This window comes from Dermochelys coriacea, chromosome 4, assembly GCF_009764565.3.
Source record: "Dermochelys coriacea isolate rDerCor1 chromosome 4, rDerCor1.pri.v4, whole genome shotgun sequence".
Classification (NCBI taxonomy): domain Eukaryota; kingdom Metazoa; phylum Chordata; order Testudines; family Dermochelyidae; genus Dermochelys; species Dermochelys coriacea.
The window spans coordinates 144,546,783-144,686,604 of NC_050071.1; the positions used below are offsets into that span (position 1 = coordinate 144,546,783).

A 139,822-nucleotide genomic window follows, 5' to 3' on the forward strand; every position below is an offset into this window, starting at 1 on the left:
GCTTAGCCAGCTGGAGGGCCCTGGGCTTGGTGGTGAGGCAGGGGCCTGTGGAGGCTGTTGCCCCTCCTGCTTGATGCCAAGGGTTGCTCCGTGCTGCTGAAGTCACGTAGCCAGGCCTTGGCCACTACTTCAGGGCAGCAGGCTCAGTGCAGGTTCTTGGCTGGAGGGAACATGGAGGCCGCGCTGCTGGGGTGTGGAGCTGGCGCAGTGTCCCGGAGTAATCCCCCTTCTCAGGGGACGGACAGTCCGAGGGCCGTGGGGCCAGGCCCTGGGGCAGAGAAACTGACCCTCACCTGGGGCTTGCCCTGACTGGGTGCATGGGGAAGCAGGGCCCTGCCTCTCCACGTCCCAGGTGGCTGGAGGGGTCCAGCTGGCCCCTTCCCCTCTGGGCAGCTGTTCTCCCCACCACCGGCCATGCTGAGGAGCAGGTGGGGGGAGATTTGTGAAGAGGTCTCTGTCATCACAAACCAGTGATTTTTGCTTGTTTCTTGGAGCAAGTTTGATTTTCCCCCTTGAATCTCTAGCGGCTTCCTCGGCCCAGCCAAGCAGATGTTGGCTTCTGGCCTGGTTCCTCTCCCAGTTCCCCCTGGATCCTGTCCCCCAAACCCGGGCTAAACCTCTGTGCCAGCCGCAGCACTGTGCTGCCGAGGGTTTGATGCGGGGGCGGGGGGCGGGGCTGTTTGTTTAAGGCCCAACCAGCCAGATCTCCTGGCTCCTCGCTGCAGGGACTGGGCAGGCAGCGGCCTCCTTGGGGCTCTGAGCCCAACGACTGAAGCTCAAGTCACTGGGATGGTAAATTGGGCCAAGGGGGATCCCCTCGGGCTGGGGCAGGGGGGAAATATGACTGGTGTGAATCCTGGGCCCTCTCTGCTCACCATGGGCATTAAAGATCCTGCCCAGGTTTAGGTTTGCTCTGGAATCCCTCCCCTGCCCCCCTTCAGTCCCTTGTTCCAGTTGCCCCACTCCACCCCAGAGGTGGCTGCATACCTAGAATAGGGGGCGCCTGCCTTGCCCCTCCCCAGGGGCTGAGGTGCAGCTGGGTCATGGCGATGGAGCTGTGAGTAGGTCACTCCTGGGCTGGAACCTTCCTTTCCGCTGCCAGCAGAGGAGCAGCTGCCACCAGGCCAAGCATTGGCTCCCGAGCCTCCTAATTGTGAACCCACCCCCGTGGCATTGCCGGCCTCCCCCCGTCCCCCTCTGGAGGGCCCAGATACGGGCTGGGCCTAGCAGCTGGGGCTAAAGGCAGCGTCGGCTCCCCAGCGTGGCCCTGCTCGGATGGAGGCACTGAGATTGGGGGGCTGGCCGGGTCCTGCATGCCCCAGTGGAGTCTGGGCCCCAAAGGGCAAGAGAGAATCCTGGGCTCCGAGCCCCTTTCCTCGTGGGCCCGCTCCTCTGGCAGATGCCTGGCCTCCCGGCAGCTCCCAGCGGGCTCCGTGCAGCGCCTGGGCACACCCCAGCGATAGCGGGCCTCGTCTAGATGGGGGGCACCAAAGGGCCCCTCAAAGGCCTGGGCAGTGCAGCGATGCCTGGTGTCTTCTTGGCTTCTGCCACTAGATGGGGCAGAGCCCCCACTACAGAGGGAACCGAATTGCGGGTGGCGGCTTTTCTGGCACTTAAAGTAGCCGATTCAGCAGCTTGGCCGCCAGCCCACAGCGAGGGAGAAGGCAGGCGGTCCGGGGGCTGCGTGGAAAGGCCCCTCCGGGCTGCGAGCTGCCATCGCTGTCTGTTCACCATTATCCCGACGCTCCCAGGTCCAGGAGCCCGCAGGCTGCGGGTCCCCCGGGCAGGGCTGCAGCGCTGGCTTGCTGCGCGGCTTGCCTGGCACGGTTGTGACCTGGCAGGTAGAGGCAAAGCGCTCTGGGGCGGGGGGGGGGGTTGCTGGGAATCCAGCCCTGCCCTTCGGCATCCCAGGGCAGCCTCTCCATCCGCCCTGGGCCGGTCCAGCTACCCGGAGCACCAGGGCCATGCGGGACTGGCGAATGCACGGGCTGAAATGTTCCTCCGTCGGCACCAGAACCAATGGGAGTTGGTGGCCGAGCTGCCGGGGGTGCTACAGGCGCTCAGCCCCCTGCCACGCTGGGCTCCGGGGAGGGAGAGCCGCAGGCACAGAGGCCGGAGCCTTTTGCCTCTGGCTGTCCTGCAAACCCGGCCTGGGGTGGCTTCTGCTGTCTGGGGCCTGGCCTATGGCTTGGGTGGGTGGGACGTGCCCACAGCCATAGCCCACCTGGCAATGCCAGCGTCCCGGGCTGAGCAGCCAGGCTAGGGACTGACAGGGTGCACAGCCCTGGAGGGAAGGAAGTGATAAACGTTGGATCCGTCCCCCGCAGGCTCATTTCAGCTGGGGCTGTAACGTCCCCATCAGGGCTCAGATGCTGAGTGTGGCTGCCCCGGGCGTCTTGTGGAGTCCAAGGACAGCAGGGCCTGTTGGGATGGTCCAGGTCAGGAGCTCTTAAACTTTTTCTTTCTGAGCCCCCCGCCCCCATGCTATAAAAACTCCATGGCTCACCTGTGCCACAATAGCTGGTTTTCTGCATAGGAAAGCCAGGGCCGGCGTTAGGGGGTAGCAAGCAGGGCAATTGCCCGGGGCCCCATGCCGCAGGGGCCCCGTGAAGCTACATTGCTCAGACTTCAGCTTCAGCCCCAGGTGGTAGGGCTCAGGGACCTGTGTAACGATGCTGGTTCTGCAGGACCCAATTGAGAGTCCCAATTCAGGACAAATTGCTTCAAGGAGGGCAGTTACAGCCCAAGGCTGAGGTTTCTGTGCACCCCAAGGCAAACCAAACAGAGAAGACTTTGGTCTCACCCCACTGGCTAACCACAAGTCACACAAGCAATTCCTTAGACACTCCAGTTTCCCAGTATCACCACCAGTGCCGCTCGTTATGGGGACAAATGGTTATGAAAACCAATACCCCAGTAAAAGAAAAAAGGTTCTCTCGATCCCAAAGGACCAAGCCCCAGACCCAGGTCAATATACAAATCAGATCTTACCCACAAATCACGTTGTTGCCAATCCTTTAGAATCTAAAATCTAAAGGTTTATTCATAAAAGGAAAGAAATATAGATGAGAGCTAGAATTGGTTACATGGAATCAATGACATATAGTGATGGCCAAGTTCTTGGTTCAGGCTTTCAGCAGTGATGGAATAAACTGCAGGTTCAAATCCCATCTCTGGAGAACATCCCCAGCTGGGATGGGTCGTTCACTCCTTGGTTCAAAGCTTCCATGTAGCAAAGTCCTTCCAGAGGTAAGAAGTAGGATTGAAGACAAGATGGAGGAGCTGCTGCAGCTTTTTATACTCTCTTGCCATGTGGTCTGTCCTTTCTTTGTCCCAAAGACACACTGTCCATCACAGGGCCTGGAAACACCTCAGAGTTCTGCAGAGTTCCCTGCACACCTGGCTGAGTCCCCAGGCGTGTCTGCCTTCTCTCAGTGGGTCAGTTGTGTAGCTGATGGTCCTTAAGGGCCCATCCAGCAGGCTAGGCAGAGCTGACACCAACTTTTCTGGTGTGTCACAGCACAAGTTTGAAATACAGACAGTATAGAGCCAATATTCATAACTTTAACTGCAAAAATGATATCCACATATTGACAGCATAATCATAACCAGCAAACCATAACCTTGTCTTAGACACCTCATTTGACCCCCTTTATATAAGATTTGGTGCCACTACAGGACCTTGGTTGCAACGATGATCTATACAGTCCCAGGTTATGTCAATAGTGTGACACCCTGGGCTTCAGCCCCATGTGGTGGGGCTTCAGCTTTCTGCCCTGGGCCCCAGTGAGTCTAATGCTGGCCCTGCTTGGAGGCCCCCCTGAAACCTGCTCGTGGTCCCCCAGGGGGCCCTGGCCCCCTGCTTGAGAACCACGGGTCCCGGCTGTTCTCCCTCATAGCCCAGGCCAGAGTCCTGCCCCAGTAATCCCCGGAGCAGATGTTAGAGGAACAGCCCATCTCGATTTCAGGATGGCCAGAGCTGGAGAACCCCCCGCCCTCGGGGAAATGGTGAATCCCCCCCGTTACAATTTCCAGGCTGAGTGTGTCTAGTTTCCGCTTCCAGCGCTTGGACCGTGTTCGACCCTCCGCTGCTGGCCTGAGGAGCCCGTTGTCAGTGTGTTCCCCAGGCAGGTGCCTGCAGACCGGGCCCGGGTCACCCCGAGAGCTCCCAGGGTCTGTCATGACAATGCAGGTTTTCTAACCCTTCCGCCATCTCAGGGCTCCCTCCTGACCCCTCCCCAGTTTGTTTTGCTGCCAGATCTGTAGGCTGATGACTCAGTAGGGGGTGCTCACCCCACCAGCTGAGCTGCCCCCTATGCCCCAGTAGAGCACAGAGCAGCGGTACGGGCCCACAGTGCTGCGGGGGTGGGGGTGTCAGCATGGGGCATCTCCCCTCGCAGCCAGTGCTGGCCCCAAATTGCACCTTCGGCTCCAAGACCAAGAGCAGCCCCCCCACACACCCCCCGCTCACCCTGCAGGGCTGCGGTGGTAGAGGGGGGTCTGGAACTTCGCTTCTGCCCATCCGAGACTGCAGGGGAAGCGACTGCTCCTGGGGGGGCTGCGGCCGCCCCCAGGGATTCAGTAAATGGCCTCCCTCCTCCTTCCGGCGCTGCCCCGCCCAGGCACTTACCCGCAGGGCGCAGGCCATGGCAGTGGCCCAGCAGGGAATTGCACCAGCCCATTAGCGAAAGGGAGCGAGCAGCCCGTCGATAAAACCCATTTGGGGAGAGGCGAGAGTCCCCCGGGAACCCAGGCTCTCCCCTCCCCTCCCAGCAGCGCTGGCAGAGCCCTGCCGCCCCCACTTCCACCCAGCGCCAGCGGGTTTGCCCGCCAGGCCCAGCCCAGCTGGGGTGTGGTCCTGGACCTCCAGGCCTCCATCCTCGGCCCCCTTCCCCGGCAGCTTCTTTGCCTCTGCCAGGCTGCCTCCGCGTGCCAGCCCCTGGCCATCCCTCAGCCCCCTCCTCCCTGCGGCGAGACCAGCTGGATCCCCAGCTCCCCTGAGCCCTTCCCGGCCCAGTCCTGCTGCCTATGGCGAATGGCCAGAGGGTGTGCCCGGCTGGGCAGTGCTGGATCGAATACCCCCCGTCCCTGCCTGGCACCGCTGGGCGTCTCTCCAAGTTTCACAGAGCCCCTGGGCCCGGGCAGCTCGGCCCCCAACTGTCCATGTGGGACTCAGCCCGGCACAGGGCTGCCCCTCTGCCCCCACCCCCCCCCGCTCCCCGGATGGCTGTGCACTAACGTGCCAGCTTCCCCTGGCCCCCTGGGCTCCGAGGTGGTGGATGCTTTGCCACTCGGGGCCAGGTCGTGCCCAGCCGTCTGGGCAGACAAAGGGGCTCTTAGCAGCTGGGCCCGTCTGGAGTGGCTAAAGCGCAGCCTAGCACCCCGGCCCCGGCCTCTCCGGCCTGGCTGCTGGCTCAAACCCAGAGCAGGCCGGCAGGGACCCTCGGGAGCTGCAAGTCTCCTTCCGCCCCGGAGCACCGCTGCCCGGCCACGGCACTCCGCACGGGGTTCTGGACGGGGGGACCACGGACACCCGACTGCTCTCCTGGGGGGCTGAGCAGATCCTGACAGCTCGCAGCCAGCCCTCCACCCCGGCTGAGATCCCCCTGGACAGCCTGGCCATCTCCCCCCACCCGCCCTCCTGGTTCAGCCCCTTCCACCCCATGGTTCTCCCCCTCCTCCTAATGGGATGGTCTTGTGGGTCAGGCCCCCGATTGGGCTCAGAAGACCTGGGTTCAAATCCCTGCTCCACCCCAGGCTCCCTGTGTGACCTTGGGCCAGTCTCTGCACCTCAATTCTCCATCCTCTCTGCCCGCCTCCCGGCCCTGGTTCAGCCCCTGTGTCCCATCCGTCTGCTCCTCCCCACACAGCCTGGAACAGCCTCCTGGGCCAGTGGCACAGCGACCGCATGGCCCAGAGCCCCGCATGTGCCATACCAGCTGCTGACCGGGACATTGTCACTCAGTCGCTCCTGGCCCCCTTTCTAGTCTGCAGGTCCCATCTCCGCAGCCAGCTGGGAGCGCTTCAGAGCAGGGTCCATGCAGCACCTAGCACCCGGGCTCTACCGCAGTGATATTGACTGCCAAGAATCTCTGGTGCCCTCTGTTTATTGGGCAGCAATGACAAGGGCATCCCCTTGCTAGGGGGTCAGGATTTGAGAATCTGGCTGGGTGGGTTCCCCTCCCCTTGATTCCACCAGCTCCTGTTTCTCTGGAGGACACACACACACCCCTGCCCTGCTGGCTGGACGGCTGCAGGCCCCTCTGGGGGGGTTCGTGCAGCCCCCTTGACACACGGCTTTGTGAGGGGCTGGGGTCCCCCAGCTGCGAGCTCTCCCCTGTGCCTGCCTTGCAATGCATGGTGTCCTGCCTGGGGCTGACTCCATGGGGCATCTCCTGGCCTCCAGCAGCGCCGGGCGAGCCGATCTGCCCCTCGGGCCCTGCCCCCTCCCCTCCCCGCTGCATGTCGTTAGCCTAGCTGGCTGGGCTGCCTTCCATTAGGGGTGGATTGCATCAGCGCAGCGGAGAAGCGAGCTGGAAAACAAAGCTCCCCCAGGGGCCGGAGCCCCAGCTTAGCAACGCGCTGTCCCTGGGGGGGAGCTGAGCCAGCTAATGCTGCCTGGAAGAGGGAGGCAAAGGCAGCGTTTGCTGGTGGAAGGTGCCCTGATCCCTGCCCGCCTGCAGCTGCGTTCTCGGCCCCGTCTTGTGCCAGCCGCACCCTGTGTCTCCCCCGTGTCTCCTCCCGGCACCCTGGGCATGGGCTGCAGCTATTGGTGGATGCACCCTGTTTACAGGACGATCCCAGTGCACACCGTTGGCTCGCCCTGCACATGCCCCCCAGCCTGGGAAAAGACCAGGGCTCTCCAGGCCCCCCAAGAGCACCAGCCCCTGATGACCCAGCCTGGGGCCCCTGCTGCTCTCGAGGGCCCCAGCAGTGCAGCACTCGGGGGCCACGGAGATGTGCTGCTCGCGCTCTGCACCACGGGGTGGCATTGGGACGCCAGGCCCCATTCTGGTCACATGGCCCCTGGGACGGGTGGGATCCAGTGGGTGCATAAGCCCCCCAGAAAGGGTTGGTGACCAACCCCCCTCCCCAGCTGGTCCCTGCGCTCTGGCTAGGTTTACAGTGTCCTGCTGCCGAAAGGCTGGTGCGCATGGACTCAGTGGCAGGAGCGTTTCAGGGGTTGCTGCAGAGTGAGCGGACGTCCCCCCTTGTTCGCTAAAGCACTGGCTCTCAGCAGCCCTGTGCTGGCTACTCTGGAAGGAGCCATTGGCCACCATGTCACGGCCACTCGGTTTTCCCTGGCCAGACCAGGGCAGGGGAACGTGTGGGCTGACGGGGGGATGGTCGGGGTGGGGGCTTGGCAGAGGCTTCCCCCTGGGAACTGGCTGCCCTGGCAGGGCAGGAAAGGATGCCATAGAAGCGCCAGAGATGGGGCCTAAAGCCCACTGGCCTGGATGCGAATCTTTCCACTGCCTTTGAGCTGGTATCTGGGGCCATCCGAGGGGCCAGAACCGTCACCGGGCCTCAGTCTGCACCCACCCCCGTGGCACCAGGGCGCCCTGCGCCAGTGTGATATGAATGGTGACCAGCATTTGGCCCATGTCCTCGCCCCTGCACCTTCGCCCCTGGCACCGAGGGGGGTTTAGTGCAGAGCATGATCAGAGAAGGCCAGGCCCACACGGTGTGCACCGTGCTGGGATCAGGGTGGGTCGAGGGTCCATCCCTATGGGGCCTGTTCCACCACCTGGGACTGCCCCCCCCCGAGAACTCTCTGGCTCCTGCACTGATGTGCCCCCTTCCCCCCTACAGCAGACCGCTCCAGTGTGCCAGCGGGGGGAGCTGCCGGTGGCCCTCGAGGTCCCAGAGGGGGCTGTGAATGCCAGTACCCTGGAAGGTGGCCAGCCCCTCGGCCGGCATGGACGGGCTTCGCTCCCATGCAGTCAAGGGCATAACCGAGTCGTGCAGCCGGGGGGTTGCTCCGGGGCTAGCCAGGCAATCGGAGCGAGGCCACGTGCCTGGAATGGGGGACTGGCTCCAGAGAGGGAATGGAAGGCTCAGCCCGGGAGCAGCGGGTCACCGGGCCATGCGTGAATGTCGGGGCTCCTAGGAAGTGTGTGTGTGTGTTGGGGGGGGATCGAGGGCGTTTTGGCCAGGCCCTGAGGAGCCCGTGGGCTGGGCCTGCCAGGGCCAGTGGAGCCGTGTTCTGACATGGGGCTGGAAGCTCTGAGCAGGTCCCATTGTTATGGCTGCCCATCACCGCCACTCCTGGGCACTGGCTTTATATGGGGGTCTCTGCACGAAGGCAGGAAAATCCCCTCCCCGGGACGGCCCTGCTGGCCAGCGCCAGAGCAGCCTGGTGCGAAGCGAGGGGGGCACCAGGCGACGCACGGGGTGTCAGGGCTCGGGGCAGGAGACGGGCCAGAGGGCTGGGACGAGGCGGGCTCAGGACAGAGCCAGCAGAGAGCGCAGGGACAGGAGGGTGGAGGCATCTGGGGCCGAGGGAAGGGGGCAGCATTTGAGGCGAGTCAGCAGAAACCAGCAGGCCTGGAGGAAGGCGCCTGCCTGGAGCGGGACCCCAGCGCCTGGCTAGCCTCTCTCCTGCCTTGAGAGGGCGACACAAAGCTGACAAGTGGAGCAAGTTCTTCCACACCCCCCCCCCCGGGCAGCACCCCGGGGCCAGGCGCTGAGCGCGCTGCTGCGGTTTGCATCTGACGCTGGGGAGAGGCAGGGATCTCAGCCCGTGGCCTCACCAGCCCTCCCGCCCGCTGCAGGGAGGGGAGACGACTGGGCCAGGTGAGACTCGGTCGCTGAGGGCTCTGGAGGAGAGGTAAGACCCCTCTGGGGTAAGGCTCCAAGGAACGGCCAGAGCCGATCCCAGACGTTTCCTCTCCGCACACCGATCAATAGCCTGGAACGCCCCAGAGGCTGCCCGTGGCCGCACTGCTATGGACGGGAGCGTCAGCCAAGATGGCACCTAGCGAGAGGCCGAGTCTGTCCCAGGGAGCTCCCAGGCCACGTGGAGAAGACAGACAGAGGGGCAGGGACTGGGGGGAAACTCAGCCAAAGTCCCGTAGCAGCAGAGCCAGGGATACAGCCCAGCCCAGCTCCTGGTTCCCAGCCCTGTGCACTGAGCTCAGGGCACGGACATGCGCAGCAAAGTGCCCTGTGCGTGCACCTGTCAGGGGAGAAGTGGTGGCCCCTTGGTGATGGTGGATGGATATGAAAGGGCTTGAGGAGAGGCAAAGGATTAGCTTGCCTGCCCCCTCTCCCCCAGACCCTGGCCTTCAGGAACATGCATTTATCCAGGGTTGGATGGGCAGGGCAGCCCAGTGCCCCCTCATCCTCTCTCTCTGGACCAGTGAGCTCCCAGAGAGGCCAGAGGCCAGGCCTGGGGTGCAGACACCCACGGCCTGGCCTGGCAGAGAGGGGGCGCTGCACTGGCTGAGAGGGGCTAGGGGCTGACCCAGGCCAGCACCATCCAGCCCCTCCTATCACAGATCCCAAAGTGCCCCATGGATCTCTCTCCATATGCGACATGGCACAGGATGGCCAGTCACTGCCCCACCCCTGCTAGGTCTCAAGATCTGACCCGCCCGGAGGTGGTTCTGGCCTCTGTTGCAGGCAGGTCTGTGCTGGGGCAAAGAGCTGCAGCCCTCACATGGTTTTGGGGAGGCAGCGAGAGCCCCCACCAGGCAGTGCCAGGTGGCCTAGGGGAAGGTGCACTAAACTGCAAGCCCAGAGCCCCGTGCTTTCCAGCCTCAGCTCCTCTGCTGGCTGCTAATAATGTTTCTGTGCATTTCATAGCCCTTGTTAGGTGCCACGATCTCACTTGTTCCCCTACTCCCACGATAAACCTATCGACAGCTTACACGAGGCCTCTCCAGGCAGAGCTGGGCATAGAGCCCGGATTTCACCCAGCCCAGGCTTCCCCTGAAACGGGCCCGTGTAGGTGCTTATGTGACCCACACTGACATAGTCTGACTGGGTCACGCTCTGCAAAGCACACGGCGGGTACAGGCTTATGAGTGACTGCAGCCCAGACTCTCAGAGGCATCCCAGTGTCTAACGCACACTGATTTCCAATGCCTCTGCGTAGCCAGGCCTCTGCCGTGTCATGGAGCTGGTGACAGGTTTCTGGCCCAAACACGGGCATTGTTACATTTGCTATGTGCAACCACTAGGCCGCACTCTGATCCCAGAGCCAGGCCCAGAAAGCAGGAATCCACTGCCTGTGGCACCCTGCTGCGTGACAGCCGGTAACGCTCCCCCATGTGGTCTGCTTCACCCAGAGGAAAGCAGCATGCCTTCCCTACACCTCTGCCACCTGTCGTGCGGATCAGTGCTGTCTGCTTGTTCCCTTGGGCTTCCCCGCTGTCTGGCTCCATCTGTTGTCTCCCATCTTGTGAGCACTTTGGGGCAGGAGCGTGTCTATACCGCACCTAGCGCAATCGGGGCATTGGCCATGCTGGATGCTATGGTAACACACATAACCAATAATCCTGTAGTAGAGGTGGCTGAGATCTGTGTGGGGTAGATTTGAGGGTTCAAACCCTGCATGTGTGCGTGAAAAAACACATGGCTGCCTAAATGTGAGAGTAGGACCCCCAGAATAGCTGTCAGTCGGATCTGAGACTGTAAAACCTCTTAGCTGGTTGTTGTGCTAATAGCTGCACCACCGTTGTGTTACGATGGTCTGTATGTGGTTGTGTGGAGCTGTGCCTTTAAGAACCGGGTGGGGCAGACTGAGCGTGTTTGAGAGAGAGGGCAGTGTGTGGGAGACTCAGCCTGCCTGAGCTCTGGAAAGGTCAGCTCTGGATTTAATCGACTGATCTCTCCAGACAGCAGCCACCGTCTCCAAGGCATGACACTAGCACGTCTGGGGACTGGCTGCTCCGGGTGTTGCTAATGAACTCAGAGCCATTCACCAGCAGGCGACCAAACTGAACTCAGCTCCACAGCAGATGGAAGCTGTTCCCATGCAATGGAAGCTCAGCAGCCCCTCTATGAGGTGAGTTTGTGAGGTCCCAGCCCCCAGGTCACCAACCCCTTGTCATGGGTTGCACATGAGCGTGAGCTCTTCAGGGGCTGTGTTTGTACAGCACCTGGCACAGTGGGGCTCAGATATCTGCTTCCCTAAACATTTCCCAGTTGGTCACTGTGTCATTGGCACACCTGTTGGGGGCGGGATTGGGGGTTCACCAATCAGGAGGCAGCCCAAAGGCCCCAGTAGGACCTGCTAGGGTTGGCGAGCCTAGATCTGTGGTCCCAGGACGTGGCTCCTTCCCCGGCTGGTGGAGGGCTTGGTAGCAAAGCTGTTTGCCCTGCAGCAAGGGACGCCGTTCCTCACGGGCAGATGACAGAGCCCTGTCGTGCTGCCCTCGGCCAAGGCTGCCAGCTGGCACCTGGGTGCTGGGCCTCGGGGGAAGCTTTTGGCCATCTGCCCCATTCTGGGTATTGAGGAGCGAACCCTTCTGCTGTCACTTGCTCTGTCTCCTGTTGCCGTGCCAGTCTGGGAGACTCTCCCTGCACTCATCTACCTGCTGCCTTCCCCAGGCCTGCAGTGGGTGGCGCTGGCAGCTTGCTGGCTGGCAGCTCTGCCCATCTCTCCCCTCAGCTACCAGGGCATCTCCATCCCCCTGTCTCCAGCATCTGGTCTGTCCTGCGCTGAGGGTACCCGCGCTCTCCCCGACTCCCCCTTCTTCAGGGCCATTCCTCCACTGCCCATGCCGTCTCTGCTGGCTCCTGGTAAGGAGGAGCGGGGCAGAAAACCCAGCGGATCTCCCTTCCCTGCCCCATACCAGCTGGGTGCCAGGCTCCAAGTTCTCCACAAGGCCCTAGAGAAGGTGATCTCGCCTCTCGGCCCACCACCTTCGCTGGCGCCTGCAGGCAGGAAAATCACTTGATTGGACGATGAACCCTCCAGGGCACAAGCCACCCCGCTACTGCCAGGGTCAGGAAGGAACGCCTCCCTCCATGGGCCCCTAACCTCTCGCTGCTTCGGCCTCAGGCTGCAGCCGGGCCCTGGCGTTTTCGGGGAGCAGCCCCGGGAAACAACAGCAGAGTCCCGGGTCGCTAAATCTCACTTGACTGCTCCATGGAATTTGATTAAATAATGCCCACCTCCTCGCCCGCCCTGGGGGGCACTGACCACCTGCCTCAGGCCCCTGCGCCCAGGCACCGCCAGCCCCTCATCCCACCAGTGTGGCGCAGAAGCTGGGGGCTGGGGGAGTTGCTGCTTCAGGCAGCAGCGGCTCCTGTCCCCTGGGGCTGGGCCTGATGTCCCGAGCTCACCCCACAACCGACGCTCCTGTCCACTGGGAGCTGGGCCAGGTGCCCCATTCCCAGTGTGCCCTGGCATGCGGGCTCACGGTGCCACTCAGGCTTGGCTCACCCCTCTGTCATGATGCCAGGGCACGGCCCAACGCCACTCGCTGAAATTTGGCCTGCCTGCCCCGTCGCGGAGCCAACCCTGCATGGCGCTGCAACCCAGTGTGCCAGGTGTCACCGCCCAGCGGGGAAGCCAGGCCCAGCCCCATGGGCCTGCAGCAGAGCCAGAAACTTCACCCAGGTCCTTTGCATCCCAGGCCTGTGCCTTAGCCGCAGACCTTCCTCCTTCTCCAGCCCCCTTTGCCCAGCAGCAACAGGTCCCGGGAGCTCGCCCATGTGTGCCGGTGCAGACCATTCCTTGTGGTTGCAATTGTATTTTTCAAATGACATGGCTCTCCCCGCAGGGGGACCTGAGCGCTGGGAAGGTGAACAGAGCGAAGGGCTGAGAATCTCTCCTTCCGGCCTGGCTGGCTGGTGGGGTCAGGACTGCAGCCCCTTTCTGCTGGGCTGGGGCACAGAAATACGGATCCCTTTGGAGAGCTCGGCTGTCGGCGCCCGGGATCTCCGAGCCCTCCGGCCGGGTGCAGTGGACCAGGCGTGGGGTGCAGCAGCGAGCTCCTTTCGTCAGGGCTGGGTGCTGACATGCAGCTCACAATGGAAAAGACCCGGTAGAGCATCCCTGGGTATCGATAGTGTCAACAAAAAGGCCCTCTCCAGAACTGATCCCTGCACGACATTCCCCAGAGCTTTGCCCAGTCTAGTGCTAAAGACTCCAAGCAACAGGGCTCCCCCCCTTCTGTATGGAAACAACCCCAAAGCCAGAGACTTCTCCTGCCAGGAAACGTCCTGATGTCCAGCCAAAATGTTCCCATCTTAATCTCATCCTGTTACTTGCTGGCCAGAACCCCACGTCCCACTCTAACTCCTCTCCCTCCTGGGGGTGCAGGCCCCTCACACGCCCCTAGACTGGGACCGTGGCTCTTGCTCAGCTAATCCAGACCAATTTGTTCTTTTCAGCTTTCCTCCCAAACTGGTCCCACCAGCATCCCCCCTCCCTGAACCCTCTCCCGCCGCGTCATGATCCCCTGGGAAACGCCCTGCCCTGGCACCAAGGCACTAGTCAGCCTCTCCCCGACAGAGGAACGGCCGGACTGGCTCAGCCCCGAGGGCTGGTGTCCCATCTCTGGTGGGCCAGTGCCGGCTGCTGCAAAAGATGCGAGAACCCTGTAGTAGCAGGTGTGGACTAGTCTGCCACCAGGACGGTCTCACCCTGAGAGTTGTTTAAACTCTGGTGCATGAGGCAAGCCTCTCCCTTCCAGCAGGATCATTCCCTGTGGCAGCCCTGATTGGTCTTGTCCATATCAATGCCCAGTCCCTCGGAGGCTGCGTCTACACCAGAATCGCTGGAGCGGCCCGGCTGGAGCGCTGCAGTGCAGACACTTCCGACAGCAACTTCTCTCCTCTCTGAGAGGCAGCAGCTAGACCGCTGGGAGAATTCTTCCGGCCGCACTGGGGCTTCAGTTGGTTGAACTATGGCACGCTGGCCAAGCCGTGTTCCCCAGCCCTGGGCGATGCCGCCAAGCCGACCTGATTTTGCAGCGCAGAGCAGCCCTGGGAAGCCTGCTAGGTTCTGAGCTGCAGGGACAACTCGCGTCTTGCTTCTCTCTGCCGCTTGCAGCCCAGAACGCCCCTGGCCCTTTCTGGGAGCTAACCCACGGGCTACTTTGCACGGCAAACAGGGCAGCTTAATGCCTTGCGCAGGGCTGGGGGAACGGCGCGCTCCAGACGCTGCTCGGGGACCGAAGAGTTCTTCCACTGACCGACCTGCCGTGTTCTAGTGTAGACAGAACCCGGGTCAAACTGGCTGCCTGCCCAGCCCACGACGTGTCTCAGCCATTCCTCACCCACCCTCCTACTGAGCGTCCAGGTTCTTTCCCCCAGATGTGTCAGCTGCAGGGTTCCCAGGGGACCCTATTTTATTTTCTACCCATGTCTCCTGGCCCCCTTTGTTATTTCCCATCCTTGCAGCGCTGCCCACATTAGTGTTCCTGATGACCTATCTGCCCCCCCGCCCCCAGTCACAAAGACTTGATTGACAGCCGTCCAGTAGCCACTGCATCCCACTTCCCTAGTCTACTGTTTGTCCTTATCTTTAGTCAGGGTTTTCAGCTAATCTCCAGGTGTCCTTAGCAGGGCTGGAGGTTGGGGTGCAGATGGGGAGGTCCCACTTGTTGGGGTGCAGTGGGTGAGGCTTGCTCAGCTTGGCTGAGCAAATGGTGTGGCCCTGATCTCCCTGACAAGATGTTGAGGTGTGACACTGAGGGTTTGCTTGAGCTGGGGTGGATGTGCGGGGGCCACTACAGGGGAGCCCCTTTCACCAGAAGCCTTTAGGATGCAAAATTTGAGGAATCCCTTTTGCTAGATGCAGCTTGGGGTGCAGAATTGGGGGCTCCTTACAAAGATCCATTGAAGGGTACAGTATTCGGGGTTGCCAAGGGGAAGCATTTTGGGGGTCTCTAGATGGGAGGGTTTTGGGGGGGACTGTAATGGGGTCCTTTTGGATAAAATGGATTATGGGGGAGCTATTAGTTTGGGTGGATTTAGATTAGCAGGATTGGGGGTGTCTCTAGACAGTGGGCAGCAGTAATTTGGTATGGGGGTTCCTTTCATGGGTGAATTGGGGAGCCAGTATTGAGGTACCATTTACATGGATGGATGGGGGGCAGCGTTGGGGAGAATGGGGGCATATTGGGAGGTCCCTTTAGCTGAATGTATTTGGGGGGCAACATGGGGGCCCATTTATCTAGGTGGATTTGGGGAGGCAATATTGGAGCTCCCCTTGGATGGGTGGACTTGGGGGCAGCATTGGGGGCTCTTTTGGGGGCAGTATTAGGAAGTCTATTAATTTGAGTGCATTGGTGTGTCCTTGAGCTGTGTGAACTTGGGGGTAGTATTGGGGTCCCTTTCACCTGGTGGATTGGGGGGACCAATATTGGGAGGTCCCTTTGGCTGGTAGATTTTGTGGGCTATATTAGGCCTTTAGCCTGGTGCATTTGGCGAAGCCGAGTTGGGTGTCCTTTTAACCTGGTGAATTTGGGGGGGCTGCATTGGGGGTCCCTTTAACCAGGAGGATTTTGGGGGGATGTTGGGGTCCCTTTAACCTGGTGATTTGGAGAGCATGTTGGGGGTCCCTTTAACCTGGTGGATTGGGGGGAGCATTGGGGATCCCTTAACCTGGTGAATTTGGAGGGTGTGATGTGGGGGTCCCTTTAACCTGATGGATTTGGGGGAGCCACATTGGGATCCTTTAACCTGGTGGATGGGGGGGTGCGCTGTGGGTCCCTTTAACCTGCTGGGTTTGAGGGGCCGCCTTGGGGGGCCCTGTAACCCGGTGGATGTGGGGGGCCGCCTTGGGGGGCCCTGTAACCCGGTGGATTTTGGGGGGCCGCCTTGGGGGTCCCTTTAACCCGGTGGATGTGGGGGACCGCTTTGGGGGTCCCTTTAACCCGGTGGATGTGGGGGACCGCCTTGGGGGGGCCCTGTAACCCGGTGGATTTTGGGGGACTGCTTTGGGGGTCCCTTTAACCCGGTGGATGTGGGGGACCGCCTTGGGGGGCGCTTTAACCCGGTGGATTTTGGGGGGCCGCTTTGGGGGCGCTTTAACCCGGTGGATTTTGGGGGGCCGCTTTGGGAGGCGCTTTAACCCGGTGGATTTTGGGGGGCCGCCTTGGGGGGCCCTGTAACTCGGTGGATTTTGGGGGGCCGCCTTGGGGGACCCTGTAACCCGGTGGATGTGGGGGACCGCTTTGGGGGTCCCTTTAGCCCGGTGGATTTTGGGGGACCGCCTTGGGGGGGCCCTGTAACCCGGTGGATTTTGGGGGACTGCTTTGGGGGTCCTTTTAACCCGGTGGATTTTGGGGGGCCGCCTTGGGGGGCCCTGTAACCCGGTGGATTTTGGGGGGCCGCCTTGGGGGGCCCTGTAACCCGGTGGATGTGGGGGACCGCTTTGGGGGTCCCTTTAGCCCGGTGGATTTTGGGGGACCGCTTTGGGGGGGCCCTGTAGCCCGGTGGATTTTGGGGGACCGCTTTGGGGGTCCCTTTAGCCCGGTGGATTTTGGGGGGCCGCCTTGGGGGGCCCTGTAACCCGGTGGATGTGGGGGACCGCTTTGGGGGTCCCTTTAGCCCGGTGGATTTTGAGGGACCGCTTTGGGGGGGCCCTTTAGCCCGGTGGATTTTGGGGGACCGCTTTGGGGGTCCCTTTAGCCCGGTGGATTTTGGGGGACCGCCTTGGGGGGGCCCTGTAACCCGGTGGATTTTGGGGGACTGCTTTGGGGGTCCTTTTAACCCGGTGGATGTGGGGGACCGCTTTGGGGGGGCCCTGTAACCTGGTGGATTTTGGGGGGCTGCCTTGGGGGGCCCTGTAACCCGGTGGATTTTGGGGGGCCCTGTAACCCGGTGGATTTTGGGGGGCTGCCTTGGGGGGCCCTGTAACCCGGTGGATTTTGGGGGACCCTGTAACCCGGTGGATGTGGGGGACCGCTTTGGGGGTCCCTTTAGCCCGGTGGATTTTGAGGGACCGCCTTGGGGGGCCCTGTAACCCGGTGGATTTTGGGGGGCCGCCTTGGGGGGCCCTGTAACCCGGTGGATTTTGGGGGGCCGCCTTGGGGGGCCCTGTAACCCGGTGGATGTGGGGGACCGCTTTGGGGGTCCCTTTAGCCCGGTGGATTTTGAGGGACCGCTTTGGGGGGGCCCTTTAGCCCGGTGGATTTTGGGGGACCGCCTTGGGGGGGCCCTGTAACCCGGTGGATTTTGGGGGACTGCTTTGGGGGGCCCTGTAACCCGGTGGATTTTGGGGGGCCCTGTAACCCGGTGGATTGTGGGGGGCCGCCTTGGGGGGGCCCTGTAACCCGGTGGATTTTGGGGGGCCGCCTTGGGGGGCCCTGTAACCCGGTGGATTTTGGGGGGCCGCCTTGGGGGTCCCGCTCACCGGGCGGCTTCAGGAGCGGCTCCCTGCCCCGGCGCTGCCCCTCGCCCCCCGCCGCCGCCGGCTCGGGGAGGGGCCGCTCCTCCCCGGAATGATGTCAGCCTGCCCGGCTCCGGCCCCCGCCTCCCCCCGGCCCCGCCGCCCGCCCTCCCCGGGGAGGAGGCGGCGGCATGGCCCGGGTCGGCCAGGCCGGCAGGGGACGGGGCCGCCCGCGGGCGCAGAGCGGCGGCTCCCCGGGGGCCGGGCCGGCGGCGGCGGCGGCGGGGCGGCTGGTGCTGCTCATGGTGCTGCTGCCCGGCGAGGGGCGGAGGAGCCGCAGCGGCGGGAGGCGGAGGGGAGGCGGCCGGCCGGGCGCTGCGGCCCCGCGGCTCCCCCGGGAGCGCCCACGGCTGCTGCTGCTGCCCGCTGCCCCCGCCTGGATGGTAACCCGCGCCCCGGCCCCGCTCCGCGCCCGCATCCCGGCTCCCCGCATCCCTCCGCCGGCCCCATCCCTCCCCCTCCTCCCCGGCTCCGCCGCTGGGATTTCCTGCCCTGCTCTGCTTCCCCTCCCCGCGCAAACCCTGCCCCTCGCCGCTGCTGATTTCCACTTGGCTCCGGCTCCTCTCTCCAACTTCCCTGGACCTCCCCCGAGCACCACCCCTTCGCCGCACTTGGAAACAAACAAGCCCAGATGCGGCTTCCCTGGCTGCTGGGACAGTCGCCCCTGGCACCTGGGGGTCGTCTGGGCTGCTGCTGGGCGGGAGGTGGCCAGGAGGACACTGGCCTGACCCTGCGCCGGATCCAGAGCCCTGTGTTGCTCTGAGCTGGGATCTGGGTTCGGCTGCAGAGCTGGGGGCTGCCTGGAGCTTTGGGGATTTGGACCCCCCCCCTTTTTTAATAGCATTTTCTAGAAGTTTGGCCAAACAAACTTTTGGTGTCCATTGCTTCAGTGGAGCCTCGATTCCTGTCTCCCCCCGGGAGGTGGCCTGAGGGTGCTGAGGGGCGAGCTGATCCCCCTCCCCTTCCCCTTTCAAAGGCGGTTTTGATGTTCTCCATCCAGGAGGGTCTCCCCAGAGGAGGGCTGACCATGAAAGAAGAACCCTTGACCAGTGGACTGACATCCGTAAGGTCCTGGATGCAAAGCACTGGGATCCTGGATGCCAACACCGCAGCCCAGAGGTAAGGGACCAGCCGGCCCCAGCCCTGACACTTCACAGCAGAGCAATCTGTCGTGCCACTGCTCTGTGCAAGCGAACACACCCTCCCAGAGCCCGAGCCCCCAAAGCCCATCCTGCTGAGTGCTTGCTGCTAGTTGGGGGCATGGTACCTGCCAGACCAGTACACACCTGACCCACAGCTTTATGCTCGAGGGGGAGCGTGTTTATGTAGGAAAGTTGTTAATTTTATTCTAATTGGCCTCTACTGTTTGAGCTGGTTGGTGAGGAAACTGCCAAAGAAGTAAACTGAGGCTTCCTGGAAGGAGAATTAAGGAAGGAATTTCAGACCCCAGGGTTTTTTGTTCTTAGTACGTGTTGTCCTTTCCTCTTCCCTCCCCCTCAGGTTTGAGAGGGTTAAAATTACCATCGGGCCTAGTGATGATAAACCATTTAGACCTGTTCTGATACCAAGGAGACCAGAGAGAGAGAGACGCACTTTTGGGGGTTGTTCTTAGAGCTGTACAAACCGTCAGAACTTGCAGAAATATAAATGCTTTCAGATGTATCTTTCCGCAGAGTCGAACCGATTTAGATTGGAAGGGACGAGGGAGCTCAGTTGACATTACTTAAAAAAATCGGTGTTGCGTTTCCTTTCCCCAGGCCGCTGGAAAGTGTTTTGAAATTAACACTTCTGGCTGAAACGGCAAGCCTGTGTTGCAAAGACAGCTGGGGATCTCCAAGATGCAGGAGAAATTGTTCCTTTCCACCCCTCTCCTCCCTTGCCTAACACCCAGAGATTTGAAACTTCAGATCCATGACTCTAAGTGGCAGGGAAAGTTCTCAGTGCTGGTAGATGTGTGGGGTTTGATTTGCTTTGGTTTTTTAATTGGTTACTTTACTGATGTTCCATACCAGGCTCATGGATTTCAATGCAGAAATTTAGAAGCGTGGCAGGCGTTACTTTTCAGGTTTCTAATGCACAAATAGACACCTCTCTTTGTTGTGTAGGATGGCTACGTCTGTCTACAGTGGACCTGACTTCATCCCCAATAGATTGTTTCTGTACATTGCTAAATAGGAATATGTGAATCCCATGTCTCTGTGCTTGGAGGACATAGATTTTTGCTTCCTTTGATTTAAATTGTTTTTTTTATTGATCTTGAATGTTCCCAAAGCTTTGATTTCTGCTCTCCTTGAGCATTTATTTTAGTTCAGTTACGCAAGGGGGAAATTGAGATTATGAAAATAATGTGCATTAGATAATATGTAAAGCGTGTGTGTATAGATAGATATGATTTAGCATCTCTGTTGTCTTTCCAACTCACTGTCCAGCTGGATTTTCACAGAAGAAGGAAAGGTGCTGGAGCACTTGACTTTAGGCAAAATTCCCTAGCTGGGTATTTTCCTAATCTTCTCTATGAAACAAGAGGCAGTGAACTTGGCCAAACCTTGATCTAAGCCCTGATCTTAATGTAGCCTCCTTCCCTGCAGTGTGTGGCACAGCAGCTCCTTGGGTGTAATGTATCATTTCCCTCTTGCTGTTCTGGACTTGGAAACTCACCTCAAACTGTCAAACAAAACTGAAATATCCAGGGTAGAATTGTGGAGGAGACGGTAAAGACCTCTTAGTTCCTGTCTGGTCTATCCCCAAGCAGGCTGTTCCGGTTTCTCTGTTTCCTAATTCTGAGTCTAGGCTAGTTTTAAGCATCAGAAGCAAGCAGGCTGAGCAGGATGTTATCTATTAAATGTATTTTGGGGTGGTGTTTGTGTGGCGATCCCTGGAGAAATTGTAAAGGCTTATTTTAAAACCCTGTGATCGTAACCATACAAAAGATCTAATCTATTTATCTATCTATCTATCCCCATAAATCCCCTGAATCTATCTATCTATCTATCTATTCCAAAGGTTACACTGAGGTACTTTCTGTGGACCAGATGGCACCAGACAAAGCAGGGTAGATTAGCAGGAATTCTGCCCCATCTCTCTGAAGCACGCCCCCAGATTGTGCCCGACACCAGGGAAGAGCAGAAAATCCTTCGAACCCAGCCATGAGGGCTATGTGCGGGGCACAGAGGAGGGTGGAGCTGGGCTTTCACAGCTGACCTGGGCTAGGTTTCTGTACCTGCACCGTGCCCTGCCTTTCCTCAGTGCTATTGCTAGTGTAGGGATCAGCAACCCCTTCTTCCACTCCTGGGCTTGGTGAGGCCAGTCCACAGAAGCATCTTTTAGGCCAGGCAGCCTTGATGGCTGAGGGAATAACCACCTGCAACGTCAGACACAGCGGCCGCGCGTAGCTAAATTCTGCCCTTGGAGCCGCACGCCCAGCTCCGATCAGCAGAGAGGGGCCTGTGTGTGTCCGAGGCTGGGTTCTGCCCCGTTAGCACTCCTACAGTGCTTTGCAAACACTGAGCAATTAACCCTCCCAGCCCCCTGCCAGGGAGGGCAGGGACGAAACTCAGATTGAAAAATAAATACATAACGCAGGGCAGAAAGGCGTAGGATGAAAGGGGAGATTTATTTTCCCCCTCACACTGGTTGTAATAACAGGCAGAACCAGACAGATGTTCACAGGGAAACTGACAAATTCCAAGATTCCTCCCCGCTTTTTGGGGCTCCCATATTGCCTAACCCAACAAAAATTATGCTTAAAAAAAGATTTCCAGCCTGGCCTTGTAACCGAACCTTCCCGCTATCCTGGAGAGGTCAGGTTGAATTCTGAGGTCAGAGGGGGGAGAAGGTTTGCACTTAGACAGGTTTCCTGCAGTACAGAATGTGTGTTGGCTTTTGTTCCAGCGATTAACTCTGCTGTGCAAATTAATGCCCCTGGCTAATAATGCTGGCGGGCTCTGCTTGGGGGCAGGGGGTGGGACAATGGGTGCAGAAACACGCAGGAGTTCTTCAAACTGGCGCTGTTAGAAAGGCACCGAACCCCTTCCGGGGAGCATGAGGCTGTCCTTAACTTCGCTGCCTTATCCTGATCCCCAGGCACCCTGGCCCAGATCTCCCTTTCATCAATGTCAGCTGAGGGAATTGATCAAAGGCAGGAACAATTTGAGCTCCTGGCTAATTGCACCTGATGGGGATTTTTTTTCCTTTTAAATCTTTCAACATCCTTTCCCAAGTTGCTTATCCACCCTCCCCCTTCCCCCCCCCAACTCCAAGGGCAGGGTGATTCTCTCTCCATGACTGAAGAGAAATTTTACCAGGGCAAAACCATGATTCCCCAGAGCGGGATTTTCAGTCCAGGGTTTGGGTAGAGGCGCTAATTAATCCTTATGGTTTGGAGGATCACGCTTGGCCTTTCCAAATGCACCACTGGGATCCGAGTGCAAGACAATAAGCGATGCATGGAGGGTTGCGGGGAGAGATGAAATGCGCTGGGCCAAACCCTCTGCGAGCGTAAATCAGCAGGGTTCTCTTGACTTCAGTGGAGCTGGTCTGGATCAATTCCCAGGGGCGTGTTCTCTAGCTGGGACTCTTGGGCAGGTGACCTTGGAGAAGCAGGGCACTGGGATGAGGAGGGCAGGGATGTCACAGAGCTGTGCAGGGAGTGGAGCCGGTGTAGCGGGGCACTGCGGGATGGGGAAGTGGGCAAAGCGGAGGCTGGCACCCCGGGCAGGGAGCGTGCCATGAGAGGAGACGGGAGGGAGGGGCAGAGCATTGCCGGGCTGTGCATGGGAGGGTGAGACACCTGAATTTGTTGCAGTGGAAAAGAACAACATCGCTCCCGTATTCAAGCAGATTTAGGCCCTCTACTGATTTACAGCCGGCGAGGATCTGGCCCTGTGGGAAGTGTTATGTCCCTGTGTGGCAGGGAGCAGCTCGTAGAGCTGGGGTCTAGCCCCGCAGCTGCCTCTATTCTGAGCTGTACACCAGGGGCCTGATCCTGTCTTCCTTGTGTGCTGGGACCCAGGATCGGCCCTCTGGAGAGGGGGCAAAGGCTTCCCGCTCAAGCCCTGGGTGCAGGAGCAAAACGCCCCCCGGCACAAGTCTGGGATGCTGTGGGTTGAATTAACCCCTTGAGCGCTGAACGAGGCCTGGCTTGCCATTGCCAGGGTCCCTGTTTAACGCTCTCGCTGAGCTGGTTAACCCGGCCTGGCCCCCGGCGCGGCAGTTGAACGCTGTGCATGCTGAAAGCGAGGAGAGCCCCAGCACCGGGGAGAAACCGGGCCTGATTTCCAGGGGGCAGACCCAGGCCAGCCAAGGAACTAGTCAGGCAGCAGCCTGGGAGCGTATGTACCTCTGGCTGGGCAATGCCTATCCCAGCCCGCCACATGAGAGCCAGGGCAGCTGGGGGCCCACTGACCCGGGAAATGGCCTGGAGGCCGCCGGCTTTCCCTGTGGTCCCCCATTCCCACCCTCGTGTCTCCCAATGTCTGTCCTGACCAGATCCAGCCAGCGCCTGCCACACAGGCGTGGCACAGTGGAAGACCCAGGCGTGAACGTGGGCTGCAAGCACACGCTCGCTCTCTGCCATCAGGCAGCCAGCAGGGTGCTGCAGTTTGGGATTGCTCAGGCGCATTGCCAGGCTCTTTATGGGAGTTGCTCCCGGGGCTGCTCTGCTCGGGGGCTGGTTATTAAAAGTAAAATCCCTTGAGTTGCCACCTGCAATGACCCGTTAGATCCCATTTCCCCCCCCACACACACTCCAGCCGATGCAGGATCATTCCCTCCCGCGGGCTCCCAGCAGGAGAATAAAATCAGTGGTGACCCAGTGTGGCCATTTGCAGATCCGAAAGGCCAGGGCCCAGCTGGTGTAAATCAGTGACTCCATCAACTTCTGCTGATTTGCACTGGCTGGGCTCTGGCCCCTCTCTCCCCCGCCCCTCTCTGGAATTAACGAAGGAAGAATCTCGGCAGTGTAATTGCCTCGTACCCCTTGTTCCTGGAGGATCCGGGAGTGGAAGCTGGTGCTTTCCTGTAACAGACATTCGCTGGTCCTGTTTGCTAGGAAATGCTCTGATTTCCTTTAATAATTAATGGCAGCCGGGCCTGGCACTCAGCGCACCGGGGTCTCCGCAGCCCTGAGAAGAGAAGCAGCCATTAACCGCGTGACAGCTGCCTCGGTCTCCCAGAGTTTGCCTGTTTGTTTATTTCTCTCCTCCCCGGCTGTGAGGAAGTGGCGTGGAATTAAAGGCGGGTGTGTGGTCTCCCCAATGGGCAGGGAAAGGTCGCGGGCCTGGGTGGCAACTCCCAGGAGCTGGCGGCAGGGATGCCTCTGCCAGGGGATCGTGCCACTTCACGTCAGACTGGACAGAGCGCCAGGACACCTCCCGGGGGGAGCCAGATAGAGGGGAGGGCAGGGGGCATGGGCCAGCAGGTCACCGAATAGGCTCTAGAACGCGGGGTGATCGTCCCGAGCCGTCACTGGGCCATACACGGCACCGCGGCACGCTGGGCGGGGTGGGCGTCGTTGTAATCCCTCCCTTTCCTGCCTCCTGCACCCACTCGGGAGGGAAGTTGTCGCCCGGCCTTCGCCATGGAGGGCTCCTCTGCCTTGCTAGCGTGTGTGTGGGTGTTTGGGTCTCTCCAGATGCCTCTGCCTGAGCAAAGCCCCATCGGGGCAGTTTAGCTCCTGGTTTAATTGCAGGCTCCCCTTGGTTAGCGTGGGGAGCGGGGCAGCGAGGTGGCTCGGGGCAGCTCGGAGCCTGGCGGGGTGATCGAGCACTCTCTCTCTCGTTCGTTGTCTGGCGTGGGATGGGGTCTCTGCTGTGCCTTCACCCAATGTGCACTCCCGGGCCCCGCGGAAGGGTCTGGCTCAGGCAACCTTTCTGCGCTCGGCCCCAGCGCGCTCCGGCTCCCGTGGCCCTGGCAGCTGCGTGCAGCCCTCGGCCAAATCGGTCCCACCCAGCTGCTCGGGCCAGCTTTCGGACAGGGCCCTGGATGGATTAGCACCGACGCTCGCCTGGCTGCCTGCTCACGTGTGGGCAGCGGGGGCAGGGAAGGCCCTGATCCGGCAGACTGACTCCTGCGAGGCACGATGTACATGGAGCCCTATGGAGCTAACGAGGCAGCTCCAGGGATTGTGTCACCCGTGGGTGAGAGCGTGTGCAGGGTCAGTGCTGGGGCCCCCCAATCCCGGCCCCTCTAGTCCCGGCTGCCTTATTTCAGGTGAAAAACGAAAGGCGAGGTTGGATTAAAATCCCCCCCAAACCAAACAGCAGCAGCAGTGTGATCACTGTGCCGGAAACTTACCAACGCGAAAAGGACGGAGAGAAGCAGGGGGAGGAAGGGAATCGCGGCGAGCGGATGGGAGCCCGGCGCTCAGCAGAGGGGGCTGCGTGGCTGGGGGTGGGGGTGGGGAGCAGCCCACCTGTGTTCCCTGCGCTTTATTCAGGAGAAACACTGCAGCTAAACAAGCTTTTTACCTGCGGTGGGGGGTGGGGGGGGAAGCGAGCCAGCTGTCAGCTCTGTTCTCATCAGCCCCTGGCCGGGAAGAGCTGGGCTCGCTGGCTTCCCAGCAGAGATTGGACAAGGAACCCAAAAGCAAAGGGGAGGCAGCCGTCCAGCGACGGGGGCAGCACCAGCGCGGTTCGGTTACCGTGCGTCAGGCCCCAGCATGGCGGGCGGCTAAGTCCGACTCTGGAGCGCCCAGGCTTGCCGCACACGGTGCCGGCGCGGGGCCGGAGGACAGAGTCATGGGGCCTGTCGCGCTTTCCTCTTCGCTCGCTCTGCTCCCCCCCCAGCCTCTTTCACTCCTGCAGGGAGCCGCAGGTCCCCAGGGCAACGCTGGTGCTTTTCAATCCCTCGTGCAAACGGCCTTGAGCCTGAGTCTGGGTCGGCCCCAGGGGCCTCGGCGCGTTCGCCAGCTCTCCTTAGCCATCAGGCGAATCGGCTTCCACAGCCGACTGGCGAGTGAGCTCGCCCGCTTCTGCCAACCCAGTGCATCCTTCATTTATTTTCTTCTTCCCAACGGGATCTTTTTAACCATACACCCCCTCCCCCACCCAGCTTATAAACCAAGAGACCCAGCAGTGCTCCGACAAGCCAGGGGTTTCGAGGGACCCCATATTGGGCTAATCAGGATGCTGGCCAGAAGAGTCTGAAGTGAACACCCAGGGTGCCCCCAGCCTCGCTTTGAGCACCCCCAGGGCTGGCTGCCCCGTCTGCATCCTGCTGTTGGAGCTGGTCCAGGGGGCGTTGAGGTGGAAGACTTTCCCGGGGGGCCTCACGCGTCGAAGGCTGGCGGGCTTTCAGAGCAGGGTTTGGCTGGCGGGGGTTTGCCATCGGTACTGAGCAAGTACTGGAATGGCTTTTCCTGGGACAGTTTGTGTGAACTGGCTCTTGTGTTCCCGCTCGCTGGATGTTTGAGCCCTGCGGTGCTCTAGCTAGGGTACTGTCTGCCCCATCTCCATAGTATCATCACTGTTTCCTGGCTTCATCCTCACGCAACCCTGAGAGCTAGGGCAGGGCCAGTCTCCCCATCGTACCAAGGGGAAACTGAGGCACAGAGTGACTGGCCCACGTTACAAGGACTCTGTGGTGGAGCAGGGAATTGAACGCAGATCTCCCGAGTCCCCATCCACAGCCATCTCCTCGTGGCTGCCCTCTTCCCCCTTCCTGGAGCACGCATGCAGGAGACGCTCACATGGCTGTTTGCCAGGAGCACGTTTCCTGCCATGAAGCACTCGCTTGGGAGCTCTTGCGCTTCACCCTGTGTCATCAGGGGGCTCTCACATGACCCACAGGCCTAACTTTGGGCAAAGCGGGATGATAGTTGGCCAACAGCCGGTCAAGAATCTGCTGCGGAGGATGGGTAAGTGGGCGGGGGGCCGGCTGCCCTCTGCATGGCCAGGGACAGTGAGCCGGGGGCGGGGAGCGCTTGGCCCAGCTCTGGCTATTGGAAGGTGAGCCAGAGAATGACGGCTGTTCATTCCCTCTGGGGCACCTGGCACTGGCCACTGTCAGTAGACAGGATACTGGGCTAGCTGGACCTTTGGTCTGACCCAGTCTGGCCGCTCTCATGTTCTTATGATGGCGTAGGTCCCTTCCAGTCAATGGAAGTGGGCTGATGGGCATGAGGGCCGAACGGGTGCTGATGAACTCCAGAGGAGTTTTGCTGTTGGTTTGAATGGGAGCAGGATCGGGCCTTTCAGCTCCAGCGGGTTTTCCTCTCGGCCGCAGCTTGGGAGGGAGGGAGGGAGCGGCTCTGTTCATGGATCCACCCGCCCGCTTGGCCACTTTGCTGCTCAGGGGCTCGTCTCGCCACATCCCCTTGAGTTCTAGCCTGGAGACATCCTGGCCCTCCCCCAGCTCTGGCGTTCCCGGCCAGGGGACAAGGGTTACAGATGGGCACCTGGCCCTCGGCTGAGCCTCTGCCGACACGCCTGCAAGGGTCTTGGGGCCAGTCTGCTGGTGGGAACGGGGGGCATAGAGGGGACTTTTGGCTGAGCCCTGTGGCAGCAGACAGGGCTCCAGGGAGCCCCTCACCCTTAAAGAAGTCTGGGCTGGATGAATGGCCAGTTTTGTTCAATATCTTCATTAATGATCTGGAGGATGGCGTGGATTGCACCCTCAGCAAGTTTGCAGATGACACTAAACTGGGAGGAGAGGTAGATACGCTGGAAGGTAGTGATAGGATACAGGGGGCCCTAGACAAATTAGAGGATTGGGCCAAAAGAAATCTGATGAGGTTCAACAAGGACAAGTGCAGAGTCCTGCACTTAGGACAGAAGAATCCCATGCACCGCTACAGACTAGAGACCGAATGGCTCGGCAGCAGAAAAGGACCTGGGGGTTACAGTGGACGAGAAGCTGGATATGAGTCAGCAGTGGGCCCTTGTTGCCAAGAAGGCTAACGGCATTTTGGGCTGTATAAGTAGGCACATTGCCAGCAGATCGAGGGACGTGATTGTTCCCCTCTATTCGACATTGGTGAAGCCTCATCTGGAGTACTGTGTCTAATTTTGGGCCCCACACTACAAGAAGGATGTGGAAAAATTGGAAAGCGTCCAGGAGAGGGCAACAAAAATGATTAGGGGGCTGGAACACATGACTTATGAGGAGAGATTGAGGGACCTGGGCTCGTTTAGTCTGCAGAAGAGAAGAATGAGGGGGGATTTGATAGCTGCTTTCAACTACCTGAAAGGGGGTTCCAAAGAGGATGGATCTAGACTGTTCTCAGTGGTAGCAGATGACAGAACGAGGAGCAATGGTCTCAAGTTGCAGTGGGGGAGGTTTAAGTTGGATAGTAGGAAAAACTTTTTCATTCGGAGGGTGCTGAAGCACTGGAATGGGTTCCCTAGGGAGATGGTGGAATCTCCTTCCTTAGCAGTTTTTAAGGTCAGGCTTGGCAAAGCCCTGGCTGGGATGATTTAGTTGGGGTTGGTCCTGTTTTGAGCAAGGGGTTGGACTAGATACCTCCTGAGGTCCCTTCCAACCCTGATCTTTTAGGATTCGATGATGGTGCTGTTCACAAGAGACATACAGCAGCCCGGAGGCTGGAGACACGTGGGCGTCCAAGGGGCTCGCGGAGGGACCTGGCCCTGGCCATGTAGACGTGCTGAGAGAGACGGGCAGGGGGCTAGGTGGCGTCATGCCCCTCCAGGAGCCCAGTGTCCTCCGGGAGCTGCAGGAGACGGTGGGGTTGCCTGCTGGCCCTGCCTGGAAAGGCTGCTTGGTGGTCATGGGTGAGCTGAGTTTGGGAGGGCTCTGCCCAGTTCCTGGAGGCAGCAGCTCTGCAGCGGGGGGGCGAGAACTGCCTAGACTTGGGGAGCGGCTCCCCCTGCCCCCTGAGGGGGCTCCCTGGTTGAGGGCTCTGGGGACACTGTGGGGAAGGTGCCCACAGCGTGACTGTGCCCCTCCCTGGCCCAGGGCTATCCTGGCTCCTTAGCCCACCCAGCGCCTGTCTCTGTCTCCATGGGGAGTGCAGTGGAGCAGGAGGAGATGGGGCTGGGGGCGGAGAGGACGGCAGCCATGGGGGTGATGGCTTGGGGGTCCCTCACCCCGCATGGCCCTTGGCCTGGGACTGACCAACAGGCCCAGACCGACGGACACAGGCTGCCCATCCCCCTGGGTGGATGCGGGGAGGCGGGTTGCAGTCTGGTGACCCCTGGATGGGCAGGCGAGCCCTGGCATCACAGGAGTGGGGGGTTGGTGGCCGGGGCGGAGGCTGAGGTGAGCCTGGGTCTTGCCACGGGGGGGCCGGGTGTGTGTATACACACACATCCGGTTGTGTAGCTCTGTGCGTGTGTTTTGGGGAGGGACCGGACTCCTGGGTTCTGTTCCCAGTTCTGCCACTGATTTGTCGTGGGGCATCAGGTGAGTCATGCCCCCTCACCTTGCCTCAGTGTCCCTGTCTGTACAAGGGGAACTATGTGCCTGGCTGGGGGGACGGGGGAAGGGCTGTGTGAATTAACTCATTGCTGCCTGTAAAGTGCTCTACGCCCCCCCCGCAGGGAAGGAGCCGGAGGCGGGCACTGGGCAGTCAGTATAACCCGACTGCTCAGTACAGGGGGCGGCCCTGGAAATACCCCTGGCACAGGGCAGAGGGGACTGCCTAGGGGCAGGCTGTGCCCCTGAGAGACCCCCTCCATCCCGGTGCAGGGAGCTGTCACACACACACCCACACACACGCACACCCAGGGGGGTCTGGGCAGCATGGAGCCCAGGGTGTCCACAGAGCAGGCCCAGCACTGCCAGCTCTCCCCCCGGTGCCCTCCCCCGGCTGCATGGTGTGTTCTGCCCCCAAGGTCCCCCCCCGGCACAATGCACGCAGGGGCCCTGTGGGCTGGTTTCTGTCACTACTGAGCACGGCTGGATCACAGCAGGTCCCCGCTCCCCCCCCGTCCTTAGGGCACTGAGCCCCACGGCATCCCACAAACCAGGGGCTGGTTCTCGGTGGCTCCGTGTCAGGGCTAAGGGGGCCATGCACCTTCGCACTCCTCACCCTGTGGTGATCAGGGCCCTCACTGGCCTCGGGGGTCCCCCCACCTGTGCTCTGCTGCCCCCGCCCTGGGGGAGTCTCTAGGGGTTGGCTCCAGAGACAGGGTGGGGCCGACGGGCTGGGCGTGTAATGTTCTCAGAGCACAAGGGCCCAAGCCAGGGCCTCGATGAAACGGGGTGTGGGGAAGCCGCGGGTGCAGGAGGCCTCCTTGGGGACCCCTGGGGTCATGACGGTGCCTTATTTTTAGATATACGACGAAGGAGTCCAGAAAGTGGGGATTCCTCTTGGGAGGGCAAGGGTGGGTCTGTGGGGGGCAGCCCCAGAATAGCTCTGATTCTGGGGTCCGGGGACGGGGGGGCGGTGGCTGCAGAGTGGTGTGGGGGGAGCCTGGGGCTGGAATAGCAGGGGGGCTGCGGGTTGGGATTGAGGAGCGTCAGCCGAGCAGTGCGGTAGCCCCCTTCCCTCCCTCCAGTGTGGGGCGGTCACGCCAAGAACAGCCTGGCTTACGTGCGCTTGTCATTCACTGGCTCGCCGTAGCGGACCTGGTGTGAAAAACCAGCAGGGAAAAGGGGCTGGTTGAAGAAACCTTCCAGCCTTTCTTCACCCGTCATGAGGGAGCAAAACGAGACACAAATGCCTGATCGTGTTACTCGCTCTCCCAGCCGCGTGGGTTGCGGACAGTGTGTGGGAGTGTTTGGGGGGAGGGGGGTTAGCGATTTGGGACCTGCGTGTCCTTGCTCAGATGTGCTGTGATCTGGTACATCACGGATTGCATCGCGAGTCTCGTGGTATTTGGTGTGTCTCTCAGAGCCCCAGCTCCTGGAGTCAAGTGATGGGTTTAGAGGAAAGCTTAAATTCACGTGCAAAGTCTGTTTCTGCCCTGCCTGGTTTTGGGGAAACTTGGAGATGTGACCCCAAGCAGGCAGAGAGAGGCCAGGGACCGGGGGGGGGGTATGGGTTTGATTTTTTTTAAAATCACAAAACATTTTGATTCATGCACAGCTTTTGTCAATGGGTCTGGCTGGCAGAGAGCCGGTTCTTTAAGAGTTGGGTGTATCCTACTTGTTACAGGCGGCCAGTCTGAGGATGGGGTTCATCTGTGTGGGGGGCTCTGCCCTTACGGGCAAGGCCCTTGTGACAACCTGTGGCCGCGCAGCTCTGACTTCTCTGCTTGCCAAGGCTGCCTGGAACCAGATGGCAGCAGCTGGAGTAGGACTGGGCTCCTCCAGCTTTCAGAGGCACCTGAGCTGCCGGAGAATCGCCGTTAACAGTATAGGATCCATGACACACAGCCAGCCACTCTGATTTCATCCGGTGGAGGCAGGTGGGCACACACCAGCCGTGTGCATTGAGGCAGCATCAGGTGGTGGTGTGGATGTTTCAGGAAGTGCCCAGATGGAGGGCACGCACCCAGCCAAGGTGTGGGACGGGGAGCTGTGACCTGATGGACAGCCACAGTCCTGCTGCAAAGGGCTACGGGCTGGTTTCTCCCCTGCCTGTGCGTGTGGGGACAGGGCCGGGATCCATCAGGGCCGGGGGGCCTGGAATTGAATGTTGTGAAAGTGAGGGGTTGGTTAACGCTCGCTAGAGTCAGGGGTGAGTTGTTCAAGCTCCCCACACGCAGCCCAGCCAGTGCCCCTCACTCCCAACTTATAGCCCCCTGCTAGCCCGGCCCTATCACCCCCCCCAGCTCTGCCGGTGCCCCTCACTCCAGATACACAGCCCCTGCCCACCCAGCTCTGCTGGTGCCCCTCACCCACAGCCCCCTGCTAGCCTAGACCTGGGATCCCCTCCCAGCTCTGCCAGTGCCCCTCACTCCCAACCCTCAGCCCCCCCTGGATTTCTACAAAGTGTGCGGTGATTTTCTGATAGATCTAAGCCACCTGATTTGGTTCCATTTGGTGACCTGACCCAGAGATGTCAGCAGGTGGGGCGGGTTGCATTCTCTCTGGGGAGCTGGGGCTGGCTGCAGGGGGGGAGCCCTGGGGCTGCCCCATTGACATCAATGGCAAACTCTCACTGGTGTCCAAGGGACAGGCTCAGCCCCTCCGTTATGGAGAGACGGGTCACGGGGGCACTGCCCCATCCTGCAGGATGCTGGGCACCCTCGCACCCAGGGCCCTGAAGGCTCCCCGCACCCTGTCTGTCTGTCCGTCCAGTCACCGGAGCATCTAGGCTCTGTGGACAGTGGGCTCTGCCCTAGAGGAGCGATACCCTCACCCGGGTACAGCCTGGCAGGCCCCTGCCCCGGGGGGATTGCCGGGGTGTCAGCTGGGATCCGGCCTCGGGCAAGCACTGAAGGGTCAAGGCAGGGGAGACTTTCCGGTGCACTTCGCAGAAGGGCCAACAGGTGGCGATGGTTTATCGTCTGCGCTGTGGGTGCGCAGGGCTGGCACCAGGCGCTGGGCAGACGTGCCGGGAGCCTGACGCCCCCTCGTTGCCCCCCCCAGCCTGGGCGACGGCTGGTCCGGCTGCCCCCCGGCCCCGCTCTGGGGGTGAGGGGAGTTCCGGTAGCCGCCCCGCCCAGGCGGCCGAGGCAGGGTCCGGTACTGGCGAGGTGGACGCTGGCCCTGCGCAGAGCGAAGCTGAGGCCCCCGAACTCATGGCACCCTGGGGTCGCCCAGCAGCCGTTAGCCAGGAGCGGCTCCCGGACTTGAACCGGCAAATGCGGCACCGGACAGGGCAGCAGGACACGGGCCCCAGGGAGAGCAGGCGCCACTGCCCCGGAGATGCCCAGGGAGCTCCCTGCTGTCGGCAGAGGGGCCAGGCCGGTGTCCCCGGCCCTGGGCCAGGGCATCCCGGGTCTCTGCACACACGGGCCCAGCCGAGGCTGAATTGCCGGCTCCCTGCAGGGCGGCCAGGGGGCTGGAGTGGGGGCCAGGGCTCTCCGATAGGCCTGTCCCAGCTGTGTGGGGCAGGGGGAGTTTGCCCCACGCCCACCCTCCCGGGGGCTGCACTGACTGCAGCGGAGAGGTGGGTTCAGGAGGGCAGGGCCCAGCAGGCAGCTGCCTGGGGAGTCCGGGGGGGCTCTGGACCTTTGTGTGCTGAGTTATCTGGGGCGGGGCTGCTCTTTGGGGCAGAGGTGGGGGGGTGTCTCTCCAGAACCAGCTGCACAGGGGTCTCCTCAGGCTGTGCCTTTAAACGAACAACCCCCCGGCCCATGGACCATACGGGACAGTTACGGCTCTGTCGCTCGGGCTCCGAGCCGGCTCTGGCGCTGGGAGATGTGGGCAAAGCAGGACGTGAAACCGCCCTGCCTCACAGCCCTGTCCCCCTCCCCGAATGGGAGACGGGGCCAAGAAAGCACACGGAGTAACTCCCCGGCCAGCTGGGGCAGTGGGACTTGGTCACAGCCAGCGGGCGCCCGCTCTTTGATCACGGGACATGAGGAATTATTCCTGATCTATATTTATTTCCCTCGGCATCGTCCCCTGACCCGCTGTGTGCACTGCAGGCCTAGATCCAGGGCCAGATCCTGCTCTCAGGCACACCCAGAGAATCGAGAGTGCTGCCGTGGCTCCAGACCTTGCCCGGGTACCTGAGGGCAGCGTCTGCCCTGCTGCGTATGATGTGGGCTGTAGTGAGGCAGCCTGGGGTGGGGGGCAGTTGTAGTTGGACATATCCCTGGGGGTTTCATCACATGACATCATCTTTAACTAAAGATGAATCTTTCATCCCTGGAGACTCCCGGGCAGTCCTGGCGGGTTGGCACCCCCTGGCAGAGCCGGCTCAGACGCAGCCCACGTGGGTACCCCTGGCAAGGGGCGACTGCAGCGGACGGGTTTGCCGTGGATCTGGCACTATTTGGGGGTTTGCTCAAAGCTCCTGCTCTCAGCGGCAGGGTTACAAGGGAACCCAGCTTCTGTTTTCCTAGCTCTCAGCATGGCAGAGAAAAGCCCTGGCCGTGTGACCCCAGCACGACCTCCAGCCTCCGAAACCGGAAGGCAGATAAACCAGCAGGGAGTTTTGGTGCCCGGCTGGTGATTTTTGAACACTCGGGCTTGTTAGCACTGTGGGTTTCCCCCCATTCGTGCAGGTAGACCTCGCCGACCCCTGTGCACGCCGACAGGAGGGACTGGAGCACAGGCCCCTCTGCAATCTGTTGGCTAGACAAATCTTCTCCACTCCCTGCCCGAAGCTGTTGTGTAGCAGTGCTGGGTGCTGTTAAACAGCTGCCGTGCCCTGTTTCAGAGGTGGCTGCATTTTGGTGGTAGGTGAAGTGATTCGTGTGTGTGTAAAGGCAGCAAAGCCTTCTGGGATCCGCCGGAGTGTGAGACGTTGTCTGATGGGCAGATGTGGTTGTGGCTAAACAGCTTCTGAAAGCGTCATGGTGCCGGCAGGGGCTTGGTAAATGGCGTAAAATTAGTCAGTTGTTTCCATAGCTTCTGGTACCCCAGGGCTGGCTGACTGGAAGGCCAGGGTTGCAGTTCACACCAAGGGACCCAAGCCCCTCTTAGGAGCAAAGCAATGCAGGGTGTCTTCTCCCAGTGCCCATTGGCATGATCCATGTTCTACTCAAGCGGTGCCATGGGGGGGGGGGGGGAGACTGCTCTGCATCTAGGCACAAACCAACCCCTTTTTGTACTGGTCGCTGGTGATTTCAAGGGGGGGCACTGACAGAGCTGCAATCTCAGGGGAGAGGTCTGTGCAATGCCTGGCACGAGGGGGGCCCCAATCTCGGGGGAGGGTCTGTGCAAGGCCCAGTGCGACAGGGCCCCTGATCTCAAGGGAGGGGGGCGGTGTCTGTGCAGTGCCTGGCACAACGGGGGCCCTGATCGCGGGGAGGGTCTGGGCGGCACTGGCGTGACGGGGGCCCTGGTCTCAGGGGGTCTGTGGGAGCCTCTGGCAGGACTGAATAGAAAAGGTAATACCCTACCAATACGTCATGCTCATTGATCATGTGCCTGTGGCCAGAGAACAGCACGCAGGGGATAAAACAGGCCCAAATGGGGGGGCTCTGGGGGGGCCCGGCCTAGATTAGCCAGGGGGATGGGGGTACCTGTGAACCGTACTTAGCTCCCCACGACCCAGTCCCGTGACAACGAGGAAAGGATTGGCATTTTCAAAAGCAGCTAATGAGAGATGCAGGATGCCACTGGCTCTGGCGCCATGGGGCCCTTTCCCCAGGCCGTGGGCAGCCCCCTCTTCCAGCCCTGCCCCAGGGCCTTTGGCTGGCTGGGCAGCATCTGGGCCATGGGGACTTTGGAGCTCACTGCTCCAGGTTTCCAAATCCTAAGAGAGCTCCCCGGGGTTGGTCATGTCTGCAGATTTCCTGGCGGGTCTGTTGGCCGGTCACTGTGCCCAGGCTGGCTGCCCCACTGGCCCTGTGGTGCTCTCGGGTCCCTCGCCAGGTGGGAGCCTTGGGCATTTACCCTCCAGGGGTGGAATCCTGCATCTCTGCCACCCCTCGCCCGGCCCCGGGCTACAGCCCCGCGTACCCGCCCCACATACCTGGCAGGTCTGACTGGGCTCTGGTGGTTCCCCCCGTCGGGAGCTGTGACCAAACCCCCGTCTTCACACCGATGCTGCGTGGGGCTGAACACAGGAGAAAAGGGGCTGTAGCAGCTGTCAGCTGCACCCACGTCTGCCTGGCCCAAGGCATCCATGCCATGACCAGGTGACCACATGCTCTGCACCAGCTACCACAGAGCCACTCTGGTGCCCTCCCAGCCCCATCTTCGGTGCTCCTGTGATGGGTTCCGGGGGTGCCACCTGTAACTGGGGTACCACTGAGCCCTCTGACCCACCAGCCTTGGCTCCCTCTCACACTGAGCTGCTGTAACGATGTCCAAACTCCTCCAGCCTTCACACAGGTAGGGACACACCCAGCTGCAGTTACACACAGGCCCTCTAACTACCAGCTTCCCAGCCTGGGACCCCAGAGCAGTACTGTCCTGCCCTGGTCAAATCTGGCCAGTATATGGGTTTAATACCCGGTCCGCCTCTCCCTCAGTGTGAAGAGAACAACGCACACTTGTGGTAACCAAGCAGAGATTTTCCCCAAACACTCCAGTCAAAGCTCACTAGTTTGGATTAAAACATAAAATAAATTTATTAACTACAGAAGGTTAGATTTTAGGTGATTATAAGTGATAGCAAACAGATCAAAGCAGGTTACCTAGCAAATAAACAAAACCGCAAGCTGAGCGTAACACACTCGATCGGTAGGAGATGAATTAGCAAATTCTCACCCTGAGTGTTAAACAGGCTGGCAGATTCCGAAGGCACAAGCTGCCTTGGCTCTGCAGCTTGGGTTTCTCAGGGTTTCATACACAGGCTACACATCCCTCTAGCCTGGGACCATCAGTTCTCCCCGTTCAGTCCTTGCCCCTCGGGTGTTTTCAGGCGTGTTGTAGGGAGAGTGAGGTACCCTTGTGATGTCATTGTCCCCTTTTTATCTCTCTCCCCACTTGCTGGAAGCTCTTTTTCTGGGACCTGGGTCAAACAGTTCCCATTGTGTAGTACTGTCTCTGAGAGGTTTCTGTTGTACACGGTTCCTGGGGTAATCCTGGTGCTTGTGTGTCATAGAATCATAGAATCATAGAATATCAGGGTTGGAAGGGACCCCAGAAGGTCATCTAGTCCAACCCCCTGCTCAAAGCAGGACCAAGTCCCAGTTAAATCATCCCAGCCAGGGCTTTGTCAAGCCTGACCTTAAAAACCTCTAAGGAAGGAGATTCTACCACCTCCCTAGGTAACGCATTCCAGTGTTTCACCACCCTCTTAGTGAAAAAGTTTTTCCTAATATCCAATCTAAACCTCCCCCATTGCAACTTGAGACCATTACTCCTCGTTCTGTCATCTGCTACCATTGAGAACAGTCTAGAGCCATCCTCTTTGAAACCCCCTTTCAGGTAGTTGAAAGCAGCTATCAAATCCCCCCTCATTCTTCTCTTCTGCAGACTAAACAATCCCAGCTCCCTCAGCCTCTCCTCATAAGTCATGTGCTCTAGACCCCTAATCATTTTCGTTGCCCTTCGTTGTACTCTTTCCAATTTATCCACATCCTTCCTGTAGTGTGGGGCCCAAAACTGGACACAGTACTCCAGATGAGGCCTCACCAGTGTCGAATAGAGGGGAACGATCACGTCCCTCGATCTGCTCGCTATGCCCCTACTTATACATCCCAAAATGCCATTGGCCTTCTTGGCAACAAGGGCACACTGCTGACTCATATCCAGCTTCTCGTCCACTGTCACCCCTAGGTCCTTTTCCGCAGAACTGCTGCCGAGCCATTCGGTCCCTAGTCTGTAGCGGTGCATTGGATTCTTCCATCCTAAGTGCAGGACCCTGTGTCTTTCCTGTGTCATGTGTCTTTCCTGAGTGAGCCATTAACGTTTTTTGGCCTTTTTACAGTTGTACCTGAAAGGATGCTTGTGGGTGTTTTCAACCTCACAACACATTCGAGTAACACATACAGAGCCAAACTCCATAACTTCACACACGACAGTAGCACATACCGTCCAACGAGATATGACTATCTAGCAGTCACTAGAATGACACCTCACAAGGCAGACTTTGTACAAAACATGTCCTAATTACATGCCAGTAGTGAATACTGGGGTGCCAGGGTGTCACAGCTCTGGTGGTTGGTGCTCTGCTGGGAAAGCCAGGGCTGCCAGGCCATGGGACAGGATGTACCCTGTCTAGCCAGGCCAGGGGAGCTCAGCCATGTGTTCTGGCTTCTTCGACGTGCCTCAGCAATGGCCACTGGGCTCTCCTGGGCTCTCTCCCACCCTGGTTCTGGATGCAGGCTCGTGGCAGGGGGCTGTAGTGGTCTCTGGAGGCCCGTTCACTCAGGGCAGCTGTGGTGGATGTGGGGGGAGAAGACTCTGTCACTACCAGATCCTCAGCCCCGCTGCATCATACTCACCAGCCACGCATTGGCTAAGTCAGGCCTCGGCCGCGCTAGGTGCTGCACAGGGCCTTGTGGCCAGGGTCTGTGTAGCCCCGATGGGCGCAGGGGCTGAGGCGGACGACGGAGCCCAGGCTGGGCTCGGGAGAGGAAGGTTGGGCCCAGCGGACAGGGAGACCCACTCGCTAGGACAGTGGGTATCTGGGAGTAGTGTCGCGCCAGCTGTAACGTATCCACCGCCAGCAGCGAGGTGCCTGGACACCCTGGGAAGGGGGCCAGCCAGGGTGTTGCTCTGCAGCTGGCGGTGGGCCAAGGCAGAGCAGGGAGCTGTGGGGCAGACAGGGTCTGACCGGGTGGGGTCTGTGAGGGGCAGCGCAGGGAGCTGGGGGGGCAGCGAGAGGGAGGGAGTCTGGGCAGGCAGGGCCTGCGAGGGGGAGCCCAGGGGTCCCGGGGAGAGCCGGGCGGGGGAGGCTGGCGGAGCCCGCGGCAGGGACACCGGGCGCTGGGAGCGAGGGGTGGGCACGGCTTGGGGGGGCCCAGCGGGCATCTGGCACTCAGCACCCTGTGCTCTCCCTTGCAGCGGGGTGGGCCTGGCCCGCGCCCATTTCGAGAAGCAGCCGCCCTCTAACCTGCGGAAATCCAACTTCTTCCACTTCGTGCTGGCCATGTACGACCGGCAGGGGCAGCCCGTGGAGATCGAGCGCACCTCCTTCATCGACTTCGTGGAGAAGGACAGGGTGAGAGCTCGCCTGACCCCTCTTTGTGGCCAGCGTCACCCCCGCCCCCTCCTCATGGCCAGCTCTGCCCCCGCTCCTGTCCCATGGTCAGTCCCGCCTCCACCTTGTGCCTCACCCCCACCCCATGGCTACCCCACCCCCGATAGGGTTGGCAGGTGTCTGGTTTTCGACCTGAACGCCTGGTCGAAAAGGGACCCCAGCGGCTCCGATCAGCACTCCTGACCAGGCCGTAAAAAGTCCCGTTGGGTGGCGCAGCAAGGCTAAGGCAGCTCCCTGCCTGCCCTGGCTCTGCGTGGCTCCAGGAAGGAGTGTCATGTCCCTCCTCCGGCTCCTAGGCCTAGGGGCAGCCAGTGGGCTCCATGCGCTGCCCCTGCCCCAAGCACCGGCTCTGCAGCTCCCATTGGCCAAGAACCGTGGCTAATGGGAGCTGTGGGGGCGGTGCCTGCGAACAGGGCAGCGTGCAGAGCTGCCTGGCCATGCTTCTGCATAGGTGCCGGAGAGGGGACATGCTGCTGCTTTTGGGAGCGGCTTGAGGTAAGCGCTGCCTGAAGCCCTTACCCTCCCCCCATCCCCTCGCACCACAGCCCCCTTCCCCAGCCCTGATCCCTCAGTCCCAGCCTGGAACCCCCTCCTGCACTGCAAATTGCTCATCCCTGGCCCCACACCAGAGCCTGCACCCACAGCCCAGAGCTTGTACCCCCCCCACATACCCCAACGACTTGCCTCAGCCCAGAGCCCCCTCCTGCACTCCAAACCCCTCATCTCCAGCCCCACCCCAGAGCCCCAGCCGGAGCCTTCCCGCGCCCCCCACACCACAACCCCCTGAGCCAGCCCAGTGAAAATGAGTGAACGCATGAGGGTGAGGAGAGTGAGCAAGTGAGGGGGGGATAGAATGAGCGGCCGCAGAGGAGGGGCAGGGCAGGGGGTGGGGCAAGGGTATTCGGTTTTATGTGAGTAGAAAGTTGGCAACCTTAGCTCCCACCCTGTGCCGCACTCCTGCCCCATGGCCCGCCCCACTCGCACCCCGCCCCCTCCCTGTGGCCCTAGAGCGAGTGGGGACGTGGCACCTCACGGGAAGGCCCCAGGGCAGGCAGGGGCTGGGGGTCAGGATTGAGGGGTATCGGCAGAGCTGTGGGTGGGGAGCGGTGCCTGGGCTGAAGCTGTTCTGACCTCCTTCCGGCCAGGGCCTCTCAGCCCGGCCCCGGGGTGAGTGGGGAGTCCAGCCCCAGCCTCCCACTCAGACCAATCCCCCAAGGTGGCCGAGACCCCCCCAAACTCACGTCACGGGCAGGAGACCCTGTGCGGCTGGCAGATCCTCAGCCCATCCCACCCCGTCCGCCTACATGGTGGAGGCCACGCGAGCTTGGGCGGGGGCGGGGGTGGGGGGGCAGAAAGCCGAGTCCCAGGTACCCCGGATGGGGGGAGGGCCGAGGGCTCAGCTCCCTGCCACCGGCCAACGTCCGACCTGCTGTCTCCCTCCCCAGGAGCAGAACAGTGAGAAAACCAACAACGGCATCCACTACCGCCTGCAATTGCTGTACAGCAACGGTAGGGGCCGGGGGCTACAGGGAAGGGGGGTTGTGGGGACGGGGGGCTGCGGGGCTGGGGGCTACCAGGCAGGGGGGCTGTGGGGCTGGGGGCCTGGGAGACGGGGGCTGCGTTGCAGGGGGGGCAGGGGGCAGGGGACTATGGGGGATGGGGGCTACAGAGCAGGGGGGCTGCAGGGCCGGGGGCTACGGGGAAGGGGGGTTGTGGGGCTGAGGGGCTGCAGGGCTGAGGGGCTGTGGGGCCGGGGCCTATGGGGCAGGGGAGCTGTGGGGCCGGGGGCCTGGGAGACAGGAGCTGCGTTGCGGGGGGCAGGGGTTATGGGGCCAGGGGACTATGGGGGATGGGGGGCTAGGGGCTACAGAGCAGTGGGGCTGTGGGGGCATGGGGCTGGTGGCAGGGGTTACAGGGCTGGGCGTCAGGAGGCCAGGGAGCAGGGGGGCGGGGAGCAGGGGTTATGGGGCCAGGGGACTATGGGGGCTGGGGGCTACAGAGCAGGGGGGCTGCGGGGCCAGGGGCAGGGGGCTGGTGGCAGGAGTTAAGGGGCTGGGGGTCAGGGTGCTGGGGAACAGGGGCTAGGGGGCCAGGGGGCTGGAGGGCAGGAGGCTGTGGGATCAGGAGGTTTTGAGGCTATGTATGGCACCCAGGACTGACTCCCTGGCGCAGCCCAGCCCCTGCGGTCCCATCCCCCTCTCATGTGTGTCCTGCCTCCAGAGGGGCCGGATGCGTCTCCTGCCTCCCCATCGATGTGCCGAGCTGCACGTTCTCAGCTGCTGAACTCCCCGGACAGTGGCCTAGAACTACAGGGGAAATAGCATCGCCTGGGGGGTTCCTGGAGTATGTGGAGGCTGCGGGTCGAGAGTGAGGGGCACTGGCGGAGCTGCGGGTTGGGGGGAGCCCAGGGCTGGAGTAATGGGGGGCTGCGGGTTGGGATTGAGGGGGTCAGTGGCCAGGTGAGAATGTCTCCTCTCCCCCCGCAGGGCTGCGGACGGAGCAGGATCTCTATGTGCGGCTCATCGACTCCATGTCCAAGCAGGTAACGCTGCCAGCTGGGGAGAGTGCAGGGGGAGGCTTGGTCCGGGCTGGGGGTTCAGACCGGGTCACCCCTCCACCACTCCCAGTAACTCCTGTGCCTCTGAGGTGCCACCCAGCCCCCACCGGGCCTGCATCTCGGGCTGCCTTCTGCCCCCAGGGCTTCCCCCACAGCACCCGTGTCCTTCCCCGTGGCCCACTGGCCGGGCAGCTCCCGGTTTGCTCCGTTCCCACGGGGGCTCTGAGACGCCTGGTGCCGGGTCAGAGCCGCCCCCCTGGCCGATTCCCATTGCGATCAGAGACCCCACGGGCTGGGCGCTGGCAGAGCCCCTCACCCGGCGCTCTCTCCCGCCAGGCCATCATCTACGAGGGGCAGGACAAAAACCCCGAGATGTGCCGCGTGCTGCTGACCCACGAGATCATGTGCAGGTAGGTGCCGGGCTCTGCCGCGGGGCCGGTGGGGCAGCGAGAGTGCTCATGGCCCCCATCCAGCCACTCGCATGGCTGCATGAGCCGGTCTGCGGGCCCAGCACGCACTGCGCACGCCGCCGGTGGGGGGCACTGCCAGCCGATTCTGCCTGGGCCCAGCGTCCTGGCCTCAGCCGCCCTCCTCTCTCTGGCTCAGCGTTCCCACCGGGGTGCCCACGGGTGACCCCAGTCGGGGCGGGAACGCAGGGCACCTGCCGAGAGCGGTGGAGGCAGAGCCGGGGCCGGGTTGGGGCGCGTTGGTGGGAGGCAGGGGGCAACTGGGGGGGTCCGTGCCTGGCACGCTGACAGAGCCGAGCTGGCCTGCCCGGAGCACCGCCCTGGAGCGCTGGAGACCTGTGTCTCCCGGCCGGCTGCACGCGGGCGGGGTGGGGGGGCAGCGAGCCCGCAGGGCCGGGAGCGTCTCTCCCCCAGCTGCGTCTCCGCGTGGTCCCTGGTGCCCCATTAGAGCTGCCTTGTTTATGACACTCGTGCTCGGTGTTTGTGGGAATTAGCGGCTGTGTCAGCGCCGGCTTTCCCAGCTAATTGATCTCCAGGAACCTCACTAATGATCTCGGGGCTCAGGGAATAGGGGGGGCTGGTGGGGCTGCTTACCCAGCCTCAGCTTTGTTTGTGTACCTGGGGCGCCCAGGGGCTCCCCGGCCTGCCCAGGGCCCGGCCTCCCGCTCGGTTGTTTATCCCTCGTCTCCGTCCCAGCCCTGTTTTCGGTGCCTGGAGACCTGGGGGCCAGGCCGCAGCTCCCGGCCTCAGCCAGCCCTGACCATGGCTCCAGCTGCGACTGGGGGCTGGGCTGGGGGTGGGGGGCAGAGCCTCTCCCTGCAGGGCCAGTGGTTCAAACACAGCTGGCTGGCAGCGAGCGGGCACCAATGACCCCCCCCCCACATACCCAGCGCTCGGGGTGTGTAGCTAGAGGGGCACAGGGGGACCCGGGGGTCTGAGCACCCCCAGCAGACGAGCCTCTCAGTTGGTGCTTTGCTCCCAGGCTGGGAAGGGGCGTGGGTCACTCAGGCTCACAGCAGGGCCCCAGAGCACCCCCAGAGCTGGGTGGGGGCCATGACACCCGCTCCCACCCTGGGAACAGTGCTCCCCCAGGGCAGTCCCCAGGGCACCCCCAGCTCTCTGGGGCCTCCTGCAGGGGTCTTGGAGTCTGGGTGCTGCCCCATACAGGCTCCCCACACTCCTGGCTCTGCTCCCTCCATGGGGCAGAGCCTGAGCCTGTGTGCTACGGGCACGGCTCTGGTGGTGGTGGGGGGCATTCGTGAGGGGTGTCAGGGGGAAGGGGATTGGAGAAGCGGAGGGCAGAATGGCAGGGAGGGGCAGCGGGAAGAATGAGGGGAGGGGGAGAGGTACGGAGATGGGACAGGCAAGGGGATGGGGGGCTCCTAGCCTGGGCCACCCTGTCCCCCTGCCCCCATCAGCCGTCCCTGGGGGTGGGAGGGGCACCAGGCCCTGGGGGTGCGGGTTCTCCTCTCCCGCTCACCCCGACTTCTCTCCCCCTCGCCCCGGCCCAGCCGCTGCTGTGACAAGAAGAGCTGCGGGAACCGCAACGAGACGCCCTCCGACCCCGTCATCATCGACAGGTGAGCGGGCCCCGCGCGCTGTGCCCTGCGCCAGGCCATGGGACCCCCAGACCCGGACCATCCTGGGATCCTATCCCCGCACACCATCCCCAGCGCTCCGACAGGCCGTGGGACCCCCCCAGGCTGTCCCATGGTCCTGGCCCCACACGCCATCCCCAGCACCCCACCAGGCCATGGCACTCCCTCCCCCATGACCGTCCTGGTCCTGTGGGCTGGATCCCCCTCAGGCGGGGCTCAGTGCCGGGGCCTGACCCCGCCAGCGGCTGAGCACCCTCAGCACTGCCAGTGGGGGGAGCTGGGCACAGGCTTGGGCCCCGAAAGACTGACGGGCACCTGGCTTGGCTGAGCTGGGGGGTGGTGCCTGGAGCCCCGTCCTCTCCCTCCCCCACTGCCTTGGGGTGCCATCAGCTGCGTCTCCCCGGTCCCCGGGCTGTGTGGCTGTCTCCTCCCTGGACTGAGCCCCGCGCTGCCTGGCTCCGTTCAGCCCCTTGTCTGCTCCTGCCCGCTGGCGTCGTGGCTGGCCGGGTGCAGAAAGGGTGACTGCAGGATGGGGAAATCAGGGGTTCCTGGGTCCAGCCTGGCTACTGCCCTGCTCCATGCCGCGGTCCCCCCAGCTGTAAATTGGGGGTGCTGACGCAGTCCTACACTCCTGGAGCTGTGCAGTGAAATGTGTTAAAGCTGGCCAATGGCCTTTGGGCAGGAGAGGCTGGAATGTCTGTTCTCACCCAGCACACAGCTGGCCTATGGAACTCACTGCCACAAGAGAGCCCTGAGGCCAAGAGCTTTGCAGCATCCCAGGGAGCAGGCCTTGGCATCGATAAGGAGAACGCCCAGTTACATTGAAGGGGAAGGGAAGGGGGTGTAACTCCTGCTGCTACTGGACATCAGCCACCCTCCCGCCTCCGGGCCTGGGATGAAACCCTCCTGGAACGGATTATTCCATCATTGGCCATTGTGGGATTTCTTGGGGTGTCCGATGCAGGCCCCTATCAGACAGGATACTGGACTGGACTAGCCAGACTCTGTGTGTGACTGCACTCTGTTGGAATTGTTCTGCGCGGTGTCATAGGCCCTATACTGCCGATAGCAGCGATTCTCTGTTATCTGCAGCAGCAGGAGAAGCTGAATTCTGTCCCTGCTGTTGCTGTTCAGTGCCTCCAGCATGGGCATCGTGCCAGCTCTGGGGCTGAGTCCTAGGGGCCCATGGCTTTGTGTCACTGTTATTGCTATGTGCTGGGGACGGGGTGCCAGCGTGTGTGACATGTGGCGAGGACATTCCCTGACAGCCAGTGCAGACAGCAGAGGAGAGCTGGCCTGGGAGCATGAGCCAGATCTGTGCTCCCCTTTCCGGGTGTCCCCACTCCCCCATGCACTGTGTCTCGTCCTCAGTGTGTTCCCCTGGAAAAGAACCATCCCCAGCCAGCTCTGGTTTCCTGCGTGGGCAGCTGCAGTGCCCAGAGCCACGCTGCAGTGATGCTGCATAGCGGCCATTTCCCTCTGAACAAACCAGCCCGTCCAGGCGACGCGCCATGGGGCTGGTGCCTCCCAGCAGCACCCAGATACCTGTGCGCCCCTACTGTGAATGGGGCGGGGGGGCGGGGAGAGGTGGTGACACAGGGGAAGAGACCTGGGTCACAGAGCCCCTTCCTGCATTCAGACCCCAGACGGCTCAGGAGCTCGCAAACCTGGGTCAGCAGGAAGGGTTGAGGGGCAGTGGAGGGGGGGGGCACTTGGCTCCCTGCCTCTCCGGAATAAGCAGGGCTGTAAATTCCCTCATTAAAACAGTCTCACCCCAAAGCCCTCCAAGCCTCAGGCTCCCCTGGAAGCCCCAGAGGAGGCAGAGAGCAGGTGGGGGGAACCTCGGGGCTCCGGGGAGTGAACGCCTACTTCATTGGTGGGCCGAGCTCTGCAGTGCCCGCGCCAGCCCCGGTTTCGAGGCTTGGCCTGGGTTCTTTATGTTGGTCCCAGCAGGGCTGGGTCTGCACACGCCCAGGCTTGGGGCCCGAAGCTGGTCCATAAGTCAGGCAGACAAGGAAGCCTCTGTCCCCACCACAAACTATCAGCATCAGCTGCCTCCATAGTGGCTAATGGGCTGAATTCATGGTGTTGTCCCAGCCACTGCTGGTGGCAAATTAGGCTGTGCTTTGTAAATCGCCCTGTCCTCTCGCTGCCCACCACGCAAGGCAATGGCTCTGTGTCAGAGCCTGCATGGGGCTGGCCGGCCGCTCAAGGGGCCCGTGGGCTAGGGATTGTGCTGGCAGGAGCCTGTCGAGTGGGGCTGGGGACCCCAGGAATCAGAGGCGGCAAGGGTGTTTGGGCCAGGCGAGCTTGCTCAGTGCATGCATTAGATCGGCTCCCGGTTCTGGGTGTTTGGGTCAGGGGAGGTCCCTCAGGCCCTGCATTGGATCGGATCTGGGGTGGAGCGAGGTCCCTCAGACCCTGCATTGGATTGGATGTGGGGTGGAGTGAGGTCCCTCAGGCCCTGCATTGGATCGGATGTGGGGTGGAGCCAGGTCTCTCAGGCCCTGCATTGGATCGGATGTGGGGTGGAGCCAGGTCTCTCAGGCCCAGCATTGGATCGGATGTGGGGTGGAGCCAGGTCTCTCAGGCCCTGCATTGGATTGGATGTGGGGTGGAAGGAGGTCCCTCAGGCTCTGCATTGGATCAGATCCGGGTGGAGCCAGGTCCCTCAGACCCTGTGCGGCTCAGTCCCCGGAGCTGAGGTTCGGGGCGCTGACCCTGCCTGTGTCTCCCCCAAGGTGGGTTTCCCCGGGGAGGTTTGCCTGATGAGATGTCAGTCTTGTCGCCTGCTTGGAGCCCCTTCTACAGGGACAAAAGCCGCATACTCGAAACTAGGTTCCCTCCCTCCTGCTTGTGGCAGCCAGGCAGCCAGACGCAGCAGATGGTGGAAGTGACATTTGCCGTCAGCGCCGCACTTTCACTGCAAATAAAACAAATAAATAACACAAACAACATGGAGCTGCTTGAATTAGCCAAATGGGGAATGTATGTCAGCGCCGCTCCTGCTACCCTGGGACGCGACAGCCTCACCGAGCTTGGGACACGCGCCATGTGGGGCTAAGACACGCCTGGACATAGACATGGCATCCACGCAACACACACAGAGTCACCAATACAGACACCCCCGGACCCCTACCCCATCCAGACACAGCCAGGCCATGCCCATACAAACGTCACACAAACCCACCATGCCCACGCCCCGTATGGACACAGACACCGCTGGCACACAAACCCGCCGTGCCCATGCCCCGTATGGACACAGACACCGCTGGCACACAAACCCGCTGTGCCCACGCCCCGTATGGACACAGACACCTCTGGCACACAAATCCGCCGTGCCCACGCCCCGTATGGACACAGACACCGCTGGCACACAGACCCGCCGTGCTCACGCCCCGTATGGACACAGACACCGCTGGCGCACAGACCCGCCGTGCTCACGCCCCGTATGGACACAGACACCGCTGGCGCACAGACCCGCCGTGCCCACGCCCCGTATGGACACAGACACCGCTGGCACACAAACCTGCCGTGCTCACGCCCCGTATGGACACAGACACCGCTAGCACACAGACGCGCCATGCTCACGCCCCGTATGGACACAGACACCGCTGGCACATAGACCCGCCGTGCTCACGCCCCGTATGGACACAGACACCGCTGGCGCACAGACCCGCCGTGCCCACGCCCCGTATGGACACAGACACCGCTGGCACACAAACCTGCCGTGCTCACGCCCCGTATGGACACAGACACCGCTAGCACACAGACGCGCCATGCTCACGCCCCGTATGGACACAGACACCGCTGGCACACAGACCCGCCGTGCCCATGCCCCGTATGGACACAGATACCACTGGCACACAGACCCTGGCCTGAACCCCCCAGTGGCACTGAAGGGGGGTCCTTGGAATATTTAGTTTCTTTTGTATAATCCCAGGTGACCCCTGTCAAATGACTTAATGTGATCAAAGAGACTCGAATACGGAACCCCCAAAGGAGACAACTGTGCCTGGGTAGCCCTGGTCTGACTGCCCAGGGAATTACTGAGGATGCCTAACTGTGTCCCTCAGACTCGCCTGTTTGCAGTCCCACATAACTTTCTGAAGAGTTGAACTTGCAGGCTGAAATTTCCCTTGTTTGGATTCTGCCCATGGGTGAATATTTCTGGAAAATTTGGGTACAAACAGTTTAGCTATTTTAGGGTAAGAATAAAATGACCAAAAAACCCCACAACAAACAAACCCAAAACACGCACACTTTCCCCCTTGCCAGAAAACCTTCCTGCAACCCTTTTTATTTATGTATTTAGTTTTGGCCACCTTTAAAGGCAAAGGGTGAAAGTTAAAAATTGGCTCCTCCCTGGGGAGGAGCGTCTGTGACTGTCTGGGTATAACAGGTTTGGATTTGACGGAATTAGGACCCATGCAGTGACGTGCACGGCTAAAGGAGGCTGTGTTGGGCATACATGCCTGGCTTGTTCAGCTGGTGTGGTGTGGGTGTGCAGTGACTGGGACAGGAACCTGTGTATGCTGGAAGACAAAATCTGACTGGCTCCGAAGCGAGCCGTGGGCAAGCCATTGCCCCTGCTGATGTCCTAAGCTGTGTCACTGTTCTGAGAGGGTCTAGCCACTAGTGACACGGTCTGGAGTGTTCCTTTTAAACAACCGAGGCAATTCCACCCAGACAAAAACTTTGTTAAGGGAATTTTAAGGATAAACAATCAAAGGGCAGGAAAAAGCCAAAGCGATGGGCTGGATTCTTCCTGGACTAAAATAACACTTTGCTCTGAGCACCTCAGTTCACCTGCTTGTGGAGTACGGTGCTACTGAGCATGGGGAAGTGTGCTTGAAAGTTACCCCTCACAGCAGTCTGTGAGGACTCGCTGGCTGGCTGGCTGGCTGGCAGACAGTACAATGTAACCGCCGGCCGGGGGAATCGCTGATAATCACGTGCGGCGTTTCCCCCTGTCCTTGTCTCCTTCCTTGATTTCCCTTTTCGCTGTGCTCTGACCTGTCTTTTGCTTTGTGTTTTTCCCGTGCAGTAGCGTTCTCCCAGAGCTTGGCATGCTGCGGTTTCTTTTCAGGCAGTAGCAGTTTTCCCTGTGCAGTCCAGGGAGGAGAAGACTCGGAGGGGACATGGTAGGCAGCAGGGCCCAATGGGCAGGGCAGCAAGCTGGTGCTCGGAAGAGCTGGGGTCGGTTCCTGGCTCTGCCGGCTGACACCCCGCCCGTTGCTTCTCTGTCCTGTCAATGCCGATGGGACACTGCTCGGGGCAGGGACGGTCTCTCCCTGCGTGTGCGGCGCTGTCTGGTGCTACTGCTCTGTAAAGACACGCTGCCATGATCCTGGCGCGCAGAACGAGGGGGGAGACGGGAGCGCTCTGAATACGAGCGCCGTCAATGGAGCCGAAAATCCGTAACTCTCAAATAGCCGCAGGGACCTGCTCTTCTCCCCGGTGAGCCTGAGCTGCCAGGAGAGAGCACTGCAGCCAAGAGCTCCGTCAGCTTTGTCGAGAGCCCTGGCATTGTCTGGAGAACGAGAACATCCCCAGTGGTTAGTGCTAGAAATCTGCCTCCTCCAGCCCACGAGGCAGCCCAGCCACCCAGGTATGAGCAGAGAATTTCTCCGAGATGATCAGGGCTTTAGCCAAGACAGTCAGGGAGGCAGCCCCGGGCTCTGTGTGTCCTTAGCCTGTTTGCTATTAGCAAGGGGATGTGTCACTTGATGATTCCCTGTTCTGTTCATTCCCTCTGGGGCACCCGGCACTGGCCACCCTCAGAGGACAGGACACTGGGCTGGATGGACCTTTGGTCCGACCCAGTCTGGCCGTTCTGATGTTCTGTGGGCAGGTGGTTCTGTAATTGTCACCAGTGGCATTTCTTCCGCTGACTCATTGGTCACTGGCCTCTGGTGGAGGCAGGAGACTCAATGGGTCACTGCTCTGACCCCTGCCAGCCCAGGCTAACAGGGTGGGGCTCTCTGCCCTGTCTAGTGTGGAGCGTGCAGAGAGGTTTGCCCAGCAGGGCTGGCCCTGGTGCTCACGTGGGGAAGCCTCATGCTTGTAGATCCCCGCAAGCCGCTCACCCAGTCATTACAAGTGATGGTCCATATGGGGAACTGACCTCTGAGGGACCTTTCCCAGTCTGTAAGAGGTCTCTGACCCCCCTGCTGGCTAACACACCCAGTCCTTCCATGCAGGCAGGAAAGCCTTGTGCATTTGCTCCCAGAGCTCTTGGGTTCGATCTCCACAGCTGTCCCAGACGGGGTCGGCATTGCATCCCCACTTCCCCAGATGCTGCATGGGAGGCAAGGAGGTAGAGATCCCTGCAGGTAACAGCCGTGTGCTTCAGCTCCCGCTGTGGAGGAGGGGGACAGTTCCATCCCTGCAAGCTAGGGAATGCGCTTTGGGAAGGGTAGAGGGGCCCACCCCCCACCAGAGTCCGGGGTGTCTTTGCAGCACCCTGACTGTCCGGTTCCGCAGCGCTGCAGTAGCCAGGGAATGTGTGCTGGGACCTGGGACATAGGCGCGGGAGCTGGGGGTGCGGGGGGGAGCTGCAGCACCTCTGGCATGCACTGGGGGCTCTGCTCCTGGCCCCTTGCCTGAGGTCCCAGCTGCCTGCCCCATGCCCAAGGTTCTGTTCCAGGCCTTGGCTCCTGGCCCTGCGCCCAGGGTCCCAGCTGTGGCCCCAAGCCTGGCCCCTTACCCCTGTCTGGGGGTAAAAAGTTTGGGGCCAGTTTCGCTGGCTTTCAGCAGCCCCACTATAAAAAAATATTCCAGAGTCCCTGATTAGGGACACTCCTGCAACGGGACTGGCTGGGGGAGAGCTGGTCCTGCTGGCCCGTAGCCTGTAGTTCCCTAAAACAATCCCGTTTTATCCGCATCGCACCTGTCACCCTGCAGGGCCCAGGGAATGGATCTGAGCAGGAGTTATACACTGGCATCTTCACTGGCCTGGGCAATGCAGCTACCTGTGGGGAGGTGGCAGCTGCTGCCCAGAGGTGCCACTCAGCAGTGTAGAAGAGGTAGTGAGGCGGAATCCTGTGTCCAGCTGAGACAATAGGGGCTGTCTGAGGGCAGCAGACTGTGGTGGGCTGGACACCAGGGTTAACACTCCAGTTCTGGAAGAAACGTGCTTGGAGACCACGCTTCCTCTGGCTCCCCGCAGGGAAGAGCTCAAGGTGAGGGGGAGAGCCGGGGGGGGGCGGGGGGAGGACGTGCAGAGCAGTAAAGGGAAGGCTGACAATTAATTTTGTGGGTGCCAGGGTGCATTGTGGGAGAGCGATAGGAGCCCAGCTGTCAGTTTGAGAAATGAGGTGTGATGCAGGGAGCCAGATGTGCCGACGAAGGGAAGGGAGCTTGTTAGCTAATTGCACGTGCAAATCACCGTTCCCTGTCCCTTGGCACCAGGACCGATCCATGCAGCTGGGACCATGGCGGCCAGGTGAAGGGGAGAGTGCCCCCCCACCGATGCCTGTGCACCCCAAACGCTGCTTGGGCTGGGCTGTGAGCACCCTGCTCCTGTGAGAGACCGTACCCCTCCTGTGGGGCAGCTGGGGACAGCCTTTCTCTGTGGGGACGGGTGGGATGTAGGGACCCGGAACGGCCAGTTGAGGTCAGGAGATGCTGGCTCTGAGCCATTTGGGCCGGTCGCTGGGTCAGACACTGAGCTCCTTCTCTGGGGAGCCCCAGCCCCCACCAGTGGGGCAACCAGGGCTTTTTCTGCCCTTTACGTCAGAACAGGGGAATCCAGGGAGAACCCTCCTTTTCTTCCCATCCCTAGCAATTCAGGAACACGGCAGTGCCATGCTGGGCCAGACATCAGCCCAGCTCCGACGGGATCTCCCCTCCCTGGCCAATCAGGACAGACCGTTGGCCCATCTCCAGTGGGATCCGCTCTCCCTGGCCAATCAGGATGGACCATTGGCCCAGCTCCAGTGCAGGGATTTCCCCACCCCACCCCCGAATTTCCCCAACACCTCCCCCCACCCCAGTTTTGGGAACTAGTTACATGCAGTGTTGCCAATTTAGTGATTGTTTGGACATTTGAATTAAAATTGAAACATTAATACACACTTTAAAAGCATATACAGTGTATGATAAAATACGTGTATCTGAAAAGGTATAATAGATTTGAAAAGTATGAACAGAGACCAGCTTCCTTACACAGCTGTTGTTTTTTATGACCCTGTCACTGCCTTCATTTCGGTGATGTTGGCCAACCTAACAATTTCAGATGATGATTTGTAAGCAAAGTCTAAATGAGCTCTCCCTGACAGCTAGTGATGAGCTGGGGGCTGGGGGGGGAAAGGCTTCAGGACCAGATTGTATTTACATTCACACCTAATCTACCCAGGTATCCAGCAAACAGAGCTGCGTTGCCCAAGCGATAGATTTTGGCTGGGGTTGGGTTACAAATCACTTGAATGCGGGGGGTGAGGGTGGAGGAAATGTTATTCTTATTGTAGGAGTAAAGTGCAGTAGAACTGGACATAGCCTGTGCTGATTGAGGGCATCGAGAGGGAGGGTGGGGACAGGTGTTTTGCTTGATGGTCTGCCTGAGTCACAAGTACGATTTGACCTGCCCCTCTCCACTGTTTAAAGACAGAGCTGATTAGGCTCCATAGATAGTCTTTGTTTTGTTAAGTGACCATTACAGCTGAAATCCGGTCTAAGTGCTAAGACCTGCGGTGGGACAGTGTTTCTGTGGCAGAGACAGCCCAGCCTGCACTAACAGCGAGGTTCCCCCACTGAGAGCTCAGCTGAAATCACGGAGAGCTGGTGGAACCTCAAGAGACCGACTCGCAGAGGTCACAGTGGCAGCAGAAGGTGACGGCGCAGGGCCATTGGCAACAGAGCAAAGGAGTGAACGGTGGCATAACGAACAACAGTGGCCAGAGCGAACAGTGAGCAGCTGGAGAAACGAGCAAGGTGCCTTCTTGCCCCCCACCTGGGAGGTGAACTCATGTGAAAGCGGCTCTGAACTCTGAGTCTCCACTGACCAAGGACAACTGTTAATGACGCTGTTAAGAATGCTGGAAACACAACACACTTCATGCGAACAAACATGGCTGTGGCATCATACTTTCTATTTAAGCAAGAGATACCACACACTACAAACTGGAGTCCAATACTAAGTGCATTGTCACTTGTTCATCCTGAAGTTGAACACTGGTTCCGAAAAAGACCAGCAAATGCTCACTGTCTTTCTGCAAGAAACTCAACTGACTGGCTAGACGCATGTGGTGCAACAGTGAAAGACTCAACAGTTGAAAAAGCGAAGGACTCTCTCACCACATTCAAAAAATTTGCATACATGGCTGATGAATACACTGATGCAAATGGGCATCAAGTATTAAGTCATTGTGTACGTTATCTTGATGTCAGTGGAAGGCCAGTAGATGCATTTCTAGATGTTCAAGTTATAGAAGACACATCAGCTGCATCTGTGACAATCCACATCTTAGAAGAGTTAAGTGCTTGTCAATTGGACCCCAAACAGATGGCTGCTTGTGCATTTGATGGAGCTGCAGACTTTTCTGGAAGACATGGTGGAGCACAAGCTTTGCTGAGAGAAAAGTGTAACCCTAGTCTCTCCTATACACACTGCAGAGGCCATCTACTCCAACTAGCGCTAGTACGAGTGGAAGACTCTTCAAAAGACATTTTAAAAGCTATAAATGTAATGTTTTCATTCTATTCTTTTTTCAGCAAGAGTCCAAAAAGACTGAATATCTTGGAAAATATAGAAGATACACTGGGACTGAAGTTCAAATTAGTCCAACCTGGGAAAACCCTCTGGCTTTCTCATGAGCGATCCTTGGCTGTTGTCTTAAAATTACTCCAGTGGTTATTACTGGCTTTGGAAAGTATCTACCAAGATGGGATGGCTCTAAGTAGTGAGGCTGGTGGATTACTTTTGCTACTACATTCAGAGAAGACTATTGCCATTCTCTCCCTTGTAAGTCTACTGTTGAAACCACTTGGGTCATTAAACAATGTCATCCAGGCATCTGCTACAACAGTAGTAGATCTTTGTCCAGCAATAGAAGCTACATTTGGATCAATCAGAGAGGTATCCATTGAAAGTACTGGAAGAAGCAAAGACTTCAGTCCAAAAGGTGACTAATGAAGGCATTTATATCGAATCCTTAAGTGGAGAGGACAAGAAGTGTTTGTTAAGACAACTGAAAAAGGACACAGACTTGATTCTTAAAAATTGACAACAGCAACTTCTAGATTCTACTCACCCTCTACGTAGCTTTTACAGATCCCTGCCCTATAAAACACCGACAGTTGAGTGGAGTGAGGCACTACCAGCAATGAGGCTGCCATGTGCTCAGGACAGAATAATTTGAACACAGAGTGGAATATCATACGATGAATGAATGAAGATTTGACTTCAACTTCTTTTTTATCATCACTAGTGGCTCGAACAGATTTTTGTGCTCTGTTTCCTGGGATGAAAGAAGTAGGAATTCCTCTCTTGCTACTCCCAGTCACAACAGCTACAGCTGACCGTTCTTTTGCCTCAGTGAATAGAATTTTGTGTTCTGAAAGACGTCGCCTTCTGCCTGATCATGTGAATGAACTAATGAGCATATCAATGGAAGGAATGGAAGTACCGGGCACACGAGAAGCCACCAAAGATGAACGCATTGCATTCAAGAAGTTCATTAACGGAGTTGTGCAAAATTATAACAAGAAACCAAGAAGGATGTAGATGTCGTGCTTCATAGAAGGCTTAAGTAGCCAACTTTTAATTTTTGTGATGATTTTAAAACATGAGTTAAATCTAATTAAATGGTCATGAAACATTTTTCAGTTTTTACTATGGTGCCTGTCACGGAGTCACCAAGGCGAGGCTCTGGAACTGCTCCCTATGAAGCCAGGCAGGACTCTGGGGAAGTCTCCTCTCTGGGAGCAGCCTGTCTGCAGGGCAAGAAGCTCACCCGGCTCCCCCCTTCCTGGGGCTGACCTCAGAGCATCCAGCATCCTCTGCCCCTCCGTGCGCTTCCCACAGCGAGTCTGCCCAGGCGGGCTCCGGGGGAAGCCAGAGGGTCCTGCCCCCCAACTCCGCAGTCAGACGTGACTCTCAGCCAGCCAGTAAAACAGAAGGTTTATTAGCCGACAGGAACATGGTCTAACACAGAGCTTGTAGGTGCAGAGAACAGGACCCCTCAGCTGGGTCCATTTTGGGGGGCAGTGAGCCAGACAACCACGTCTGCACTTCACTCCATGTCCCCAGCCAGCCCCAAACTGAAACTCTCTCCAGCCCCCCCTCCTCTGGGCTTTGTCCCTTTCCCAGGCCAGGAGGGCACCTGATTCCTTTGTTCCCAACCCTTTAGCTCTCACCTTGCAGGGGGGAAGGGCCCAGGACATCAGTTGGCAGGAGGCAGAGTGTTGGCCATTTATGTACCCTGGCCCTTTACTCTGCAACAATTACACCCCCTTATCCCACCACCTAGTGACTTAAGAAATGCATTGGGGAAACTGAGACACCCCTACAGTATTCAGAGGAAACATTAAGAACCGTCCCACTTCGTCACAGTGCCATAGGGCCACCTTCACCCTCACGGTCTTACCCCCCATCAGCCCTGACCCCCCCCCCCCGTAAATTCGACACCCCCTCCCCACAAATTTCAATTCCTGGAGAAAACACTGCTCCAGCAGGATCCCCCCTCCCTAGCCAAATCAGAACAAACCATTGGCCCAGCTCCGGTGGGATCCTTGGCCAATGAGGACTGACCATTGGCCCATCTACAGTGGGATTCCCCCTTCCTGGCCAATCAGGACAGAGCAGTGCCATATAGTCTGGTAACCCTGACCTGGCCAGCAGCAGATATGTCTGGGGAAGGTGGACCCCTCCCGCCATGCGCCGGGGATGGTGCGCCATGGCCAGTGGGTGCAGAAATCCCCTGCTTGCCCACACTGGTAAAGGCACTGGTGGGCACCTTGGTGGGTCACTTCATGGTCACCCCGCCGGGCCGGGGATGGAATCGGCTCGAGTGCAGTAGGCCCCCCAGCCCTGCATGTGCTGCGTCCGCCCTGCGGTAGGAAACAGAAGGGCCAAGAGGTGGGCACAGGGGGGTGAGATGTGACCCCGCGTCTGGGCCTGTGAACACACCTCCTCCCGCCCAGCACTGTTCCCACTAGCTTTCCCCATGTTGGTCCGTCACAGGTGGTACGGGGGGGCACCCGCTGGGCTCACTGCGACCTGGGGGGGCTGCAGCCAGGGACAGTGCCGGAGCAAGTGCTGCTGCCTTTCTGCAGGTGGCCATGGTGAGGCCGGCAGTCGCTGCTGTCAGGGTTTGGACTGTCAGTGGGGTGGGAGGGTGTCTTGGTGTGGCTTCAGGAGTCAGTGTATACGTTTGTCTGGGTGTGTGATGTTAGCGCACGTGTGTGAGTGTATGTTAGCGAGTGTGTGCGAGCACGCACCTGGAATCATAGACATGTGGGACCCTGGGAGATGCTCAAGTCCTGGGGCAGAACCAAATGTGCCTAGCCCAGCCCTGGCAGGCGTCTGTCCAGCTGTTCTTACAACCCTCCAAGGCCGGGATTCTTCAGCCTCCCTTAGATACACGCCTCCCTTAGATACACGCCTAGAGCTTAACGAGTTTTTCCCAGTATCTGACCCAAATTGCCCTGGCTGCAGATTAAGCCCATTGCTTCCTGTCCTGCCTTCAGTGAACATAGAGAACAAATGATCTCTGTCCCCTTTATAACAGCCCTTAATATACCTGAGACTGGGATCAGGTCCCCCTCTGTCTTTCCTCAAAACTAAGCATCTAGTTTTTTTAACCTTAGAATGGCCAGACTGGGACAGACCAAAGGTCCATCTAGCCCAGTGTCCTGTCTTCTGACAGTGGCTGATGCCAGGTGCCCCAGAGGGAATGGACAGAACAGGGCAATTAGCGAGTGATCCGTCCCATCACACAGTCCCAGCTCGGGCAGTCAGAGGGCAGCTTTTTGAAACCTTTCTCCCTTTCCCTTTCATTGCTCTCCTCTGGACTCTCTCCAGTTTGTCCATGTCTGTCCTGAAAAGGGCATCTGAAGAAGTGGGGGTTTTACCCACGAAAGTTTATGCTTAAATAAATCTGTTAGTCTTTAAGGTGCCACCGGACTCCTCGTTGTTTTTCCTAAAGAGTGGCACTCAGACCTCGACACTGGACTCCAGCTGAGGCCTCCCCGTGCCGAGCAGAGCGGGACAATGACCCCCTGGGTCTACCGTACGGCACTCCTCTTAATACACCCCAGAATATATTGGCCTTTTGTGGAACAGCATCACCCTGTTGGCTCATGCTCCATCTGTGATCCACTAGAGCCCCCTGCTCCTCTTCAGCGATACAGCCGCCTGGGCACTTCGTCCCCATTTGGCAGCTGGGCGTTTGGTTTCCCCTTCCCACTTGAAGTACTTTGTACTTGTCTTTCTTTGACTTTCAGCCTGTTGATTTCAGATCAGTTTCCATGGTGTATGAGTGTGTTGTATGGCTGGGTCATTGTGTGCATGCGTGTTAGTGAGTGTGTGCTAGCATGTCTGTGTGTGCAATAACAATCACCTGTCTATCTCCTTCCCCACTGTCCCCCTCCAAGGGCTGGAGAATGGGCTGGGAAGAAAGGCCCTTCCCAGCAGTGATGGGGGAGCGCTGATAGCGCAGTGACATTTCTCCAGGTTTTGTCTGCCTCGATAGCATCTGATGAGTCCTGTTGAGGCTGGACCAGCGGGGACACTGCCTGTCACTCCGTCAGCAGTCAGGGAGCCAGCAGCTGGGAGGAGAGAAAAGGGGCTGACAGGGCAGCAGATGAGATTAGAAGGAGAAGAATCAAACCCATTACAGCCAGTCCACACACCCATTGTGTGCTCCGGCCTTTCATACTCCCCTCCCCCACCCGCCTGGAGCCCCAGTGCGGGGAGCAAATGCAGCCCCCTCGAGGGGCTGGGGAGGGTGGTTTGGACAGGGAGGTTGTGGGTCGTCCTGGGGAGGGCACTCTGGCTGGTTGGCTGTCCCTATACACGTCTGTCTGTCCATTTACCGGATCCTCTCCTTCCATCCGCTCAACCGCTGCCCTCTGTTGCCCTGGCATGAATCCAGGGGAACTCTGTGGAAGCACCCGGGGGGAACAGAGTTTGGGTCTGAGCCCCAGGTTTACATTGCTCCTGTCAGCGCAGGTTTGTAGCTCGTAGCTAAAGCCAAAAGAGCTGCCCAGGCACCAGCGAGCCTCCCCTGCGCTGGCCACAGAGCCCCGGGCAGGCTGCCTCTTTGGGTCAGCGTGGCCGGAGGGGTCAGTGCCGGGGCGGGGCTCCCAGAGACGGGGAATGGGCTGTGGCAGACGGGGCTCTGTGTGGTCAGAGCACTTAACCAGGGCAAGGGCAGGAGCAGATCCGGCCCCTCTGCTGTCATGCCTGCCCATCCCTTTAGTGGAGAGCGAGGTGACAGGGCACCTTTAAGCCAAAGGCGCCAGCGAGCGGTGGGCTGGGAGCTATTGTTCCTGCAGGGAGCATTGTGCTGAGAGTGCCAGGAGACAAATTGGCTTTTCCCAGCCTGTGCAAACAGAACCCGCCTTCCCTGCCACGGCATTTCATCCCCCGCACAAAGGAGCCCAGTGGCTCAGTGCCCTCGAATGGAGGGGAGCCGGGCTGGGCTGTCTGGGGAAATAGGAGGCTGGCGGGCCCATTAGAGGGAGTGGAAAGGGAGCGTGCTCGGGGGAGACAAGGGTTAGGTCTGAGTCTGCAGCGGGACATGGCAGCTGCAGCGGCGGTTTGTGCGGGGCTCTCACCCCACGGAGCTGGCAGGTGAGAGACCCTCTGTGCGATGGGCAGCGCCCGCACCCGGGACACTGCGTCCATTCCTGGGCTGTCTGGCAGGCGGCAGGGCAAAGCAGAGCAAGGCCGGCCTGTGGCCTGGTGGCTGCTCCAACGCTGCTGCGCCGGGGGCGTGGTGCCGCCCATTGCACAGACACAGCCTTAGCCAGGGACAAGAGAGCCGGCTCCTGTCCTCTCTGGGCGGCTCCAGCCCACATGGCAGAGGGCTCAGCTGACGACTTGCGTGGGCACTGGCCCAGGGAGGGCGCTGGGCATGACGATGTGGGGCCCAGCTCGAGTGAGGGGATGGGCCGAAGGAAGGTAATGGAGGCCAGGGACCCAAGGGCCTGGGTGAGAGTCCCGGGAGCCGGGCCAAGCTGAGTAACGCTGCAGGGGCCGGAGGGGGCGAGAGGCCAGCGGGCCCTGTTGTCTCCATGTGGGATGCTCACTGTGACTTGCTATGGGAGCTGAAAAGCCATCTCTGGGTGGCTGGTCGTGGACGGCATTGTACTAGGGGTACTTTGTATTGGGCGCCCGCTGGGGCAGAACCTGCGTCATCCCCTGGGCTGGGAAATCACCCCATGCGTTGTAAGGGCTCCTGCCATTTGAGGAACACCAATAAGCAGGAGCTTGTGACTTCCTCCATTCATGCCATAGATAACTCTCTGGCCCTGTCACAGCAGGGTCTGAACAGCCCCTAGCCTCCGAAATAACCGAAATAACCATCTCTCTCTCCCTCCCGAGTGTGCAAGTGAAACAGCTTATTTAGTTCAAAGAGGCTTCTCTGGTTCATTTGGTGGGGCTGTGGGAAGGGGGGCTGGGTGTGTCTGGGGGAGGAATGGGTGTGTCTGGGTGTGAAGAACTTATTGAAGAAAGGAATGAGCCATTTGGGTCTTCACAGGCTGTGGCCTCTTCTTTCTAGTGGCAGAGAGTTCCACAGTCTAGGCCCAGCTCCTTTGTAAATTCTGTCTTCTGCGCTGCTGAGCATTCCCTTGTTGGCTTCGTTGCTCTAGCGGGCTCTGTAATCTAGCAGAGAGAGGCAGAACAAGACCCGAGGGCTGGAAGCTGAAGCCAGACACACTCCAGTCAGAAAGAGACAGACATTTTTCACACTGAGGCCGATTCACCATTGGGCCGAGTTGCCGAGGGCAGTGGGGGAATCAAGGCTGGCTGCATTCTTGGGAGACGCGCTAGCCAAAGTGACTGGGCTCCAATAGGGGCAGCGTGGTGCGGTGTAATGGCCACGGCTATGCAGGAGGTCAGAGCGGATGATCTAATGGTCCCTCTGCCCTTCTGGCCGCTTACGTTCCAAGCTCTGAGCTGGCAGCCGGCAGCCTCACCCTGGCTCTGCCCAGCCTGGGTACTCCTGGCAGGCCAGCCTCCAGCCCCTCCAGCCCCCCAGTTGCTGTCCTGCAGGGACCGGCCCCACTCTGGGCCCTCCCAGAGCCACTTGCACAGAGACAGGAAAACACTCTGGCCTGGCAGCGGGGTGCAGTGACCCCAGGTAACGAGGAGAAAGGCCGTGGCAGTTACACACGTCGAAAACGTAACCTAGCAGACCCAGTCTTTGTCCACGACGGTTTCTCTCACCCCCAGGCTCCTTTCCAGCTTTCACTGGCCTGGCCAGGCCCCGTCCCAGAGAACAAGTCGCTTAGTTCCTGTGTCGGCCAGGGTGGAGGGTAAAGACAGTCTCTCTGTCCCTCGTATCCCCAACGGGATGGTTTTGTCTCAGTCAGGGAGGCCTCCTGGAGGCTCCATCTCCTTCATCTCCCTGGGGTGCAGATGCCATGGCACGTCTCTGCCTCCCGAGTTCAGGCCCGCCCGGGACAGCCCCTGCTGGGTTAGCTCCATGGCTCGTTTATGGCTAACGTGGAAACCGGGGTAAAGCCAGAATCCTTTGGCTAGGCAGCCCTGTCCCTAGGCCCGGCTGCCTGGTCTGACGGTTGTAGTGACATCACGTCACCATTAACACCCGCCTTTTACAGCGATGTTCATACCCGGCCTGTCCTTAGCGCTCCTGGCAGAGCTCACGGCACCCTTTGCACAGCGGCCATGACAGCAGTGTGTTGGGGGCAGTGAGTGGGCTGGGTCTGTGGGCAGACAGTGCCCCGAAGCCACTGGGCACTAGGGCTCAGAGGGTCCCAGGGAGCTTTGCTACTGACGTCAGTGGAGCCCGGCTTTCACCCCGGGGTGTGGCTGGGCTCTGCCCGTGGGAGGCAGCTGGCTGCTGCTGGCCCCAGGCTGGATGTCTCTTTGGAGTGATCTGTCCAGGCTCCCACTGGTGTATCCTCTGCTGGGTTCCTCCTGCCCCGACTTGTCCCAGGGAGGGACGTGGGCCTGTCTGGCAGTGGGATGCCAGACATGCAGGGAGCAGCCAGACCACTGAGTCCCACGGTCTGGCACTAGGGAGGGGAGTTGGGGAAGATCTGATGCACTCCCAGATGCCCACGGTCTGGGCATGGGATGCGGTGCTGGTGCTGTGGATAGGGGCAAAGCGTCGGACACTCCAGAGTGGTGGTGGAGGGAGGGATGACTTGCCCTCGGTTCCTAGAACAGTGGCTCCTACGGCCTTTCCCAGGCTGGAAGATCAGAATGTCGCGCTCCCTGTCCCATCTGGTGTATGGCCCCTGGGTGCCCAGGGCTCCCGGCCCCATCTGGTGTACGGCCCTCGGGTGCTCAGGGCTCCCTGCCCCGTCTGGTGTATGGCCCTCGGGTGCCCAGGGCTCCCGGCCTCGTCTGGTGTATGGCCCTCGGGGGCCCAGGGCTCCCAGCCCTGTCTGGGGTACGGCCCTCGGGTGCCCAGGACCTCAGCCTGAGTCCCAGTGAGGCCCCATGTGCACAGGACAGAAAGCACCAGGCCTGGCACTGATGGTCCCCCTTGTCAGCAGCCGCAGCCCTGAGGCCAAGGACTGAATGGCCCATGGAAACTGAGCTGCTCTCGCCCCTGCAGGGCAGGGCTGATGGGTGGCTCTGGGTTTGGCTGAGCGTGCATCTCCCCGTCCCCCACACCATGCTTGGCTCCAGCCTCCAGGACTGTCCATCCTAAACCTCCCATCAGCCCAGCCTCGGGGGCAGGCTGCAAGGGAGACCCTCTGTGAGTCCACTAGCTTCATCCAGGTGATCCCCCCTGGCGGCCCAGGGGAGCAGCCTCATGGTGCTGTCATTGCTGGTGGCTGCCGGGTGACCTGAGCACCTGGCAAGCCATTGCTTTCCCGATGCGGACACATGCGAATGAGACGTGGGCCAGCTGGGGGAGGAGATGGGGTCGAGCTCCTGCCCACCACAGCCTCCATGGGAAGATGCTCCCAGCTGACTGGAACCAGATTTCCGACCCCCACCCCCAGTTCCCTCTGTTCTGAGTCAAGTGGATGCTGGCAGGTCTCTGGACACCACGACACACAGTAACAGCAGCAGCATCTTCTGCAAAGAGGAGGCCCTGGAGTGGTACTCAGGAGTTCAGCGTTGGATTCCCAGGTTCCTAAACGCCATTCTGCAGTTCCTGGCATCCAGCGGGGTCCTGGCCGCCCAGGGCATGGGAAGAGAAAAGCTCAAATGGCTCTGAAGTGCTTGGTACCATGGCAATGGGAGATGTCAAAGCGCGGGATAGGCAAATCTGCACTTTCATCCTGAAGGAAGGACGCTGGTGGTGGATGAGCCACATCCATAAACCTTTTCTGGGAATGGCCATACCGACAGCCAAGCTTTGTGTTCTCGGCCCGTGAGCCCTGGGGTGATGGCATCTGAACCTCACTGGTGTTTCTGGGACAAGAACTACATGAGAGCCTGCTCTCACTGGCCGGGCTTGCACGCTGTAACCAATCTGGGAGCAGAGACAAGCCCATATGGTTGTTTGGCTAGTCACAAAGAACCGATGCAACTCAGATCCAGTGCAACTCAGATCTGGAAGGCTAGATGTGCCCACGAGAATCCTTGGAGTGAATAAAACAATTCAAAAAGATGTGTCTGTTGAGGAATCAATGAGAGGGAATTGCACCTTGCCCATAGGCGTAACAGGAGCACAGGATCCTCAGGCATCAGACCACGCAACCACCAGTGAAATGCAGCCACTGCTGGGCTGGAACACGCTACGAAACCGCCTCAAACAGGAAAGGAAGAATCCCAAGGGGACAGGAGCTGGGTTTTGGCCAGGACACGGGTTGATATCCCTGCTCTTGGGCTCTGTCAAGGCACAAAGTGTTTGGTGGGGTGGTCATTTCCAGCACAATGTCCACCAAACCCCTTCTGGCCTTAGGGAAGTCACTGTGGCTGTATGCCACTGGTGGTCCCATGGGAGAGGCTCTGGGATCCCTGACGTGTTCTCTTTGCCTTTCTCCTTCCCACTGGAGCAGAGATAAAACCCTCTGCTCTCCTCGGGGGACGCCATCCCATTTTCCCCCCACTCGCCATCTTCCTGCCCCTCACTCTGCCATCTCCACCTCGCCCTCTCCCTCCAGACACTGCTACCAAGGCATTGTTGACTGGGGACATTCTGGTCTCTCCTGACAGACAAGAGATTCCGTATTGTCTCCTGCATTGAAGATGCCGGGTTCCCTTTGGGGCAGCCAGGGCAGGGGGAGCCACCTGACCCATCAGGCTCTCTCTTCCCGGGTCCAGAATCCTCTGCACTGTCACTGCCTCATTACAGTTCCTCCCCCTGCCCCCCATCTCCATCTGGCTGCTCTGGCTTCTCCCCCTTCCCCACCAGCTTCTTCATCTAGCTGGTGGGGAAGGGGGAGAAGTCAGCTCTGCCCCATCCTCCTCCTCTTTCCCTCTGCACCTCCCCTCTCCCAGCAGAGATGGTGCCGAGCTGCTCCAGGTGAATGAGCGTTGGCTCTGGGGCGAGAGGGGCTCAGTGCATGGGGCCGGGGTTTCTTGGTGGAGATGGGAGCCTCCGGCAGATCTGTAGGGGTCAGGGTCTCCTCGGACCTCTAGGAAGGCCCTAATAGCAAAGCAAACTGCCCTTAGGGGTCCCTCCCCCCCCCCAACACCTGCTGCGTAGCCTAAGGGGCCTTTCCTCCATCCTCACCAGGGCTGTTCCCCCCCAGCAACACTCCCTGTCCCCAGAGAGCTGGCCCAGAGCCCTGCTTGTGGGGGGCAGAAGTGGGGGCAGCTGTGCAGGCTGAGGCTTGAGCTCCTCTCTGACGCCCTGGAGGAGCCAAGGCCATGCGCCGCTGGGCTAGCCACGGCGGGGCTCTGACAGCAGCCAAGGCCAAGCCCTGGCTTCCAGGGCGAGAGCCGGGAAGGGCCAGGTCTGGTTTGGTTCCAGTTCCCAGGGCAGGTGAACTCCCAGTGCGACGGCCGGCGTTCATTTCTGCTCTGCGTGCCCAACTCCGGCTGCCCAGGGACCCATAGGGGAGGGGCCCAGCCCAAAAATAATTCCCCTGGAGGCGAGGGGCTCGGCCCGGTGGTGATTCCCCCATAGGTCAGGGGCCAGGCCTTGTGGTGATTCCCCATAGGCAAGGGGCCCGGTGGTGAATCCCCCGTAATGGGGGGGTTTAGCCCAGTGGTGAATCCCCCCAGGTGAGGGGCCCAGCAGTGATTCCCCCATAGGTCGAGGGGCCCAGCGGTGAATCCCCCATAGGGGAGGGGCCTGGATTGGCCCTGAATCCCCGCCTAGGCAAGGGGACCAGCCCAGTGATGATTCCCCCATAAGTGATGGGCCCGGCTCAGCAGTGATTCCCCCGTTGGCTGTGGGGCCCGGCCCGGCAGCAAATCCCCCGTAGGCCGAGGGGCCCGGCGGTGAATCCCCCGTAGGTCAAGGGGCCCGGCGGTGAATCCCCCATAAGTGATGGGCCTGGCTTGGCAGCTATTCCCCTGTTGGCTGTGGGGCCCAGCCTGGCGGCAAATCCCCTGTAGGCCGAGGGGCCCGGCGGTGAATCCCCCGTAAGCCGAGGGGCCCAGCGGTGAATCCTCCGTAGGTCGAGGGGCCTGGCAGTGAATCCCCCATAGGCCAAGGGGCCCGGCGATGAATCCCCCATAGGCCAAGGGGCCCGGCGGTGAATCCCCCATAGGTCGAGGGGCCTGGCGGTGAATCCCCCGTAGGTCGAGGGGCCCGGTGGTGAATCCCCCGTAGGTCGAGGGGCCCAGTGGTGAATCCTCCGTAGGTCGAGGGGCCTGGCGGTGAATCCCCCATAGGCCAAGGGGCCCGGTGGTGAATCCCCCGTAGGTCAAGGGGCCTGGGCCCAGCAGTGATTCCCATGCAAATCAGATGGGGAAATGTTCAGGCTGCAAGAAGATCTCATGGCTCTGCCTCTGCCCACATGTATCCCCCTCCCCTCTTGGCCCGGCGGGATGGATGCTCCATGGCCAAAGGTCCTTCACAGCCCTGAGCCTTGCATCTCTAAGCCTTCCCCAGGAGGCTGCGGTGTTCCCCAGCAGGGCAGGGCTCCGGGACTCCTCCGGCCCTGGCCCGTCTGGGGTGTCTGACTCGCTGCCCCTTGGGAGGCTGGGGCGTCTCTGTTCCTTCCTCCTCTCCTCCGCCACATGCCTCCCTCTTCCATCCCCCCTGCGCCCCCCACCAGTGCTCAAGGGATCCCTGTCGGGCCCCTCGTGCTGGGCGGACCCCCCGCCTCTTGTTTGAAACGTGGTAACGCTGCGGGGACGGACCATGGAAACCACTAACCTGGAGCTTGTGAGCGTGGTGCTGGACACTTGGGGCAGCAGAATCGCGAGATGCTGAGCGAAAGGGCATTTCCCTAAAAGGTCCCTTCAGATAAAGCCTGGCCCTTCATTTTTCACGCGGGTTTCCCTTCGTTCTACCCAGCATCGGTGGCCACCATCTCTCCTTCCCGCCCCTCTCCGTCCATCCCTCCCACTCCGAGAACAACCTTGTCCTTGCTCAGGTCAGCTGGGGGGCAAGGATCTTCCCAGCCCACCCCCATCCTCCAGCCTTCCTTTCCCCTCGCCGCCCTGCTCCAGCGTTCCCTGATGCCCAGCCCCACTGGTTTAGGGAGCCCGATAAGTGCCCTATCAACATGTTAATCAAATTACTTAGGAGCTAAAATTGATGCTTTTCATTAATTATACAAGATTATTCTAATTGCAAATTCAAATTTATGCGCTCAGAACAGAAGGTGTTCGGCAGCGTTGCTGGGAATTTGCATATTAAATGGGGAGCGTTGTGCATTATAGATGCTAATGTATGCACATTGTCTTTATTTTTAACTCCCGGGCCCATATGCACGGCTGCCGCTTAAGGAGGTGAAGAAGTCCGACGTGGGTTTATTATTATTTTTCCCCCCTCCTCTTAGTCAAAGTCGGTGGTGCCAGAGGGGTGTGGGAGCAGCCATGTGGGGGTTCATTGGGGGATCAGAGCTCATTTGCTTGCTGTCAATCTTGGATCCTTCCTGGGATAGGGAGGGGGACTAGTGTCCCCCCCCACTGCATTTCCATGTTCCTTCCTTTCTTTGATTACCACCTGGGACGATGGCTGGGCCTCCTAGAAATGGGATCCTTACCTAGGTGCCCTTCTTGCTTTCTGTCACTCTGTCTTCCACGTTCTCGTACTCTTGGAGGTTATGTCCTGAACTCGATTAGCCTCAAAGGCTGAGTTATTTCTTTATTTCTTTATTTGAACGGGAGACATTACGAGAGAGATTTTCTCTCTTTCCTTCTTTGGATTCCCCGAGATGGTGTATTTGTATTTTCAGTGCGTTTAGTTGGACTGATTGACTTTTCCGGGGGAGGAATCGCCCCCTTGCCTGGACCCTGCCTCCAGCTGGCATGGGGGAGAGCCATGCAAGCAGGGCAAGACGGTTCTGATTGAATGCGGGAGGGGGGTTGCCATGTGCGTAAGGTTGAGACTGTCTTAGAGGTGCTGTCCAGGCCGGAGGCAGAGCTCAGCTGTTCTAGGGTGGGCACGGAGGGGCTCCAGCACATGTCTTCGTGTGGGTGCTACAGGTCCTGGAGCATTTCCTATGGGGTTCTAGAGCAGCAGTGTGTGTTAAGGACTCTAGATGGTGGTCCTAAAGCGGCGGCGCGCACCAAGGGTTCTAGATCAGGGTTCTAGAATGGTGGCGCACACGACGGGTTCTGGAGATGGTTCTAGATCAGCTGCTTGTGCGCGGGTTCTAGACCACCACCACCCCTCCATTCTCTCCAGGAGGCAGGTTTCCGTTCTCTGGGGCTGGAGGTGTAGGGCACCTGCTCTTTGCACTGGTTTGCCTGGGCTCAGTCTGCGAGGGAGCGTTCCTGGGCACAGTGTCCTGGATCGGGGGAGGGGGCAGTCCCTCGCTGTGCAGCTCTGCTGTGGCCGGGTCTGGATTAGTGCCTCCGGGTCAGGACGCCACTTGGCCAGGGAGGTATTGAGAAATGCCGGGGAGTTCCGAGAAGAGCCACGAACACGCTCGGGGGGGCTGGAGGGATGGAGTCCTTTGGCTCAGCAGTGACGAAGGAGGGGCTTGAGAATTGTCGGCCAGTGCCTGATGGGCAATAACCCTGGGGGAGAGCCTGGGGTCAGTCAGGTGCAGCTAAGAGGCTCGGGGCTGGGGTTCTTTGTATTGTGCTGGGTCCCATTGTGCTGAGCAAGGCCCAGAGCTATGCGGAGACGTGGTGCGCGCCACGCAGCTCTCATGGTCTAATTAAAACCAGGCCCAGTGGGCCAGACTCTTAGCTGGTGTTGATGGGTGTGGCTTGGCTCACCTCCGTGAAGCATCACTTGCTGGTGGATCAGCCCAGTGAGGGGTGGGGAGGCGGTGTTACAAACCATAAAGGGATGGGGAAGGGAGGGTAGGTGGGGTCATGGTAATGAGCCTGCAGGTCTGTCTGCTGCTGATTAATTATTCTTTGTACAGTGGTAGCACCTAGGAGCCCCATTCCCAGAGCATGGCCCCTCTGTGCCAGGCGCTGGACAGACAGAGCAAAGAGAGAGTCCCTACCCACGGACCAAGAACCCACAGGAGGATCCAGGTGGATGGGGGGATACAAGGGAACGAGGAGCTCATGTTGGGCACCGTGTGCACAGCTTGGTGGTTCCAAGGCATTTCAGAGTAGGGGCGTGGGGGTTTTAAACATACTAGATAGGGACTGGCAGCCCCCGCGTGCCAGGATCCCTGCGGTTATGCTGCCTTGCCATTATCACAGCAGCTGGGGGTCTCAGCCCAGTGCTCCCCACCCTGAGGCAGGTTGAGAACAGGTGTTGGGGTCCTTGCTGTGATGAAGCAGGACTGTTCTTAATGTTTCCTCTGAATAGTGTGGGGGTGCCTCAGTTTCCCCTAGGCAGTTCTTAAGTATCTAGGTGGTGGGATAAGGGGGTATGATCGTTGCAGAGCCCTACAGGGCAGGTGTGTGCAGGGGTCTGGACACAGAGAATGGCCGACACCCTGTTTCCTGGCAACTTGTGGCCTGGCCCTTCCCCCCTGCAAGGTGAGAGCTAAAGGGTTTCAGGGTAGCAGCCCTGTTAGTCTGTATCCACAAAAAGAAAAGGAGGACTTATGGCACCTTAGAGACTAACAAATTTATTTGAGCATAAGCTTTCATAAGCTACAGCTCACTTCATCGGGTTGGAGAACAAAGGAATCAGGTGCCCTCCTGGCCCGGGACAGGGACAAAGCCCAGAGGAGGGGGGGCTGGAGAGAGTTTCAGTTTGGGGCTGGCTGGGGACATGGAGTGAAGTGCAGACGTGGTTGTCTGGCTCACTGCCCCCCAAAATGGACCCGGCTGAGGGGTCCTGTTCTCTGCACCTACAAGCTCTGTTAGACCATGTTCCTGTCGGCTAATAAACCTTCTGTTGTACTGGCTGGCTGAGAGTCACGTCTGACTGCGGAGTTGGGGGGCAGGACCCTCTGGCTTCCCCAGGACCCCGCCTGGGCGGACTCGCTGTGGGAAGCGCACAGAGGGGCAGAGGATGCTGAATGCTCCCAGGTCAGACCCAGGAAGGGGGGAGCCGGGTGAGCTGTGTATCCTGCAGACAGGCTGCGCCCAGAGAGGAGACTTCCCCAGAGTCCTGCCTGGCTTGGTAGGGAGCAGCTCCAGAGCATCGCCCGGGGACTCCGTGACACTTGCCACCCAGCCCTTCCCAGCTGGCTAAATGGGGGGGCTCAATCCTGGCTAACCGGGGGGGGGGGGTCATAGCAGGGGAAAGGGTGACACCCTGGGCTTTGGGATCAGTGTAGAGGAGCAGAGGGGAGTGATATGGTAGGAGCTGTGGGCCAGCAAGACAACTGGAGCATGTTGAATGGAGTCGGGGTGAGGCACAGCTGCCTGGAACCTGCTGCAGACCTGAAGCCAGGTATGCGGAGGCCCCAGTGATGAGACACGAGCGTCTCAGCCAGCCCCCACTGGGATGGCCCCATAGAGAGCTGCCATGCTCCGGTGTGGGGGCATGCAGGGTGTTGGTGGGACGCTGCTCACGGCAGAGACTGCCTCTCTCCATGCTCCGTCCAGCACTGAGCACACTCGACAAATAGTAACAACTGCAGGTATCTGCAAGCACCGTCATCTGCGTAGTGTGCCCACGGGGAATCCGGCAGTCCCTGGGGTCGGGGACGTGTCCACAGCCCGAACATGGGGTGTGGCAGGGATGGTGTGCGTGCGATGGGGGTACAGGAGTGCTGGGTTTGTGGGGAGCAATGTATGTGGGGTGTCTGAGGGCAGGGTGTCGGTGTGGGGGGAGGGCGGGGGCCGTAGGGTGCAGTGTGTAGAGAGGGGGACTGTATTAAAGTGCTGGTGATGGAGTCCTGCTCTTGGCTGCCTTCTGTTTCCTTTCCCCTCCTGTCCGCTCTTCCGCAGGGGCTCCGTCCATCCCCAGCAAGCTCTGAGCCATGGAGCAAAGGGCAGGGAGAGCAGCTCTGGGTCTGTAACCACACCCCTGTGTCCGGGGTCCTGGCTTGGGCTGGGGACAGCAGCAGACGTTGCAGGGAAAGGTGCAGGAGCCTCACAGTAGCAGATGTGGGATAATCTGCCCCCTGCATTCATAGACTCGTAGACAGGATGGGCTGGAAGGGACCTCGAGAGGTTATCTAGCCCAGCCCCCCATGCAGAGGCAGGGCCAGGTACACCTAGACCCGCCCTGACAGGTGTTTGTCCAACCTGTTCCTAAACACCTCCAGTGACAGGGATCCCACAACCCCGCTTGGACGCCTGGTCCAGAGCTTCACCCCCCTGAGAGTTTGACAGCTTTTCCCAATATCTGACCTAAATCTCCCTGGCTGCAGGTTAAGCCAGTTACTTCTCGTCCTGCCTCCAGTGGACACAGAGAACAATGACAGGTGCCAGAGTAGCAGCCATGTTAGTCTGTATTCACAAAAAGAAAAGGAGGACTTGTGGCACCTTAGAGACTAACAAATTTATTTGAGCATAAGCTTTCGTGAGCTACAGCTCACTTCATCGGATGCATCACAGACTAACACGGCTGCTACTCTGAAACCTTTCCTAAGTGTGGCTCCCAGAACTGGCCACAGTGCTCCAGCTGGGGCTTCACCAGTGCTGAGTAGGGCAGGACAATCATCTTCCGTGTCTTACATATGGCGCTCCTGTGAATACAGCCTGGAATATTAGCACTTTTGGGAGACTGCATCCCATTGGTGGCTCTTATTCAATTTGTGATCCACGACAGCCCCCAGAGGCTTGTCAGCCGTCTGCCGCCTAGCCAGCGAGCCCTCCAGTTTGCTTTTCCCTTCCACACTGAAGTACCTGTGTGCTTGTCTTGATAGAATTTCACCTTGTTGATTTCAGACCAATTCTCTAATTTGTCAGGGTCCTTTTGAATCCTCATCCTGTCCTCCAAAGTGCTTGTAACCCTCCCAGCTTGGCGTCGGCCACAGAGCTTGTACACAGACTCTCTACTCCATTGCCCAAGTCATTAATGAATATACTGATTAGTAGCTGAGCCCTGAGGACCCCACTAGATGTGCCCTCCCAGTCTGACAGCAAACCATTGATAGCTCCTCGTTTATCCAGCTGGGCACCTACTTTACAGTCATTCAATCGAGACCACATTTCCCTAATTTTCTAGGAGACTGTCCCGTGGAACTGTATCAAAAGGACTAAAATCAAGTTCTCTCATGTCTGCTGGTCCCCCCAATCCACTAACCCAGTAACCCTGCCAAAGAAGGAAATTTGGCTGGTTTGGCATGATTTGTTCTTGACAAATCCATACTGGCTATTCCTGATTGTTCAATAATTTGTTCCAGTATCTTTCCAGGTATCAAAGTTAGTCTGTAATGCCCCAGTTCTCTTTGTCCCCCTTTGTAAAGACTGGTGCAATGTTTGCCCTTCTCCAGTTTTCTGGGACCTCACCCATCCGGCCTGAGTTCTCAAAGACCATCTCCAACGGTTCTGAGATTGCTTCACCTAGTTCCCGAAGCACTCTCGGGTGGATTTCCGCAGGCCCAGCCGATGTGAATCCATCACACTTGAGTACATGCAGAGCTCGAGTAGCTAAGGTTGGCCGAGGCCCTGAAGCAGGAGGTGTAATATCCCTTCTGGAACGTGGGGGGTTAGTTGGGAATCACTCGGGATGTTCTTGTTATCCATGGGAAAGTCCAGCCCCTCTTTGGATCTTGCCTCCCCGAGAGGAGAGTGGGAAGAGCTGGAGGCTGGCTGATGACCTGGAATCGTTCCCTTGGGGCAGGTTCCTTCCTTTCCCGTCGTCCACACACACGTGAGCGGTGATACCCTGGAGTGTCCCTCGCCCCCAGCCCCCCAGCGATCCTTCGTGGGAGCATAGCCATCCCAGGGGTCTGCGGGGCTTTGGCACAGACATGGGGAGAATACTAGGGGTAGTGAGGCCTTGGAGAACTGGCTGCGTTTGTTTTGGGGGCAGAGGGGCAGCTGGTGAGATCTCGGGGAAGGAGCTGGCAGAATGATGGGGACTAGGGCTGGGAAAGACCTTCAGCTCCTGGGGCCACTGCAGGTGGGTTCATCCTTCCAGGCTGTGTCCTGTCTACTCTGCCATGTCCCAGGTGCCATCCTCCATTCACAGCCCGACAGACCCCTCTCCTGCGGCCGCCAGCCGGCTCTCCCTTCCCCTGTCCAGAGCACCCCAGCCTGCTGGAGCCCTGAGCTAATGGCTCCCAGCGCCGGGCTTCTCACCGTGCACCCAGGCCTGCCAGGAATGGCTACGGTGAGGTGGGTGGGCCGGACACTGGACAGGGAGGATCGGGCACCCGGGGAGCAGCCTGCCAGGGAGGGCTCCTGGGGCAGGTGCCCACAGCAAGAGAGAGAGCGTGCTGGGGCCAGTTACCTGTGGGAGGGGGTTACTTTACTTAGACCCTCTCCCTGTGTCCAGCCCCGGGGAAAGGCACCGGGCTGTCAGGACAATGGTGGGGCCGGCTCCCTCCATGTGCCCTGGCAATGGTTCCCCCTAGGACAGGAGCTGCATCCCCAGGGCCCGTCCTGCTGATGGGGAGTATGAGGTACCAGAGGTCTCTGAGGTGCAGCCGCCCATCCCATTGGGAGCCAAATTGAGACCCCCCCCACACTCGTCCCCTCCAGGGATGGACTGGAGCCCCATCAGGTCAGAGGCCCCATCCCCTGAGCCATCCAGTCTCCCCAACCTCTGCAAATGCGAGCCTGGTGCAGCCAGCTTGGGGTGCTCGCAAGGCCCGGGGTCCCTGTACCTGGGAAGGTGGGGGGTGTGGGTACAGGGCTGGCACCGGGCCAGGGAATGGCTGTGATCTGGCCCCTGCTGCCCCCTCTGACGCCACTTGGTTCCCTCCGGGCCCAGAGATGCCCCGATTCTCCGGCAAGCCACAGTGACCCCAGCTCCTCTCTGCCCCTCCCCTGCACTCCAGACTCGCTGCTCAATCAGCGGCTAATGGGGCTGCTACTAAGTGGGCTCCTTCCTGCTGCGGCTCCTCTCGGCTGAGTCAGCTCCCCTCCCCACCCCCCCATCAGCTGCCTTCTCCTCACCCTCCTTCCCCCATCTGCCCCTCTGCCAGCCCCCCCTTCATGCACGGTCCCTCACAGTCCCTCACGGTCCCCTGGCCGCATCCCCCTTGCTCTCCTGACCTCTTTTCCCCGCAGTCTGCCCAGTCTGCTCTGCCCCCCGGCCCCAGCTCTGCCCTGGCTCTGACCTTTTCCCGGCAGTGGGGCAGGAGCAGGAGGAGGGATGGGATGGGGGTGGAGGAACAGCTGGTGCAAGGTGGGATTGAGGTGCATTAGCAGAGCCGGGGGGGGGGGCAGGCAGATGGGCTGGGCTAGCAGTGGCTGCGGGTCGGAAGTGAGGGGCACCGGCAGGGCTCGGTGGAGCCCAGAGCTGGGCTAGCAGGGGCTGCGGGCTGGGATGGGGGGCACAGCAGTGAGGCAGGGGAGCCCAAGGCTGAAGCACTGGGGCTGCCAGTGTGGAGTGGGGGAAGCAGGGAGCGGCCTGGGGTCCCAGACCTGACCCTTCCCTCCGTGGAAGCTGCTAGGCTTGTGCATGTGCCCACCAGAGACACCTCCTGATCGGTGAGTTCCCAGCCCCTGCACCGCAAAGGGGGGGGCCGCGCTCCCCGCCTTGCATGGCCCCGGCCACAGATAACCCCCAGGGGCTGAGAGCAGAGCCCTGATCCACAGCTCATACACACACATACACACGTGCACACACATGTGCGCACACCCCCATGCATGCACACACCCATGTGCACACACACCCCCATCCAAACACACACACATGTGCACACCCCCATGCACACACACGCACCTGTGCACACACCCCATGTGCACAGACACATGTGCGTGCATATACCCATGCACACCCACACCCATGCACACATGTGCACATGCACCCCAACATGCACACGCCCCCCCATACATGCGGTGTCACTGCTGAGGCGGGAGGGGAGCTGGCCCCGCTCCAGCTGGCCCATGTAGCCAGGCAAAGCTTCTGCTCCCAGTCCTGGCCTTATGTTCCCTCTGCTCCCAGCTGTGGGTGCCAGCAGAGAGGCTCCTAACGCCAGCCCCGGGCACTGGCAGGAGCAAACTCCCTGCAGTCGACCATAAAGGCTGGAGACGGAGCAGACCCACCAGGCCCGTATCCTGGGGCCAAGGCGGGAGCAAGTGCCCAGTGTCGCACCCATTGTGGAGAGGGTCTGGAAGGAATCGCTGCTGGGGTCCTGGGTCCCAGCCCTGTGGCTGGTCCTCGTGTGAGTGCAGGGGGCTCCAGGGTCCTCGTGCTTCCCCGGGTGCAGGGGCTGCTCCCTGCTTGTGTCTGGCTCAGCGGGGTGGCCATGGAGCAGCGGCTGTGACCGGGGGCTGCCTGCAGTGGGGGCGCAGTGCCCTGGCTGTGGGGGGGAGGGTGTGGATTGATTTATTGGGGGAGCAGGGTTTGTATCACAGAATCACTTAGGCCTTGACTGAGATCAGGGCCCGGTGGGCCAGGCGCTGCGCAGACACATGGTGAGAGACAGACCCTACTCCAAAGAGCTCACAGGCTAAACAGAGCAGGCAAAGGGTGGGAGGGGAAACCGAGGCGCAGGGCTGGGACTGTGTGTTTGTGTAGCTGACTGTGAGGGGGTGATCTAGGTCACAGGGTGGCTGGCTTTTTAAGGTGTGGGAGGCCCAGACTCACCTGTGACTGATCAGCCAATCAAGCCAGTGTAAAAGCCAGCGGGGAGCTGCCAGGAGTAGGGAGATTGGCAGGATGCCCCTGGATCTGGAGGGGTGGATCCAGGGAGCGGGTGGGCTCCTGGAGCAGGGTGACTGAGGCAAGCCGTAGGGACTAGAGGCGCCTCAACGGAAGATCCCGGCTCTGGAGGAAGCCTGGCAACTGCACTGAACTGTTTTACCGGAGAGAAAAACGCTGAAGGTCTGGCCAGAGCTCTGGGCGTGGGGATGGCCGAGGCGGGGCAGGCAGGTCAGATCATGCAGTGACTCAGTGTGCTTGGGCTGGAGGTAGCAAGCGTGTGATTTAGGGCATATGCCCCTTGACACACACCCCATAAGTGGGATGTGGAAGGCTCCAACTGGATACTTGTACGTTTAGTTTTGGGGGCACTGGCTGACAGGAGTGTCCTAAATTCTAAGCCTGACTTGTTCGGCCGTGTGTCCCTCCCCCACTCTCTGCCTCAGTGTCCCCATCTGCAAAATGGGGGTGAGAGTCCTGTAAATGAGCAAGTGTACATATGTCACTGCTGCCCTCTGCTGGGTGGAATCAGAACTGCCCTACCACGTCTCATAGGCCCTGTGCTGCTAGCAGAGAAGATTCTCCTTTAGCTGCCGTGACAGGGGCCTGGGCACTTAGATCAAGGGATACAAGTTCTAGCCCCCCCTTCTCCCCCGTGGCTGTGAAGTTCCATGGGGTGCAGCAAGGGGCCCCCCACATAGGGTATATTACTCCTGCAGCATCCTTCCACCTTCTTCCTGGTTCCTGCAGCCAGCTAGGTAGGTTCCCCCCAACCTTCCCCTCCCCTGGGGTGCAGAGGTACCCCTGGGGAGGGGGGACTATGGTGGGAGGCCGGAGGGTGCCAGCTGTGATAGCAGGGAGCAGGGATGATGAAGGATCCCCTCCATGTGTTACTTACAAACCTGGCCCCCTGGAGCCACTAATGGAGGGGTCACCTGCTAAGGAGGCACTAAGAATACCCCAGTGTCCCCAGCCCCTGGCAGGGTAAGTGAGAGAGAAAGGGGGAGGAAGAATTATCCCTGTGGTAGAGATGGGAACTGAGCCCCCCACCCCCCTCTGGTGACCACCCCGGCATTCTGCAAGGCCCATCTCCGTGCCCTGCCCCTGGGGGAGAGGGGCGTGTTAAGGGTTAGTGATGGGGGGAGAGAGCTTGGGCTGAATAATGTTCGGGTCAGGGGGGCTTTTCCTGGCTAGGGGCTGAGGCGCAGCCGCTGCTGGCTTTCCCCGGGAATGGGCCGTATGATGGAGATCTGGCCAAGGGCAGGTGCATTAGCCCAGGAGATGAGGGGTCTCGCAATGGGGACAGCTCAGGGGGAGCTCGGTGCTGGGTGGGGGGCCCTGGCTAGACTGGACACAGCATGTATTGGTGGATCTTTGGGTCCGTCCAGGTACGTGCGGGTTTGTAGATCCCCTGTGGCCAGGTGTGTATAGGTGTCTGTCTGCGAATAGGTGTGTGCAGCTAGATCCCTTGGTGTGGCCAGGGGTGAGTGTCTGGATGTGTGTGGGTTGGTAGATCCCTGTGTGGCTGGGTGTGCATGTGTGGATAGGTGTATGTGTCTCCGTGTGTGTAGGTGTGTTGCTAGATCCATGTGTGTCTGGGTATTGATAGGTCCTGGGGTATCAAGGTGTCAGTAGATTCCGGGGTGTCCGGTTGTTGGTAGGTCCTGGGGTGTCCAGCTGTGCATGTCGGTAGGTCCCAGGGTGCCTGGCTGTGCGTGTGTCACGGAGTCCCCGGGCGATGCTCTGGATCTGCTCCCTACGAAACCGGGCAGGACTCTGGGGAAGTCTCCTCTCTGGGAGCAGCCTGTCTGCAGGACACACAGCTCACCCGGCTCCCCCCTTCCTGAGTCTGACCTCGGAGCATCCAGCATCCTCTGCCCCTCCGTGCGCTTCCCACAGTGAGTCCGCCCAGGCGGGGTCCTGGGGAAGCCAGAGGGTCCTGCCCCCCAACTCCGCAGTCAGATGGGACTCTCAGCCAGTAAAACAGAAGGTTTATTAGACGACAGGAACATGGTCTAACACAGAGCTTGTAGGTGCAGAGAACAGGACCCCTCAGCTGGGTCCATTTTGGGGGGCAGTGAGCCAGACAACCCCGTCTGCACTTCACTCCACGTCCCCAGCCAGCCCCAAACTGAAACTCTCTCCAGCCTCCCCCTCCTCAGGGCTTTATCCCTTTCCTGGGCCAGGAGGTCACCGGCTTCCTTTGTTCTCCAACCCTTTAGCTCTCACCTTGCAGGGGGAAGGCCCAGGCCATCAGTTGTCAGGAAACAGGGTGTTGGCCATTCTCTGTGTCCAGACCCCTGCACACACCTGCCCTGTAGGGCTCTGCCACGATCATACACCCTTATCCCACCACCTAGATACTTAAGAACTGCCTAGGGGAAACTGAGGCACCCCCACAATATTCAGAGGCAACATTAAGAACAGTCCCGCTTCGTCACAGCATGTGGGTAGGTCCTGGGGTGCCCGGCTGTGCATGTGAGTAGGGATCGGGGTGCCCAGCTGTGCGTGTGGGTCGGTCCCGGGGTGTTCTCCTCCTCCGCCAGCCCCTGCGCGAGCTCTGGTGCGGCCCATTAATAATTGACGGCGTGGTGGCGATTACAGGGCCTCTTCAAGTGTCCTGAATATTTCCTCAGGCCCTGCTGCTACTGGGAATGGATGGGGCTCCCGCCTCATCCATCGTCTGCAGGGGGCTCTTCCCTGCTGCTGCCTCAGCTTCTCCCTGTGGGGCCAGGCTGGGCTGCCCCACACTCCTGGACTCCTCTCCCCTTCTCTGGCCCAGCACACGCACCCCAGCCCGCTCTGCACCCTCCCCAGCCTCTCTCATGCCTGGGGCTCTCACCCCCTGCTCTCCTGGTTGCTCCTCCGGGGGGCGTCCTACCCACAGTCCTCGGCATTAATCCCCGCTCTCCCCTCCCCCCAGGACTCCTGGGTCCCTTGGCTCGGGTTCCCTGATTGATCGGCTCTGCAGTAATAAAACCCATTAGCTGCCTGCCACCAGGGAGGGCTCAGGTGGTGGTCGATACCCAGAACGGCCGGGGAGAAGCCGCTAGGGCCAGCCCGGCGCTCGCCGGCAGAGATAGCTGGAGATGTGTTTATGGGGACCGATGGGCGGGGCGCCTGCACGCGGGAGTTGGGGTGGGGTGCTCTAGCCAGGTGCTGCAGGGGGGCATGGCTGTGAATGGCGTTGGGGTTGGGGGGGTGCGTGTGGTGGTTCGTGCAGCCTGCCACGGGTCTGCCACCCCCCCCCGCCGTCGGACCAGCCACCCGAGCTTGCTGCCCCCCCGGGGGGCAGAGGATAGACCTGGCATGGCATCCTGCCTGGCCTGCACGGCCCCCACCAGGAAGCCAGAGCCCTGGGAATGGTGCTGGTTCCCCATGTCACCCCAAGAGCACTGGCCTGATCCCACTCATTTCACAGCGGAGTGGGGACTCTCCCTGGGACATCCCCACCCCACAGCCTGGGTGGGGAGACACCCAAGTCTCGGGGGGGGGCACGGGCTCTGCCCCTGCTCAGTGGGTATGGCTCTCCCTAGGGGCATGTGGGATGGGAGATGTATGGGGGGTGGGATTGGGAGGTGAAGCCATAGGCTGCAGGACCAGTAGGACAGGACCCCCCGCCCCCCTCCCCACACATGCATTAAATATCCGGATTTCTCCCCTTTTCTCTCAGGTTTTTCCTCAAGTTCTTCCTCAAGTGCAACCAGAACTGCCTGAAGAACGCGGGGAACCCCCGGGACATGCGCCGCTTCCAGGTGAACCCCCTCCCCCCGGGACAGGGGCCCCAGCCCGGCAGGTCGGGACTGCAGCACACCCCCGGTGCCGGGGCTGGGGATGGATAGTGGGGGCTCGGTCAGGCCTCCAGCCAGGCCCCTGCTGCCCGCTCTGGTGCTGTCCCGCTGCGCCACCCCCTGGGTGGGGGGAAAGGGGGCGTCGGATGGGGAAGGGCCCCATGGGCCCCCCAGCTGGTAGCTACGAGCGAAGCCTGGGACGGGCCTGGCGGGGAAGGGCACAACCCCGGGGTGTTCCTGACACTGAAGTCTGGGGGTGTGGAGTCGGCTCCCCTGAGAGGGTTGGGGGGATCCGTGACTTGGGCCAGGCCTGGCTCGCAGGGGCAGGTGGCCTGGCTTCCTTCTCGGTCTCTGCTCCCCTTGGCTGGTTGCCTGGAGGGCAGCTGACTGGCTGGCTCAGCCCGGGCCCCTGTGGGTGACCAGTCCAGTCTCTGGGCAGTAACTGGGGGTGATGGGGGGCACATCTCAGCCCCCTCTCGGCCCGCAGCGAGGGGAGAACCCCGCTCCCCCAGGGGATCCCCGCGGTCTGACGTGGCCAGGCCACGGGGCGGGGGCAGCCTGTGTCCTCGCTCATTGCAGAGACTGCAGCCAGGCCTGCTCTGGGGACCCCTGGAGTGCCGGCACGTGTGGGGCTAGGAAAGATGGGTCCTCTGCTCTCCGGACTGTGGAGTCGGCTCCTCTCGCCAGCACGAAACCCACCATAGATCCACACAGCGACGGCTCCCTGCCCTGCTCCGTGACATCTGAGAGCTGTAGGAGTTTCTGAGGAGCCTAGGGGAGTTAGGAGCAATCCCCCCCAGAGTGACTCCACGGTCTGATCTTGCTGGATTCTGGCACCGTTGCTCTCCTTGGAGCTGCTTACCTGCCCCCTCGCCCCCGCCCAGACGGAAGGAGCCAAAAAGTGGCACCTTCCCCCTTCCATTAGCCCCTCGGCTGGCTCAGTGCAGCAGCTGGCGGGCTGCCTAGATGTCTGGGGGAGGGGTGGTTTGGGGACGTCTCTGTCGCTGCTGCTCGTGGCGTTACGTGGGGTCGGAGGGCTGCATTGTGGTGTTGAAGGCAGAGGCAGTTGCAGCTGTGCCCGGCGGGCCGTTCTCCAGGGGGAAGGGGGGTCTGTCTGTCTGCCTGTCCCGTCTGAGGAGTGCCAGAGTGATTGTGACATTGGAGACTGTACGAATAACCAGCCTGGCACCATCGCCAGCTCCTGGGGGCATCGGCGGGCCTGCCAGCCCAGGGCCACCTCAGGGTGTTGAGAGCCATGTGTCCGAGGCCCCAGCTGCACTAGCAAGCTCTCCGGACTGAGCCGCGTTGTGCCGGGTGGCCGTGGCCCAGCCCGCAGGAACGGGGCATCCAGGAAGCTGGGTTCTTGAGGGACCAGGGCTTTGGCCAAGGCGTACTGTGGCTCATTCTGTAGGATGGGGGCGGGCAATTGTATTGGACACCCGGGGTCAGCGGTTCCCATTCTACCACCCACACAGTGTGTCAGGCAGCCAAGGATCTGTAACCCCAAGTGTTCGCTGGTATCTCTCCTCCTCCATTCTTCTGCACTTCTCACATTTCACAGATGGGGAAACCGAGGCATGAACAGTTAAGTGACTTACAGTCGCCCACGGTGCAGTGGCAGAGCCAGGGCCCACTGTGCGTAGGGTCACCGTTCCCCGTTGGCTCTCCCAGCCAGAGGGGTACATACCCTCGTCACAGCGACCCCCATTGTATCACAGGGCGAGGGCTCGTTAGCAGCAGCACATCCCTGCATCTCTCCCAGGTACGCCAGCCCTGCCCCTGCCCGTCCCCTCCATCGTGTGCCTCCTCTGGCCTGCCATGCCCAGCTCCCCCATGGTGCCTGGCAGGTGCAGCTCGGCAGGCGGAGGTGGTGACTCTGGCCCGTCTCCCCAGCTCACACCCAGCGCGGTGCCTTCATTAGGGCCTCTCGGAAAGATATGATAATTGTGACATTTTTACATGATTAACAACCCATCCAATTTGCATAGTGCCGCGGTTCCTGGGAGAGCAGCCAAGCCCGCCACCCCGACGAGCCAGCGAGCGGGTGGGGGCAGGGAGGAGACCTGGCAGCCAGGCTGGGGGCTGGGGCTGGCCTGGCCCCCTCGCCCCCTGGAATGCTGACCCTCGTGTAATGAAGCGGTCTTTGTTGGCACGCTATGGAAAGTATCAGTTCAGGAAAAATTGCTTAGAGCAGGGCAGTCACAGCCCCAGACTTGGGGTCCTTTGCACACCAAGGCAAACCAAACCAGCCAAACAGAGAGGACTTCAGTTTTATCCCAGTGGCTAACCAGAAGTCATAGAAGCAATTTCCTTAGACACTCCAGTTTTCCAGTATCACCACCAGCACTGCTCCTTATGGGGATGAATGGTTATGAAAACCAATACCCCAGTGAAAGTAAAAAGGTTCTCCCGATCCCAAAGGACCAAGCCTCAGACTCAGGTCAATATACCAGTCTGATCTTACCCACAAATCACACTGTTGCCAATCCTTTAGAATCTAAAATCTAAAGGTTTATTCATAAAAGGAAAGAAATATAGATGAAAGCTAGAAATGGTTACATGGAATCAATGACATACAGTAATGGCCAAATTCTTGGTTCAGGCTTGCAGCAGTGATGGAATAAACTGCAGGTTCAAATCAAGTCTCTGGAGAACATCCCCAGCTGGGATGGGTCATTCAGTCCTTTGTTCAGAGCTTCAGTTTGTACCAAGGTTCCTCCAGAGGTAAGAAGCAGGATTGAAGACAAAATGGAGGGGTTTCCAGGGCCTTTTATATCCTCTGCCATGTAGAAGGACACCCCTTTGTTCTTACTCCAGAAAATCACAGCAGCAAGATGGAATTTGGAGTCACCTGGGCAAGTCACAGTGTCCATGCATGACTCAGGTCTTTACAGGTAGAGCAGCCATTGCTCACATGCTACCTTGAACGTTCCCAGGAAGACTTTTCATATGTGGATTGGAGTCCCCAAGGTCCATTGTCAGTTAAGTGTTTCTTGATTGGGCACTTACTGAGAACAGTCCTTTCTCAAGAAACTGACCAAATGCTTCCCTGAAGCTACTTAGAATCAAAACACATTGAGATGTGAGTACATAGCCAGTGTTCATAACTTTAACTACAAACATGATACACCCACACAGATAGGATAATCATACCCAGCAAATCATAACCTTTCCATAGACATCTCACACAACCACCTTTGTACAATATTTGCTGCAAATACGTAAAAGTGGTGGCAACACTGATCCGTGCTGTCCCAGTTCATGTCAATAACGTCACACCTGGCTCTGCAGGGCACATGGCAGCAAGGGGCTGCCACGGCTCAGGGTTCAGGACTGAACAGCTGCCGTGCCCCAGAACCTCCTCTCCCAGCTTTCCCACAATGCACTGGTGGGTGACATGGGCCATCGCCTAAGCAGCGACAGACCCTGGTACTTAGCCCCTAGTAATGGCATCCCCCCCCCCCCCCCGCCGGAGAGGGCTGGGCCACGGCTGGCATTCAGGGGCTTTGCAGTGCCCTGTCTGCCCCATTGGGGGTAGGGTTCAACAGACGCTGGCGTGCGATGGGCTGCCCCATTTCGGGGGGTTCCAAGCACTCTGCAGTACGATAGGCTGCCCCATTAAAGGGTGGTGCTAAGGATGGCGGTGTGATGGACTGTCCCATTTGGGGGGGGACTCTACCCCTGACCTGCACTCTTGGGGTACAGGCAACGTCCCAAACTGGGGCGGTGTCCCTGAGAGCTGCCGGGGGGGCCCGGGCTGTGCAGTGCTCCGGACACTGGGGTCTCCCTGGACCGGCTCTCCTGCCGCACGGCTGGCATAACGCTGAGATGCTCTTGGCCCCCAGGTGGTAGTGTCAACGACGGTGAACGTGGACGGGCACGTCCTGGCAGTGTCGGATAACATGTTCGTTCACAACAACTCGAAGCACGGGCGCCGGGCGCGACGGCTGGACCCCTCCGAAGGTGAGCGCCCCCCGGCTCTGCCGGAGCATCCAGCCCCCTGCTGAACGCAGGTCGGCAGGAGCAAGGGGCTCAGAATGAGCAGCCGCTTTGGGAAATTGCAGGGGGCAGGCCCCAGCTAAGCGTGCAGGGGGTCTCCAGGCATGGAGTGCCGGGAAACAGCCTCGGAGAGCAGCCCCGAGCGCAGCCCTGTGAGCACTCCCCTCGCACGGGCCTCCCCAGTGCCGACCACCGTTCCACAGCCGTGATCTCCATTTCCCCGTGTGATCGCACCAGGCTCCGACCCACCCCACCCATCCAGGTCCACTTTCAAGGCCTGAGCCAGAAATCAGTACCCCACCCCAAAATAAAAGCAACACGAGCCCTCCCCAAGACCTGGTCCCTGCGCTCTCCCCAGGGGTGGCTGGGCCTGGCCAAGGCCCATCCCCTGGAGGCAGGCAGCAGGCTCTGCGGGCACGATGCCTGGCATTGCAGAGGATCCTGACGCACGCCATCCGCCCTAGAAATGGCCTGGCACCAAATCCCACAGTGCTGCCCTGTGAACGACCCTGTCAGCCGCTTAAGGGCTTGCTGGCCCCCGCCCCAAACCTGCCGCGGCCCAGCTGCCCACGGGCTTGATGCTTCAAACGGGGCAGCCCCAAGTTCTCGGCTAGCGGCCAGCACATCCCACCGCGGGCTCCGTAGGAGCAGGCTGCCCTGTTGATGGCAGTTGCCCAGCACAGGCTGTTCTGGGAGAGATGGGGGGACCTGTACGTCACCCCAAACACACCACTCCCTGCACAGCACTCACTGTCGGCACTACCGGCCCAGCGGTGGGTGCTCTGGGCAGCTGGTAATGCTGAGTGCCCCAGAACGCCCAGGCCCACAGGACACCCCAAGCCCAGGACCCCCCAGCCCCGGGCCCCCTTTCTAAGCCGGCAGGTAGATGATCATTTCCTCACTGCCCCACAGTAAATGGGGGGCTGAGCCTTTTGAGGGGCGCTGCCGTCTCAGGTGGCAGGTGCACAGAAGCTAGACAGTCCCCTCCGCAGGGGCCCAGTGTGTTCTGATCAGCGGCTGCTGCCAGGGCCCGGTGCCACGCTCCTGGCCCGTTCCCGTGTCACGTGTGTGGCGAAGCCTGGCTGAGACGCCTGTCACCGCCCTGCCCCTGCCCCAGCAGCCCCCAGGCCCCCCTGATCTCCACCATCAGGGCTCCCCCGGGCAAAAAACTCCACTGGCTCCTGCTTATCCCCTCCTGCTGTTGAATACAGGTGGGGGGGGGTGGCGAGGGGCAGGGCCTGGCACTTGGCTCTGGGGCCTGCCGTGGTGCAATGCCATCGGCAGGGCACAGGTGCAGCTAGACCCACACATCATGCCCCCTGGACCTGCACCCAGCGGGATGGGATCTGTGGCAGCACCGATGCGGACCTGGCCAGGCTGGCACTGGCCTGGGGTCTGTCTCCTGGCATAGTTCTGCCAGTGCTGCCGCTGGCCATCCTCAAAGCCCCTGGCCCCAGGGGGGCTCTTCTGAGCCTGGAGAGCCGGACCCAACGACCACTGATGGCACCCGGAGGCTTCCCAAGGATCTCACAGGGGTTAGGGTCCTCCCCCCTCCGCCCTGGCCTGCCAGGGCTGGTACCGGGAGCCCAGCGTGCTCTCCAACGCAGGGCCTTTGCAGCAGGTCCCTGGGGAAATGCATGCCCCCCACGAACCTCCACTCGCCTGCCGTGCCCTGGGATCTCTCCCCACTGCAGCTGCTGTGACACTGCACAAGTCCACCCTCTGTTCCTTCCGCTCCCCACCCCACCCCCACTGGCATTTGGGGGCCAGGCCCCCAGCCATGCTATGTTACGGCCTCTGTGGAACTGCCAGTCCCAGCTGGCAAACCCCCAGCTCGGCGTCTGTGTCGCCCCCAGCATTGACCCCCTGTGCCTGGCAAGCTAGACCCTCTCTGGAGCTGGCAGTGACCAGCGGCCCTGCCAGTGCCCCGCTCTAGAGCTCCCCCCAGCCCCCTCTCCGGCCGAGGGAAGCTTTGCCGTTCCCACAGGGAACGGGTGTCCCAGCCCTACTCCCCCGCAGTAAGTCCATCTGCCCCCCTCCTCCATCCATCCGCCCTTCAATCCACCCCCCCCACCATCCCTCCCTATTCACACCCCTCCCTCCATCCCTCTCCATACACACCCCTCTATCCATCCATCCATCCATCCCTCCCTGTACACACCTCTCCATCCATCTCTCCCCATTCTCACCCCTCCATCACACCCCTCCATGCATCCGCCCCCATACTCACCCCTCCGCCCGTCCTTCCACCCATCCCTTCCCATTCACACCCCTCCCTCCATCCTTCCATCCATCCTTCTCCGTACACATCCATCCATCCATCCCCCTATACGCCCTCCATTCTTCCACCCCATCACACCCCCCTCTATTCTTCCATCCATCCCTCCCTGTACATACCTCTCCCTCCATCCATCTCTTCCCATTCTCACCCCTCCATCACACCCCTCCGTCCATCCGCCCCCATACACACCCCTCCGCCTGTCCTTCCACCCCATCACACCCCTCCATCCATCCATCCCCCGACACACCCCTCCGTCCTTCCACCCCCATCACGCCTCTGCATCCATCCCTCCCCCTACACGCCCCTCTGTCTGTCCCTCCATCCATCTGTCCCCATTCCTACCTCTCCTCTCTGTCTCCCATCCCAGCCCTGCTCTCTCCTCTCCTCGCCTGCTTTCTCCTCCTCCCCGTCCTGGCTCTCCCCGTGCTCCCCGCTCTCTGTCACCCCCTGACCACGCCCTGTCTCTCCCTCCCCGCCCGCAGCAGCCACCCCCTGCATCAAAGCCATCAGCCCCAGCGAAGGGTGGACAACGGGCGGCGCCACCGTCATTGTCATCGGCGACAACTTCTTTGATGGGCTGCAGGTCGTCTTCGGCACCATGCTGGTGTGGAGCGAGGTGGGCGAGCGTGGACCCCCTTTCCCCCGGTGTCTCTCCGCCTCCCACGCCTGCCCCCCATGCCTCTGTCCATCCTGAGGCCTCCCGGCACCGCACAGCCCCATCCCAACGTGCCGGGCAGGGCCCCTTCGGGCTGGGCCGGGGGTAGCTCTGGGTCAAGGCGAAGGGGCCCTGTCCAGTGGGGTGCAGCACCTGGAGGGGTGGAGCCAGACTCCCTTCAGAGCTCCGGGCACTGCGCCAGATCCCTCCAGCCCATCTCCCAATGCCAGGCCACTTCCCCGGAGGGAGCCCCAGCCCAGCCTGGCCTGGGGAACTGGGCAAGGGCAGAGGGCCTGGGGGATGGCCCTCCAGAGGCACAGCGGCACCCTGGGGGCTCCCCACGAGGGGAGGCTGTGATAGAGGCTCCTCATGCCCCGACTGGCCAGCGAAGGGTCCTTGGACCGGCTAGTCTGTGAGCTTGAGAGGCTGGGGGAACCAGCTGGGCTCAGCCCTGGGGGAGGAGAGTGAATCTGCACCTGAATCGGGGCCTTAATCTCCCCTCCATTGCCCCTCTGGTCATCATTTCCCCCCCTCAGCCCCCGCATACTGCACATGGGCTCAGCCCCCCTCTCTCCTGCCCCTTGCAGCTGATCACCCCTCACGCCATCCGGGTGCAGACGCCGCCCCGCCACATCCCCGGCGTGGTGGAGGTGACACTCTCCTACAAGTCAAAGCAGTTCTGCAAGGGAGCGCCCGGCCGCTTCGTCTACACAGGTGAGGGGCGCGGCCGGGCTGGGCAGCTCTGCCCTCGGGGTTCACCACCCTGCTCCATCACCGCTCAGCCACGGGGGGACGAGTGACATGCCCAGGGCCAGAGAGTGAGTGGGTGGCAGAGGTGGGAGTGGAACCCCAGAGTCCTGCCCCTCTGGTGTAACTGCTAGGCAGTGCTGCCTCTCCCTGCCCCGGGGGAGTCTGGGAGTTACTGGGGGTCTGGATGGCCAGGGACTGGTGGGTGATCTGTCGCCCCCAAGACCTCGAGCCCATTGGATGGCCAGGATGGAGGTGGGTAGGTAGGTGTGGGGATAGATGTGGGGGGCATTGATGGATGGATGGGTAGGTAGGTGGTAGATGCATGGAGGATGGGTAGGTGGGGGGGAAGGGAGGGGCGGGGATGGAGGGAGGGGGTGGCTGGAGGTGGGTCAGTGAGAGGTAGATGCATGCGGGGGATGGGTGGGAGGGATGGGAGGGGCGGGGATGGAGGGAGGGGAGGTGGCCGGAGGTGGGTCGCTGGGGGGTAGATGCATGCGAGTTATGGGTGAGGGGGATGGGAGGGGCAGGGATGGAGGGAGGGGGCGGCCGGAGATGGGTCGCTGGGGGGTAGATTCATGCAGGGGGGACGTAGGGCAGAGACCCGATGCTCCCTTTCATAGGGCACGAGTCCAGGTCCCCCACTCCCACTGCTGCTGCTCTCCCGCTGCTCGGGGCCCCGAGGGGGCCGGGGGGGTTCCCGGCGCTCACCCTCCCTTTCCAGATCAGGGCTGTTCTGTGCGTATTGACCCGGCTGAGGGGGGCGGGGGAGGATTGATTTGGCCCCCGCTCCGCCGGCCAGATCCCAATTTCCAGCTTCTCTGGCTTTGCCTAGCCATGAAAGATTAAGTAGGTTGGGGGGGGGGGAATCAATACGGTATGTGTTCCTGGGAGGGGCTTTCCTCTGTGTGTGACACCGTGTGTGTGTCTAAGACTCTCTGTGTGTGACATGACACTAGGGTGACCAGATGTCCCGATATTATGGGGACAGTCCTGATAGTTGGAGCTTTGTCTTATATTGGCCCCTATTACCCCCCACCCACGTCCTGATATTTCACACTTGCTGTCTGGTCACCCTACATGACACCATGTGTGTAATATCGTGTGTGTGTGTGAGACCCTGTGTGTGTAACACCATGTGTCTGAGACCCTGTGTGTGATGCTGTGTGTGAGGCAGTGTGTGTATGTCACTCAGTGTGTGTGTCACAGTGATTCTCCCTCCATCCCCATCTGCCCCCCCCCCCCCACGGCTGGCCCCAGCTGCTGAGTGGCAGCTTCCCCTGCCAGGTGGGTTTGGGCAGCTCCCTGGCCCGATGCCCGTGCTCCCCTCTGCGGGGTCGAGCCGCTGGCGGGCGTTCCCAGCACACAGCACCGGGAGGCTCCTGCCCGGAGCATGGGGCGACGGGTGTGGAAACGGCCCGTCGGCCATTGTCGAAGGGCTGGGGCAAGCCTTCCCCGGGAACCAGCCCGTCCCACCCCCGGAGCAGTCGGGGGCTCCTGCTGCCAGCCTGCAGATCCTGTTCTCTCCCCACACCCTGCCCCCTTCCCAGCACCTCTCTGTCTGTCTGTCTGTCCAGCCCTAGCGCCCAGTGCACCGCTGTCCGTCCAGTCCTAGCCTCCACATGCACTGTCTGTCCGTCCAGTCTCTGCCCCTCTGGCCTGGTGCCAGCCCTGGCCGTGGTGCAGAATCCTGGGCTTGGTCTCTGGCCATGCAGCTGTGGGGGTTCGGGGAGAGGCAGGGACGTCCCAGCCCCCGGCCCCTGGATAGACTCCATGTCACTAGCACAAGGAGGCGACGTCCATCTCTAACGGGAGCAGAGCAGGTGGCTGGGCCCAGGGGCCATGGATCCATGGGATCGGGGCGATGCCCCACCTTTTAAACAGTCCCTGGGAGGCCCCCCTCAGTATGCCAAGCCCCAACTGGGTTCCACTTTTCCTTGTGTGGGCCCCACTTCCTAGGTGGAGCCTCTGGGCTCCAGCCCCCTGCTTCATGCCAGGAGCTCTGCCCAGCGAGTCGCATGGGGCCAGCCCCCCAGAGAACCTCGCCCCCTAATTGGAGCAGTGCACCCGCAGGTTATGCAGTGACTCCCGGCTGAATTTGCAGACCAAGCCAGGTTTGTTGGGCACCTGGACGCAACCCTGGGGCAGCCCCGAGACGTACGGGTGAAAGCACCGTCCGTCTATCCTGCCCCCACAAAGCACCAGTCGGAGGCAGCAGGTTCACCTCTGGCTCTGGCTCTCTCTGGCCTGCCTGAGCCCCTGGAGAGGGCAGACAGCCTGTGCCAGGAGCCGGCCCCTTATCCCCGCCGGTCCCCTCCCAGCCCGCTGTTCCCAAGCCTGCGGGCCAGGCAGTCCCAGGGTCACCGGGGTCAGTGTTCTGGCCTCAGGTATTGTCCGTCGTCGTTCTCCATGGCTTTGGGTCAGACTCAGCCACTCTTTAGCATGACAGCTCAGCAACACGCATGCCTGCGTCTCCTGGCCTGCCCTGAGAGCGAATGTCATCCTTTCCTCCCCCTGGGAGCCAGGCAAGGCTGGAGGGAAACTGAGGCACACACCGGGGTCATAGTATCATTACAAAACGTTCCCCCTTTGTCACCCCAGGACTCCTGGGTTTTCTGGCCTGGCTCTGTGCCGATGGGTAAGTCAACCCCCAGCGCCATGCCTCAGTTTCCCCCATGGGGACAGCGCCAGCCCATCCCCTCAGGCAGGTGGGGTTTAGAGGGAGTCCCGGTCCACGGCACCTGACCCTCTCTGTTTCCCTCCCTCCCCAGCACTGAACGAGCCAACCATTGACTACGGGTTCCAGCGGCTGCAGAAGATGATCCCCCGGCACCCCGGAGACCCCGAGCGCTTACCCAAGGTAGGGCTGCTCCCCTGCGGGACACAGAGGCAGCACGGGTCAGGGTGGAAAGCCCCATGGCGGTCAGGTTCCCGTGCCCCTAGCCCCGCAGGGTGACTAGCGGGTGGCCCTGTCATGGAGTCCCTGGGCGATGCCCTGGAGCTGCTCCCTATGAAGCCAGGCAGGACTCTGGGGGAGTCTCCTCTCTGGGAGCAGCCTGTCTGCAGGGCAAGAAGCTCCCCCGGCTCCCCCCTTCCTGGGGCTGACCTCAGAGCATCCAGCATCCTCTGCCCCTCCCTGCGCTTCCCACAGTGAGTCTGCCCAGGCGGGGTCCTGGGGAAGCCAGAGGGTCCTGCCCCCCAACTCCGCAGTCAGACGTGACTCAGCCAGCCAGGAAAACAGAAGGTTTATTAGACGACAGGAACATGGTCTAACACAGAGCTTGTAGGTGCAGAGAACAGGACCCCTCAGCTGGGTCAGTGAGCTGGGGGCAATGAGCCAGACAACCACGTCTGCACTTCACTCCGTGTCCCCAGCCAGCCCCAAACTGAAACTCTCTCCAGCCCCCCCTCCTCTGGGCTTTGTCCCTTTCCCGGGCCAGGAAGGCACCTGATTCCTTTGTTCTCCAGCCCTTTAGCTCTCACCTTGCAGGGGGGAAGGGCCAGGCCACAAGTTGCCAGGAAACAGGGTGTCGGCCATTCTCTGTGTCCAGACCCCTGCACACACCTGCCCTCTAGGGCTCTGCAAGGATCACACCCCCTTATCCCACCACCTAGATATTTAAGAACTGCCTAGGGGAAACTGAGGCACCCCCACAATATTCAGAGGAAACATTAATAACAATCCCGCTTCGTCACAGGCCCACAGTCGTGACGAGCTCCATAGCACTGCTAGCGAATGGCTGCATGGTTCTGGCCCCATGCTCCCCATGCCCGGACAGCACGCTGGCACCCGGGCTGAGGGGCAGGGGAGGAGAAATGGCACGCTATGGCCAAGCAGCTGCTTGGGGCTCCCTGAAGATCTTCCCTCCTATTCTGCTGTGACCCTGCCCTGGTGTTAGTGAATTTATTCCCCTCTCTGCCCTCACCTCCCGAGGGGGAAACTGAGGCGCAAGTGATGGGGAAGTCCCTGGGGCCTCCCTGCTGCCAGGGCCACCCAGCTGGGTCTGCTCGCAGGATCGAGGCCACCGTCATCAGTGGGAATCTGGTTTTTGTTTCCCGAGGCACTTTCCCAACATACAGACACCCCAGTGCTGCCCGAGAGAGCACAACCCGACCGACCGGTCCAGGGGGAGCAACGTGGCCATCGGCCATGGGGAGGGGATGTCGGGCGGCTGGGGATTCCAGGCCTGGCACGCCGCACCCCTGAGAGGCCGGTGCCTCAGAGACTTGAGCCGCCCCTGGCACTCCTCCCTCTGTTGGCACTGCTCCCTCCCTGTGTCCCCCTTTGCGCCCCTTGTCCCGGCAGGGGACAGCGGTTTGCTATCGCTGTGCTGGTTGGGGAGGGGGTGGACGCTGCATGGGGCAAACATAAACGCAGTGTGAAACAGCCCCCCAAACGACCGCCACGGGGTATGGGGGGGCCTTTTGGAGCTGGTGCCAGGCAGCTGGGATGGGGGCACAGCCAGTGCTGGGCTGCATGAGGGGTGGGGGCCGGCATCCGTGGGGCGCTGCAGGGAGCAGGGTCTAGATGGGCCTGTCCTTCCCCCCCCCCCCGCCCCGCCCCGCACGGTGACACTAATGGCTCCAGGCAGGGCTAGGGCCGCCTGATGAGAAGTGACAGGCTGAAGCTGCTGACAAATTGGAGCCATTCATCATGTGGTGACAGGGCCCAGCCGCCCACGCTGCGCTCGCTGCTGCCCCTGTGGGGATAGGGCGGCAGGGACCCCTGTCCCAGTGTACACATGGGGGCCACAAAGGGGAACGACCTGCCCCAGGGCCCAGCCATCAGAGTCAGACACAGGATTAGAACCCGAGTCCTGTGCTCCGGCCATATGGGGCAGCGGCTTCTCCGCCGGGAGTGGGGGAACAGCACGGCATTCTCTGTGCTGCCCACTAGCGTATCGCTGTCAGATAGCGGGGGGGGCGGTGGGTAGAGCAGGGGGTGGGCCTCAGGACTCCTGGGTTCCATTCCTGGCTCTGGGAGGGGAGTGGAGTCTGTGGGTGAGAGCCAGGATTTCTCCCCCAGGCCTGCAGTGCTCCCCATTTTCTCCCACCAGCTGTCCCAGGCGTGGGCACGTGGTGCTGATGGGGTGTCCAGGCGTCCAGGGTTGTACCGGGGCCACCCACCCCGCCCTGGTTCCCAGATCAGCACTGGCTGGGGCTGCTGATGGGGTTTCCAGGAGGGGAAGGGCACTGAGTCCGTGCTGCGGGCCAGATGAGGGCTCCCCCTCCCCATGGCTGAGAGGCTTTGTGCCCTAGCCCGCGCCCATAGCTGAGACACGTGGTGGGCGCGGGGGGATTGGCTGCATTCAGCCCCAGCCGTAACCCAGCTGCCTGGCTCAGCGTAGCCAGCCCAGGCCGGGGGCCAGGTGTGCCTGGAGAAGGGCAGTCACTGCCCCCCCGCCACCTGCCCGTGGCCCCAGCAATCTAATGGCCAGTGCCACCCGCGCTGGCAACCAGCCTGAGCAAGCGGTCGGCGGGTGCGGGCTGCAGCCGGGCTTCTCCATGGCGGCATTGATCGGACAGGGATTACAGACGGCCAGCGAGCGCGTGGCTGCGATTGTCCGTGCTTAGCTAGACAGCAAGTCAATACCAAAAAGAAAAGGAGTACCCGTGGCACCTTAGAGACTAACAAATTTATTAGAGCATAAGCTTTCGTGAGCTACAGCTCACTTCATCGGATGCATTTGGTGGAAAAAACAGAGTAGAGATTTATATACACACACACAGAGAACATGAAACAATGGGTTTATCATACACACTGTAAGGAGAGTGATCACTTAAGATAAGCCATCACCAGTAGCATGGGGGGGAAAGGAGGAAAACCTTTCATGGTGACAAGCAAGGTAGGCTAATTCCAGCAGTTAACAAGAATATCAGAGGAACAGTGGGGGGTGGGGTGGGGGGGAGAAATACCATGGGGAAATAGTTTTACTTTGTGTAATGACTCATCCATTCCCAGTCTCTATTCAAGCCTAAGTTAATTGTATCCAGTTTGCAAATTAATTCCAATTCAGCAGTCTCTCGTTGGAGTCTGTTTTTGAAGCTTTTTTGTTGAAGTATAGCCACTCTTAGGTCTGTGATCGAGTGACCAGAGAGATTGAAGTGTTCTCCAACTGGTTTTTGAATGTTATAATTCTTGACGTCTGATTTGTGTCCATTCATTCTTTTACGTAGAGACTGTCCAGTTTGGCCAATGTACATGGCAGAGGGCCATTGCTGGCACATGATGGCATATATCACATTGGTAGATGCGCAGGTGAACGAGCCTCTGATAGTGTGGCTGATGTGATTAGGCCCTATGATGGTATCCCCTGAATAGATATGTGGACAGAGTTGGCAACGGGCTTTGTTGCAAGGATAGGTTCCTGGGTTAGTGGTTCTGTTGTGTGGTGTGTGGTTGCTGGTGAGTATTTGCTTCAGATTGGGGGGCTGTCTGTAAGCAAGGACTGGCCTGTCTCCCAAGATCTGAGAGAGTGATGGCTCGTCCTTCAGGATAGGTTGTAGATCCTTGATGATGCGTTGGAGAGGTTTTAGTTGGGGGCTGAAGGTGATGGCTAGTGGCGTTCTGTTGTTTTCTTTGTTGGGCCTGTCCTGTAGTAGGTGACTTCTGGGTACTCTTCTGGCTCTGTCAATCTGTTTCTTCACTTCAGCAGGTGGGTATTGTAGTTGTAGGAATGCATGATAGAGATCTTGTAGGTGTTTGTCTCTGTCTGAGGGGTTGGAGCAAATGCGGTTATATCGTAGCGCTTGGCTGTAGACAATGGATCGAGTGGTATGATCTGGATGAAAGCTAGAGGCATGTAGGTAGGAATAGCGGTCAGTAGGTTTCCGATATAGGGTGGTGTTTATGTGACCATCGCTTATTAGCACCGCAGTGTCCAGGAAGTGGATCTCTTGTGTGGACTGGTCCAGGCTGAGGTTGATGGTGGGATGGAAATTGTTGAAATCATGGTGGAATTCCTCAAGAGCTTCTTTTCCATGGGTCCAGATGATGAAGATGTCATCAATGTAGCGCAAGTAGAGTAGGGGCATTAGGGGACGAGAGCTGAGGAAGCGTTGTTCTAAGTCAGCCATAAAAATGTTGGCATACTGTGGGGCCATGCGGGTACCCATCGCAGTGCCGTTGATTTGAAGGTATACATTGTCACCAAATGTGAAATAGTTATGGGTCAGGACAAAGTCACAAAGTTCAGCCACCAGGTTAGCCGTGACAGTATCGGGGATACTGTTCCTGACGGCTTGTAGTCCATCTTTGTGTGGAGTGTCGGTGTAGAGGCTTCTACATCCATAGTGGCTAGGATGGTGTTTTTAGGAAGATCACCGATGGACTGTAGTTTCCTCAGGAAGTCAGTGGTATCTCGAAGATAGCTGGGAGTGCTGGTAACGAAGGGCCTGAGGAGGGAGTCTACATAGCCAGACAGTCCTGCTGTCAGGGTGCCAATGCCTGAGATGATGGGGCGTCCAGGATTTCCAGGTTTATGGATCTTGGGTAGCAGATAGAATACCCCAGGTCGGGGCTCCAGGGGTGTGTCTGTGCGGATTTGTTCTTGTGCTTTTTCAGGGAGTTTCTTGAGCAGATGCTGTAGTTTCTTTTGGTAACTCTCAGTGGGATCAGAGGGTAATGGCTTGTAGAAAATGGTGTTGGAGAGCTGCCTAGTAGCCTCTTGTTCATACTCCGACCTATTCATGATGACGACAGCACCTCCTTTGTCAGCCTTTTTGATTATGATGTCAGAGTTGTTTCTGAGGCTGTGGATGGCACTGTGTTCTGCATGGCTGAGGTTATGGGGTAAGCGATGCTGCTTTTCCACAATTTCAGCTCGTGCACGTCGGCGGAAGCACTCTATGTAGAAATCCAGGCTGCTGTTTCGACCTTCAGGAGGAGTCCACCCAGAATCCTTCTTTTTGTAGTGTTGGCAGGAAGGTCTCTGTGGGTTAATATGTTGGTCAGAGGTGTGTTGGAAATATTCCTTGAGTCTGAGACGTCGAAAATAGGATTCTAGGTCACCACAGAACTGTATCATGTTCGTGGGGGTGGAGGGGCAAAAGGAGAGGCCCCGAGATAGGACAGATTCTTCTGCTGGGCTAAGAGTATAGTTGGATAGATTAACAATATTGCTGGGTGGGTTACGGGAACCACTGTTGTGGCCCCTTGTGGCATGTAGTAGTTTAGATAGCTTAGTGTCCTTTTTCTTTTGTAGAGAAGCAAAGTGTGTTTTGTAAATGGCTTGTCTAGTTTTTGTAAAGTCCAGCCACGAGGAAGTTTGTGTGGAAGGTTGGTTCTTTATGAGAGTATCCACCGCGGATCTCAGTGGCTGGGGGCGGGGGGCTGGACAGACGGGGCGCTGCCCACCTCACCCCCACACACGCCATTGCCGCCCGCCGGGGGGCCCTGGGCAAACAGCTGGGAGACCTGGCAGACTCCTTCTCTGTGCCCATCGCTCCACAGACCAGCTTCCCATGGAGGGGCCTGGGTTGGGGGGTGTATCTGTGTGTGTGTGTGTGTGTTGTGTATGGGGGGGGGTGTATCATGTTGTATATCAGGGATGTCTGTGTGTGTATGTTGTGTACCAGTGTGGGTGAGTGTGTCTGGTGTGTATTGGGGGTGCTGCATATTGGGGAGGCGTGTTGTGTATCTGTGGATGAATGTGTGTTACATATTGGGGATGTGTGTGTATTGGGGTGGGTGTGTTGTGTATCGGTGTGTCTGGTGTTGTGTTTTGGGGTGTGGGTGTTGTGTATCGGGGGTGTGGATGTGTGTGTGTATCAGCTGTGCTGCATATTGGGGTGAGTGTGGTGTATATTGGGGTGGGGGGTGTATCGGGGGGTGCTGTGTATTGGGCTGAGTGTTGTATAGCAGGATGTATGTGTGTATGTATGTGTATTGGGGCAGGTGAGTTGTGTATCGGGATGTGAGTGTGTTGTGTATTGGGGTGTGGGTGTTGTGTATCAGGGCATGTGTATTGTGTATCAGGATGTGAGTGTTTGTGTTATGTACCAGTGTGCGTGGGTGTGTTGTGTATCAGGAGTGAATGTGTTGTGTTGTGTATCGGGGCACATGTGTTGTGCATAGGGGAAGTGAGTGTGTGTGCTGTGTACCAGTGGGTCTGTGTGTTGTATATTGGGGCGGGGAGGGGGGGGGTGTATCCAGGGAAGGGTGCGCCTGTGCACCCTCTAGTGGGAGACCCCAGTTACAACACCGCCCTGCCTGCCCCCCAGCGTCAGGTTGCTGTCTGGTGTCCGTGTTGGCAGAGACCTGTGGGGCCGGGGTGACGGGAGGCTGGGGCAGGCCGGGGGGGGCCGGGACTGGAGGGAGGAGAAAGGGGCCCCCATACCTCCAGCTGTGGCTTTTATGGTTGACCCCGGGGATAAAATCTCGCCGGATGTGCCCTCTCCAGAGAGTGCCTCGCCCTGCCCGTCCCTCGCGTCACCCCTCCTGGCAGCCCCCTTGCGGCCCTGGGACTGGGGAGCCCGGGTACGTCCGGCTGCCCTCTCTGGGCCCGAGGCACCCACGGGTCTGCGCTGCACCTGACACGGGGCTTGTCCCCCTGGGATCGAATACGAGTGGCTACGCCTGGTGCTCACCGGGACCGGCTGCTGCACTTCCAGCCGCGCCCGCCGGGTCACTGCTCAGTGCAGACAGGGCTGCAGGGCTGCGCTGGAAGTGGTGCAGTGGCCCCCTTGCCATGTGGACGCCCGGACTCCAGAGGGAGCGTGGCCTGTACCCATTTCCCTGGCATAGGGGAGGAATCGACGGCAGTCAGAGTGTCCACACTGGCTCCACACGGCTCTCACTGAACGGGTTTGAACCTGATTTAAATTAAACCAGTGTGGCTTGGGGGTGTAGCCAGGCAAGCGGGATCGCTCCCTGTGGGGCCGTATTTCTGCCGACCTTTCAACACCTTGGCAGGGTAACGCCTAGGGCCAAAGGAATTGCAGGGGTGCAGGTCTCCGGCCTGTTCTCCAGGGGTCAGACTAGGTGAGCCCAGTGGTCCCTTCTGACCCTGGGATTTATGAACCTATGGATCCCGGGGCCACAGGCCCCCCTGCACTGGGCACGGCCCAGACATGAAGCGCTGGTCCCTGCCCAAGGAGCTGGCAGACCGAGGGCCTGATCCCAGTCCCTGGAGCCAGCCGAGGTCTCCCGGGGCCACCGGATCAGCCCCAAGGAGCGTGGCCGGTGCATTCGGGCAAGCCGCGCCGCGGGCAGTCACCGTTCGGGCGCTGTGATTGGCGTGGGGAGGCCCGTGATGGCCGGTTGATGACAGGGTGCGTGGCCCGGTGGAAGGAGCCGTTCGTGCAGCCGCGCCGGTGCCCGGAGCGGGAGCCTGGGCCGGCATTTCGTCACCTCAGTGTCTGCAGCCGCGTCAGGGTTCTGCCAGCATCCTCTCGCGGAAACCTGAGCTCGCCCTCCTGAGTCCAGCCACGGCGAATCAACCAGGGCGGGCCCCGAGGCCCCAGCGTGGCGCTAGGGGGCGCTGTGCTGCGGGGGCGGGGAGGGGCTCGGCGGGGGGCGCTCTCCCCAGTCCCCAGCGTGGCGCTAGGGGGCGCTGTGCTGCGGGGGCGGGGAGGGGCTCAGTAGGGGGCGCTCTCCCCAGTCCCCAGCGTGGCACTAGGGGGCGCTGTGCTGCGGGGGCGGGGAGGGGTTCGGCGGGGGGCGCTCTCCCCAGTCCCCAGCGTGGCGCTAGGGGGCGCTGTGCTGCGGGGGCGGGGAGAGGCTCAGTAGGGGGCGCTCTCCCCAGTCCCCAGCGTGGCGCTAGGGGCGCTGTGCTGCGGGGGGCGGGGAGGGATTCGGCGGGGGCGCTCTCCCAGTCCCCAGCATGGCGCTAACGGGCGCTGTGCTGCGGGAGGGGCTCGGCGGGGGGCGCTCTCCCCAGTCCCCAGCGTGGCGCTAGGGGGCGCTGTGCTGCGGGGGCGGGGAGGGATTCGGCGGGGGGCGCTCTCCCCAGTCCCCAGCATGGCGCTAACGGGCGCTGTGCTGCGGGAGGGGCTCGGCGGGGGGCGCTCTCCCCAGTCCCCAGCGTGGCGCTAGGGGGCGCTGTGCTGCGGGGGCGGGGAGGGGCTCGGCGGGGGGCGCTCTCCCCAGTCCCCAGCGTGGCGCTAGGGGCGCTGTGCTGCGGGAGCGGGGAGGGCTCAGTAGGGGGCGCTCTCCCCTGGCTGGCTCTGCCCCAGTGCCTCTGGAGGTAGCAGGGGAAGCCTGCTCACCCGTGGTTTGTCGTGCTCTCCCCCCACACCGCCTTGTAGGGGGCACCCTGGGCATGGCCCTGCCTCTGACGCGCCTGGCTAGGCTCCTGCAGGGTGTGGAGCGCCTCTGTGCCCGCTTGCTCTCATGCTGCCCAAGTCGGGAACTGTCACGGGGCTCCTCCAGTCTATGGGCAGCCGGGCTCCTGGCCGTGCCCCAACGGGCCCCCTGGCACCGGAAGCCCCATGTCTCTAGCTGGTGGTTGCCAGGTTCCCTGGGAATCCTGCAGTGGGGCCAGCTGGTTTTCCTCCTTCTTGGGGTGTTTATTGCTCCAACCTGAGCTCCTCCTTGGGCCCCCCCGTCCTGAGACACCTCCCCTTACACAGGTCTCCTGGGCATGGCCAGTGCCTCAACCACACCCCCAGCTCCAAGGGCGAGATGGGGAGCAGAGCCCAGGAGACAGGGCCCAGCCAGCGCTCCGGCAGGGCCAGCTGCAATCCAGTGTATGCCAATGGCTCCCGGGGGCTCTCACAGCCCCACACCCTCGTCCCTCCGCATTCTCCCTAGTGGGCTGGGGCGTGGGCAGGGAACAAGGGGCAGGCAGCCCCAGCTGTAACTCAGATTCCCTCCTCCCTGGGGGAACAGCCCCTTCTTCAACTCTGCCAGGTGAATGCAGCCTCGGGGAGCGAGAGTCCCCTCCAAGAGCCACAAGCCCCCACTCCAAGGCCAGCCCACACCCCCATCCCTGAGCCCCAGCCACAAGCCGACACCCGGGGCAAACAGAACATCTTGGATCCATGGAGAGCTCCCCACGCCAGAAGGAGATGGGAGACAAGAAGCTAGTGTAGGGTTTGGGGGTGAGGTTGTTGATGGGTCCCTTTGGGGGGATACACTAATGCTCTGGCGGGTCCGGGAAGTGCATAGAGTGGGGGCGACACTGGCAGATCTGCTGCCAGCTCATGCCAACGTCCCCATGTCTGAACTGAACACTGACAAATATGTAGCTGGGATCTGCCTGCCCCTTCCCGTTAGTGCTGGTGAAATAGGGTTAGGGTGATAAGAATGTTTTTGGTGTTTTGACTTTACTGAACTCTTGTGGGTTGCTACCAGCATTAATCTCACTTACTGCATCTGTGTCCCGTAATGTAAGGTAGTATTTGAGAGGTTGTATTGTGAGCCTCTCTGACATTGTAACTCACCAGACAGGAGAGAGACAGTAACTGATGTGAAGTGCTGGTCTCCAACAGAAGGTGTTACGTCGTGGCCCACAGGGAAGGCCCAGCGACACCAGACGGACTATTGTGGGACATTAAAGAGGACAAAAGACATTGGTTGTTCTGCCCTCCCTCAGTGAAGATGAGTCATGCAAGTGGATTCCTCCCCTCAGCTGAGTTTGCAGCTCAGAGCACATGGTGGGAAAAGAATAAAAACCCTGGAGGGTGAGAATTCTCGGCATAAGCAAAAGGTCCCCAGCGCTTAGCCTGGGTTAGCCCTAAAGGACATAAAGAGCTTGTTTATTATAGAAGATCGGTTACCTTTTGAAGCTTAAGATTGGAACTTGTGTGTGTGTGTATGTTTACCTGCTTTAAACTTGTAAATAATTCTCATTTCCTTTTTCTAGTGAATCGTTAGATAGTTATTGTGTCTCTGGTGTGAGATCTAAAGTACAACTGACCTGGGGTAAGTGACTGGTCCTTTGGGACGGGAAGTAAGCTGAATATTGCTGTGATTCTTGGTGTAAGGGACCAGCTGTCACTAAGGCAGGCTCACCAGGGTGGCAAGAGAAAGGACTGTCTGTGACTCCGTGTTGAGGCTGTTATGGTGAATGAGGAGTTTGCACTTGATGATTAGTTGGTGAAATCGAAGTACAGAACTCACAGCCCGTTTGGGCTCTGTGCCCTGGCTCCTGACAGCCTGCCCTGAGGTTGGTTCTCACGCTCTGGAGCCCTGCAGGTCAGCCTGACCCGCGCATAGCCGTGGCAGGCGTCTCATCCCCCAGATGAGTGATGTTTACAGATCAGGACCCCAGCGCTGTTAAAAGTGTAAATTTGATATTGAGAATTGCCCAGATCACAGAATAGACATGAGTGACCCATGGTGGGAAAGACCTGGAACAGATCCTTTTGCAGAGGAGAATATCCCATAACAAGAAAACCCCAAATCAGGCCCTGAGAGCTTGGATGTCCGGGGAAGAAGAGGTGGTGAAGCCCCAGGACCCTCCAGCCCCAGATACCACAGAGGAGCCCCCCACAGGGGAACTGGCCCGACTGCAACCCCCGAAAGCCCAGGAAGAACATGAGCACGAGAGACTGATGGGGGAACTGCGGGTCAGGGAGACTGAAGCAGGCCAGACAGTGGCAGACCCCACCAGAGGCAGGTGGGAGCTCCAGCGGTGCATCCCAAAGGACTGGAGCAGTGAAAGGAGTTTCTAGTCTTCCCCCCCCCCACCCCTCCCAGCACCAGGGAGTGGGAGAAAGTCTGCCTGACTGTACAGAAGAGTTCCTGTCTGCCTTTGAGCTTTTGAGAGACTGTGTGGGGCACGCAGTGTCCCAGAGGACAAGCAGATGCCTGTCCTCTTAACCAGATCAGCTGGGAAAGCCAGACAAGTTTGTAACAATGCGGTGGAGGACGATGCTGAGGTGGACAAGATGTGTAAAGAAAATGTGTTGGAAAGATTGGAGCTCACTCCTCAGCCCTCTTGAGTGACTAGAGAACCATAGGAGTGTTTGACAGGGTCACACACACTGAATGTGTCCAGTGGCACCTTAAAGACTAACACATTTATTTGGGCATCAGCTTTCCTGGGTGGTCTTTTATCCACAAAAGCTTATGCCCAAATAAACGTTAGTCTTTAAGGTGCCACCGGACTCCTTGTTGTTTTTGTGGATACAGGCTCACACGGCTACCCCCGATACTGAATATGTGCACACAATGTGTGATTTTACGAGACAATGGATAATGGAGGCAGGGACTGATGGTGATCATGAAAAATATCATTCTGGGATGTATTAGCAGGACACAAGAAGTATTTCTTCCACTCTACTCCACACTGATACGGCCTCAGCTGGAGTATCGTGTCCAGTTCTGGGCACCACATTTCAGGAGCGATGTGGACAAATTGGAGGGTCCAGAGAAGAGCAACAAAAATGATGAAAGGTCTAGAAAACATGACCTAGGAGGGAAGATTGAAAACATTGGGTTTGTTTAGTCTGGAGAAGGGAAGACTGAGAGGGGACATGAGAACAGTTTTCAAGTACATAAAACGTTACAAGAAGGGAGAAAAATTGTTCTCGTTGATCTCTGAGGATAGGATGAGAAGCAATGGGCTTAAACTGCAGCCAGGGAGATTTAGGTTGGACATTAGGAAAAACTTCCCAACTGTCAGGGTGGTGAAGCACTGGAATAAATTGCCCAGGGAGGCTGTGGAATCCCCATCACTGGAGATGTTTAGGAGCAGGTTGGACAAACACCTGTCGGGGATGGTCTAGATAATTGGCCCTGCCAGAGTGCAGGGAACTGGACTAGGAGACCTCTTGAGGTCCCTTCCAGTTCTATGATTCTAGGACCTTGTTATTAAGAAATTGCTCTATCAGGGTGGATGTGGAATCCCCATTGCTATAGCCGGCAGCTACCAGAGCAGGGACAATGACGAGTCATTAACCCGAGGGACTGGGCTCTGACTGAACAATGGGTATGCGAAGGAGATTGCCTGAGCGGGGAAACCAGCTTGACCAAGTTTAATGATGCTGCCTTTGGTGGGACACTACTGAGAGTATCTATTCAGGACAAATTGCAGCAGGAGTGGGACATGGAAATAGCCCGTAAGGAGGGGAAAGACGGCATGGAATAGGAGAACCCTGAGGTGCGTTCAGGAGCGTCGGTGACACCTGGATATTGGGGGTCGCATCAGGCTGCCCTGCCGGGACTCAGGAGCATGAGCACCAATCTCAGGCCAGGCTGCCGGGAACCAGGGCACAAGCCCCACAGTGGCTGGGAGATCCGTGCTCAGATTTCACCAACCAATTACCGAGTGCAAACTCATCAGGCCCCGTAACAGCCTGACCATGGAGTCACAGATGTCCCCTTGGGCGCACTGGTCTGTCTCGCCACCCAGCTGAGCCTGCTTGTGTGACAGATGGTCCCAAAAAATCTCAGTAACATTCGGGTTACTGCCAATGCCCAAGGACCAGTCATCTACCGCCGGTCGATTGCACACCACAGAGAACACTTGTAGCCCATCTTGTAATAAACTGTCTACAGAGGTATTAATAGGAAAAGGAAACGAGAGTTATTTACAAGACTAAAGCAGGTAAACATAGATACACAAATGAGTTACAGTCTTAAGTTTCAAAAGGTAACAGAAGCTTCTGTAATAAGATAGCTCTGTATGACCTTTAGGGCTAACCCAGGCTAAGCACTGGGGCTCTCTTGCTTATGCCTGGAAACCTTGCCTCCCAGAGTCCAAGCCACATCGAGACAAGTTCCTTCTTCTTAGGGGTTTTATCCCCCCACGTGCTCTGAGCGGCAAACTCAACTGGCGGGAGGAATCCACTTGCACGGCTCGTGTCGGGCAGGACATAACACCTTCTGCTGGAGACCAGCACTTCCCACACTAATGTCCCTCCCCAGTCCGGTGAGTTACACAGTCACAGGTGCTCACAGTACAGTGCTGAAATAGCACCTCCCACGGGACTCCATGGGATACTGATGGGATCCTTGGGATTCATGGGGGCTGCAGCTCAAAACATTCCCTAGAACACCAAACACATTCTCATACCCCTTGTACCCAGGGCAGCCAGCCTGGTTCCATCTGGGTACTGCTCAGTGCTCAGCTGAGACACGGGGACCTTGGTAGGAGCTGGCACCTGCTCTGCAGCGTCACAGTGGGGTGATGCCCAGAGGCAAGTGGCGCTATGGAGGTGGGAATGGGCTCATGCGTGGATTTGGGCAGAGGCAGGGCATGGCCAGACCATCCTGTCCCAATGGTGATGAGCACCGTGCAGCCCCACAGAGGTGGGGGTGGGCGGGCGAGGGGCCTGCCAAGCGCCTGGCTTTGGGGGTGGCGCTGTGGAGAGGCCAGGGATTAACGCGCCAGGCATGCTGCGGGGGTGCAGCACCATTGAGAGGCGACAGGAGAACTCTCCTTCTGCTGAGTGTTACCAGCCTGGGGAGGTCAGGCGGAGCCCCCGCCGGCCACCTCTGAGCCCCCTCTCTCCCCCCAGGAAGTCTTGCTGAAGAGGGCAGCAGACCTGGTGGAGGCCCTGTACGGGATGCCGCACAATAACCAGGTAGCGCAGAACTGGCGCCCAGCTGAAAACTCTGGCTGGGATGAGGGGGGTGGGAGAATGCCCCGTCTGCCTGCCTGTCACCAGGGCATCTGACCCCCCTTCCTGGGCATTGGCCCAACCGGAGCTGCCTGACGTGGCTTGGTGACCAAAGTCTGTGATGGCACGACAGCCCCAAGCTGGCACCCAGGCAGGAGTCGGGACACGGGTCCTGCCACCGCCCAGCCAGAGCCTGGGGCATGGGGAAACTGTGAGCAGTGACAGTCTCCTGCCCAGCAGGACCTGTCCCGGCCCCCCTGTGTCCCTCACTCTGTGACTGGCTCCTGCTGCAGACTGCAAGTTGGGACCTGAGGGGCCATCTGGCGTCAGTGCCCACCTCCCTGAGCCCAGGACCCTCCCTGCCCCCCCACACTCCCACCATGTCCTCCCACCCCTTCACTGCCCATCCATCCCCCTCCACTCCCTGAACCCTCCCTGAACCCCCACAACCCCTCCATGTCCTCCCACCCCCACCCCTTCACTGCCCATCCATCCCCCTCCACTCCCTGAACCCTCCCTAAACCCCCACAACCCCTCCATGTCCTCCCACCCCCATCCCTTCACTGCCCCATCCATACCCCTCCACTCCCTGCGTCCTCCCGGCCCCCCCATACCCCCTCCATGTCCTCCCACCCCCTTCAGTGCCCCGTCCATCCCTCTCCACTCCCTGCTCCCTCCCTGCCACCCCACACCCCCTCCATGTCCTCCCACCCCCTCACTGCCCCATCCATCCCCCTGCACTCCCTGCGCCCTCCCTGGCCCCCCACACCCCCTCCATGTCCTCCCACCCCCTCACTGACCCGTTGTCACAGAGTCCCCGGGCGATGCTCTGGAGCTGCTCCCCACGAAGCCAGGCAGGACTCTGGGGGAGTCTCCTCTCTGGGAGCAGCCTGTCTGCAGGACACACCGCTCACCCGGCTCCCCCCTTCCTGGGTCTGACCTCAGAGCATCCAGCATCCTCTGCCCCTCTGTGCGCTTCCCACAGCGAGTCCGCCCAGATGGGGTCCTGGGGAGGCCAGAGGGTCCTGCCCCCCAACTTCACAGTCAGACGTGACTCTCAGCCAGCCAGTAAAACAGAAGGTTTATTAGACGACAGGAACACGGTCTAAACCAGAGCTTGTAGGTACAGAGAACAGGACCCCTCATCCGGGCCCATTTTGGGGGGCAGGGAGCCAGATAACCCCGTCTGCACTTCACTCCTCGTCCCCAGCCTGCCCCAAACTGAAACTCTCTCCAGCCCCCCCCTCCTCTGGGCTTTGTCCCTTTCCCGGGCCAGGAGGGCACCGGATTCCTTTGTTCTCCAGCCCTTTAGCTCTCACCTTGCAGGGGGAAGGGCCAGGCCATCAGGTGCCAGGAAACAGGGTGTCGGCCATTCTCTGTGTTCAGACCCCTGCCCACACCTGCCCTCTAGGGCTCTGCAACGATCATACCCCCTTATCCCACCACCTAGAGACTTAAGAACTGCATAGGGGAAACTGAGGCACCCCCACACTATTCAGAGGAAACATTAATAACAGTCCCGCTTCATCACACCTGTCCATCCCCCTCCATTCCCTGCACCCTCCCTGCCCCCCATCCCCTCCGTGTCCTCCCACCCCCCCACTGCCCCGTCCATCCCCCTCCACTGTGTGCCCCCCATCCCCCTGCCACCTCTGTTCCCGCCCCCCCCCGTTGGGGAAGGCAGGGGCGGTGGAGCTGGCTGGGTCCAGCCCCACATCTGCTTCGCATCAGGAATTCCAGGGCCATTGAGTAAGGAGCGCCCGGAGCTGCCTCCGCCCGCGTGCAGGGGCTGCCACTTCCCCTGGCCCCCGCTCCCAGGAGCCACCAGCACAGCCTCTACTGCCTGCCCCATGGGCAGACCAAAGCCCCAGGAGCCCCCGCGGGTCGGGCCCAGCCCCCTCAGCTCCTTGTGCCCCGGGCTCGGGCTCTGTGAAGCCCCTTTGGTGCCAAGCCTGTCCCCGGTCTGCGTGACACAAGTTTGGGAGGCCTCTGCCCCCACCCCCCTCGGCCGGGCAGCCGGGCTCACCCATGCCCCCTGCCAGCAGGAAGGGTCTGAATGAGCTGTGGGGGCTGGGACCCTCTGGCCTGGCTGCCTTGCCCTGGCCACGCCAGGCTTGCCGGGTAGATGCTCTGGCCTGGCAGCTGCCAAGCTGGTCCCTGGCCTGGGCGAGTCCCCGTGGGTAAGGGGCAGCTCCTGTCTCTGCAGGACATCATCCTGAAGCGAGCAGCAGACATCGCCGAGGCCCTGTACAGCATCCCGCGCACCCCCAGCCAGCTGTCGTCGCTGGCCGGGAACCACGCCCACGCGGGCATGATGGGCGTCAACTCCTTCGGGAGCCAGCTGGCCATCAACATCAGCGACTCGGCCCCGGGCACCGAGCAAGGTGTGTGCGGGGGCGGGAGCCTGGTCAGACCAGACCAGCCCTCGGTGCCACCAGCTGGTCCCTGGGGAGCAGGTGGGTCCTGCGCTGTGTCCCCCGGCCTGGGCAGGGCCCTAGGGACTCTGCCGATCCCCCGTCTGGCCCGGCCCCCAGCTGCCCACGGGGCTGGGGCTCTGTGCAGGGGGGTGGTCTGTGGTGAGCCCGGGTCAGGGAGGGGAGAGGACTGGGCATGGTTTCAGATGGGCCAGGGGAGCTGGTGCCATGTCCTGCCCAGGGAGCCCACTCCCATAATGCACCTGGCCGGGGGGGGTTGCTTCCTCCCCTGCAACCAGGTAGCGGGATCAGTGGGCCGTGAGAGCGGCCCCCCCCGGCCATCCCGCCAACGCTGCCCCTTGTTGCCTGCAGGCTACGCCCGCAACACGAGCAGTGTCTCGCCGCGGGGCTACGTGCCCAGCTCCACCCCGCAGCAGAGCGGCTACAACACCATCACGTCCAGCATGAACGGCTATGGGGGGGCGGCCATGACCGGCCTCGGGGTGCCCGGCTCCCCCAGCTTCCTCAACGGCTCCACCGCCAACTCCCCCTACGCCAGTGAGTTGCGGAGGGGCACGGGCGGGCGCTGCCGCCCTACGCAGGGGGCACCTCCTGTCGTGCGTCCGTAGGGGGCGGCATGGGGGGGCTCCCTGGGCAAAGGTGACTCCACCGGCACCCCTTACCCCCCCGGCTCCACCCCCAGAGAGCGCAGACGGGCACTGGACCCCAGGTTGCTGCCCACAGGTTGCTCTGTAACCCCATTGGAATGGCTCCCTTCTCGGGGGGGGTGTCCCATGTCTCCAGGGCCCCTTGCCCAATACAGCCCTGCCCCACAGCATCACAGAGCCCCTAGCCCTGCCCCCTGCCCGGCACCCAGCCCCTCTGCTCAGCCCTGCCCTGCCGTGTGCCATGAGCTCCTGTCTTGCACGTGCTCTCAGGGTCTTCCTCGCATGCCGCCACCATACAACCTATGCTGGGTGGGGCAGGGGGGCGCCCCCCGGAGTCCCCTGCCCAGCCCTCCCAGACCACGTCCGGTACCCGACTGCTCCGCGGGCCCTTGCCAGCCTGTCTGACTGTCTCCTCTGCCCGCTGCAGTCATGCCCTCCAGCCCCCCGCTGGGCGCGTCCTCCATCACCCTCCCGTCCGGCGCCAGCTCCTCCACCCCCGCTGGCGTCTTCTCCTTCTCCCCAGTCAACATGATCTCCGCCGTCAAGCAGAAGAGCGCCTTCGCCCCCGTGGTGCGGCCGCCCACCTCCCCTACCCCCACCTGCACCAGCACCAACGGGAACAGCCTGCAGGGTGAGTCGGCTGCACCCTGGGGGCTGGGAGGCCGTGTGAGTCGCCGTGCGACCCCTCTGGATCCCTGGGCAGCGGGGGCCCAACAGGGCCTTGGCCTGGATTCCCACAGGGGGCTGGGATACTAATGCCCTTGATGGGCGCAGCCAGTGCTAGACTGGCACAGCTAGGTATTCACCCGGGTGCTGCCCCGCCAGCCAAGGTGCCGAGCTCCTCTCCCTCCCACGCTGCTCCCAGCCCAGGATCCAAGCAGGGAGCCCGGCCAGGCCCGGGTCCATCTCTCCCCCATGCTTTTTGCCTCTGCTCTTTTTGGAAGCATCAAAGTCATTGCCCACTCTCCCGCCCTGCGGCAGCCAGTCCCGCAGGTTGACAATGCACTGCTCCAGCCTGCTCTAGCATCTGTTCCCTTCGGATCACATGGCGTTCCCCCTGCTCCTGCCCTGGGACACCTCCTCGCAAGCCCCGGTGCCTTCTCTGGACCAAGATGTGAGGCCTATCTCTGGCCAGAGACTGGGCAGAGCAGATCCTGCTATGGCTGGGTGGGGATCCCCTGCAGAGACCAGGCAGAGCGGGGCCCACCGTGGCCGGGTGGGGATCCCCTGCAGAGCCCGGGCGGAGCGGGGCCCACCATGGCCGGGTGGGGATCCCCTGCAGCGACTGGGCGGATCAGGGGGCAGGGGGCATGTAATTCCTGGGGGCCGGGTGCAGATTGGCCGGTGGGCTGGGGGGTAAAGTGGCCGCGCTGGCTCCAGCTCTCCCCTCCCTCCCGTGCTGACACTTTCTCTCTCTTCTTCCCTCCCCGCTGCGCTTTGCTCGGCTGCCCAGACCAGTCTTTCGAGGACTCCGACAAGTTTCACCCCCCTGCTCGGTCGCTCCAAGGACTGGCCTATTCCTAGACACGGTACATCTGTCCACGGGCTCTGCTGCCCCTGTGTGAGGAGGGGGCCACCCCCCATGGGCTCTGGGCGGGGCCCCTCCCCATTGTGGGGATGGGAATCTACGCGTTGCAAGCCGGGCTGGGTGGGACCCAGTGGCCTCTCCCCATTGCCGATGGGAGCGGGCCCGGCCCGGTGACTAGGGCATTGGCCTGGGGAGACCCTGAGAGCCTGTGACTGCCCCGGGGCCACCGGTCTGCACCGCCTGGCATCCCACACTGCAGCATGGGTTGGACACACCGTGGCTGTGGCCATCCCTGCCGCAGGGATGGGAAGGTGGCGGGATGTCCCCGGGCAGCGGGGCCGGGCTGGGCCCCAGCGAGCCCTTGGTTCGTGGCCCTGCCCAGTGCTCTGAAGGGGCGAGAGGCTCAGGACAGCTGCTGGGGACCCTGGCACGCCTACCCGCCTCTCTCCATGCGCTGAGCTACAAGCCCCCCGGGAGGGAGTGGGCAGCGGGACACTGTTGTGGGGAGCTCCCAGGTGCCTGGCTTTGCCACCAGCCCCTCCCAGCTCCGTTCTGCTCCCCCACACGACACCCTGCCGGTGGGGCTGGCGCTTCCCGCTCTCCCCGGCTGCATGCAGCACCCAAGCGCTCCCCCCCGCCCCGCCCCCCTGTAGCCCTTGCACCAGGGATGCTGGCCAACACTTCCTCCTTCTCTTGCAGCCACGTCGGGTCTCATCGTGCCTCCCATGTGACCCAGGACTGGACCAGGACCCCGGAGGGAGCAGACCATGCATGGGGACCGAACCTCACCATTGACTCTGGGGCCCCACAGGGGCTGTGGGGGGCTCATGCCCACAGGCCCCCCTGCTCCAAAGGACACTGCTCCAGTGGTGGTTCGGTGGGAAGCCAGGCTGTGGCCAGAGGGGAAGCCGTGCCCTCTAGCCAGGGGCAGTTCTCCTGCCGAGCTCCCCCCGGGGCCTGGCGGCACGGACAGGCTGGATCCCTCCATGGGGTAGTGCAAAGGGATGGGGGCTGGCTGAGGGCAGGGGGTCTCTCAATCTGACTGCACCTCCCCCTCCTTCCTTTGGGGGGCTCCCCCGGACTGCCCCAGCCTAGCACAGGAATGCCGCTCCTGGCCGCCCCAGGTGGCGAGCTCCCGGTAACACCCCCCGGGCAGCGCTAGGCTAGGTTTGGGGCACTGCCGTGGGGGGGAAGGGCTCCTGCTGGAGAGCTCTCCCCCATGGCTCTGCCCTGGGGCTTGAGAAGGGAGCTCAGAGAGGGCAGCAGGCCGAGCACAGGCTCTGGGGCCAGGACTCTTGGGTTCTGATCCCAGCTCCGCCCGACTCCCTCTGTAGCCTTGGCGTCCGGTTGCCCCTCTTTGGCCCCATCTGAAAAGGGGGCTGGCAGGGGGCCGAGGGTGACTTAGTGACTGGGCCGGATTCTGGTCTTTGGAGCGCTGGCACCACCACGGGCCAGGCCACGGGCTGACCAGAGCCTGGCCCAGCTCACTCGCTCTGTGGGGGGGGGGTGCTGGGGCAACTGCAGGCCACTGGCGATGCGTCCTGCGCCCCACAGCATCCGAACTAACTGCCCAGGGTCCGGGGAAGCCCAGAGACCTGGGGGTGGGAACTGACTATTCCCACATTAACCAAACTTCGTTATTTTAATGTCAAAACCCCAAACCCCAGCTCAGGGGCTGGGCTGGAGTTTGTGGGCAGAGGCTCAGGGCAATTCGTGCCTTTTCCAACCCCCCTCCCCGGGCATGCCCCGTCTCCTACACGCTGGGCAAACCCTGGGGAGAGTTGCTCCTGGCACGCCCGCTTTGTTTCCCTCCTGCCTGGCCACCCATCTCTGGAAGGGTCACCTGAGCAGGGGGCAGGAGCCGGGCTGCCAGCCGGGACGCCGGGGCAACGCGAGAGGGGCTCACCTGCCCTGGCACAGCCCAGGGCCCGCGGCGGTCAGAGCCTGGCCCTAGAACCGCAGCTGCCGGGGTGGGCAGTGCAGGCCCCAGCTCCTCGCGCCTCCCTTCCCAGCTTGGCTCGTGGGCTGGTTGCTCAGCACTGGGACGTTCCCAGATGTTCCCAGCCAGCTGTGGAGCTGCCCACCCACAGATCCCCCACAGGCTGCTTGCTGGGCCCGCGGCAGCCGGCACCGGAACAGCCTCCTTAGCCCAGGCGGGGCAGTTTGGTGTGGAGCTTGGCCAGGTCTGGCTGGGCCCAGCCCGGCGAGCCGAGGAGGAACCGGAGCCCAGGCCAGCCGCTGGTTTGCTCTCCCAGGACCGCCTCCAACGCCCCCCCAGAGTCCCTGGGCCCCCTGGCCGGGGGTCCGGCCTCTGCCTTTCCCCAGGCCCGGGGCAGGAATTAACAAAGCGTGAGAGGCTCAGGCCGGCTCTGGCGAAAGGCAACGCCCGAGGCAGAGCGCACGGCCCTGCCGCACTGGGAGAAACGCTGTGTGTGAATCCGGCGTTGGCCTTTTCCTTTCGGCTCCGTTTTAACCCTGCGGAGCCAGGCCTGAGCCACGGCCCCGGGCGCAGACGCCGAGCCGGAGCTGCCAGCTTTGAGATGTAATAAATCCCCCCAGCCCCACCCCTGGGGTTTAGTATCGGGAAACGGGGCTGGAGGGGTTTGGGGCTGGTTCGCCCCAGGTGACAGCGAGGGGCCCAGATTGTGTAAATAAGGAAAAGGGAAGGCCCTGGTGCCGGCTGGGCCCCCGGCTTCTCTGTGTTTCTCTGGCTGCCGGGCGGGTGCCTCCCCCACGCTGACTTTTTTACTCTGTCCGTCGTGGTCTGTGAAGCCTGTACAGTAGCCCTGGCGCTCCCTTCATGCACTGTGTAAACGTAAGCACATGTAAAGCGAACATTAGCCTCGTTATCCACCCACTAGGCGCTGGGGCCTCGAATATACTGCCTGACGCTGCCTTCACAGGGCGCGCCGTGTGTCGTCTGTGCCCCGCGCCGAGCCACGCCAAGGGCCGGGGAACCCTAAAGGCCCAGCTTTGCCCAGGCTTTCTCAGCGCCAAAGCCTCTGGCTGGGCCGGCACTTGGTTACGCTGGTGAAAACCCAGAGCTCCCATGGATGGTGGTGGATTTGCTCCCATGGAGCTCCCTGTGGGGCAGAGGGCTGCTGTGGGGCAAGGGGGTTATGGCCATGGACTCGCAGCACCAAAACTTGTCCTAGGGTCAGAGATGCGAGGCCAGAAAGGTTACCCAGCCAGGCTGCCCTCCTGCGTAGCCCCGGGCAGAGACCCTGGCCAGTGCCCCCTGACCCACCCGGAACTGCTCAGGGAGCCCGAGGCGTTTTGTAGCCAGACGTCCCATCTCGAGCCTGGACACCAAGCCCCAGAGACTCCCCGCGCCCCTTGGCGAGCACTCCCCAGGGCCTGCACCCCCCTCCCCCGCCTCCACCTGGCTGCCCCATCCAGCGTCACTCGCGCCGGCTCCCCACGGCAGCAGCTGAGGGTCAGCGTGGGAGAGCCGAGCTCTGGGGAAAGCCCCTTGGGGCGACGAGCCTGGCCAATGCAGGCTGGGCCCCCCAGTCCACGCTCCAGTGCTGCGGCCAGTCTAGGCCCTGCCCTGCCCTCGGAGACTTGGCCATGCCCAGGCCCGGCACCATTTCCCAGCTGGGGGGGGGCAGGAGACGGGTTTAGCAGGCTGCAGGGATTGGGTGCTGGCCGTGGCCCAGCCCCCCCGGCACCGCATCCACCTCGCTGGCTCACGTCCCCTTTCGAAGCCCCCACCAATAAGCCCTGATTTCACCCCCAGCCTGGCCCGGCTGCCCCCTCCCTGGGAAGGGGACACCCACTGGCCGCAGGGCTCCCCAGGCGCACCCCTTAGCAGCCCCCCCTCCCAGTGCCAGGGACACCCCCCCCGGCCAGCTCACCCCCCAGCTTCTCCAGCCCCTCCCTGGCCAGGTCCAGCACCTTGGACCTGCCCCACCCCCACTCCCGGCCACCCCCAAGCCAGGCTCTGGAGCTGCTCTGTGAAGAGACTTATCCCCCACCTCCCCCCACTTAGCCCCACTGAGGCAGCTGATCAGGGCTGGCTGTGAAACGCAGGGGCAGGGTGGGGCAGGCACCCCGACACCCGTGTGCCCCAGTCACCCGCTATGGGCCCGTGGGGCTGCTGCAGCTGAGCCAGGCTCTGCTGCCCACACGTGGGGTGCTGGGTGAGTGCCCCTTTCCTGCCCCCACCTCGCAGCCAGGCTGAGCAGCAAGGAATGGGCCAGGACCCCATCAGCATGCTGTGCCAACTGCAGGCCTGGGTGGCATGGTCCCACCCCCCCAACCAGTTATATCCCACGGCTTGGGGGCGGGGAGCTTTTAACCCTGCTGTGTGGAAAGGTGCCTATCGGGGCTGAGTAGTAGGGCGGGGGGGGGGTCCTGTCAGTGCTGAGGGGGGTCAGGGCGGGAGGGGAACATGTCAGCACAGGAGGGCTGGGGAGCAGGGAAGGGGGTGCTCTGTTGGAGTTGAGGAGCTGAGGAGGCAGGGCAGGGTGGCTTTGTAGCGCAGTGGGGCTCGGGGGGGGGGCATGTGGGACCAGCAATGCAATGAGCTGGCACCAGCCTTGTCCACTTGTGCCCTCTTCCCCCCCAGCCGCCAGGCAGCTGGGGGCCAGGCGGCATGAAGAAAGAGGTGGTGGCACCACGTGCAGTCATGGGATGAGCTGGACAATAGACAACATGGCCCTCCAAGCCAGCGTGGAAGGGGGCAGATACGGGCAGTACGGCGTGGAAGGGGGTGCACACACACATGCACATGTATGTGCACACACACACATATGCACACGTGCAGACACACGTCCACACTTGCACACACATGCATGAGCCCGGGGCTCACTGCAGGACTCAGGCTACCCCCCCCCAACACACACACACACACCCCTCATCCCCGGTTCCTTTAGCCAAGCCCTGTCCCGGAGCTCCCTGGTCTGGCTGTCCTGAGCATGGGGAGCGCCTGGATCAACGGGCTGGTGCCCGTGCCCCACTCAGTGGCTGTCAAACCGCACCGTGGGCCCCGAGTGCAGCCCCCCGGATGCTGGCGGGCCCCAGCCTGGCCCTGGCTCTGCACTGGAGTCCTCTGGGTGGTGCTGCTTTCCCTGTGCTCAGCAGCGCCGGGGGGGGCCGAGCCAAGGCAAATATCCTGTCTCCGCCTCCACAAACCACAGCGCGGCCCAGAGGAAGCAGGTGCAAGCCCCACAGCCTCCAGTGTGGACGGCAGGGCCAGATTAGCCCTTCCCTCCCCCCGTCAGATCAGCCCCCACCTCGCCAGATCAGCCCCCATCGCACAGTCCTGCAGCCGCTGCACCCGCTCGCCAAGGACTTCGGGCGCCACTCTGCGGCTCAGCTCCCTGGGATTGTGGCCCCTTGGAGGGGCTGGTCCTGCCTTTAAACCCAATCCACACAGGGGGAGACACGAGCGCCTCCCCCCATAGGAACCGGGCGCAGACCTCCAGGGCAATGGGCACTGGCTGCCCCCTGGCTGGCAGCCACAGCAGGGGGCCGAGGCAGAAGCAGAGGCTGGAGCCCCGGGACCATCCCCCAGTGCCCCTGCACACGGGCTAAGGGGCACCCAGCAGCGACCACAGCCGGGCGTCCCCGGGCCCCTGCCGCTGGCGGGTAAAGCGAGCGAGGCCAGGCGGCTGCTGCCGGGTCTTACAGGCCAGCTGGTCTCTAAGTTGGCCAGGCCGCTCGCCCACATCACATGGGGCCCAGACACCAAGCAAGGAAAAGGCAGCTCCCCATAGGGCCCCAGCAGCTCGGAGCTGGCCTGGCCTAACCCGCCCTGCATGGAGAGCCCGGGGATGAGCTGGGATGGCAGGAGGGACCCTGCTCCAGGAATGGGGCCCCTAGGTGCTACTATAACAACAACCCTCACACATACGTGCACACACACATGCATTAACACACGCATGTCCATGCACATCCTTGCATGCACGTGTACTCACACATACACGCATGCACACACACATGCTTGTGCACGCACATACGCAGGTATGCACCAGCCCGGGGCAGGCTGGTGGACACAGGCTACCCACCAGCTCACCCCGCACGGGGGTTGGGCCCAGCCCAGGCAGGTCAGGGAGATGCTGGGCTCTGGTGTTCCTCTTTGGGCCTCCCTTGCATTGTTACAGAGCACAGAGGGTCAGGACACCTGGGGGTCCATCCCCAGCTCTGCCACTGACAGTCTGAGTGGCCTTGGGCAAGTCACTGCCCACCTCTGTGCCTCAGTTTCCCCATCTGGCAAAGAAGGCTAACCCACCTTCCTTTGTGGCGACTGTGCCAGGGCTGGGCCTGGCCCCTACCCTGCCAGCTCTCGGTAGGGGCAGGGTGAGAGCCCCAAGACACTGCTCAGTCCCACCCCAGTCCCCACTGGGACAGGGGCCCACGTGAGTCAAGCCCTGGCCCAGGAAAAGCACTGTGGGGCTGTAGCCCCCGAAGCGGGGCAGGGGGCTGCCCCAGCATGGGCCAGAAGGAAGCAGTGGAACAATGAATAGGAGCGGTGCTGAGCCCCGCCCCAGCTGCATGGGCTGGGCCCTGGGGAGCCCTTCGCCGGCCAGCGCGGAAAGCAGGGCCCTTTGCCAGGGAGCTAATCGAAACCAGATCCATCCCTCCCAGCCTCCTGGCTTGTGCTGCATGAGGGGGGGTTCAGGGTGGGTGCGGGGTCACGTTCTGCCTGCCAGGGGATGAGAGCTGTGGCTGGGACCCGCGGACGGGTGGTGGGAACGGGGGCCCGGGCAGGGGGACTGGGCAGCCCGAGTGCCGCCCACCATGCCAAGGGGCAACCCGCACCACCAGAGCCCGACTGCTGTTCCCCAGCCGGCCCTGCACTTGCCCCAGCCTGGAGAGGGGTGAGGGGGATCCGCGCCCGGCCCCGGCTCCAGCTTTCCCCGGCAAACTCCAGAGCAGCCCACCTTTGCTCAGCATGCTCCCAGCTGCAGGGCTGCCACGGGGGTGCAGGGAGGGGAGCCAGTTGGGGGAGCAGGGGGCTGCCATGGGAAGGATGCTTCCTTCTCCCCCAGCCTCGCCTTCTTCCCCCGTGCTCCGTCCCTTTGACACTAGCCAGCCCTGGCCCCCGACCTGCTGCCGGCCCAGGAGCTGGCCTGGGGAAAACGGGGGCACTGGACTTGCAGGGGACCCTGGCTGGGCTCAGGGTTTATTTCATTATCACGGGGCCCGCGGCAGTGCCGCCTGGTGCTCACACATACACAGTCCCGAACCCGGTGCCTGCGGGGTGAGGGGCGGGAGCTGGCCATGGCCGACAGGCTGGCAGCCGGGGCCCTGGCAGTGGTGGGTCTCTGATGGCCAAGCAGCTGGGAGTGGAGCTGGCAGGCAGTGCCCGGCCCGGAGGGGCTGCCCCAGTTCCAACTGGGTGGGATGGGCCACGCCACGGCTCCGCGGCTCCGCCACACCACTCAGCAGGGGCACGAGGGACGGGAGAGGCCCAGGCCATGCACCCGCCCCAACCTGCCTCAGGCCCTGGGTTTGACAGGTGAAAAGTGCAGGGGCCGGGGGGCAGGAAAGGGGCCTAGAGTCTGTGCAGCAGAGCAACTGGTGTGGGGCCCTGGTGAGAGCAGAGTCCTGGGCAGCTGCTTCTGGGGCTGTGCAGAGGGCGCCTCCTGCAGGATGCCACCCTCGTCCTGGAGCTTGGTGCTGCACCCCCCACCCCTGCTCTGGGCCTGTCCTTGGGAGGAGCCCTTCAGTACGCCAGCCCCCCAAGGGGGCTCATGGTCCCTTCAGGGCTGGCCACACGGCCTCGCCGCCTCCGAGACTGAGCCTCCGGGGGCCCAGCCCCCCTGCTTCACCCCGGGAGCTCTGCCCAGCGAGTCCCACTAGGCTAGACCCCTGGGGGAGACTCATCCCTTCTGCAGGGAGCAGCGCTGCCCGGCTGTGATGCCAGCACACCGCGGGGTTACTTGGGCAGCGGGCACACAGCTCAGGAAGCAGTGAGGTCAGCACAGAGGGCTGCAGGGGCAGGCCCGGGCCGTCTGGGCAGCCCTCGCTGAGCTGACCTGGGTCTGAGGCAGAGCCCAGGCCCCGGCTGCTTGGGGGAGCATCTTGACACACACCCCTTTGTTTCATGGCACAAGTGCTGCGGTCAGCCCCAGAGCCATGGCCCGTGACGCAGAGGTGGCCGTCCCTGGTTCCCCGACATCCCCAGACGAAAGGTGTCACATCAGAGCCAGGGCAGGTACCGTCCTGGCTGCTCTGTGTCACCAGCTCCCACCATCAGATGGGATCAGCGCTGCGCAGCTATGTGTCATAGCCCCTGCACTGCTCACAGCAATTGGGCACTTCCCTGCTCAGTGACACGGCCAAGGGAGAGCAACAGGGTTCAGGATCCGGCTTGCAACAGCCCAAAACCCCACCGGGGCGCAGGTCCCGGCCCTGGGATGGAGCCCCATTAGCAGTAGGCTGCCCCCAGCAGATTTCAGCACCTGGGCTGGGAATCCGGGCATGTGATTGAGCACCGCACAGGACAGTTCAATTCTCAGCAGCCCCCCAGACCCTGCTGCCCTTCCCCCTCTCCCCTCCCCAGAGTGACTGACATCAGTTTGAACTCTAGGGTGGGCTCATTTCATAGAGTGGGAAACTGAGGCACAGAGTGAGGGAGTGACTTGCCCGAGGACACACTGTGAGTCAGTGGAGGAACTGAAAATAGAACCCTGGAGTCCAGGTTCCCAGTCCCCTGCTCAGACCTAGCTCTCCACTGGCTCGTGCCTCAGCTAAGTGGGTGCTGTCTGCCCCTCCCCCTCCGACTAGCTCCTGGAATTTGAGGTGATTTCTGGGAAGGCCTGGGCAATCCCCGTTCAGCACTGGTCCCTTGAGGGCCCTACCCCCCCGCTCACATCCATGGCCTTAAAGTCACCCAGTCCTGCATAAAATCCACACTTGATGTCCTTGCTTCCTGTGGTGGTGAGTTCCGCTGGCCAATCGCACATGGCACAGTGTTCGGAACAGGGTCTCCAGCCCAGTGGTTCTCAGCGGATCACCGTGGACAACCCCCCGTGCTGATCTTTGCCCCCCAGGGCTGATCCCAATCCCTTCCATTCCCTCTCCCTTCCCCCTTGTCCGCCCCCGTTCCTCCTCTCCCCTCTCCATTCCCTGCCCTCCTCCTCCTCCCCAGTTCCTTCCCCTGCCCAGCTCAGTCACCATCCTGTGCCTCCCTCTTGCTCACCGCAGGGAGCTCTCAGAAGCCACCGGCTGGGGACACAGTGGCTGCGGGGGCCTCACATGAAACCCCCATTTGATGCCAGCTGCTTGCTGACGTCCCCCTCCTTTGCCACCTCTGCCCTTCTTGCTCCTGGATGGGAGGTGCTGGCCTATCCCACACCTGCTGCGTGGCAGCAGGAGTGTCCCCTGCAGACCACCCACCACCGGGCTCCCCGCGCTGAGGCAGACCCCTGCAGGACTCCCCCAGCCACAGCCCCTTTGGCCTAACCCCCAGCTCCTCCTCCCAGCCCGGCTTCCTTGTCCCACCATCCGGACCCCACTCAGGGGCTTTGCTCTCTGCCTGGCTCCCTTGCCATGAGCCTGGGACTGGACAGCTACGAGCTATGGGTATGGGGACAGCCCCAGGGCTTCCCCAAGGGCTGGGGGGAGGGCTGCAGGAGGAGGAGGTGGTGCAGGCTCAGGGGAAGGGGCTGCAGGCCAGGCTGCCGGACAGGAGGGGAAGGAAGAGGGAGAGCAGGCGAGACTGCCAGGGGCAGCGGGGGGGGGGGGCAGGGTGGAGGCTGAGCCGGGGAGCAGGGGGTTTGGCTGGGGGAAGGTTGCCCAGCAGCCCCAATGCAACCAAGGGGGGAGGGCCAGCGGGGGACTAGGAGAGGCTGGGTGGCCTGGCTGTCGCCCCATGGCCCCCTAAATTCTCCCCAGCAGGAAGCCGCTCAACCAGCAGCCCCGGCTCAGCCTATAAACACTTTGGGTAGGCGGGGGGGGGGCGGGAATGTGTGCACCAGACGGGTAGGGAAGCAGGGGCGGATGGGGGTCAGGGATGTCAGGTCCTGAGCCACGTCCCAGCGACACCAGGGCTGCCCGTGCACATGACCGGGGCATGAGCCCCGGCACCACCCTGCGGGCGGATCGGTGCATGCGTCTTGCCCTTCGCGCAACCCCAGCCCGTGGGGTATGTGGCCCTGGCTGGTGCCTGCCTCTGTGCCCTTGTGTGCGGCTCCGCCTGATTCTCCACGCGTGTGAGACGCTGCATGCCCGTGAGCCGGTGGCACGACCAGAGTCCAGCTCACGGTGCGTGCGCAGTCACCCTCGTGCGAGGGGGTGCAGATGGGAAGGGAGGGGGCATGCATGGGGAAAAGGGGGGTGCCCATGGCAGAGGAGGGAGCTGTGCACATGGGATGGAAAGAGAGGGGAGGGGGCCCACGCCTGGGAGGGGATAGGAGGGTGCTCACGGGAAGGGAGGGGAAGCGGCAGGGAGGGTTTCAGACCCAGCGGGTTCTCTAGGGCCTGGCTGTGAGCAGAACCCGCAGGGTCCGGAGGTGGGGGCCCCCTGCCCCGGGGAGCTGCGTAACATCGGAGCCCAGCACCCTGTGGCGGGTGAGCAGAATTTCCAGGCATTCCCTGGCCCCCCGGCCTACCCCTCCCATCGCCCCACGTCTGAGCGGGCAGGGGAGGGGCGCTGCGCTAGCACCTTCCAGCACACGGTGTTGGATCCGGCAGGCCTCCTATGCCCCAGCTCCATGATGGGGCACCCGCGTGGGCAGCAGAGCCGGCTCTCCAGCACCCTGAGGGCCGCGCCGGTTTCCACCGGGTGCTTACGTTGCCATGATATGCAGAACCTGCCCCCATGATGCCCTCGTCCGACATATTTGTTGCTGCCCCAGGTCCTCAGCTTCATCCTCCAGCATCTGCGGCCAGGGGCTGATGTCTGATCCCGAGGTCTCAGGGCACCAGTACTGTAAGGAATGGGCTGGCGTGAGCTTGGTACCACTGCCCTCTGCTGGATGGAATCACAACTGTTATATGGGATGTCAGAGTCCCTACACTGCTCATGGAGATTTTCCTTTAGTTCAAGGAGAGTCACTGTGTCCTGGGAGAAGGGGGAGCTGAGTTCTGTGTCCCCCCTGCCACCTTGGGGTCCAGCACAGTGACAGATGGTGAGTCTCACAAGCCATGGGTTTGTTATGGTGCCAGTTAGCGACATGGCTGAACGAGGAGGCTGGGTCCCAGCACTCCCAACCAGAATCCTAGAATCAGAGAATATCAGGGTTGGAAGGGACCTCAGGAGGTCACCTAGTCCAACCCCTTGCTCAAAACAGGACCAATCCCCAAATAAATCATCCCCGCCAGGGCTTTGTCAAGCCGGGCCTTAACAACCTCTAAGGAAGGCGATTCCACCACCTCCCTAGGGAGCCCATTCCAGTGTTTCACCACCCTCCTAGTGAAATAGTGTTTCCTAATATCCAACCTAAACCTCCCCCACTGCAACTCGAGACCATTGCACCTTGTTCTGTCATCTGCCACCACTGAGACCAGCTGAGCTTCATCCCTTCAGGTAGTTGAAAGCAGCTATCAAATCCCCCCTCATTCTTCTCCTCTGCAGACTAAACAATCCCAGTTCCCTCAGCCTCTCCTCATAAGTCATGTGTTCCAGCCCCCTAATCATTTTTGTTGCCCTCCGCTGGACGCTTTCCAATTTTTCCACATCCTTCTTGTAGTGTCGGGCCCAAAACTGGACACAGTACTCCAGATGAGGCCTCACCAATGTTGACTAGAGGGGAATGATCACGTCCCTCGATCTGCTGGCAATGCCCCTACTTATACATCCCAAAATGCCATTGGCCTTCTTGGCAACAAGGGCACACTGCTGACTCATATCCAGCTTCTCGTCCACTGTAACCCCCAAGTCCTTTTCTGCAGAACTGCTGCCTAGCCACTCCGTCTCTAGTCTGTAGCGGTGCATGGGATTCTTCCTTCCTAAGTGCAGGACTCTGCACTTGTCCTTGTTGAACCTCATCAGATTTCTTTTGGCCCAATCCTCTAATTTGTCTAGGGCCCTCTGTATCCTATCCCTACCCTCCAGTGTATCTACCTCTCCTCCCAGTTTAGTGTCATCTGCAAACTTGCTGAGGGTGCCGTCCATGCCATCCTCCAGATCATTAATGAAGATATTGAACAAAACCAGCCTTGGGGCACTGCACTTGATACCGGCTGCCAACTAGACATGGAGCCATTGATCACTACCCGTTGAGCCCGACAATCTAGCCTTTCTATCCACCTTATAGTCCATTCATCCAGCCCATACTTCTTTAACTTGCTAGCAAGAATACTGTGGGAGACGGTGTCAAAGCTTTGCTAAAGTCAAGGAATAGCAAGTCCACTGCTTTCCCTTCATCCACAGAGCCAGTCATCTCATCATAGAAGGCAATTAGATTAGTCAGGCATGACTTGTCCTTGGTGAATCCATGCTGACTGTTCCTGATCACTTTCCTATCCTCAAAGTACTTCAAAATGGATTCTTTGAGGATCCTCTCCATGATTTTTCCAGGGACTGAGGTGAGGCTGACCGGTCTGTAGAGGGTGGGTTGCAGAACCAAAATCAGGATCTGTGGCCTGGTGCCAGCCTCTTGGTCAGATTCCCCCCAGCTCTTTGCACAAGTTACAGTGAAAACCGTGCAGAAGAGAAAATCTGTCCCCTTGCTGGGCCCCGGGGTGGCCCATGTGCAATAAGCACCTGGTACCACTGCGCTAGATGCTACCGTAACACCAATCAGAAAATCACTAGCCCTGAAATGAGTCATTGCAGCTGGATCAGTAGCCGCAGCTCAGATTGGATAAGAGCCTCCTACTGCTAGCAGCTAACAGAGCAACTCCTTTAGCTCAAGTGAGCAACACACGTATTGCAATGCCAAAGACTTGGGGGTCCTTGGCTCTTAGCCTGAGTCCGGCACCGGACCCTTCTGGGACTGCCCCAGCAGGGCCCAGATGCGCTGGTGTAACGATGCTGGTTCTGGTGGGATCCAATTGAGAGTCCCAATTCAGAACAAATTGCTTCAAGCAGGGCAGTTACAGCCCAAGGCTGAGGTTTCTGTGCACCCCAAGGCAAACCAAACCAGCCAAACAGAAAAGACTTTGGTCTCACCCCGGTGGCTAACCACAAGTCACACAAGCAATTCCCTTAGATATTCCAGTTTCCCAGTATCACCACCAGTGCCACTCGTTATGGGGACAAATGGTTATGAAAACCAATACCCCAGTAAAAGAAAAAAGGTTCTCTCGATCCCAACGGACCAAGCCCCAGACCCAGGTCAATAGACAAATTAGATCTTACCCACAAATCACGTTGTTGCCAATCCTTTAGAATCTAAAATCTAAAGGCTTATTCATAAAAGGAAAAAGATAGAGACAGGAGCTAGAATTGGTTACTTGGAATCAATGACATACAGTAATGGCCAAGTTCTTGGTTCAGGCTTTCAGCAGTGATGGAATAAACTGCAGGTTCAAATCCCGTCTCTGGAGAACATCCCCAGCTGGGAGGGGATGGCCATTCAATCCTTGGTTCAAAGCTTCAGTGTAGCAAAGTCCCTCCAGAGGTAAGAAGCAGGATTGAAGACAAGATGGAGGAGCTGCAGCAGCTTTTTATAGTCTCTTGCCATATGGTCTTTCTTTCTTTGTCCCAAAGACAAGTTGCCCATCACATGGCCTGGAAACACCTCAGAGTTCTGTCCCTAGACAGGTCCCTGCATACCTGGCTGAGTCCCCAGGCGTGTCTGTCCTCGCTCAATGGGTTACTTGTATAGCTGATGGTCCTTAATGGGCCATCCAGCAGGCTAGGCAGAGCTGACACCATCTTGTCTGGTGTGTCACCCAGAAGCATAGCACAAGTTTGAAATACAGACAGTACAGAGCCAATATTCAAAACTTCAGCTACAAAATTGATACACACATACAGATAGCATCCGATGAAGTGAGCTGTAGCTCCCGAAAGCTTATGCTCAAATAAATTTGTTAGTCTCTAAGGTGCCACAAGTACTCCTTTTCTTTTTGCGAATACAGACTAACACGGCCGCTACTCTGAAACCTGTCAATATACAGACAGCATAATCCTAACCAGTAAACCATCACCTTGTCTGAGGCACCTCATTTGACCCCCTTTATACAAAATATGGTGCCACTACAGGACCTTGGTTGCAACAATGTTCTATATGGTCCCAGTTCAAGTCAATAACATCACAGCCGGGGAGCTCAGCTTCGCCCCCCGCGCCTGACAGGCCTTGTGGTTGCTCCCACGCTGGGGGGGAGGGGGGGAGATGTGCTGCTAACTGCGGGGGGGTGCAGCCTGCGGCGGGGGGACGGGGATGGAAGAGGCTGAGCCCAGTTTCAGCAGCAGCGGGCTTTGGGGAAACCCTCTCCCAGCAGAAGGAAACGCCCAGCCACCTTGGGAAGTGCCAGAGATCCTGAGGCTGCTCCCTTGGGAGTCCCTAGGAAAAGATGCTGGAGGGGAGCAGGATTGGACCCTCAGAGTGCTAACCCCTGGCCATGTCTGGGGGAGCTGCATCCTGCTGGTTCCCAGCCCTGCCCCAGCCCAGTCACCGCAGCGTGGGGCCCGGTGCCCCCGGCTCACACGGGGTGGTCTGCAGCCCAACCAGGGAAGAGCAGGCAGCCTGCTGGGGGTCCAGGAGGCAACTACTCCCCTGGTGCTGGCCTCCAGTGCTCTACCAGCCTCAAGAACTGGAATAGCAGCACCAAATTCCCTCTGGGGCTTCCCCTCCCAGCCTGCGCCGTGGTGCCCGGGCACTGCCCGATGGCACACAGGGGCCAGGGGCACAGACACAGCCTCTCAGCCCCTGTAGGCCTGGCCCAGTCTGTGGAGGGAAGGGTGGCCCTGTGGCACAGGTACTAGTGGGGAACTTGCGAGACCTGGAGTCAAGTCCCTGCTCTGCCACTGACTGCCTGTGTGACCTTGGGCCAGTCCCTTAGCCAGATAAGAACAATGATCATTGCTGAGGCTCAGCACAGACACCAGGGTCTATCCATACGCAATAATGGGGTCTAAATTGGCTGTTCCTGCTCAAGAGAGAGATCTCAGAGTGAGTGTGGGGAGCTCTCTGAAAACATCCCCTCAATATGCAGCGGCCATCAGAAAAGCGAATCAGAATGCTGGGAATCATCAGGAAAGGGATTGATAATAAGACAGAAAATATCATATTCCCTCTGTATAAATCCATGCTACACCCACGTCTTGAATACTGCCTGCAGATGTGGTGGCCCCATCTCAAAAAAGATCTATTGGAATTGGAAAAGGTTCAGAAAAGGGCAACAAAAATGATGAGGGGTCTGGAACGGCTTCTGTAGGAAGATTAATCAGTCTGGGACTTTTCATCTTGGAAAAGAGACGACTTAGGGGAGATATGCCTGAGATCTATAAAATCATGACTGGTGTGGAGAAAGTAAATAAGGACGTGTTATTTACTACTTCTCATAACATGAGGTCACCCAATGAAATGAACAGGCAGCAGGTTTAACACAGACAAAAGGAAGTATTTCTTCACACAATGCACAGTCAACCTGTGGAACTCCTTGCCAGAGGATGTTGTGAAGGCCAAGACTATAACGGGGTTCAAAAAATTGCTCGATAAGTTCCTGGAGGATGGTCCATCAATGGCTCTTAGCCAGGAAGGGCAGGGACACAAAATCATGCTCTGGGTGTCCCTAAACCCCTGACTGCCAGAGGCTGGGATTAGCTGACAGTCGATAACTGTCTGTTCTGTTCATTCCTTCTGAGGCACCTGGCCAGTGCTGGCAGACAGGATGCTGAGCTGGATGGACCATTTCTCTGACCCGGTCTGGTCATTCTCAGGAGGTCGCTCCCCTACGTCTTGGCAGACGTTCCAAAGGTGGGGCCCACATTTGACAGCAGGGGGAAGTGACTTGCCCAAGTTCCAGTGAGTCAATGGCAACAATTGGCAATGCCAAGAGCCCAGCGAGAAGCTGGAAAAGAAAGTGAACTCCAGGAACTGGGGAAACTCCCTGCAGCCAGCCTCGCCTCGCGGGTCTCTGCAGCAGAGGGCAGGGCCCCGGCATGGTCACGCTGCTCCAGCCACGCACACAAAACCAACGCCGACCTCAGTCAGTGCCGTGGGCTCAGCAGAGGGACTGTGAGACCGACCCCATGCACAGAAATCATGAAACAAAGGGTGCAAAACCAGACATCTGCTTCTCGCAACAGGTGCAGAGAGGACGCCCCAGGGAGGTGGGGGAAGTTGAGGGAAAGCTTGGAAAGGGACATGACAGAGGAGCAACTGACAGCTCTGTGACCCTGTGCAGCAGGTCACAACGCCTGGAGTGGGGAGCTGGGTCCCACCCCATGGGACAGAAGCCAACGCTGCGGGGTGAGCGAGGGGCAGGGTCACTCTCCAGCCCCCCCCCCGCCCCATGGCCTCCCCTCCACACCGGGCCGGGATTAGGCTTGCGGAGCCGGGGTGGAGGCTGTGGCTTCACGTGTCCCCTCAGCTGCTTAGCACAGTGCACCCACCGCATGGGGGCCACATCCCCCCCAAACTCTGCCCCCACAAGGGAGCACCAGCGTTAGCCTCACGACTCCAAAGTGCGGAGTTCTCCAGGGTGGGACAGGAGATTTAGACAAGATTTTCGACAGCCCCTAAACTTGCCCTGGAAACAAAACTGTCCATCCCTGCGGATTCTGAAGGGAACTTTCCAAATGTCAGCTGCTGCTACGAGTCGGCTTATTGAATCTCCTGTAAGCTAACACAGCCCAAAGCCTGTGTGCATCAAAGAAAAGCCTCCGTATACACCGTCATCGGGATTTTACTGGGTAAGTCTTGGAAAAATAACAAATCTTTGGTCAAATTCAACCCGCCCTCCCTTCCTGCCCCCCTTCCAAACACCCGTCTCCAATACTTTTGCACATTTAAGTACAGAGTTTTATACTTAGTTTAACTCCTGACCATAATTCTAGCTGTTTCCCACTTGTGTTCTCATGGTTTTAAAAATCACACATATAAAGACCATGTGGCTATTGGGTTGTATCGTTTCTTTTTATTGCTTGTACATATGAAACAGATATAACAGCAACCACATGGCCACGCTCACCACCCAGCCATTCATAGGTTCTGAGGCCAGAGAGGAACACTCTGATTGTCTAGTCCGACCTCCAAAAAACACAGGACTTCCCGGAAAAAACCCCAGAGCAGATCTTGTAGTAAAAGAGCCAGTCTTGACTGAAAAGTTGCCAGGGATGGAGAATCCACCATGATCCTTGGTAAGACCTGGTGGTGAGTTGTTCCTATGGTTAATTACCTTCACAGCTAAAAATGCATCCCTTATTTCCAGTCTGAACTGGTCTAGCTTCAACTTCCAGCCACTGGATCTTGTTAGACCTTTGTCTGCTCGACTGAAGAGCCAATTCGCAAATTTCTCTTCCCCAAGTAGACACCTTAGACTGTGATCAAACCACCCCTTGACCTTCCCTTTCACTCAGAACTGCCCCAGCTTTGAATAGCGAATCGATATGAACAACATGGAATTTTTTTTTAAAAACCCTGTGTATTTTACATTGTCAAAGGTTCATCATTCAAAGCACATCAGGGATTGTGCAGTTTCAGTAAGATAAGAACATTCAGTACTTTTACAAAATTAAACCCTTAACGCACAGAGCACTTCCAAGGCAGGTCAGTAACATTTACTGTCACCATTTTATAGATAGAGCAATTGAGGCACTGATCAGTTATGTAACAGAGGAAATCAGTGTCAGAGAGGGGATCAGAACCCAGGAGTTCCAGGCTCTTGAACACGTTCTCAATCCGTTTCTTAATGTGAAATTACCTCCTAGGTATATCCACGAGCTAACAGCCAGTACTCGTTATTTCCAGCTAACAAATTAATACAAAATAACATCATTCTGTGTTGCTGTATTTCTGACCTGCTGGGTTGAAGCAGCAGAAAGGATTCTGGGGTAGGAGTGCAAAGGACTCTGGGGAGCAAAATGTGAGCAGACACCTCATCACAAAGCCAATCAATCAATGTTTTTCCCCTTGTCTTCTGGGTTTGGAGCCATCACGTTCCCACTGAATCACATGCCTCCAAGAGCTGGGGCTTTTTGGAAAACACCAACTCCTTTGAGACTTGAGATAAAACCAGGAGAGCCACCCCAGTCTTGGAGAATGTGCGGGAGAGGAGAGGCCTGATTTCATTACAGAGACCAGCACTGAGCCAGAACAGTGGGGAGGAGGCCAGAGGGAACATGGCATCACTAAAGGAGGTGTTGAGCTTTTACACTCTGCTGAAAGGTAGCACCTCTTTACTCCGCAATGAGACACGGGGACTGTGATAGGGGAATGCGCTCTTCTGAGTTAGCCACCACCACCCTCCAACAGCCCTAGGTTCTCCTCATTCAAGCACTGCTCCGGCCTGACTCGGTTCAGGTCCCACTGCAATGAATAAGGAACGGGACGATGAATCATACAGAGAATATTCAAACAGCCTTGTGTGACTCTGTGGTGGTCTCCACTGGGAACCAGACCGGGCTCCCCATCTCCGAAAGGATATTGCAGAGCTAGAGGGAGTTCAGAGAAGAGTGATGAGAATGATCAAGGGTCTGAAAAACTCTCCTACGAAGCGAGATTGACAAGACTGGGCTTGTTACCTTAGGGAGGAGACGATGAAGAGGGGAAACGATAAAAATCTTTAAAATTACGTCTTGGCTGGAGAACAGAATCGGGGCTTCTCTTCCCCCATCTCCTAATACAAGAACAAGGGGACAGTCAATGGAATTGAAAGGTGGGAAATTCAAAACTGGTAGAAGGAAACACTTTTTCACACAGCGAGATTTAGTCTGTGGAACTCTCTGCCACAGGATTTCATTGTCAGCCAAGAACTTGGCACAATTCAAATAGGGACTAGACATACCTGTGGATAAAAAGATGCCCCAGAGCTAATGACGATAAAACGTTGGTAGGGATTTAACCCTCACACTTCAGGGTTTAAAGCAACCTCTGACTATTAGAGCCCAGGAGGAGCCCTAACTATCCCCCATCTGCCACTGCCGGGTTCTGACACCTGCCTCTGCAGCCCCTGGCCCTGCCCATCGGCGAGAGGCCCCAGGGCTAACTGGACTCGGGGCTGGCCCGGTCTGGCTAGGGCCAGCGTGTAGCAATAGCAGCTGCTGGATGAGGTTGGCAGGGATATTCCTGAGCCCACGTGAGTTTGTCCAATGAACAGATTCTTATCCCAGCCACCTCGCCGCCCAGCACCGGCTTTCCTACCTCACCCCGCTCATGCTGCCTGGGGCAGCCCAGGGTGCCCCTGCGCTGCAGGTGGTGGCTACACACATTATTTGCAAATATGCAAAACAGCTCATGCCATAATTTGCATAGGTCACTCTCAACGCAGCCCCAGGCTTGGCAGCTCTGGGACGTGCCCACCCCTGATACGGACATAGCAGCTACTCCGCAGAGCGAGGAGTCAGAGCCACAAACTGGGGCCGGGCAGGTAAGTAAAGGCTGAAACGAATGATCAAACCCGTCCTTGTCCAAACTCCACCCAGGTGCGGTCTGGCCCTGCCAGGGGTCTTCAGAGGGTGCTCAGGGCTGCAGAGGAGGGGCTCAGCGCCCCGAGGACAGGCCAGCATCCTGCCCTCCTTTGGGAACGTGAACACACTGAGACCTCGCTGTTCACAAGCTCTGCGGGCCACACGTCAGCCGAACCGTGTATCAGCTTGCTAGCCCTGCCTGGTGCCTTGCTTCACCGGCGGCTCCTGGGGCAAAGTGTCCGGCGATGCCGTTGCGAGAGGAGCACGAGACCCCAGCCCCCTTCTCCGGATGGCAGCGTCCCCCCGGTGCGTCTCTCATGCCCATGGTGCAGCAGCTGCTTCCGGGCTGGGCTTGGCAAGCATCCTCCGCGGGGGGCGGTGACCAGCAGTGGCACACGAGCACTCCAGGGACAGGGAGCCGGGTGCAGGGCACACTGGCCACTCAGCTCAGCTCTTTCAGCTGCTCTGGACTGGAGCAAAGGCTTGTAGGAGCCTTCGGGGACCGTCCCAGCTGCGCTGCACTCAGCAGCTGCAGCTGAGAACGCGGGGCCACTGGTTCTGGAAACGCGAGTCCTCTGGGCCACCATCAAGGTGCCTTGTCCCCCATCACTCTGAGAGGAGAGGAGTCTGGGGCAGGAATCAGAGTGGATGATGGAGGGAGTCGGAGCTGGGGGAAGCACCAGGCTGAGGGCCAGGAGAGGGGGTTTCATTACACAGTGTCCAGCACCTGGCACAATGGGGCCCCGAGCCCCAACCTTAGGACAGAGGGGAGTAGCGGGGAAAGTATTTCCCAAGGCAGAGGTGGTGGAGCGAGGGTGCCACCCCTGGCTAGGACCGGCCCTGTCACAGAGTCCCCGGGCGATGCTCTGGAACTCTGGGGGAGCCCCCCAACTCTGCAGTCAGACGTGACTCTCAGCCAGCCAGGAAAACAGAAGGTTTATTAGCCGACAGGAACATGGTCTAACACAGAGCTTGTAGGTGCAGAGAACAGGACCCCTCAGCCGGGTCCATTTTGGGGGGCAGTGAGCCAGACAACCACGTCTGCACTTCACTCCATGTCCCCAGCCAGCCCCAAACTGAAACTCTCTCCAGCTCCCCCTCCTCTGGGCTTTGTCCCTTTCCCGGGCCAGGAGGGCACCTGATTCCTTTGTTCTCCAACCCTTTAGCTCTCACCTTGCAGGGGGGGGAGGGCCCAGGCCATCAGTTGCCAGGAAACAGGGTGTCGGCCATTCTCTGTGTCCAGACCCCTGCACACACCTGCCCTGTAGGGCTCTGCAACGATCATACACCCTTATCCCACCACCTAGATACTGAAGAACTGCCTTGGGGAAACTGAGGCACCCTCACAATATTCAGAGGAAACATTAAGAACAGTCCCGCTTCGTCACATCTCTCCCCCCTTCAAGACCAAACTGAGCGGGGACACTTTAGCCGGTGACCTGGGGAAGTTTGAAGCCACCAACGTTCCCATGGATGCCCCAGCATCTCTCCCGTTCCTTGGTGGGCACCAGGCCCTTCCAGTTTTATGCCCTTCCAGTTTCATGCCCTGCCTTAGGTCGGGGATGGTCGATAGCACTCGCATGCCGCATGTGGGAAGGTTAATGCGGCCCGGGCCCTTTTGCCACCCCAAAAACCCCAGGGGTCAAACTGGGATCGGGTCTTCTCCCAGCGCTCCAGTCTGGAGGGCTGCAATTCGGGCTCTCTTGGTTAAGAGCCCCCATCTTGACCTGGGCCACATACTGTTCACTTACAGAACTAGCATGGAGACATCCCTTTCTCAACAACCTTGTCTCCCCAACAAGCTGGCCAAACACAGCCACTTGGTTTAGGACTGCTTAACTTTTTTAACAGCTTTCACTGCATCTGAGAGACCTTCTCAAAGCTATCCACACTGGATCTTTCAACAGGAAAGTCAGTGGCTTCATTCACAACAGAAAATTTCTGGCTCTTAGGAACTGAAACTTTCTTGATTAAATCACTTTCACACCCTTCAGTGGCAGTGAACTGCTTGCAAAGACTCCAGGAGGATTCCTTTCCCTGGGGCTTTTCTATGCAACAATTCACCCTTCACAGAAATTCTGCCCTTACCCTCTTCACCTAGGGCTTGCTCTAGAGGAACACTTCCCTGAGCAACAACAGACTCTTTCTGGGTCTCACTTACATCCAGAATCACCTCTGGCCCATCAGGCAGATTCCTACTCAATCCCCTTTCAGGCAAACTGACAGACTCCCTAGAGAAAAGGTTGGAAGCTTCTCCTTCCCTTTGCCACACACAAGTTCAGGAATCTTTTCCTTCTTGCTACAGGTTTCCACACCCTCAGTAGGTAACAAAAAGAAAAGGAGCACTTGTGGCACCTTAGAGACTAACAAATTTATTAGAGCATAAGCTTTCGTGAGCTACAGCTCACTTCATCGGATGCATTTGGTGGAAAAAGCAGAGGAGAGATTTATATACACACACACAGAGAACATGAAACAATGGGTTTATCATACACACTGTAAGGAGAGTGATCACTTAAGATAAGCCATCACCAGCAGCAGGGGGGGGAAAGGAGGAAAACCTTTCATGGTGACAAGCAAGGTAGGCTAATTCCAGCAGTTAACAAGAATATCAGAGGAACAGTGGGGGGTGGGGTGGGAGGGAGAAATACCATGGGGAAATAGTTTTACTTTGTGTAATGACTCATCCATTCCCAGTCTCTATTCAAGCCTAAGTTAATTGTATCCAGTTTGCAAATTAATTCCAATTCAGCAGTCTCTCGTTGGAGTCTGTTTTTGAAGCTTTTGTATTGAAGGATAGCCACCCTCAGGTCTGTAATCGAGTGACCGGAGAGGTTGAAGTGTTCTCCAACTGGTTTTTGAATGTTATAATTCTTGACGTCTGATTTGGGTCCATTCATTCTTTTACGTAGAGACTGTCCAGTTTGGCCAATGTACATGGCAGAGGGGCATTGCTGGCACATGATGGCATATATCACATTGGTAGATGCGCAGGTGAACGAGCCTCTGATAGTGTGGCTGATGTGATTAGGCCCTATGATGGTATCCCCTGAATAGATATGTGGACAGAGTTGGCAACGGGCTTTGTTGCAAGGATAGGTTCCTGGGTTAGTGGTTCTGTTGTGTGGTGTGTGGTTGCTGGTGAGTATTTGCTTCAGATTGGGGGGCTGTCTGTAAGAAAGGACTGGCCTGTCTCCCAAGATCTGTGAGAGTGATGGGTCGTCCTTCAGGATAGGTTGTAGATCCTTGATGATGCGTTGGAGGGGTTTTAGTTGGGGGCTGAAGGTGATGGCTAGTGGCGTTCTGTTGTTTTCTTTGTTGGGCCTGTCCTGTAGTAGGTGACTTCTGGGTACTCTTCTGGCTCTGTCAATCTGTTTCTTCACTTCAGCAGGTGGGTATTGTAGTTGTAGGAATGCATGATAGAGATCTTGTAGGTGTTTGTCTCTGTCTGAGGGGTTGGAGCAAATGCGGTTATATCATAGCGCTTGGCTGTAGACAATGGATCGAGTGGTATGATCTGGATGAAAGCTAGAGGCATGTAGGTAGGAATAGCGGTCAGTAGGTTTCCTTCTTTTTGTAGTGTTGGCAGGAAGGTCTCTGTGGGTTAATATGTTGGTCAGAGGTGTGTTGGAAATATTCCTTGAGTCTGAGACGTCGAAAATAGGATTCTAGGTCACCACAGAACTGTATCATGTTCATGGGGGTAGAGGGGCAAAAGGAGAGGCCCCGAGATAGGACAGATTCTTCTGCTGGGCTAAGAGTATAGTTGGATAGATTAACAATATTGCTGGGTGGGTTACGGGAACTACAAAAAGAAGGATTCTGGGTGGACTCCTCCTGAAGGTCGAAACAGCAGCCTGGATTTCTACATAGAGTGCTTCCGCCGACGTGCATGAGCTGAAATTGTGGAAAAGCAGCATCGCTTGCCCCATAACCTCAGCCATGCAGAACACAGTGCCATCCACAGCCTCAGAAACAACTCTGACATCATAATCAAAAAGGCTGACAAAGGAGGTGCTGTCGTCATCATGAATAGGTCGGAGTATGAACAAGAGGCTACTAGGCAGCTCTCCAACACCACTTTCTACAAGCCATTACCCTCTGATCCCACTGAGAGTTACCAAAAGAAACTACAGCATTTGCTCAAGAAACTCCCTGAAAAAGCACAAGAACAAATCCGCACAGACACACCCCTGGAGCCACGACCTGGGGTATTCTATCTGCTACCCAAGATCCATAAACCTGGAAATCCTGGACGCCCCATCATCTCAGGCATTGGCACCCTGACAGCAGGATTGTCTGGCTATGTAGACTCCCTCCTCAGGCCCTTCGTTACCAGCACTCCCAACTATCTTCGAGACACCACCGATTTCCTGAGGAAACTACAGTCCATTGGTGATCTTCCTAAAAACACCATCCTAGCCACTATGGATGTAGAAGCCCTCTACACCAACATTCCACATAAAGATGGACTACAAGCCGTCAGGAACAGTATCCCTGATACTGTCACGGCTAACCTGGTGGCTGAACTTTGTGACTTTGTCCTGACCCATAACTATTTCACATTTGGTGACAATGTATACCTTCAAATCAGCGGCACTGCGATGGGTACCCGCATGGCCCCACAGTATGCCAACATTTTTATGGCTGACTTAGAACAACGCTTCCTCAGCTCTCGTCCCCTAATGCCCCTACTCTACTTGCGCTACATTGATGACATCTTCATCATCTGGACCCATGGAAAAGAAGCTCTTGAGGAATTCCACCATGATTTCAACAATTTCCATCCCACCATCAACCTCAGCCTGGACCAGTCCTCACAAGGGATCCACTTCCTGGACACTACGGTGCTAATAAGCGATGGTCACATAAACACCACCCTATATCGGAAACCTACTGACCGCTATTCCTACCTACATGCCTCTAGCTTTCATCCAGATCATACCACACGATCCATTGTCTACAGCCAAGCACTACGATATAACCGCATTTGCTCCAACCCCTCAGACAGAGACAAACACCTACAAGATCTCTATCATGCATTCCTACAACTACAATACCCACCTGCTGAAGTGAAGAAACAGATTGACAGAGCCAGAAGAGTACCCAGAAGTCACCTACTACAGGACAGGCCCAACAAAGAAAACAACAGAACGCCACTAGCCATCACCTTCAGCCCCCAACTAAAACCTCTCCAACGCATCATCAAGGATCTACAACCTATCCTGAAGGACGACCCATCACTCTCACAGATCTTGGGAGACAGACCAGTCCTTGCTTACAGACAGCCCCCCAATCTGAAGCAAATACTCACCAGCAACCACACACCACACAACAGAACCACTAACCCAGGAACCTATCCTTGCAACAAAGCCCGTTGCCAACTCTGTCCACATATCTATTCAGGGGACACCATCATAGGGCCTAATCACATCAGCCACACTATCAGAGGCTCGTTCACCTGCGCATCTACCAATGTGATATAGGCCATCATGTGCCAGCAATGCCCCTCTGCCATGTACATTGGTCAAACTGGACAGTCTCTACGTAAAAGAACGAATGGACACAAATCAGACGTCAAGAATTATAACATTCAAAAACCAGTTGGAGAACACTTCAATCTCTCTGGTCACTCGATCACAGACCTAAGAGTGGCTATACTTCAACAAAAAAGCTTCAAAAACAGACTCCAACGAGAGACTGCTGAATTGGAATTAATTTGCAAACTGGATACAATTAACTTAGGCTTGAATAGAGACTGGGAATGGATGAGTCATTACACAAAGTAAAACTATTTCCCCATGGTATTTCTCCCCCTCACCCCCCCCCCCTGTTCCTCTGATATTCTTGTTAACTGCTGGAATTAGCCTACCTGCTTGTCACCATGAAAGGTTTTCCTCCTTCCCCCCCCTGCTGCTGGTGATGGCTTATCTTAAGTGATCACTCTCCTTACAGTACTTGTGGCACCTTAGAGACTAACAAATTTATTAGAGCATCCGATGAAGTGAGCTGTAGCTCACGAAAGCTTATGCTCTAATAAATTTATTAGTCTCTAAGGTGCCACAAGTACTCCTTTTCTTTTTGCGAATACAGACTAACACAGCTGCTACTCTGAAACCTGTCAGTAGGTAACACAATCAAATCACCTTTCTGCTCTCCTTGTGCCCTGGCTAGGATCTCACCCTGATTACACAGAGTTGCTTCACCCTTTCCCAGCCACACACTAGCAACGGGCAAAATACAAGCACCAGAATTGTCTGGTCTCTGGGATTTTGCATAGACACTAACTGGATGCGACCTAGTTACAGGGCCAGTCTCCCGAGCAGACACAAACTTAGGACCATTCCCTTCCTGGGCTTTAGCTGAATCCAGAACCAACTCTGAGACAACTGCACTATTCTCCACCATCCCAGGCTGAAAGGCCCCTTCTGTCTGCTCCACAGACAAAGTGGAGCCGGAGACACTTTCTCCTTTCCCAGACACACAGCTCAGGATCTCATTCCCCTGGTCCCAGCACACAGGGCTGTTCACAGACAATTGCTTGGAGACCAGGGTAGCTCCCTCCATAGGCGAGTCAATACCCCCGACAGACACAGGCACGTTCCTTCCCTGTCCCACTTCTCCACCCAGCTAACAGGTAAGGTCCAGGGACACTCATCTTCCACTCTCCTCGCCTTCCCACCCTGCTGACTAGACAAAGCCATCAGCTCACAAGGCTGCCTAGGCTCATCCAGACTTTCCTTACCAAGCACCGTGCCACTCCCAACAGATCCCCTGCCCTGCCTGTGTCTCCCCCCACTCAGCTGGGGTCTCAGCTCCCACTGTGCTCAGCGCTGCCCTTGTTGTCCCAGTGGGGGTAGGCAGCGAGGTCGCTGCTTTCCTCACTGCATCAGAGCCAGCGAGAGCCCCTTGAGCCCCCTCTCCGGTGTGCAAGGGGGCGAGGAGCATCTCTCTGTCCCACCCAGCCCCAGGGGTCTGGTTACAGGCAGGCAGGTAGCCTGAGCCTAGCAGCTCCTCCCTGCTGCCAGCCAGGTCAGCTGCATTTTCACTGACCATTTCCCTCTCCGCCGATTGGTTCCCTGGATTCATAGATTCACAGATACTAAGGTCAGAAGGGACCATTCTGATCATCTAGTCCGACCTCCTGTACAGCGCAGGCCACAGAATCTCACCCACCCACTCCTATGAAAAACCTCACCCATGTCTGAGCTATTGAAGTCCTTAAATCATGGTTCAAAGACTTCCAGGAGCAGAGAAGCGTCCCTCAAGTCAACCATGCCCCATGCTACAGAGAAAGGCGAAAAACCTCCAGGGCCTCTCCAATCTGCCGTGGAGGAAAATTCCTTCCCGACCCCAAATATGGCAATCAGCTAAACCCTGAGCATATGGGCAAGATTCACCAGCCAGATACTACAGAAAATTCTTTCCTGGGTAATTTGATTCAAATTCAAACCCTCATCCGTTACAGGAGCAGGGTCTGGATCCTGTCCCAAAGAGACACAGTCACTCCCCAACAGGGTCTCACAGCTGATATCCTGGAGAACCCCAACGACCAGCCAGCCCGACCCCTCCTGTGTCTGCACAGGGATCTGGGCCATAAGCAGGGTGAGGGGCTTCACCCCTCGGACCCTCACCCCGCTCACACAGCCCCTCGGCATCTGTTGGGGCTGCACCACCCAGGGCCTGACAACAGTTCTCTCTGTCCCAAGATCTCGCCATCCCAGGAATATCTCCCCATTGACCATCACCTTCTGCTCCCACTGGAGGTCCGAGGGGCCTGACCCCAGGAAACTCCACACAGACCTATAGGTTGAGACCAGGAGTGGGAGCCTGTCCACCTCCCCACCCTTCTGGCTGAGGGCGTCTATGGCCTTGGGGCCCAGCAAGGGAGCTAGACACCGGGACTTTTCCGCAGGGTCCCCCTGGTTCAAATCGCCAGCCTGCTCAAAGGCAGTGAGGTGGGCATCCACATGCCCCCCCTCCACTCACCCCTGGGAGGTCCCCTATGCTTCTCCGCTCCACCATGACCAGTTCATGCTGCTTCTGCAGCTCTTTCTCGGGCTCTCGCTGTCTCTCACAGTCCTCTTGCTCTCTCGGACTCAGCTCCAATCCTGTCCATCTCCGAGCCCCAAATGGGGAACCCGATTGAAAACCCCTGTCTGGTCGGGGACAGGAGCCTTGGGGATGCCTGGCTACTACTCCAGCTGCTCCCAGATCCTGCTATAGCCCCATCTGGGTCAGGAATCTGTTCCTCAGAGTGATCATCCTCCTCCAGCTGCACGATTAACTGTGCCTCGGTGAACTTTCCAATGCGCAACCCTCTCTTTCTGCACAGGGTTACAATGTCCTTCGTAAGGAGATGGTGACAGGCCCTCACTCCGTTCTTCCCTAGTTGTTGTGGACTCACAGGCCTGTGTGCTCTCAGCTCCCCATGATTTCCAGGGAGAACCCCTGGTGTGCCAGCCCTTCTCGAGGTCACCACCTCTTTGCCAGGGTCGAGCTGCAAACTCCTCCACCCCTGGGAGCCCTTGGGACCGCTCGCTGCAATCCCCAGGGGAACCCTGTTACTGCAAAAGTCCTTCTCTCTCCCAGGGCCAATCCGCAGGCTCCTCCGCCCCTGAGACTGCTCATCGCAGTCCCCAGGGGGACCCCATTACTGCACAGTCCTCGCTGGTCACACACTCCCAGGGGTTAACCACCCCCCGAAACCGCTCCTCTCTGAGCCTTCAGCACGCCTGGTCCTCATCAATTCCCCTTCGTTTTACTGCTCCCCAGTCGCTTACTGCAGGAAGCGCCATCCACGGGGTGCAGTACATCCCCCCGCTGCCACCAGTTGTCACAGAGTCCCCGGGCGATGCTCTGGAACTGCTCCCTACGAAGCCAGGCAGGACTCTGGGGGAGTCTCCTCTCTGGGAGCAGCCTGTCTGCAGGACACACAGCTCACCCGGCTCCCCCCTTCCTGGGTCTGACCTCGGAGCATCCAGCATCCTCTGCCCCTTTGTGCGCTTCCCACAGCGAGTCCGCCCAGGCGGGGTCCTGGGGAAGCCAGAGGGTCCTGCCCCCCAACTCCGCAGTCAGATGTGACTCTCACCAGCCAGTAAAACAGAAGGTTTATTAGACGACAGGAACATGGTCTAACACAGAGCTTGTAGGTGCAGAGAACAGGACCCCTCAGCTGGGTCCATTTTGGGGGGCAATGAGCCAGACAACCACGTCTGCACTTCACTCCTCGTCCCCAACCAGCCCCAAACTGAAACTCTCTCCAGCCCCCTCCTCTGGGCTTTGTCCCTTTCCTGGGCCAGGAGGGCACCTGATTCCTTTGTTCTCCAACCCGTTAGCTCTCACCTTGCAGGGGGGAAGGGCCCAGGCCATCCGTTGCCAGGAAACAGGATGTCGGCCATTCTCTGTGTCCAGACCCCTGCACACACCTGCCCTGTAGGGCTCTGCAACGATCATCCACCCTTATCCCACCACCTAGATACTTAAGAACTGCATAGGGGAAACTGAGGCACCCTCACAATATTCAGAGGAAACATTAAGAACAGTCCCGCTTTGTCACACAGGCCCTGGCTGTAATCCGTCCTCCCCCAGGCAGCCTGCACCGGATCAGTCCAAGCAGAGACCGGCTAACTCGCTTCACCTCATGTCAGCCCCTGCAGAGCAGGAGACAGGTTAGGCTGAAGGCCAACAGGAGGGGGCTCGAAGGAGGCTGCCCAGCCCAGCCAGGGGCCAGCCCCACAAATCAGCAATGCGACCCAGATGGAATCAGTCGCTCTCCCATCTCCCACCATGCACTGGGGCAGCCTTGACCCCCTTGCTTAGAAAAGTAGGGGAAAGAACCCAACCCCCCGAGCCATTTCCTTTCCTAACTCCTGCCCGCTCTGGGGGCTGCCTTTCTCCCTTGCGCCGTCCCACACTTGCTGGCTGCGTCACTGTGATTTACTGGGAGCTCCAAACCAGCTGTGGACTGCACGGGGGGTAGGCGGGAGAGGCCTGATCCCCTTTCAGCTGCGATCCGCGTTTACACATGGCGCCGGATCTGCTCCTGGCTGTAGGGCAGGGCTCCTTTCCATACGGTCATGGCTCGTTAGCACCCAGAGCCCATGGGCCATCTCCTGCGCAGGGCCAGGGGAGTGAAAGCAAGTGCCAGAGAATGGCCCAACGGCTTGCCTGGGACCAAATTCAGCTCTGACGTAAGAGGATGCAATTCCCAGTGCAGGCACCTCCCGGGGTTCCTGGGCAAAGGGATCCTCTAATGCAGGGGTCCTCAACCTGGGAGTCATGACCCCTCAGGGGGTCACACGGTCATGACATGGGGGTCACGAGTCCATGCACGAAGCAGGGAGCAATTGCAATAAAATATATCATTTAAATCCAGAGTTTTAGAAAAGGGCACACCTCTTTCCTTCGCAACGTGGCATGTTCACTTCCCAAAGTCTTGTAAGTGGGCAATGCAGCGAGCCTCGTTCCTGCACGCAACATCGACTTGTATTAGCACCGCGTTAAGGCAACTGGACTCTGGCGATGGTTCAGCAGCTGAAGAGCTGCATAAAACGCAGATCAATCAGAACACAGAGAGCTGCAAACCCCCAGTAATTTCTAATTGAGCGTCAGCACCCAGGCAGGGGCGGTGCGGGGGGCGGGGGGCTTGTGGGGCAACAACTCCCCCACCCCAGCCACCCCTAATGCAAAGGTCAAATGTTATGCAGAAGTAAGGTTGGCATGGGATGGCATTGCCACCCTCACTTCCGCGGTTCTATGCTGCAGCTAGCGGTGGCGCTGCCTTCAGGGCTGGGCACTGGGCCAGCAGCGGCTGCTCTCCGGCCACCCCGCTGTGCAGCGCAGAAGTGAGGATGGCCGTGGGGCGCTGTGAAAAGGGGCGTTGGCAGTTCCTTTGGGCACCCCCCGCCCCATCATTGAACAAGTGACTATTTAAAAAACAACTTTGCCGCTTAAAACAATAATTTGATAAAAATGAGGTTTCGCCTTAGTGTAAGAGATGGTGAGAGACGGTACGTTCATTCGAAACAACAGGGCTGCACATGTAGCATTTAAAATAGTGTGAAATATAAAAAATGTGGTTTTAGTTTCTAAGGGAGGTCACCTTCCGAGGCTTGCTGTGTGAAAGGCCAGAAGCTCCAGGCTAGGAGGGGAATTCGGGAGGGAGTCCTCAGCCCAGTCAACATGCAAACAGTGCTGAGCTCAGTGCAAACAGCAGCGTGGGCAGGAACCGCCAGCTGTGCTGGCTGCACCAGACCCAGGCCAAAGGCGCTTGGCCCGCCCCTGTTCCTAGATCCCAAGGGGAACCCACCGGGGATGGGGCAGGGCACAGTGGGGGAGGCAGGCAGCCAGGGTGGGGTTCTGTCAGATCCGGCTCTCTGCAGGAGCGGCTGATCACCTCTGGAGGGGAGCCTCTGGATCCCCCGTGCAACAAACGAACCTCCCAGAGCCACCCAGGCTGCCAGGCTGGGCCAGAGTGAGCCCCGAGCCCGGGGACAAACTCCAGACTCCAAGGGGGAGGGGGAGGGGATGGGCAGGGGTACGTGCCTGTGGTGAAGCCATGAACGTGTGCACGCGTGTATCTGTAGGCGCACGTACACGTCCCAGGCACGTGTGTGCTTGTGGACACGCTTACGGCTGGTTGCGTCAGAGCTGTGGGCGTGTATGGGCACAGGCAGGTACAGTCTGAGCAGGGCTGTGTGTATGTGTGGCTGTCTGCACATGCGGGTGCGCCTGCGGGCCCGGAGCCATGGGCCTGTCCACACACGCGGGTGCGCCTGTGGGCCCGGAGTTGTGGGCCTGTCTGCACACACGGGTGCCCCTGTGTATCTGGGGGTGTTTGCCTGTAACAAATTCACATGTGCCATGTAACTGCACCCGAGGGGGCTCTGCTGGGTCTGAAGCTCAGACCAGGGAGGACGGGGGAGGGCAGGAGTCTCAGCCAGGCCTGGGGGCCACGCTGACAATGGAAAGCGTGAGGTGGTCTGGAGGCGCCTGCTCCCGCTGGTTCACACACCAGAGCGATTCCAGATGCTTCCCCTCCCCAATCCCCCGCTCGCCTTCTGCATTTCGCCCAGACCACACCTGGGCTCCATAAATCAGCCCTACATCCGCCCCTGGGCCCTGCGGGGAGCAGGCGTGGCTAATCCAACCACCGACAGTGAGCAGGGCAAGCTGGAGGCGCCAAGCACGCCAACCTCACCCCATGGCCATGGGAAGTGCATGGGCAGCGCCAGCCGGGGCCAGCCTCCTGTCTCATCCTGCAGGAGCCTTGGAAGGAGCCCGCAGGGAACGGGCTAATTGCCCTGCCTCTGCCCTGCGCCCGCCCCTCCACTCCAGGCTGGGGCTGAAATGGGCGCCGGCTGTCCCCATTCCATTGGCCGGTGGACTGCGGTGAGGAGACTGCTGGGGTCCCCCACTGCTACGCCCCACCCCAGCGTGCCCAGCTGCAACGCATAGACCCGGGGCGGAGGGAGAAGCATGCAGCCTCCACCCGCTCTGCAGGGTTCTGCCACCCCCCACTCTGGGGCCCAAGGAACCGACTCTCCGTTTTCACGAGTTAGCGGCACGCGCCCGCCACCCTCTGCACCTTGCCCTGGCTGGGGGCAGGGGAGGGGGCCATGTTGCCTTCACCGGCTCGAGTCTCTCCATGGCAAGTCAGCAAGGCACACCAGACCTGAGGTAGCCCAGGGCCGCCCACTGTTAAGAACGACCTGGGGCTTCATTTGCTGGGGGACTCGCTCCAGTGGGGGGGGGGCGGGGGGGCGTGGTGAGTCCAGTGCCTGATTCAGCCCCAGCCTGCCTTCTAGAAACCTCCCTGCTCGAGGATCAGCCCCGGGGGCCAGTGAAGAACCTGCCCCGCTCCAACTGCCCCGGCAGCTGGGCCTAGAGGGCACCCCCCACCCCATGCCCTAGACCAGCGGTTCCCCAGCTTCTCACCTCTGGGACCCACCAACTGCATTTTGTCTTTTTCTGTGACCTCCAGTCACATAGCTGCACCCCCAGCTCCCCTCCCTGCCCGGTGAAGAGGGGAGGCTCTGGGTGGAACAAGCCCCCCTGCCCCATTCTTGCCCTGCACGTGCCGGCGGGACTGGGTGTGACCTGGCACATGGGGCGACGCGCTAGCTCGCTGATTGCAGCACGGTGTTTAACTCCCACCTCGGCTCACAACTCGCCCCCCTGCCCCGGTTCTCCCCGGCCAGGCAGCCCGTGTGCAGCGTGCCGACGGCCGGGGAGTTCCTTCTGGACAGCACAGCCCCATGGCTTGAGTGCAGAGACTTCCCCTCCGCCAGGGAGCTGCTGGCACAGGGCTGGGGGTGCCTGGCAGCTCCCCGGGGCTCTGGGGAAGGGGCGGCCCGGCAGAGCACTCTGAAGAGAATTGACAGCGTGAAGAACACTGGCACTAGGACCCATTCACCTCTCCATGCCCGGGGCACTTGGCTTGCCCGGGGCAGCCCTCGGGCTGCAGCGTGTGGCCCCTGGGCACCAGCACAGCACCCCACGGGCTCCAAGACGCTGGGGCAGGGCCCGCGACTGGCTGCTGTTCAGGGCCGGGATCGTCCACACCGGGCAGGCGCCGGGCATCGCTGCCCTCTCAGCTCAGTGCCCACCCGTGCTAGAAGGGCGCCGTGACGTGGTCTGGGCCCTGGCCCAGCCGAAACAGCCTGACGAGGAGCCAAGCAGCTAACGCCCATGTGGTGGAAGGAGGCTGGAGCTTCCAACGTCCGCTGGAGACTTCCCAGGATCGGTCGACATGGATACAGCTCCCAGGGGCCGGCGGGGAGAGCTGGGGGCGCTCAGCGCCAAGAGCTCATTCCAGCAGGAACTGGGATGCCACGATGCGTTCCTTGGCAAGAGGGCTGGCTGGGAGAGGGAGGGCAGCCCTGGGGGCGGGCACCGGCTGGCCCCCAGAAGATCTGAGTTCAAGTTCCTCCTCAGGCATAGCATAGCCCCCATGTGACCTTGGGGGAGTCGCTGGCTCTCTCTGGGCCATCTGCGAGGTGGGGCCAGCCATCCCTCCCATGCCCATCTGGGGTACTCAGCCCTTCTTGGGCCAGGGCCGACAGACAGCCCCCCATGGCCTGGACCTCGAGGAGCTCCGGGAAATCCCAGCCCATTAACCGTGCCCATAGGGAGCACCCCACTGTCTAGAAGCTGGGGGCCTGGACCAGGAGCTCCGGTCCCAAGCAGCCCTGCAGCCCTTTCAGGCGGAGCGGAGCCCACGGCAGAGGGGCCAGCCCCACCACACACCTTTCAGTGAGTTTTAGGAGCTGGACAGGTGCTAACTACAGCCACATGCACGTTGAGCTAGGCACTCGGCTACAGGGGGACGGGAGGCGGGTGTTAATGGGGTGCGGAGTTGCCTGATCACTGAGAGTGGGATGCGAGGCCGTAGCCGGTTAGGAGGCCGGGATGGCTAGTTCCCTTCAGTCTCCAGTGCCAGGCTAGAAACGGCTCCCCCTGCGGCTGGGGGACTCCCCCCCACACACCCGAGAGCTGCACCCTCCTATGGCAGGGCTGAGCTGGGCTTAGGACTTGGGCCTCCGGGGCCCTAGAAGTGGAGTCTGTAGACGCCGAGGGTCTGAGCGGGTCCCTCGGAGGCAGGAGGGAGGTGGCGTGCGGCTGGGCTGGGGGGGCACCCCAGGGCGAAGCACATGTCCCCAGCTTTACAAGTGTGGTACACGAGTCATTTCCCCACTGCAAAGCAGCCACCTCTGGGGGGCAACGCAGCAGCTGTATCAGCACCAGGCAGCATGACGCAGAGCCCAGGGGTGTTTGCAGAACAGAACGAGGCCAGAGCGCCCGGGGGTGAATGGC

At 59.8% G+C, this 139,822-nt stretch overlaps 1 protein-coding gene across 4 annotated transcripts; it reads left to right on the top strand.

The window, feature by feature from the left end:
• Positions 1-17,462: 17,462 nt before the first annotated feature.
• EBF4 (EBF family member 4) lies at positions 17,463-108,431 on the top strand. 4 transcript variants are annotated; one of them, XM_043512884.1, is made up of 18 exons: positions 17,463-17,736; positions 18,354-18,472; positions 37,772-37,928; positions 39,413-39,476; positions 40,454-40,509; positions 40,861-40,934; positions 42,503-42,571; positions 76,613-76,694; positions 80,576-80,693; positions 83,493-83,626; positions 84,253-84,379; positions 87,184-87,272; positions 100,820-100,885; positions 103,128-103,305; positions 103,708-103,893; positions 104,431-104,634; positions 105,457-105,532; positions 106,231-108,431. In XM_043512884.1, exons 1-17 carry the CDS (start codon positions 17,485-17,487, stop codon positions 105,525-105,527), a joined length of 2,046 nt encoding a protein of 681 aa, XP_043368819.1. In that variant the 5' UTR covers positions 17,463-17,484; the 3' UTR covers positions 105,528-105,532; positions 106,231-108,431. The 4 variants fall into 4 exon arrangements, with proteins under 4 accessions (XP_043368819.1, XP_038256233.2, XP_043368820.1 ...); XM_038400305.2 differs by having other exon boundaries at positions 103,128-103,377; positions 106,231-107,589; XM_043512885.1 differs by having other exon boundaries at positions 105,462-105,532; positions 106,231-107,588.
• Positions 108,432-139,822: the final 31,391 nt, after the last annotated feature.

Coding starts and splice junctions, on each gene's coding strand:
- EBF4 (XM_043512885.1), top strand. CDS start 17,485: ATGGCCCGGGTCGGCCAGGCCGGCAGGGGACGGGGCCGCCCGCGGGCG. Junction 18,473..37,771: donor GCCAACACCGCAGCCCAGAG/GTAAGGGACCAG, acceptor TCTCCCTTGCAG/CGGGGTGGGCCTGGCCCGCG. Junction 37,929..39,412: donor ACTTCGTGGAGAAGGACAGG/GTGAGAGCTCGC, acceptor CTCCCTCCCCAG/GAGCAGAACAGTGAGAAAAC.